The sequence below is a fragment of the Cuculus canorus genome, chromosome 1, assembly GCF_017976375.1.
Source record: "Cuculus canorus isolate bCucCan1 chromosome 1, bCucCan1.pri, whole genome shotgun sequence".
NCBI classification, from domain to species: domain Eukaryota; kingdom Metazoa; phylum Chordata; class Aves; order Cuculiformes; family Cuculidae; genus Cuculus; species Cuculus canorus.
The window spans coordinates 115,641,071-115,785,249 of NC_071401.1; positions in this window are offsets into that span (position 1 = coordinate 115,641,071).

Consider the following 144,179-nt stretch of genomic DNA (forward strand, 5'->3'; position numbering starts at 1 on the left):
AATATTTACTCAAGGAAAATGATGCTTTTTAAGTGCATGATTTTACAGTTCACTGTTGGTTAAAAATGGAAGTTTCATGAAGTTGAAAAAAGAAAAAAATAAGTTCCTGGACTTAGTCTGGATTTAACATGTTCATGCCTCAACTCTAATGAAAGAAATAATGAAATATTGAAATTTCCCACTGTGACACTTGTACATCAAAATGGATGTGCAGATCATATCAAAATAGGTCTTTGTTCTGCTTGTAGTCAGGATTTTTTTTTTTCTACTTTGGCTTGTGAGGCTAGATTTTCAAAGGCATCTAGGCATCAAACAATGCAGACAAGGATTTTCAGATTCATGTGCTGTGCCTGTTGCAGCTGTTGAAACCTAAATACCATGAATAAAATTTCCTTTGGTAAATTATGAAGGCTGGCTTTAACAGTCTGCCAACACACAACACCTATCTACATATCTGTCTAAGAAACTCAATATAATATAATGTCAATAAGACATTTTCTCCCTGTTCCTGCTGAAAGCAGAGGTACAATTCATATTGCTCCCAGATTAACAGAATTTAGCCAATGTGGCATTTTTACTTCTGTGTAAAACTTTCTCATTTGTTTAATACAGACAGTACAATGAAATGCTTTTTAAACAATCTTCAATTGCTTAGGTTACTTTAAAATACTTTTACAGCTTACTATGCCAAAGACAACTCATGACAAACTTTACAAGAATATGTGGAATACACAGTAATAGAAAACAAAGCAACAACTCTGGCACTTCAAGTTCTCAGCTTGCATATGACAGATGAAACCATACATTCTTGTTCTGAATCAGAAAGAATAAGGATGTGAACCTTGCAGTAAGAGCTTGGGGATTTTAGGTATTCTGGTGTGATGTTTTATGATCTCATGTTTTATTGTAATATTTTAAAGCAGTTTCTTGTTAATCCAGTTTAGCTCTATTCCCAAGATTATGCCCATAAAGCCATAATACAGTGACTTGCTTCTGCAAAGAGGCCAACGCAATCAGCAATGATCAGAAGTACACAGGGTGGTGATTGTATCATACTATACAGATTTTGTTAAAGCGTTCATTCGATCTAAGAAGAATGTCTAATGAAGCAGTGAGTTTTCTCTCCACATCCTGGTCTGTTCTGTCCTTTTTTGTTTTCCTCACCTGCTGACACCCTCATCCCCACATCCAAACCTGCCACAACTTCCACTTGTTTGGTGTTTGCATATCATTGCTTGAAAAGTCATATATGTGTTTGATGGAGATGGCAGTTTTCAAATCTATGTTTAGACTAAAGCCCCAGGTAGGGTTAAAAAAGATATCACAATGCTTCAGCTCAAACAGCAGACATCCCATAAACTCTTACAGTTAAGTTAAATACAGCTTTGCAGTTTGGCATCTGATAGCAGACTGCAACCAAAAGGTTAAGTCAATGGTTCTGATCTTGTAACCTAAGTCTGAGCTACTCATTACTACCTTCCTTCAGCTAAAGTAATCACATAAAAATAAAGCACTTTCTAATAAAAACAGTAAGCTTTCAGACCTCCATTCAAGATAGAAGGAATTTTGATAGTTCAGATTTTATGGACTGTAGACTAGGGTAGCAAAAGTATGTTGATTTTCTTGCACAGGATAGAAATAAAGTGAAATGAAAGCAGATGGATCTGCCCTAGCAGTGAACCATTGGATACAATACTTTGCTTCAGTGAGTATCCAAATTATTTTCAGGTAGTTTGGCACATAGGTAATTTATGTGCTTCGTTCTCTGCCTGCTATTTAGAAGCTGTTTCTCAAGAAGGGATTGTTCTCTGAACTGTTCGCCTTTGCATGCACTATTTCACTCTTAACTCTTCTTAAGGTTAACTTAGCGAAGTGAATTCAATATAATTTTTCTGTTGCATTCAGAGACTCTGCTTGTAGCTGGGGTCACACTAAAAACTGCAAAGGTGCTCTTAGGTGACTGCTTGCTTGATGACTGCATGTATCATGCAACAGAGGCTGTCCCAGCCACGATATGTTTGCTGACACTGACCAGAAGAAACCATTAGGACAGTGTCCTTACAAAGGACAATGCTCCTAAGTACTTTTTTTTTTCCTGACCAAATATATAAATTCTTTTTTAGAGACATGGAATACAAAAAACAACTTCTAGATGTAATACATTTCATCTAATATTTAGGAGGATAAAACAGAAAATTGAAGCACAAATTATTGTCTCAGATCAGCTGTGTCAGAAGACTCTGTGTTAAAATATACAGCTCTTGTACCCCCATTTCTTGATCTCACAAACAGCAAACAAAAATGTTTATTTGGCTGAGAAGTATCAGACACTCACTTCATATCAAAATAAGCTCCATAGAAAGGTGTTTGAGGAGTGAATGGATCACAACGAATCCTAGACGTCCCATCTCCAGCACAAGACGGATTTGGGCTCAACGCGTCACTGCACTCTAGCCTCAGCCTCAGCAGCCCCTCTGGCTCACTTCCTAATCCACAGAACAGTTCAAACATGCCCATCATCCCTGTATCAGCCGAGCGCTGCTGTTAACCCCAGTATAAGTGGTATGCTTGGAGGGGTCATGAGCTACCTGTGACGGAACATTCAAGAAATGCACATGGACTTCGAGAACTGCCCAGGGATAAGCAGCCCTGGTTTCTACAATGATTCTTACATTTGCAGTCCTTATTGAGACATTTAAAAATCAGAAATTATTTTTGTCCTCACTGTTACCAGTTCTCCCTTTTACTTGGTGGAGGAGTCGAGGATAGAGGAGTGATACTATTCTTGTTGACAGATACAAAAACTTTTCAGAGAAGGCAGATGGAGAACCAAAGACTATCCACAGCGGGACATTAGTACCTGGAAATCATAATGCTGAACAAAGCTTTCTATACAAAAGGCCTCAAACACTTCAGGAGAGTGGGATACATGTCTTGAACTGCCTACAACAATAATACAAGTTAAAAAAAAAGGCAAAGAAAATAAAACACACACCCACCCCAAATAGTCAAGCAATCCAAATATGTATAACAGCAGCATTTCTATAAGGAATTTGAAGTTATCACCACCATATCTGTCTGGGTTAAGCTAAATCAAATTTATATCTTTGAAGAATCTTAAATATTTTAGATTCATCTGTAAGTCTATAGATCTGACATGAGCAGATTTACAGAAGAAGATAAATCTTGGCAAAACACTGCATAGTAGTTCAATTAACCTGCTTCAGAGAAATCCAATTTAATTGCTGGAATGCAATCAGTTCCGATAAGGTTTGATATTAACATCATTATTTGCCTGTAAATGTATCTTCAGCAGATTTTCTTTTTAAGGCAACTAAATAAAACTGATAGCCATCCACTTAAAAGAGCTAACTATTTATTATTACTATAACGTATAAAGCATCTAGTCCGAGGTCGGTTACAAAGTGTTTTAAAGAAAAATAGAGATCATAGCTTCCTCTAAAAGAACTCCCTGAGTATTTATTATTGCAGTGTTCATTTACTCTTCTACACAATTCTCCTGGCACAGTACTTCATTACTGTGTGGCCCACTTCGTACAAACTACCCACCCTGCTGTGCCATTTCCTGATGGGTAAAATGAAGTCCAGCATCTCATCCCACAGGTTTTTGATGAACTATTCCAAAATCAGGTGTTTAAGGATGTTAGGAAGTTGCTTTCCCACATCTCCCTAACATTTGAATAATTTTGATAAACGCAGTTGAACACATTTGTCCATTGTTCTAGTTCTGTAAAGACACCTTAAAGACAAACAATATTTTGACTCCTAAAGTCATTTTATATTGCAAGATTGTCACACTTAGGTACAAGTGGAACTTACGCAGGCAGCCCATAGTCAAAATCAAACAAGATAGGACGTCAATCAGAATGTGGTCACAGAGGCACAGTCCTAGCTAACTGCACAAATACATACTCCAGGTTTTGCAGCTGCAGCCCACCCCGTGTTCTCGATAGCCAAGCTGCCAAATTAAAGACCTGCAAGCATGCTTCCGGAAAGTATACTGTGTATAATGAGAAACAAGCCCACTTGACACTGATCTTCTTCCATATCCTTCTGTTATAGAACATTAGTGATACCAGCCTATTAGTACAGCAGTATTCCTCCACCTTATGACCTCTATCTGACAAGCCTTACCTTGCAGTTCTTCTCATGCAATTAATCAGCTCCATCCTCAGAACTTTAGGCACCTTACTGTCATATTTGGCCAGAACGATGATTGTGGTTGGAGGCTTCCTGCTTTACAGGATGTCATTATTGCAAGAAGACTCGAGAGATTCATTTGGGTCATTTTCAAAACAAACATGAGAGACTATTTTACATTGCCCTGGTTGAAGACAAGGTGTTAGGCTAAATAGCTACTCAGGAACAGAACAGCTATTCTTATATTCTTACATGTTTTAACATTCTCTGCTACTTAAGGAAATGAGTACTTAAAGGTTCCAAGTTGCAGCATGGTGGCATTTAGAGTACACCAGTGCAAGGAATGCAATGCAGACCTGATGCTGATACTGAAACTATTTCTCACAAGTAATTTGTATTTACGAAACTGCTTAACGGACCCAAGTTTTTTTTTTCTAGATATTAAGCCTATCCAGTTTAATCACACTGTAGCGAATGTATCTATTGTTAGCATTAGCACTGGGAATTTAAAAACTGAATATGCTTTTGTAACCTAGGGAAATTCACATACGTAATTTTAAGCAGCAAAAAATCCCCAATATATCAGTATTGAAGTTTTCTTCTTTCGTATGGTAAAAAACTTAAAATAATTAATCTTCTGTAGAGGCACAGTTTAGCAAAATGTACTATTTTGAAAATAGACCTTTAAGCTTTGTAAGCCTGCAAAATTTGCAAATAGATGAGAACCAGCCTTTAGTACATGAGATAAGGTGATAAAGGTACTCTTTAACTAATTGTAGATGTAACATCTAAAGATCTTGTGAAATAACTTCTGTTATGCTAGGTATTAATATAAATTAGCTCCACTGTGAGCATGATCTCTCTTTTCTTAAGAGCTGAATAGATTTTCTGTGACATTACTGTAAAAACCTCTGGAGATGCTCTGTGGATAATGATGAATCTTGAATTAATTTCCATAGTATTATACTACACTGAGATATTTGATTCCTAGTTGTATTACCCATTTTGTTCCCTCAACCCCATCAAACAAACCTCATGTGTAAGTCCTGTAGCTTCAGCTTGAGTATTAGAGCACACACTATAGATAGTCTTCTCCCAAACAGGTACTGACTTATCAGAAGAAAGAACAGGTCTTTGCAAGTGAAATATTGTAAAATTGTGTTTAATAAATCCAAGTGAATTTATGCAAATGTGACAACTGGTCTTTGTCCAAGGATTCACAAAAAACTGTTGCCTCAAAAAAAGAATATGTGTTGTTGGCAGTAGAAGGAATAAAACCCAGACTGGTAGATTTCCACATCTCCAATTACAACGCACAGTGATCGCTATTAGAAAGTCAACATCTTCCAACTCTTTCTACAGAGCTGAAACTCTTTATAGTTTAAGAAAAAGCCTGTGCTATCTTGGATACCACTATGTAGAAGCACTTGATGCTCTTGACTACAACACAGTTGTCGTGTGCTGAGAAGAGAATTTCATTTGTCTCCCAGAGGGCTTTATGATCAGAGCCATCAACATCATTTGATCTGACAGGAGACAAAAACTCTCTTCAGAACAAGATCCTTTACCTACAGACAGCTGTACCTGAGCAACAAATACATGAACTCATCTAGACTCTCTAGAGAAACAGGGAGCTGCACGCAGAGAACCATAGGCAAGCAAGATACTGGTACACAAATACAGAAGTGGATTAAAGGAGGGCTCCCACTTCATCATTCTGTGGCCCACAACAGTCTTTCTCCAATTCCTATTGCCTTTCACAGGAGAAAGCGTGCAGATGAAATTAAAGGAGTTTAGGAAAGCAGGGCAGATACAGGGGCAAGGCTGTGACTTCCACTTATTAAATGTGCCACAGCACAAGACTGACACTGGAAGTAATATATTCATTGCTCAAATAGGGTCCTGGCTGTTGTTGCCTGTAATCCTCCAAGCTAGTGGAAAGATTCAACAGCTCCAGTGAGACCAACTACCTACGTAAGCCCACTCATCTCTGGCTGCAATTCAACCTGAATTAAACAACTCCCAGGCCCTGAAGAACAGTGATCTGAACTGGAGCTTGGTTTCCAAGTGTTTTATTTTACCTCACATTACCGAAGATTTACCCTTATGCGGCATGTATATTTCCAGCACAAGTCCTGCTTTTCTTTATCATGTCTGAATCTGTAGCAGCAGAAAAAACAGATATGATTGGGGAAACTCTGAAAAGGCATCTGTGAAGTTGTTTACGGTTTGACATCCCCAGAACGAAACTAGGAGAGGTTGCTGACATGAAGAAGCAGCAATCATCCCTTCAGAAAGCCTCTCCCCTTACTCCCTGTCAAAAGGAGCAGGTAGATTAGAAGGGCTCATTAATTGATCCCTGTTGGTATCACATAACTTATTCTCTGAAAGGCAGGATATACTTTTTAGATAAGATTTTGCAAGCACAGCTATAACAGCCCACAGTAAGAGCCAGGTACAAAAAAGGTATAAGGATTTTGGGTTTTTTACTGCAAAATGAGCTTTGTCTCAGTTGCCTTGACTGGATCCCAGTTCACAAGAATATCCTTTCCTTTTAGATCTACACTGAAGGAAAGCTAAATTTTTGCAGATCTTAAAATGAACTTGAGATAATTGTCTACTTTGTAGTTTTTATAGTCTTAAAATCCTATTTATTTTTGCAGTGTCAACAGCCAAATTGTCCAGGGTTCAACCCAAACTGCCATAGGAGCCCATAAATAAGCCACACTGAACAAAGATTAAGGTATATTTTCTTCTCTTCTACAACACTTCTCAGAATAGGTCATTAGGATTTTATCTAAGGCACTCAAAGTCTCTTTGGGCTAGTCATTAGAAGACATTTGGAATAAGTTACACATGTTCTGCTCTGCACTGGATTTAAACTGAAAGTAAGATTTATTTTCCATTTCTGATACCTGATAATACCCAAAATTAAAAAGAAAAAAAAGAATGTTAAGAATGGGGTTGATTTTTTTTTAGTTGGTTTGGTGTTTTGTTGCTGGTTTTGTTTTTTAAACAGAAAGATGAAACTTGAAATATTCTGCATATGAGTACGTGTGTGCTTTTATTTGCCTCTGTCATCCAACTAAATAACTTTTAAGCCAATTTCAGCAACATTGGACAGAGAGTGAAGGTTTTTGAAGTAGGTCTCAACATTCTGGACATCACATTTTCTACAAAATTACTGGAAACACGTAGCTAGGTATAGATGAAAGGCCATCTGTTGCCTGCACTGAGTATGTTACAATGTGACATCAATTCATACTAACACTCAGGGAATTTAGAAAGGATAGAGAAATGCTGAGTGACCCAACATGAGAAAAGTTTCCATCTGCACTCAAATCTTTATTAACTGTGACATAAAGCATGCCACCGTGGAACTCTAAGCCACCAGTAACCAGATCTCATTACTGCAACTGCCCACCAAACTACTTTCCCAGTTCCGTTCAGTTGTGTTAGCAACCTGCATGAGTAATAAATCTCCCCAGAGAAGAGCCCTTTCTCTGCCATATAAAATCACTAGTCTTTGGGTTGGCGTCTGAAAAAGAGATAAGTCCCATACCATCTATTTTATCTCTTTACATTATCACTTGTCATGGTGCAAGCACTGCTTTGTTCCTGAATCCAAACTCTAGAAGCTGAGAATAGAATACAATCATATCATAGAACAGAATCATAGAACCACCAGGTTGGAAAAGACCTCTTGTATCATCAAGTCCAACCATCCCTATCAACCACCAAACCACGTCCCTTAGCAACTCATCTACTCATCTTTTAAATACCTCCAGGGATGGTGATTCAACCACCTCCCCGGGCAGCCTGTTCAGAAGGTATGTAGGATGTCATACCTCATATAAGGAGGCTGAAAACCATGTAGATAATGGTTTTCACATTCATGCATTGCACTTCCAACTAGATGTAAGTCTTCCTGATCTGTGCTCAGTATGAATCTGTGCAGAGGAGCTACGACAAACTTAAAAATTTCCCCCTCTTCCCTCTCTTTATTTTCTTAATAATAAAGACAGATAAGGAAGGTTTAAATTCCAGCATACATCAGAGTTGCTCAAACTCATACCCAATTACATTAGCAGCAGCTATTTCAGCAGCTACAATACGGACATACACTCCTCTCCTAGAAATGCCCACCACACTAAGAGACAGAGGAAGATATGAATAACACATTGCCTCAAAGACACATAGGTAATCAAAGTCTTTAGGCTATTTCCTGTTCTTGCAGAAACAGAAGACAAAAGCGCCCTGATTTTTTTTAACAAGTTCAGGTTTTGATTGTTTCTTCGGCACTTCCAAATCTTTCTGTCTAGTTAACTAAAACATAGCACGAATTATAGCTTGTAAAAAGCGAGACATATGGTGTTCACAGGAAAGGGAGTGGCTGCAGAGATGCCTGCAGAGGCTATTGGTTGCTGGGAGAGGGAAAAGAAAAGGATTTCAGTAGAGCATTTTATTAACCATTGCTTTTTCTTCATCTCTGATTACTTTGCATTTTTTAGAACTTGCTCAGATTTTTTCTATTCTATGGTTCAGATGTTGAAATGACTAGGAATAACATGCAGTTCTAAATCAATCATTTGTTGTCTAGCATTTCCTTGGGATATTAAGGTGCATTGCCTCCACCAAACCCTTTCCTTCAGCTGGTATATCCGCCAGAGTATAACAAGTATTTCAACAGTGTTTTTTATTTCTTATTTTCAACAGTAATTTTCAAGCCTCCTGGAATATATAATTTTGTTTAATATCTTTGGCAATGATCTGGACAAGGGGATCAAGTGCATTCTTTGTAAGTTTACAGATGACACCAACCTGTGTGGGAGTATTGATCTGCTTGAGGGTAGAAAGGCACTACAGAGGGATCTGGACAGGCTGGAGAGATGGCATGAGGCCAATTGTATGAGGTTCAACAAGGCTCAGTGCTGAGTCCTGCTCCTAGGCCACAACAACCCCATGCAATGCTACCAGCTTGGGGAAGAGTGGCTGGGAAGATGCCCTGTGGAAAAGGACCTGGCAGTGCTGGTTGACAGCTGGATGAATATGAGCCAGTAGTGTGCTCAGGTGGCCAAGAAGGCCAACAGCATCCTGGCTTATATCAGAGATTGTATGGCCAGCAGAGCTAGGGAAGTGTTTGTCCTCCTGCACTGGGCGCTGGTGAGGCCACACCTGGAATACTGCGAAGGAGGACATTGAGGTGCTGGAGTGCATCCAGAGAAGGACAATAAAACTGGGAAAGGGATTGGAGCACAAGTCTTTTAGGGAGCAGCTGAGAGAACTGGGGCTGTTTATCCTGGAGAACAGGGGGCTGAGTTGAGATATTGCTCTCTACAACCGCCTGAAAAGAAGCTGTAGTGAGGTTGGTGTTGGTCTCTTTCCCAAGTGAAGAAGTAACAGAATGAGAAGAAACAGCCTCAAGTTGAACCAGGGGAGGTTTAGATTGGATATTAGGAAAAATTTCACAACTGAAAAGGTTATCAAGCACTGGAAGAGGCCGCCCAGGGAAGTGGTTGAGTCACCATCCCTGGAGGTATATAAAGGATGTGTAGATGACATAGCTTAGGGACATGATTTAATAGTGAGCTTGGCAGTGGTAGGTTAACAGCTGGACTCTATGACCTTAAGGGTCCTTTCCAATCTAAATGATTCTATGATTATTAGTCAAAGAGCCAATCTCAAGTGATATTAGCATAGAGGCCTGTAGCACAAGAGTGCCTTGAGTTTTCCTCAAATACAGACTCACAAAATTCATGCTGTACCCTACTACCATCTTTTGAACTACCCTTCATTCCCAAATTTCCCTCTACAGTCTTAGCATAAAAATCTACAAGGAGTCTTCTACTCCACAAGTAACATCAGTGAAATAATCAAAACAAAGAAAACAACTGATTCTACTTATTCAAAATGGGGCTTTTGGAACATTGCTGCAAGAAAAAACAGAAAGTCAAAATTAATCAATAGCTCTAGCAAAATATTCTTGACAACTCTTGTATTTCTGAGTAAGATGGCTTTAACCTCTTCTCAGTGGGCACCATTCTTAGGTAATATTACTAGCTCTGGACAACTGCCTAATCTTTACACCAAGTTTATCCCTGCTGGCTTCAACTAGAGTTTCTAACAGTACCTCTTATTTGGCCTGCTTCACTTATTGTATTTTCACAACTTACAGCTCTTTCCTTACCGTAATTCTTTTTCTTCACTGCATTTTTTTTTCCTACAAGGCCAATACCTTTTGAGCACTTATTTCTTACTTCAACTCTGAAAGCAGAGCAAGTACAATAAACCCAGACTCATTTCCTTAAAGGAGGAATAACTTTTCCACTTCAAATTCCATGTGCTCACCTTGATTCATACTGCACACAGAGACAATGGTGAGCATGGAGGGTAACATCTGTAAACTGGCACTTAAGAAGGAATTTATCACACAGTACAAGGTAATGTGTCATAATGCTACCTACAGCATTTAAAAACTTGCTTGAAAGAACAATATATAAATATAAAAATGATAGTACATAGTGTGATTACTACTAAATACTTATATCCTGTACACTCGGAGAAAAAGATTATATCACACTAAAAAAAGCCATAGGGCTCAGCAATTAGACTTCTTAATTCCAAAATACACTACCAGAGAGTTTGAAAGTAAAAAATCTAGTTGAGAAGTGAAGTTCTGCTGTCTATTTGACAAATGACCAAGACACCTCGCATCAGCTTATGTACTTATACACAACAAAGTGAAGGATCTACTCCTGTTTCTCCATAAGACTCACCATGTTTTGGGGGAGGGCTAGCAGAAAGTTCTCAGGAAAAGCATAAGTCTTGAGTACACATCTACCCTAAAACAAGTCAGAAGAACAATAACATTATTAACCTTTCACATCCTTTTCTACACATCCTAATTCAAGTTTCTCTAAGAACGTGAAAGTCCACATTACAACATTTCTATTGCTCTTTCATATAAAATGCTTCATTAAAATAAATATATAGAATAAACAGAGACGTCTCAAGTATAAAACTGGCTGTGACTGTGCTTTTCCCTACTGTTTGCCAAGCAAAGCTGCTGAAGCTTTACACCTATAAACAGGAGCAGAAAAGTCACTACCTCATTCAAAACCATGATGGAATCAGAACCAGTCTGAGACTGTTATAGAAATGTAAGAACATGTTTCCTAATTTCAGAGCTAAAAATGAGCAACAGGACTTCAGGCTCATCACTAGATAAAGGGATCATTGCCAGAGAACCAAACACATGAAGGGTTATCTGCATTACTAATTTGAAACTGATGGCTTTAATTTGGTGTTAAGGCTGGGGAAACCATGAGTTCAGAACAGAAAATTCTCTACATCTGTGGCCTGCTTCTGGATTGCAAAACTGATTAATTGGTTTGAAAGACAGCTAAGGCTATCACAGCTGCAGAATAAAAATAAAATAAGCTAGTTAGCAGCTTTTATTTTCTAAAAACGCAGGACAAATAATAGAGCTTCACCACACACCAGAAGGCCTTTCATACTGAAATACTGCTGGCACGCTTCTATGGCAGCACAAACAAAAACTACAGGGTGGGGAGCAAGTTGCAGTAAACTGGTGGAGAAGGCAATTAGCAGAAGCAGAAAACTTCAGGCTATTTCCCTTCTTCCCACACTTTACTTTAAGAATGCACCACTGCATGACACACAACTCCCCTTGCTACCCACTTTGATCTATAAGGCAGGCCAATGTTTCTCACCCAGCAGAAACTAAGTACAGATGAACAGGAAGATCCATTCATCCTTTCTCCTGAAGAAGAACTAGAGGAAGTCAAAGAAAACTAGCAGCTGGAAAGTTCAAAACATGTACTATGTTTGTCATGTAATGCCTAGAGAATCTCCCTGGCACAGAATGATATTGATTTAAAAAAAATACCTGGATTCAAAAAACAAATTGGGGGGAAAATAAAAAAAGAGGGAAAAGAAGAGGATTCCTAGTTTTAATCACATTAATGCCACTTGGAAAACTCAATTTTGTAGAGCTGAACTAAATGATTCTAAGTGGCTATCTCAGCCAGGAAACAGAAAAATATTGCAGGAATATTGTTGGTGAACCTGCAGAGAAAATATTAGACGTCTGTAAAATGACAAGATGTTCTACAATTTTCATAGAATCATAGAATATAATCATAGAATAGTTTGGGTTGGAAGGGACCTTTAAAGTTCCTCTAATTCAACACCCCCGCAGTGAGCAGGGACATCTTTAACCAGATGAGGTTGCTCAGAGCTCTGTCGAGCCTCACCTTGAATGTTTGCAAGGATGGGGCATCTACCACATCCCTGGGCAACCTGTGCCAGTGTTTCACTATTCTCATTGTAAAAAAATTCTTCCTAGTCTAAATCTACCCTCTTTTAGTTCAAACCCTTTCCCCCCTTGTTCTATCATAAGAGGCTCTGCTAAAAACTTTGTCCCCATCGTACTTGTAGGCCCCTTTCAGTACTGAAAACCCGGAAAAAGTTCTCCCTGGAGCCTTCTCTACTCCAAGCTGAACAACCCCAACTCTCTCAGCCTGTCTTCACAGGAGAGGTGTTCCATCCATCTGATCATTTTTGTGGCCCTCCTCTGGACCCACTCCAACAGGTGCATGTGTTTCTTGTGATGAAGGCTCCAGTGCTGGACACAGGATATCAGGTGGTGTCTCACCAGAGTGGTAGGGGCAGAATCATCTCCCTTTATCTGCTGGTCACACTTCTTTTGATGTGGCCCAGGATACAGCTCTTTTGGGCTGCAAGTGCACATTGTTGGCTTATGTCTAGCTTTTCACTCACCAGCCCCCCCAGGTCACTTTCCACACTGCTCAATCTCTTCATTCCCCACTAAATAATGATACCAGGGGTTTCCCCAACCCAGGTACAGGACCTTGCACTTAGCATTGTTGAACCTCTTGAGATTCACACGGGCTTACTTCTCCAGCTTGTCCAGGTCCCTCTGGATGGCAACCATCCCTCAGGCAAGTAGCTGCACCACTCAGCTTGCTGTCGCCTGCAAACTTGTTGAGGGCACACTCAATCCCACTGTCTGTGTCATTGACATTGACATTTTGTTCACTAATATGTGAAATGCAGTATAACATGCTGACTTGTCTTTTGTCTTGCTTAGGTTTTGCGATTACACTGTTGATAGCTTACATCTAGTCATATGTTTAGTAAATATAGCTAATTAGGTGAAAATGTCAGCAAGTAGAGAGCAAAAAGCGTCAAACGTACCGTAGAACTAAACCTGCATTATAAATAAAACAACATACAGTGAGATCTTTTCATCTGGCTGAACTACAGCAACTACACAACTAATCCCATCAAGTCCCATTTTATATACTCCACTGTGAAACACTTGGCATCAGACACAGTCTAAAACTCAGTGGAAAAGCAGCGTCTCTCAGAGGCTGTGCTACCTACGTGCCACATGCTCTGCTTCTCTAAAGATATTTACCACAACCACTTGGATGTGCCATTTGCACTTTGTTGTTCCTGTTGGTTTTCTGCTTAATCAATATACAATGAAAGGATTAGCCTAATTTCCTACAGAAGCAGCCTGGCAGTGTATGCGCCTTGGCATGTTGGACACCAACTATAGGATAAGGAAAAGGACTTAAAGTTATTCAGCTCCTACAGGTTTCATACAATACAGACAAGAGGACAAGGTAGTCTGGGATTAGCACTTTAGTATGTTCACTTCTCCCCAAGAATTTTTATCTTTTCAGGTAATTTGTACTGCTAAACATGGCAGCTCACATTTTGCCAATCCTCTGCAGAGAAACCCTGATAGGGGAAATGGAGGAAAATGTTCTTGCTGCTTGCAGAGACAGCAGAACGTTTTCACATTTCACTCATAAAAACATTTAACCAAGATGCATCGCCAATAAGATTCCTTCATCTTATTGCTTAGAGAAATGCTTGGGGTTTTCTTTATACAGGAAGTGAGTATCTCACACTGTTTATTCTGCTCCATGCTCTCTTTTTTTCCTGCAGTTGCAACCTTAGTCAGCTCCATCTTATGCTCCTCCATTGGACAGTGGAAAGATTAAACTCTCAGGTGTATTTTGTATTCTGCTGAATGCTTCCTTCTCCACTGGGAAAACATCCTAAACCTCTTTTTCAAACTTTGTTACCTCTTCTTCTATGGTGAAGCACCAGTGCATAAGATGTTCAACTACATATGTTTTAAATTCAGTGAAGGATATTTTTGTCCCTGGTATTATTACGAATTGTACCTTTGCGCTACGTTGTTTACTCATACATTTACTTCACTCACTCTCTTAATGGCAATAAGATCACAATTGCAAACCTGAATTCTATCCATTTGTCTTATCTTGGCTCTTCTTTCCTTGCTGCTATCACAGCTTCTGACAAAACACCGGCTTGCACACCTGTGTACAGCTTAAAATTAATATAAGTTCCATTTTGCTTTCAGACTAAAAGCTCATTTGTCTTCTGCTGATATCTTCTCTGTTGTCTTGAGAAGAATTACTTTGCACAAAAGGTGCTGGTGATGTCCTCTTGTCCAAGCTGCTCATGGTCAGCTAGCGTCTGAAAATTTGTGAAAGTCAATGTAACACGTGCTTGGATGTCCTTCAGCGGATGTGGCTTTTTGCTGCTTGTCCTGATCCAGGCAGATATGCATGTTGCTTTTGTGAACTCAAGACCTGAGTTTCGCTTCCCTTTCTACCCACGTCTCCCTTCTGGACTTTTGGCAGTGACCCCAGTGTCAGAACATTGTTCTCCTCTCAGTTCTACCCTTGTGATTGCCTTTCCTTGTCAGATCACATGCATTCTTTTAAGTTAATTCTGGTTTTCCAAAAGTCTCTCTCTTGACATTTTCCCTTACACTCCATCATAAACTCTGATCAGGATGTTATGCATCCTCTTCCAAATTGTGGTATGAGTTCTTTTGCCTCAGAACAGATACACATTTTTCTTTGTGTTCATTTTCTTTTCCTACTCTGTTTAAAAGATGTGTCTTGTGTTCCACTTTTACCTGGAGTACAGGACTCACTCCTCAAAATTCTGTAATGTGGACCAGCATAGTTAATCATCTCTGCCTGAGTTAACTGTAAGCTTTTAAATACTACAACTCATATACTGTCATAAAAATGAGGCTATATTCTGTCTGTCTTCCTTGCAACTGGCTCCCACTGCTCTCAGTGCTATTTGAGCACATTCCCATCACCATTCACATTCCAGAGTGTTTCAGAGAGGTAAATTGTTACCAGTGGTTCCTTAGCTCAGTAATATCACTGTTCAACAATCACCGAGAGCTAAGCAATTTAGCAGAGATCCATTTATTTCAGAGTGCAAGCTCTGACTACTTAATTACACAAGTCTCTAGACTATACAACTGACTCTTTACCACCAAACCATCTTAAGGATATGATTATGATGGAAATGAAAAAAAAAAAGGCAATCCATGGAAGATTTGTGAGGAGGAAAAAGATTCATACAGGACTGTTTTAAAAAAACGATGAAAACAAAACTAGGTGCAAAAGGGAGAAATAACCTGACAAAGGAGAGGAAAAAGTGTAAACAAGAGGCTCACTTAGTTTTGTTTCATTGCCCCCAATATACCACTGATGGATCAAGAAAAATGTCTTGGAGAAGTTCAAGGAAAGTATTGCTCCTTCAAGAAGTAGCAGTCTTATGAAAAGAGATGATTTTTTCTTTTTTGCTTCACAACCCAAGCAGGAGCATGAGGAGGATCTTCACATCCCCTGGTCACCAGCATGAATTCCAGCTGATAAAATTAATTTGACTTAATGGTGTGAAATAAAAGTAACACTTTCCGTTACAGCCCTTATAACTTTAAAAAATTAGGTCACGAGTTATGTTCCCTAGGCTAGGTAGTACCAAGATGTTAGTGAAAGAGAATTACTGAGACCAGCAAAAATAGAAGGATTGTAAAACTACAAAAAAAAGAATCCAATGGATATTAGGGCCAGAGATTGTACTGAAATTTTGGTCTGGCTTTTGGATGTTATTTCTTGCTTTACCTCCCATGTGTGTCTGATGGGGCATTGCCAGCTCTCCCAGATTTGTGCAGTCAAGTGATTTGAGACCCTGGGGTAGGAGCTTTTCAGCTTAACTGTCAATGTTAAGCTTTGTGGTTTTCCCTGGTAGCCGTCATATGGCAATAAATATTATGTTCCTTGTTATTTGTCCAACTAAATCAGCAAATATTTACATATATTTCATTCTTAAGACCAAGCTTACTCACTTTCTTTTCCCAGCAACATTCTACATCCACTAGCCGGTGATAATTTCCCTGCTCGTTTTGGCACCTGTATTCAACAAAGACTAAACACACTAAGGTGTGGGATGACCTTAAAACATAACTGAACTCAGTATTCAGCCCTAAAGAAATACAGGTGCACGTGTGTAGAGTGGGATTTCAAAAGCCTTAAAGTATTTTGTTTAGACCCTGCCAGTAGAAAGTCCTTGTTTTGGAAACGCTTTTTTTCATCAAAACTACTATCGATTTCAAGAAACTTTATAGTTTTTCACTTTCCAGTTGGGATCCTATTCATCTTAACACTAATTTGATTAAAGGTTAACATAAACTGAAGCAAAAATTTTGAATAAGTTCATATTTCATTTATCTGTGCACTGAAAATAAGTAGGATGCAGCTGAACAAAATATTTCTTTGTGGTCTAAACTGATTTCTGTTTTTCTCCTCTTCAGTTGCCCTTCATCCCAGCTTCATCTGTTAGCTACAGTTCTTTTTTAGCAGTGCAGCAGCAAACCAACATCTCTGTTATTTGTCCCACATTACCTGGGTGTGCCCTGCCTTAGGCACTGCCCAGTTCCCTTTGTCAGCCTGCGGTAGTGGCTGATGGGCCTGGCCCTGGGAAAGCCTCTCTTCATCCCCAGGCCAGCTGCAGAGTCCCTCTTGGGCCAGATTTGGTTTGATGAGGGGGAACAAGAGGAGAGAGAGGAGAAACAAGACCCATTTTTTCCACAGCAAAAAAGGAAGCAAAGCTGATGTTAGCTGCTAACCTGAGCCCCTATTCATGTGCCTATGTAAATGTCTCAGCTCTTGAGAGAACAAGGATGAACATTTTGCTGGCCTCTTGCAAGAGCCCTTTATCAGACTTGTCTTCTCCAGGACAGAGAGTGAAGAGGGGTTGTACTGGGTGGTATGAGAACCTCTATGGCTGGGTCATTCGGCTAGAGTGTAGCCAGCTTGTGAACCAAAACTTTAAGTATTACCCCTACTGAAAATGAAAGAGACATTTTTTCTGTCCAGCAATAATTTACTTAATCAACTGCTTTTCGGTCCTGCAAAACACCTAACAGAGAAGGCCTATGAAGGTCAAGCAAATTGTAGTAGATGACGTGGGGATACTTTAAAGTTATTGCTGATGGCAGGGCTTACTGAAGGCTTTCACGGATGTAGAATTCACCCTATACACTAAGAATTCAACATTTTCAATGTGCCTTTCATCCAGAAAGGGAGTTCGTACAACCTGAGTTCAGAAATTACCTAAATCTGATGAGTTAGGCTGCGAAACCACTTAAATTCTTCTGTACTGAAAACACACCCATTTTCCAAACTGCTTCATTGAGATGACAGCTAATTCTTTTGGATTGTCAAATTCTAGTTTTCACCAACTGAAGTTACATAAACTATGTCACATTTTCCTTTTTTTTAAAACTAGCATGTGGAAAAGCAAACTCAAAACCAGCATCTCCTAAGGACACCATTATTGTCTGAAGTACGTTTTGTTTAGGAAATTTAATCAGGCTCTGTTCACAACATACGGGAACAAATTCGCTGTTTCTGCAGTGCAGAGATGAGAACTCTTTTGTGAGTAAAATACAAAGGACGAGGAATTGCATATCGAATGGCAACTAGATAAGGAACTTTACGTGATGAGAAGAGTGAAAGAATTTGGTGGATCATTGGATTTTAACATCCCTGCTTTTATGGAAAATGGCACAGGGGCCTTTCATAACCATGAACATTCAGCGCTCGTTTGAGCAATCACACCTTTCACAGCATGCTTGTTTCCTGACATTTATGCTGCTAGCACTCTCTCAGCAGCCCCCTCATTACAAATCTCTAATGCCACTTCTTGTGTCATTTAATTTTTCCTGTGAAGGTCTTCTACTCACTGCCTTACCAACACTGTTTTGCTTACAGTTTCTGATGAAATTGTAGCCAAGATAATATCACATGCAGTACGAATTGGAGAGGGGGTAAGCATTTAGTCTTTGGCAACTTTGCTGAAATTTTCTGTCCCACAGAGGACATTTTGATAAAGTACATCCTCAGTAAAAAATGCTTCACCCCAAGTGAGCTGAGGTGCTGTACTTTGAGAAATATAAATTTCTATGTTATATCTTGGAATACAAATGCTATAATTCACATTTCAGTGTTCAGTGTTTGAAAATAATCTACATGAATACCAATCCTTGTTAGTATTTGACCCTTGGAAAGGTCATTAAATAGTAGTCACCAAATGGAGCCAGGAGGCTGTAAGCATTTTCTTGGCAGAGCTGATCAAAAGGACAACTTTCAGCTGTTGGCTACTATTCTCCCTCACCCCCCTAACTGCTACTGTAGCTTCAAGGATTTTCTTGGAAAATGAGGGATTTCACAAGGGTGAAATCATGAGGAGGACAGAAATGGGAAAGAAAAATTTAGCAGCATAAAACTTGAAGTGTGAAGTGAAACAAATGGACTTTAGGAGAAAAAAAAAAAAAAAAAGATAATTGTATTTTAAGAGTCTTACTGATCCCTGATGAGGAAAAGGGTTAATCAGCAGATAAGGGTGCAATTTTGCAAAACTGCTTTGGCTGAAGAATGGAAAACTTCAACAGAAGTTATACAGATTAACAGACCACAGCCCTCGTGAAAGGTGAAACAGCAAAGACTCTGGAGATGTCAGATACTAAAAGGCTCTTACTGTAAAGCTGATACCAATGAACTGTCAGCTGAAGAGATGCAGCTTCTCTGCATAAAGATGCAGCTTCTGTAAGAGCTGTCTCAGTGATGCAGAGAGTGGAGCTGTTGCTGTAACAAATTCAGCATGTTGTTTGCGTTGTCTGGTAAAATCCATCAGCAAACTTTACTTCTGAATTTTAAAGAGGTTTCCATCCTCCCTAGCTTTCTTTCCCTGCACCCCTGACATCCAATGGGCAATTTTGTGTATCAATAGGTCAGTTCTGTCGGCAAGGTGACACATCATGCAAATCTGCTCACTAACCTGGTGTGTCCTTGTGCCAAAACATGTCGGTGATAACCCACGGGTCATGTGCGTGTCTGTACTGGGGGGAAACAGGCAGAGTAAATGAGAGTCATGCCACTGAACAAGTTCATGTGAGTCATTGAGCTCCTTTAGTCAGAAATAACATTCTGTGTGGAAGCCCTGCAACATTCACTTCTACCTGCCCTGCAGGAATTAATAATCTTGAAGGAAAAAAACCCCAAACAACAGAACTTGCCATCCCCTTGATTTCCTCCCAGAATATAGAATCACAGAATCGCTTGGTTGGAAAACACCTCTGAGATCATCAAGCTGTACCCGTCCACTACTAAATCATAACCCTAAGCACTTCATCAACCCGTCTTTCAAACGCCCCCAGGGATGGTGACTCCACCACCTCCCTGGGCAGCCTCTGCCAGTGCTTGATAACCCTTTCAGTGAAGGGATTTTTTGAAATGTCGAATCTGAACCTCCACTGATGCAGATTGAGGCCATTCCCTCTCGTCCCATCACCTGGGAGAAGAGCCCAGCTCCCTCCTCTCTACAGCCTCCTTTCAGGCAGTGGTAGAGAGCAATAAGATCTCCCCTCCTTTTCTCTAGGCTGAACCGCTCCTCGTAAGACTTTGTTCTCCAGCCCCTTCACCAGTCTCTTTGCTCTCCTCAACACACTGCTATTCTATTGCTATTCCTTCCCTCAATATACCGCTGTGGAGTGCACAAACCCACCGCGTTAGGGCACTCAAACCCTCGCTGGGCCCCGAGGCAGCCGCCACCGAGCAGGAGCCCCGCGGGAGGCTGCGAGCCCAGCAGGGGGAGCTCCGGGCACGCCGCAGCCTCCCCACCGCGGGTCCCCGGTCCTGCCCGACCGCGCTGGCGTTTTAGCAGGAATAAGGGAATCTGGGCTAGGATAAGGACAGGATCGCCTCGTCCCTCCACAGCTTACTGTGGTCTTGCGACAGAATTAATGAGCTTTCCAATGAAATCGGCCGGTCAGACCAAAACCAAGCCAAAACCGCGTTCAGACCCAAACCAAGCAAATCGATCGTCTAAGAGGCGCGTGATATTTTTTAAACAGCGAAGCAGCAGCACAATATAATTTCATTAGTGACTGGAGATTGGAGGCATCCTGGCTTGCTTCCAAGTGCTGCCTGGTTGTAGAAATGAAATATTTATAGAATTTATAATAGCAGCCTGCTATTAAGTCTTCGATTCTGCACCAAACCCTTCTTCTCCCCATCCTCTCTACCCTCTCCCCCAAACCAGCCAAAGGAACATTTGTGTACATGTCCAATGACGCCTCAGAAACAAATCCTTCTGTTTTCAGCTTAATTTTTTTTGTGTTTGACGTGAGAACATACTGCTCACCAGGTGCTGTAGACGATTTCCTGTTGTGTCTCTATAAAACCCACACAGATTCTAGTTAAGTTACTGCATCTCTTACTGTTTGACACCTTTTTCGTTTTCCCTCTTTGTTAAACAGTATTTCCTGTTTCACAGTACTTAGTATTCTCTCACAGATCTCATCTCCTCATTCATTTTATACTCAATGAGTGTACCATCTTTTTGTCCCTGTCTTCTCCCTTGAAGAGGTAGCTACCTTCTATGCCTTTTGCACAGCCTTTCACAAAGATGACTCCTGCCTCAGCTCCTTTTCCTTGCAACCAAGCCTGCATTTGCATCATTGCACCACCCTCTCCGTCTCCCAGCCTTTCTCCTGCTTCCTGACCTTTCCTGTCAGGCACAGCTGGTTGCCCTGACTTATTATTCCCTCACCAGCTGTGCTTGCTCAGGCATAAGGGGTCCCATTACAGAGAGGAGCCCGTGGCACTAAACTTCACCTAGGAGGATGACATTTAGCAAAGGTCCCATGCCTCAAAGCATGGTGCTTGCAGGCACATCCTTCTACTACCACCTAACGTTGCATCTTTTTCTGGGCTTCTGGCCGGGTGGTGCTCTTCTTCATCAGTCACAGCATTCTCATGTTATATTTCTCTGAGACACCAGAAGGCACTTCCCTGTTTAAGCTAACAGAAATACTAGCTTGTGGGTGACTGAGGGACTACAAACTCTTCTCATTACTTCAGGAAGAAGTTTTTGCTTCCTTAGACATGCAGTTTAAAAGGTCCTCTGATTGTAAGCAGGTATTTAAAGGCTACTGAATGTTTGTTTGAATGTCTCACTAAAATGGAGATATGAGGTCAACCCTGTTCTTGTTGGACAGATGTACACATCATAGCTGTGCTGATGGGCACATTTGGTTAGCAAACATGGAGAAATGCTGAGTCTGACCTGGCCTGATTGTACTTTAGGGGTATAGCTGTAGCATTTTCACGTGGCAAATGAAGACACTCAATCAGTTATAAAGGAGCAGCCATTTAGGGTTCCAGAGACAAGTTTTCTGACTAATTTCTGACACAATCCCTGTATTATCTGTTCAGTGTCTTTTCCCACTTGATGGAAAAAAAAAAAAAAAAAGCAAAACATCAACCAAAACATCAGACTAGAAAAGTTTCAAAAGGCAAGATCTGCAAAGAAATGTTTGATGAACTGGGTGATTTTTATCTAGAGAAGAGAAAACAAAGAGAAATCTTCCAACTGAGGACCTTTCTTGACAGGCTAAACCATTCTTAACAAAAATTCCAGAGTGGTGACTCAGGCCACTACTCAGACATAATTCAGTCATGTTGATCATGCTGAGGACTCCTCGATCTTCTCCCTTATTCCCAAACTCCTTTCATCGTACATACAGATGAATACACAGACACTTGAAATGTTCAACAAATGATCCACTATTTTTATGCTTGTCTACACCATCATCCTATTATGCTACCTGTTCTCCCACTTAGTTTTAAGCATGTGTATAGCATGCTGCAAAGAGGAGGGAAATAACCGGTTCTCCATGTCCCTGGTGAATCAAAGAAGAATTGACTTAATTGCAATAAGGCGGATTTAGGTTAGGCATTCTGAAAAAACTACTGGTACGTATGGGTAGGAAAACAAGAGATAGTTCACTCAGAGAAACTATAGTCTCCATACTGGACGTATTTCAGGTTACACAGAGAAACATCAGGACTGAGATTTCTGACAGTTTGCCTTAGGCTCAGGATGATGTTTAGGAAAGTTGTAAGGCTGTGTCCACTGACAGGCAAGGAGAGGAAGAAAACATCTTCTTTGGCAGAAAGGAAGGGAAACTGCATAAACAGTGCACTATCATTCTAGAAGTCTATCAGGAACACTGAGTTTGCTTAAATATATAAGGTCTGGCATAGTAATTGCCTCCATTTATAAATTAACCTGGTGAAATGTTATTGTTTTCACATCTGTGTCTGAAAATGATTTTCACCTTGATATTTATGATTAAAGCTCTATGGTAACTTTTCTTTCACCTTCGTTTGATTTTGTTATAATTATTTTTAAAAAAAGTTATAAGCAATAATGAATTAAAGTAAAAGGAGAAAAAGGCTACTGTAAGTCAGGAAATCACAGTTCTTTAACTATAATTGATTAACAGAAATAAGAGTTTTTAATTGTAGCAAACATCAAAAAAAGAAAACATGCATTAAAAAATAAAAAAAACAGATCAACAACAGCTGAAATTTCATTCTGTGAATCTGTATTACACTGGTTATAATTTCTGTAGAGAGATTTGTTCTTTTGTAACCATCTAATACATACAAAATGTAATTCTAGAGTTTAGATGTGACAGAATAATATTGAGGGTATAAAGGAGAAGCAGTGGTGCATTTCAAACCAAATAGCAAAGAACGAGTATTGAGAAGCAAAGAATTGTTGACCTTCTGTTTTGTAGAATCCAGTGCAACTAGATGAACCCATCTGAACTTGGAACTAGTTTCGTCTAAAATACTATCTCTGCACATATCTGAATATGCCTCTGAAGCGTATGAAATGCAAAGATGAAATACAAATAATGGAAGGTGATTCTAAATTGCTTGAACTGTGACCGAGCCAACTCTTTCCTTCAAAACTTATTTCCTGGACAGATTCCAGACTTATTTTCAATTAAAATGAGAATAAAACAATTCTTGCTGTACTTGTTCTTCAGAGACTCCTCTTCTACCTCAAACTGCAGTTCTCGCCTATGTGACTTCATTTAAAAAAATGAAACACTTTAAGGCCATCTGCGTTTTTCTGCATAGCAAGCAGCTTTATGTAATCCTGTTCTGCTGACCTCTCTCCGGCTGCAAGGCCAGTCTGCACAGCCATTGCGTTAGGAGGAAATGGCAAGAGGCCTTTTGGAATACTCTCTCCCCTAGCATAGTCATAAATCAGCCTCCCAACTCCTACGCTTCTGGGCACTGCATCCATTGTTGTGTCTGACATAAGGCAATCCCCTGTGTTTTAAAGTATATGACCTGATCTTGCTTTTTCAGCAGAGGCTTTGTGGGAGGCAATGAGAAATTCCTAAATCTGATTTCTTTTGGAAATCATCATTCGGTGCTGGTGATATGTCCTCTTGGCTCATCAAATGAGCAGCTTATTGCACGTCATCCTAAACTTTACCACAATTAGTCATGAAGCTAATCCAGAAGAAGTGGGAGAAGGGTAGTGGCTGCATTGTTTGAAGGCCAGCTAAATGAGAACATGTGTGCTACCAAGGAACAGCTACAGCTACGTCATTTATTCCGAACTATATTGTGAAACAAGGCTGACACAGCCTCAAACCTATTAATTTCCTGTCTTGTTGATAAACGTTAGTACACTGCTTAAGAACTGTGAGGCTAGAATGAATCTTCCCACACCTTCTCTTCCCTCTTACCGTTTTGCTAAAGGAAACCTTTCTGGATTGATTTGGTTAAAATTGAGAATATATCAAAATAAAGGTACTATTACTCTATAAGATTATATTGCAACACATATTCACCCTTCCTACAGCATTGTCTTGGCTGTCTATTCAACAATGCCTGTGATCTAAGCATGTGGCAGCAAACCCAGAAATACAGGGCAAGTATTTATGTTCCTCAGTTTACCTGTCTCTGAAGCAGGCGTGCTAAAGGATTTTAACCTGAAATTTGTTCTGAAAATTGAAGACTGACTAGTTTTTGGTACCATATGTGAAGGACATTAATTGTCCACAGAGGTGGAAACTCTACTCTTGTATTGTGAGTTTGAGCTATAGTCATGGTCTAGGGACTATTTCAATGTTTCAGCTAGCCAAAAAGGCAGATTGTTCTTTACTGCTGTCTCTGATCCTGTTGTTCTCTGCCTTCTACCAGTGAGCCACTTTTCATCACTCACACTAACACATACAAATATTGAAAAGCAGTATTTTACCCTGTAATACACCAAGGTGTTTGGAGACTTGAAGTGTGTCTATAACCACGGAGTTCCACACTTGGATGGAACAAACACCAGCATGAAACAGCAGCAGTGATATATTATGTCATCTCGCCTGTGGTATTATTTCTATTGTTATTATATGGATTTTTTTTTAAGTAACATTTTTCTGACAATGGAAACAGGTTGTTTTTTTTTTAAGCAATAGCCAGTAGGACTTCAGGAAAACACATAAAGCCACTGCTCCTGGTACAGAATGATGGCCAGGCTATCCACCAGAAATGGCTTCATTTCAGGACTGTCAAAATGATTCTTAAGACAGCTCCATCCAGGGCTCAGAGACGACCAGCAAGGTGGTAGGTTAAAAACTACAGGGTATGCTAGATAGCTTTATGCCAGAGAACATTCAGGTTCTGTGGAGAGTGAGGTTACTTTCTGTTGTAATGGAAGCCTTAACCCTCAAGGTCAGACAATTATATTTATTTAGCCTCTCCTCACCCCCACCACTTAATTTGCATGAGTTTTCCAGCAGTTTGTCTGAAATTGCAGTCAACAGGCTGATATTCACCTTTGTAGCCTGGCTGCTCTACCGTCCCCAGTATGAAACTTCAAAGGGCAGCATGAGTTCTTTCACTGCTGATTGCTCAGGAGGTAAAATGCTGTATAGGAGAGGAATGGGAACAAAGTACTTCCCTTCACATGGGAATGTTAGAAGATGAGGAGAAGGAAAGGAGTGTAAGAGGTCCTAGATAAAGGAGGATGGAGATAACAGCTACCACAGTTACCACACAGAGGACATATTTTATTGACTCTTGCTTGGTCTGCAGGCTTACTGGCAGTTTGGGAGTTCTGCTTCTTACTAAGGGGAAGATAGAGACCCAAATGCCCGTAGGCTAAAATTAATAGAAATTCTCAATATGCCATCTCAGTATTTCCTTTCTAATGTTTCATATTGTCAGCAAACCCACCTAGTAGCACTGTAGCCATCCTCTGTTTCTGTTTTCAAATCCTTCTTGGCATGTATGAATGGGAGCAAGAATTTTGAAATAAAAGCTGAAGTTTTGACATAGCCATGAAATACCAGAGTCGTGAGCCTATAAAACACAGGCTTCACACATTGTCTCTTAGGATTTAACTACACAACAAAATACAAAGTGCAGATTGCTGATCCAGCCTGCACACCTGGACAGCTAGGCTTTTCCCTGCTTCTCAGCCCATCCCAAATGGGATTTGTTATTTTTCCATAGCATGGCTATGCAGACATATGTTCAAATGGCTCATAGAGAGGATATTTAAGCACTGCAATAATTTACCTGGGAAAATGGCCATTTCTCCATCACTTGAAGTCTTTAAATCAAATCTGGAGATCTTTCTGATGATTTGCTGCATCTCCAGTGAAAACCATGGGCTTTCTAAGGGAATTTCTGAAGACTCTGTATCATCTAAGAAGTCATGTTAATAATAAGGATAATTTCTGATCATGAAATATATTACACTTCCACAGTGGGATTATTCCAGATTGACAGCATAATGATTAAGGCAGAATTTGATTTTGATTTTGTAACTAAAATACCACATTATCAAACACACAAAAGGATGGAGGAACACTGAATTTTTAAATTCAGTCTAACAATCTCTATTTCTGACTTTTTTGAGTGCCTAATACTGTGTCATTATCAGACAAAGCACATTAGAATAATTACCTGGCAAAATACAGAAATTTTGCTAGTATATATTATATAGGCTTTACTTCGAAACAGAATTTTGGAGTCATTTTCTAATATATGTGATCTTTTAGGTAATCATAGGATGGAAGTGCCTGTCTGAGAGATGAGGTAGCTTTGTTTGCATTCTCAGGCAGCTGAAATGAATAATACCTTAATCCCTTGGCTACTTAATTTGTAACTGCTTGGTAATTTTGAAATGGTACATTACTACAGAAGGATTAATTTAGTTCCTGCATGAGAATTCTTAGCACATACCACATCTGCAGCAGCCTTTCTCAAAAGAAGGTGACTCAGTTTCATCTAACACATTAGGAGTCTGCACCTTCTCTGCTTCTGATTCATTTCTGAGAACTTAAGAGTACAAACAGCATTTCCACAGCCCTTGCTAATTCAAATAGTATCCCTCCCAAAACTGCAGGTGAAGGAATGTCCACTTTCAGACCACTGCATACAATACCAGAGATAAATAAAATTACAGGTTTGAAAAAAACCCTAGAGATAAATAGAATTAAAGGTTTGCATAAAAAGAGGCAAACATCACAGTTTTCCAGCCAAACCTCTCTGTGAAACAAGGTGAAAAAAATCAGCTTCCCCTATTGTGAGCATCAATACATATTTTCATTGCTTGTTTTTTTTTTTCAGACCACTCAAAATTCCTGAAAATAAGTATGAAAGAATGTAAGCCAGTGCAAACTACTGATCCTTTTCATATTAGTCTGAAGGGAAAGAGATACAGAGAAATATCAGAAGAGGACATAAGAAGCTACCATTTCTTAAGATACCTAGACTAGCAATACCAAATGCTGGAAAGACGTAAGGTCATGTCACTAGACAGACTATTGAACCAATTAGAATATGGCTCACTGAAATGTAACAGAAGACTCATTCAAGTCTTCATCAAAATTAAAACCTATAATGGAAAAATCATGTACTGTCATTCATGGCACAATGTTGTGTGCTGACAGAATCCTCTAGTACTGGCATATTTGAGCCATAAGTAATCTATCACTCCAGCTTAGACTGTACAACATAAAAAAACCCAAAGACATAGTCAAATTTAGCAGATATTTCTGTTTAAAGTTGAATTACACCATACTAATATTTCTGCTTCTCTGTCAGAGCTTACATTCAAAGCTTTACAAGCATTAAATCCAGTAACGCTCCTTGCTAGAAAGGCTAAATGAGAAATCTCTCTCTAGCCTTAGCAAGACTCATGTACTTGTAGGTACCTAGATGGGTGTAAAGCAGGATGGGAAAATACCTCCTGTTATTCCTCTCAACAGGGAATACTTGATACTTCACAGGCCAAAGGCCAGTAGCATTCACTTCCCTTTTGGTCTCTCCTCCCCATTGGGATGTAACAAGCATGTAGAAAGCAAAGAAACTAAGGAGAGATTCTTTATACCAGAACAGAATGGGAAACATTTAGGACATCTGGGAAAAAGAGCAGAAAACAATCATCAGAGAAATTAACAGAGAGCAATTAAAGAGAAAGAATTTAAAAGCAGGCAGGTAGAAGTGGGTTCTTCAAAAGCCATAGTGGCTCAAGATCTTCACACTGAAAACTGGCATCCACTATGGGAACCATGCATTCGTAGGCCTTGCTGTGGTGGTACCATGGAGTCTCACTTGTGGAAGTATCTGGCAGTGCACAGGAAGAGGGCTTAATGCAATATTTTCTATACCAGTCCTTTGCAAATGCAAGGCTGCAGTTAAAAGACAGCAGGCTGGATGAAATAATTCTGTAAACTAACTTCTCATTTGAGCTTCAGGTTGTAACATATAGTTTCTCATTTCTTTTTGTGCATCTACCACTGCTTGATTGGCTCCTTGGAACTTTGAGGCAGTATATGTATTTATGAATGGTAATATTCTGATGCATTTTTCAACTCAGCACCTCCATCATGTAACATTCAGTAACAAATGATGGTATAATAATTGACATTTTTATGACGCCAGCTAGTATTGCAACTCAGAAAAATATTTGATTTCCAATACCAAGCTAATATACTCATCCAATATCTAAAATAAATTTGCTTATCTTAAAACTGTGGTGGTTAGATACTCAAATTTGCTGTTGAATCATCATATTTTATTTGCATGTGTCACACCAAAGGTTAATAACATTTTTTCATTTGAGTAGAGGTATTGGAAATTGGCAAAGCCTGCCAATAATTCAGACATAATTGATGCGTCTGCTTGCAAATTCACAGATTTCATATACATCTTGTCTCTTATAATGTAACTCATTCTTCTGCCCATAGCCATTTGTATGGGGTGACATTTGTGATTTAATTTTACAAATTAAACTTAAAGCAGCCATGTAGCTTAGTTTCTTTGACACAATAATTGGACAGTATATTATAGAACATTAAGGTCTATTCCCATTCTCTTTTCCCAGCTCTCAGCAATGCAATCTATATTTATGATACTAAAAAGTTATTGATATCAACTGCATCCATCTGTTGTACAACAAGATAGTGAAGAGGCAGACAGACTCATGGGTAATGCAGGAGTGGAGCTTGGGAGATATGGATTTAGATCTCAGCTCTTTCCTATTTTGTCTCAACAATTTAAACCCTCTGTGTTTCAGATCACTGCCTGTACAACTATATTAACCCTGTTTCTCTTATGTATAAAGGTAGAGATAGAGACCATTTATCTTACTAAATACACACACCATTTAACACAGCAGGTCTCAATCTTGTTCAGATCCTTCAAGCATGCCTATGATGTCAATACAGTGAAAGGCAATGGCATATTCTATATTGATTCACTCATTAAAATCATTGAAATATTTGGAACAAGAAGCCTGTTAACAGGGACTAGAAATATTATCCCAGACTCTGAAGTTCTCCCATATATTATTTTTGCTATGGTATTTGCATCCTGCTTCCTGTGTGATGAGAGTGGTGTCTCAAGAATTTCCTGTCCACAGTCCTGAAAGGTTCCTTTTCAAAGCACAAGATTCCCCTGTACACTTGCTGTCCTTTGTGTCTGTGATGCTAAAGTCTGAGATCAGCTCAGGAAGAGGAGCATTAAAGAAATATCTCCTTGAGGAGATTTCTTTTTTTTTCTACCTGAGCTGATTTCCTTTTTGCTCATGTTAGGGCTTGTTTAGGGTTGGATTCAGTACCTTTGAAACTTGCAGAAGTTTTGTCACCAAACTCTGAGGAGAAAATTCATGAGCATATTTTGTGGGCTAAACTTGCAAGTGAAGTGAATAAAATCATCACTGAGAAAGCAAATTTGATGCAAAGCCATGGATGGTTTCTTTAGTACGTTAATGTACCCTAGATGAGTACAAACTTTACACTTTTCTAGACATTTTCTCACCTCTAAATTTTGAAGAGTATGTATGCTTCACTATGGGCAGCTAGAGATCCTGGGAGGAATGAGGTTTCTTTTGATTTTTTTCACTCTGTATTCCATATGGTGGCACTGAACACCATGTCCCATGCTTGGCAGCCACAAAGCTAATGGGTGTTGAAGGAACTTACCACCTTCAGTTCTTGCTCCTCACTGTGCCAACAAGAGCCCCACACCTACTAGTTTTCCAGACAGCAAAGGTGGCATGAGCTGGACTACTTGATAACAGGTCTGGTCAGAGCCATTCTGTGTGTGAAGACTCCTGGTCAGAAGATGCTAAGTAATATCTTAAGGGGGAAAAAGAAAAATATTCCCAGTAAAATCAAAGAAATGCTGACGTTCTGAATGCAACAATGTATTTCTTTAAATATCTAGCTCAAATATCGAGTCAAAAGTTTCACTTCCTCACTGGGAGACTGTATATCTTGAAGTATTAAATCCTTCAGTCTGTAATTAATTAGCTTAAGAAGCTCTGATGATGTTTACACAGAGAGAAGCAGTGGAGATTGCCCACAAGGCTCAACAGTCTTAGTAAAACAGGTCTCTTTTGGTAGGCAGGGGTTTTAATAGCACCACTCACTGCAAAACAGCTCAGCTAGGGTTGTATTTTGATTATTACTAGCCTGCTGTGGAAGGTGGAACTTCATGTGAGTATTTTAACACCTGAATAACTGCTGTCAATGTGAGGATAAAGACAGGGGAGATTTGACAAGGAGAACTTGCAACTCGTCTGAGAGGGCTTGAGTCAGAACTTTCACTGCTCACAGAACTGCTTCCAGTTTAACATATATATATATGTTCCAGGTGTTGTAGATTACAAACAGCAGCTGCAGAAATGTAAACCAAAACCTACTAATGGAAGGGAGAGCAAGAGCAGATGGAGGGCTTGTTTCTGAGCAGAAAGAATTAAGAGAGAGAAAATAAAGAAAGTGGTGGCAGAGAAAGAAAACAGGAAAGGATGGCAGAGCAGTGTCTCAGAAATGTACCACAGAAAACAGATTTCACGTTTCCCAAGGCAACAATGTCTGCACTTCACAGCAGTTTTACTCAAACGACGTATGCTCTTTGTTTTGTGTTTTATGTGCATTTAGTTACAGGGGCTATTCATTCTCTGCAGGGATTATCAATAGGAGTTATCCAATTCTTTGGGTTAATTCTTCACTTAGTCATCTACTGATATAGAGCAAATGCCAAAAACTTTAAAGGAAACAGCAATAGTAGGGTTCAGGCTATATCTTTTGTATTGGCACTACGATTTTTTTTATGGTAGCTGCTGCAGATATGTTTTCAAATTGGCTTGTGGCCCAGAGTCAAGATAAGCAAAAAACAATTTCTCTGATATCTTTATCATATTTATTTTTCTCTCTTTCTTAAATATGGATCTTCTTTTTGCCCTAAGGTTACAAAGTAGCAGGTGCTTTTCAAGCTCTCCAAGACTATAAAATACATGATGCAACTTGTAAAATGGAAAATTTTTATAAAAGCAAAACATTTCTAGGGTTTAAATAAGAAATCATAATCTAACTTGGATAACTCAAGATGCAAAGTATCACAAAAACATGAGAGCTTAAAAAGAAAAACCTTGAAAATATGTGGCAAGGAAAGGTGATTTATCAAGTAAATTTGAGAAAACTGATCTCTTTCTTGGTAATCTACACCAAAAAAAAAAAAAGGGGGGGGGGGGAATGCTAAACACTGACTTAGTTTGTCTAGTAAATCACTTAGTGAAAAAAAATCATTTGTCTCTTGTTAGTGTCCCAATACATATTCAGCTCAAGCCCTGATCTTAGATGTTTTCATCTTAATTATCATTTTTAGTTACAACTCTAGATTCTCAATGACTGAATGCTTTTCCCAGTGCCTACAACTACATCAGATACCAACAATGAGGAGAATGTTTTCTCTGCTTGCTGCCCGGAGGTTTGATCTTATGTCATTAAAATCAGGGGAAATTTTGCCACTGACTCCAAGTGGTGCAGAAGGACATCTATCATTAAAATCTGCATAAATGTTCCACCTCTAATCCCAGTATTCAATAACTTCACATAGCTTCCAGTGGAGATTCTTGTAAACAGTTCTCTAAACTACAGCTTCAGGGGCTTTGTTGAACCAAACTGAAAGGAAACACATTCAATGCAGAAGCAGGAAAGGTAGAAGAATGTACAAACTATAGCAATGTTTTTTGGCTGTGTTACATTATGTACATAAATTTACAGACAGACATTCACCAGTTAATCAATCATCTCCAGTCAGAAATGCCGAGGTATCTTAAATGATATTGTGCCATGGGACTGTATTCAGGCAATTCCTTTTCACTCTATTATAACTTTTCATCTTGAGCCAATATTAAATTCCATTTATCACAATAGGTGTCAGTAGCTATACTATTTCCAGTAGCATCTTCTAGATAAAAACACCCCAATGTCTCTCTGCAGCACCATTAGCAGTATTGACTGCTCTATTTTCTCTCAACAGAAAGCCCCTCACAGATACCTTATTGTTGAAAAGGCATCCTCAGCAGCATTAAATGTCTTTTGAGCAATGTTTGAAGGAGATGAGATTAAATACTCAGCAAGAGTTATGGACAAGACTCTATGCCATTTTCATTTAGGGACTTTGATCATTAATGGGACATGCTTTTCATTGTCAGTGATGTTATATTGCCATTTAAGAGGGCTTCTGCCATATAAAGGGATGGAAAATTATGAATGCTTTGGCTAAAAAAGCCTCCAACCATTCTTCATTCAACTCTCAGCAACAGAGCAAGTGACAGAAGCAGTGAGGTGATCAGAAGATGTATGGAGATGACAGCTGATTTTTGTCAGTAATTTATCTTATCCCCTTTTGAGACTGCATGCTGGGACATAGGGTGCTCAATTGGTGCCGAAGGGATTATCTCAGATCATCACTTAGAAGTAATGAAGGAATGCTATTATTCCTCTGCTACAACTCTAAGAAATGTTAGTGAGTGCCAAGGAATATAGTCTGTTACAGCAAAGGACAAGGGGAAGCTGTTCTTTGCTTTGTAGCTGCTTGGGTGATTATCTCTGCTGAGTCATGTTTAAAGGAAGTAGGAGTGGAATGGTGGGCAGAGGTGGAAATTGGAACATCTATTTTTTCTTAATTAAGTGGCCTCTTCTTCTTCCTACAGGTCTGCCAGTAACATTAAAGGAAGATAATGGCATTTGATACATCATAGGAGAAATTACCTGAAGCCTTTTGCTTTTAAAGTTGCTGCATACTGCTATTAGTGTGTCTTCTTCAGCAAATTACTCAGCTCCTGTTTAGAGGATGTGAAAGAATATGCTTTTCTAATCCATTCCAGTACACTCATGTTAGTCATAAAAAGGTTCTGTCACTCTGAAATGACATCTGTATTGCTCCACTCAGGGAGAGAAAATACCTGATAGACCCTGGCGTCAATGCCCAGGAAGGGGAATAGCTGAGCTTTCTTTCTGATCACTGGGAGCATATCTCCATTAATAGAAAGAAAACAAAACTGGTCTCAAAACAGACAGTGAGAGAAACTCAGGAGACAGTGGGGAACTGAAGAAATGGTTTTAGCTGTTATGAAGTCATTATTCCTGTCTTGAACTGCCAAAACTGCATTTTTGGGACCACACCTCTTCAACTTTGTGATAGGTTTGTGGCCAAATAGCTCTCTGATATTAACATGACATTTTCATACCCAGGAAAAAACAAGAAGCTTAGGCAAATAAAATACCCAATTTAACTACTACAAATGCATTGTTTACTTTCAAAACTTGGTAGCACTGCTTCTCCATAAAACACAGATTACTTCCTCTCCATTTAATAAATTATTAAACTATTATTCTCTCAGGTATGCCTACTCTCTAAGTCAAAGGAATGCTTTTTGGTTTTCAAAAAGGTACATCATTACAGAAAGTGGGAAGTAACACGGAAGTTATAGAGAAGCAGCAGGGAGCAGTCCAATCTATACTCATGTGGGAGAGTTGTAGAAGGAAGTATAATGGAAGAATAATCTTTGCGGTTCTTTGCTAATCCTGAGCACTAAGTTGTTCTATTCAGCAAATGGCTACCTGCTGCAAGCAGGTACAAAGCAACAAGCATTTGCCTCAACAAGCATTATGCTTGTGTTCATTTTCTAGAGATAATAAAATATGTAAATCTAGATATGAACATTAGATGAACATTAAAAGCAGAGCTCAGTCAGGGTTTTCATACCCTTCCCTGCTGCTGTCTCTGATTTTTGCATTGTATCTCTCCTAACTTCATGGAAAATTTACTGTATTGAGTACAAAGAAAATTGCAAAAGAATGCTCTAAGAACACACACAGTGCATTTTTACCCTATCCATATGATGACTCGTACTTTTTGAAGCCCAAGTTTCATAACTGCAGGACAGTTATTACAGTTATCACCAGCAGCTAGATTATATTTCTTGAGTGACACATATGTTTGATAGTTGCTTTATGGACACTTTTGCTTTCAGTCAGACAAATTTTCAGATTAGGCACAATTGTATCAACTCACAGACTACAGCTGAGGACAAACCTACCTTGCTGTGCTTCACAGCTCCCTGATGAACTGCAGTGCTGAGCACTGAGGAATACGTGTTCCTGATGCCTGCAAAACTTCGGCTGTTCTTTGAGCACCACTAACCATTTGCCAACCATCCCTGCAAAGCTGAGTTTCCATGTGAAATGACCTTGGAGACATCTGAAAAGCTTGTTGTCTCAGTAGCCAGTTTACAAGCCTTAAGCTGAGCCTTAAAATTCCTCCTTAGTCCCAGCTTCACCTTATGACTCTCAAAAATAAATAGTAGGTAATGAAGGGTAAGAGCGAGACATACCATGCGTGCTCCTGTGTTTGTTCTGCATCTCCCGCCAGGTCCTCTGCTTCCTGTCCTCTCTCATCGTCTCCACATGCTCTCTGAAAATACGTGACTGAAAAGGTCAAATGTTATCTGCTTCCTTGGTTTGTTAGAGGCTGTTTAAAAAGCTTCTTCCCAAAGCTCTGTAAAACTTCAGCCTCTTCCACTTATTTCTTTTTATGTTTCCCATGAAACTCAGATGACACTCACGAATGGGAGAATAGATACTGACTGAATTTAAAGCATGCTGCCAATATTTCTTGCTCTGTGGAAAGGCAGTCTCCCTCAGCACACTAGAAAATGTCCAAACTAATAACTGTAATTAGTAGCTAAACTAATGCCATCCCACGTAACTACAGAATGTGACCCCTCGTAAGCGTGAATATATTTTCCTTCTGGCACCCACCAAGAGAGAGAGAAATTATCTCACTTGCATAGGAAGCTCAGAAAGGCTGAGCCACCTGACTGGAGCCCCTGAGGACAACCACGGTAGGCAGCTCTGTGGATCTGCTGCCATTGCTGGGTCTTGCTGTGCCCCAGCGCTCCATGGCAGGCTGTCAGGTGAGACCTGGCCGCAGGACCCACAGTGGTGGAGGACATTGTCCATGGTCAGAGTGGGAAGGCAGGGGAGGGATGCCCACAGGTTCTCCCCCAGGGCCACTGACTTTCCTCTGGCTGAAGGGCACTGCTTTTGCCTTGGCTGCCCTTACAATGCCCTCCAGCTACCCAGTGGGAGCCACTGGAGATGGTGAAAGGAAGCAGGTGTCACCAGAGGCTGCTGCACCAGAAAGATCCAGGGGACATTTCCTCTCTTTCTTCTCCAGGAGAAGGGCCACTTCTCCAGGCATGACAGGGAGGGCCATCCATCCCCTCTCCCTCCTTCAGCCTTTGCATGTACCAGGCCACCACTGAAGCCCTTCTTTCCCACAGCATACCTGGCTGAAAGGTGCATGGTTCCCCTCAGCCCCCTTTTTGCAACAGCAACGCACAGAGGTGCAGGATCCAGCCTCCTCCACAATTCAGAATAACTGGGGCCATAACTACATGTCGTCCTTCCCCAGGGCATGTCTTACCCCTGGGAATGCAAACTGCAAGGTAGTCACAGATGTTAGACCAAGCAGGAGGATTATAAGCAACCAAATATAGTGAAGATTAAAAGAAAATTATTTTGCCTTTCCTGTTTTGTAGCTTGACCACGCAGAGTCCATTTCATACATCAGTGCCACAGTACTAGGGCAGTTGTGGAAAACAGCCTAGGTAGGGGTGCTGAAGGACAGGAGAAATTCAGCAACAAACTAAACTATTCATTTTAAACAGTTACAAATTCTGTGCAATTATGCTTTGTCCTTCTTATACATTTCATTTAACTGATAAATAGTCAGCCCGGACAAAGCTCAGCCATATAAATACAAGGGTTATGTAAATATAAGCAAACCAAGTTTGATGGCGCTCCCAATCAAGCCACTGCAAGTGAGTCAAGGGGTGAGAAGCCAGACAAACAGAGAAACTGACTAACCAAGAGAAGCAATATCTTGTGCCCAGTCCTGTGTCCAGCAGTCTCATTGGGGAAAAGAAAATATAGTTACATGGGATGTAATTAAATGAGGCATCACTTTGAATGGCTTTTTGAGAACTTGAATACATCAGTTTTACGCTTAAAAAAAAGCTGGTGTAATTTATATAGATTACTGACCTTTATACATGCTCTGGTTATGACAAGTCTGTACTCCCTTATCCTGCCTTGAATTTCCTCCTGCTATCACTGTGAATTGGTTTTCTCTATTTATTTATTTTCATCTACAGTGAATATATTTTTTTCTGAAATAAGTACACTGAAAAAAAATGCTAATAAAAAGCACAGCTACGAAACTCTAATGTAAAAGACCTTTAAGCTTTTGCCTCCATGCAGATCTATAATTTTGTCTGGAGGTCCCTCTCCCATAAATTCATATCAATAAATTACTTAGAAAAAAGACATGGCCTAATTTCTACTTTTAAAAAATGCATATTATGGACTGACAGTAGAGATTAAATGGAGTGGAGACAGATCTACACCGTCGATGTAATCTGTTGACCTGTAATCTGTTGATCATGATAAATCAACTTGCAGATGTTGATCTACATGCTGTTATACATTATCTGGACTGTGACAAGAGTCTGCACTCTTGTAGTGAAGTTCATGTAGGATTTACTACAAGTTTTGCACACTTCATTGCACAGGGAAAAGAAGTTTTTTTCTGATATTTTATGTATTCTTCTGTAGGAAGAGTATTCTGTTTCTTCATGTGGGGTCAAGGTCATCAGAGGTAGTAATGAAGCAAAGAGAAAAAACAAAGCCCTTTGCCATTCTTAATCCTAACTCTTCCTAGTTGCAGGAAACACAGGATTATTGCTCATACTCTTAACTAATTTTGTAACAACACACAATATCTCTATGTTTCTTTTGACTACATATTGTGGAAAGATGTTGCAGCACTAGGAATATCTTTCTGGGAAGCTGCGGATCTACCCTTTCACTATCTTGATAAAAAAGTACCTCTGATACAAGGACCTGGAATAGCTTCTTCGTTTTCCAGTCTGGAATTGTCCCAGCTCTTGTATTCTGTATCCACAACTCTAAACTGCTGAAGCATTCTTTAGGTAGGGTAGTTTACTCCAAGAAAAATGGTATTTCAGTCTATGGTAACTTCAAATTTGCAGTCTGTAAGCACCTTTAGTTTACTGGAGTTTCAGTTGTGGAGCCTGCTGCACTGGGGGTTTTGTACCTCTCCATTTGTGTCAAAGGAAAAGGGGTTACTACTATTTGTTTCAAGCTCAGCATAGACTCTTGAGAGAGCAGTTTCTGAAGACAGATTGTGCTTGCAGTCCCTATCCTGTCTGGAAATCTTCAAATGAATAAGAATGTATGAAATGAGAGGTTTTAAGGAAATCTATAACCACAGGGACATCTCTAATAATGTGTGTTGGCTCCTAAGGTGCCTCTGGGGAGTTGGTTTAGACCGGAGCTGGTTTAGATCAATACCTAGGGAAATACAAGGAAACCATTTCCCACAGGATATATCAGCGTAGAAGAACGCAGATGCTAGTCTATTCTTTAGCTCATAAAAGTTTCAGATAAATAGACTTTTTCATTTCCTTAAGGAGATAAGAAGTCAAAGATGCAGGCATGATTATGTTTGTGCTTTACTTGTAATAGCAAAAATTTCATCTTGGTAACCTGAGCAACAGGCTTACACAGTCATATGCTGGCACATATTAACATGCAGAAAGCATTCAAGGAAATATAAGCCTCTTTCCTCTATTGACATATATATACATGTGAAAGGGTGCTATGCACAGTCTTCATAAGATACATGCCCTGATTTCTCAGAGTTTAACCAAGAACACATATCAAGCATAGGCTCAGAATGATCAATGGTGGCAAAAGGTGAATATAATTCTACTCCTTACAAATGAAAACCAGTGATTTACAGTGTTATGCTTTGGATGTGCAGCAAAGACATCTCCTATCAATCATCTGGAATAAAACTTACACTTTGGAGTAGCTGAAGACACACAGACCTGCTGGAAGTTTTGGAAAAACTTTTCAAAACACAGTTGTACCAGATGAATCACCAAACAAACCTAGGCCTACACAGGAAGCTAGAATGCCCCTACAATGAAATGGCTGTTAATGAAATTACCAGAATTATGTTTGGCAGCTAGAGGTCAATATTTTTGCCCTTAAGGAGCTACACTGATCAGGTCTTCAGTTATTCATAAAAGTTAGTTTTTAAAATATATTAATATAAAACCTGCCTGTTTTCTTTTAATGTTTTGGCCATCTACTTTCCAACATGATAGTGCACAATTGTAAACAGGGCAGAGGACTTAATAGACTAGCTCCCAGCTTACAAGCTTATAAATATGTTCAAAAAAACCAGACCAAGTTAACCCAAATCACAATATTTGAAATACTTGAATTTTAAAATTGCTTGCTTTTTCACTTCCTACTTTCACTCCCTTAACTGAATTCTGTTTATTAGCACTCTGTGATTCAAATGGAGGCGTAGAGATGTTAAAAGCTGTTTTTCAAAAGTTAAAAGTTGTTTTTTAACTAACTACAAGGCCAATATTACATACTTAGGGTATATAAAAAGGTTACAGCAAGAAAAGCTAGTGTGATGAGATCCTGAGCTGAGCCTGGAAAGCAAGTTGCAATGAGATAGTGCTCTTACTTGGTGGCAAATGCAAGGTAATTCAAGGCAGCACACCTCTCACCAAAAAGCAGGAAAGCAATAACTTGCTTGACAACATCCCTACAAGCTCTGATTCCATTAAAGCTGCTCCACTTCAAGACAGCTTTCAAGAGAGGAAAAAGGAGGGCTTAGTAGCCATTTGAGTCACCAGCCTGCCAGGTACTCACATCTGTATCAGCTACCATGCTAGCCTAGGATGAGGCTTAAACTTGAGAATGCACAGTAAGATGCATTAACCACACTTCTCCTTCTGCCTCAGAAAATGCAACAGGCTAGCCATAAATAGATACGCTTTATCCAAATGTGTTGCACAGCTTCAAAGTGCATAACTAAATTTCATTCTGAGGGTGGGGGTAAGAGGAGCATCAAATATGCTCACTGAATAGCTGTAAATTAAAACAAATGAAAATAACCTATAATTTCCCACTTCCCCCCCCCCGCCTTTCCCAGAACTGTGAGATTTAATATACCAAGATTTAATATCTCAGTTATAAAAAGAGCTCAGAAAGATACAGCAGAACATATGGCATGAAGAAGGTGCTAAACGGCAGAATTTGAAAATGATTTGCAAGATGCTCCATAAATATTCCAACCCCAAACACAAGCTGTTTTTCAGCACACTCTTGATGGAAGTATATGCATACAATAAAATGATACAGTTCTTAGCTCACAAATGGCCTGTTCTAGTGTTACTTTCAATGGCGTGATGTAGAATTAATCCACACGTAGGAGGAGCTCAGAATCAGGCAGTTGCTAGCTTGGCCAGACAATGTAATTGTTTCCGCTGTACTTAACAGCAGAGCACAGTATTCAGCAATGACAATGGCTCTCAGAAGCACATTGCGTCTGTGGGCCCAAAGCATAAGCTCTCAAGAAGAGTAAAATCAATGCATTTCACATCGTATATTGCTCCAGCATACAGGACTTCTGGTCACATTTCAGCTGAAGCCGGGATGCATATTTCTAAATGGGGTCACAACAGGAGACACCGGTGAATATCATCCTGTCAGGCTTTTACTTGGGATAGCAAATTACTTGTGTGTAGCTGCATTTTAGTTGACATCAGTTGACTGGGGTTTCTTACTAGGCATTTTAATAATATAATCAAAGGCACTTAACAATGATGACAACAACAACAACAAGACAGAAATCCATTTAAAATCTAAGACTATGCAAGCCTTTACTGCTGAATGCTACTGAGGAGATCAGTTGGCTATGAAGTACCATAGAATGCTAAAGAGAAAGAAAGTTTAAAGTCCTTTGGGGCTCACTGTTAATTCTCATATATGTTGGCACAAACCTGTCTACTGTCCACACAAATGAGACATAATTTTAAATTTCCATCTATTAGTCAAAAACCAATTTCCTTTATTTGAGTGAGGTGAAAACAGAGGGATGTGTCTGAAAGCTTCACAAACTGAAATCTCATCACAAAATCAGATATTTAAGTTAGTTTAGCCAGGTTTGTGATTCAAGAGAACACTTCCCCACGCAGTTCTCTCATTTGAGTCTGCTTTTGGGTGGTACTCAACACACAGCTCATGAAATTCAGCACAGTACCATTTTATTGTCAATGTTTTGTTTCACCTCCAAGGCATCTCTTAAATGGTAGTCTTTGAGGGACTCATTCGCTTTAATCTGCGCAAGCCTCCAGCTGGTAGCCCTGCAGTAAAGCCACAACCTTCCTGTTTCATGACTCTGACTTCAAATCCTTTTGTGCATTGGAGAGATGCTGACAGAAAAAAAAAAAAAAAAAAAAAGTGTTGCACAAAGGTGTCTTGACAAGAACTCAGACAACCAAGGCCATGATGTGCCTCTGAACATCCTCTCATCAATGTCTCATTAAGCATGGATACTTTTTCTTTGGGGAAAATGGTACAATATACTGGCATCATCTTTGTAAGCTGCAGCTATAACCTGCCTCTAAAATACATAACATAGACTCTTATTTTAAAAGACAAGAATGTCTTTAGAGGCCAACTGTCTTTATGTTTATATTAAACTATTCTGCTTAGAAGCAAAGAACCTTATCGACTATTATTCATTCGCAATATTGCAAATGTTGTTGGAAGCCCTGGAGAAAAGAAACCATGCATGGAGACTCAAAGCAAAATGAATCAATGTAGACAGCAAAAGGGATAAAATGAAGAAAAAGGGGGAACAGAGGGCAAAAGTAGACAAGATGCAGTCAAAAGATGACCTTCAAGAAACCAGATGCTGGTGCATAAATACTCATTCTGCAGAGCGCTCTCTCTGCCAGCAAAGACAACTCCTTACAGGAACTGCAGGTGCTGCAGGACAAACCCAGAGCCTGCCAGGCCCTCTCTGCAGAATGAGAGTCATCCACGTTGGTACAGGAAGTTCAACTGGTAGGTTGCACCAGTGCCATGGACTGAACTGTGGGCACTTTTTTCCTGGGTCTTCATAGTCCAGTCCCTCTTTGGACAAGCATCACAATATAAAAGCCTTCCACAAGCCACCTGAGACCTTTCTCGAGACCAGGTGGATACTTTACCTCTGCCACTCCTTCTGAAAGACTGTTTAAGGACTCACTTCTCTGGTGGTTAGATAACTTCCCTTCACTTCTAACTTTAAAGTAAACACATGTGATTTATACATGCTGCTTCTCCCACTCTTATGTAGTACAGTATTTACTCAGGGTGATCAATTTCCTCTCATCCTTCATTAGATTAGCCAGGTCAATACTCATAGATTTCCATTCTTCACATTATTCAAGTAGCTCCCATATGGTCCAGGTTTATTTAATCTTACTCAAGTATTGCAGTGCATTGCTCTCTACACACTATTCTAGATGAGGCCTCGGCTGAGTCTCACACAATGAAATTACTATTTTCCCTCTGTTGACAGTATCTCACCTGAAATTGACCTCACTTTCACCCTTCTCCCTGCTGCCTCATAACTGTGCTATATAGTCATCCTGTGAGCAAACAAGCCTGTTTCCTCATGTTGCTTTTATCCCAGCTGAAGGCAATCCTGTTGGCAGCAGAGTGTTTTGTTCTGAATCTGAACGTTTCTAACCCTACATATTACCCTGGACTGAGTATTAATTAATTTTCACCCAATCTCTTTTCTTGTCCTTCAAGTCATCCAGTTCTTGAAGCATAACAGTCCGGTCCTACGCTGCATTGATGCACACTCCTTGGGTTGTGCTGTCACTGCAGTCTATTTGCTCCTTCCTTATTTTGTGCCAGGTTTATTTATGAAAATATGAGACAAGATTGCTTTTGAGACCCATCCTTGAATAATGCTGGTAAGAGCATCCTTCCAGCTTAAATGTTTCCTTTAATAATCTGTGTCATCTCCCCTGCACTTTACCACTGTAGAGTTCTTACACAACTCCACGTCCTCCTCAGCTGAATACAAAATTTCATATTCTGTACCCTGTTGAATGCTTTACTGTGGGTTAAGCAAAACTTGCCTAGTTTCCTTTGCCTGTAAAGCAGGTATCTTAACAAAGAAAGAACATATTCATATATGTTATTATGCTATGATCTTCCTTTGATAAACTTGTGTGGCATTTGATCCTCTTTTCATTTATCTGTATACCCTATTCTTCCCTTCAAAATGTGTACAAAGCCATATGCACAAATGCACATATGCACTTAAACAGACTCACAGCTTTTGGGATTGCTTTTCCTTTGCCACTCAATGCCTAAATATTGGCAATACCTTTGCTGTTCTCTGTTCATAAAAGCCCACTGTAGGCTTTTATTTTCAGGGAATGATGCGATTGAGAGTAGGCATGTGGAGAAGGACTTGGAGGTGTGATTGATGAGAAGCTTGACATGAGCTGGCAATATGTGCTTGCAGCCCAGAAGGCCAACTGTATCCTGGGCTACATCAAGAGAAGCATGGCCAGCTGGTTGAGGGAGGTCATTCTGCCCCTCTACTCTGCTCTTGTGAAACCTCATCTGGAGTACTGTGTCCAGTTTTGGAATCTTCAAGATAAGAAGGATATGGAACTGTTGGAATGGGTCCAGAAGAGGGATACAAAGATTATCAGAGGGCTGGAGCACCTCCCATACGAGGACAGGCTGAGAGAGTTGGGCTTGTTCAACCTGCAGAAGAGAAGGCTCCAAGGAGAACTTATAGCTACTTTCCAGTACCTGAAGGGGACCTACGACAAAACTGGGGAGGGACTGTTTACAAAGGCATGTAGTGATAGGACTAGGGGGAAAGGCTATAAACTGGAGAGGGGCAGATTCAGACTAGAGATAAGGAGGAAATTCTTTACAATGAGGGTGGTGAGGCACTGGCACAGGTTGCCCACGGAATTTGTAGATGCACCATCACTGGAAGTGTTCAAGGCCATGCTGGATGGGGCCTTGAGCAGCCTGATCTGGTGGGAGGTTCCCCTGCCCATGGCAAGGGGATTGGAATTAGATGATCTTTAAGGTCCTTTCCAACTAAAGCCATTCTATGATTCTATGATTTCATTCCATTGTACAAAATCCTTGTGCTGGACATCCACGCCAATCCCTTTGGCTATCTAGGATCATAGAATCAGAGAATCACTAGGCTGGAAGGGACCCACTGGGTCATCGAGTCCAACCATTCCTAACAATCCCTAAACCATGCCCCTCAGCACCTCATCCACCTGTCCCTTAAACACCTCCAGGGAAGGTGACTCAACCACCTCCCTGGGCAGCCTCTGCCAGTGCCCAATGACCCTTTCTGTGAAATTTCTTTTCCTGATGTCCAGCCTGAACCTCCCCTGGCAGAGCTTGAGGCCATTCCCCCTTGTCCTGTCCCCTGTCACTTGGGAGAAGAGGCCAGCTCCCTCCTCTCCACAACCTCCTTTCAGGTAGTTGTAGAGAGCAATAAGGTCTCTCCTCAGCCTCCTCTTCTCCAGGCTAAACAACCCCAGCTCTCTCAGCTGCTCCTCATAAGACTTGTTCTCCAGCCCCCTCACCAGCTTCTTTACTCTTCTCTGGACACGCTCCAGAGCCTCAACATCCTTCTTGTGGTGAAGGGCCCAGAACTGAACACAGTACTCAAGGTGTGGTCTCACCAGTGCTGAGTACAGAGGGAGAATCACCTCCCTGGACCTGCTGGTCACACCGTTTTTGATACAAGCCAAGATGCCATTGGCCTTCTTGGCCACCTGGGCACACTGCTGGCTCATGTTCAGTCAGCTGTGAACAAACACACCCAGGTCCTTCTCCTCCAGGCAGCTTTCAAGATAAGAAGTCCTGGTAAGCTAGAGTGAACTGAGATCACAAAGTTAATTTTTCATAAATTAGTTGTTGAAATTTCTATTCCATTCTTCCCATTAGCCATGTCCTCTATCCTTTTCTTCTTTCTCTCTCCCCCAAATTTAGCTTCAAAGAAAATGAAGCATTTAAAATAGAAAATGAGATCATCTTTAATTCTATTGCCATCCTCAGTGCACAGTGCTTCCATTTTTTTTCTTCTTTTTATTTGCATGGTTGAAAAATCTTACACAATTTTCTTAGACTTCGTTTACAAGATCTGTCTCAGCTTGACTTTTGGCAGTTATCATTTTACCCTTGCACTTCCTGACCTCTCAAATGCAGTTTTAACACTAGTTCTGACATATGTTCTCACTATGTTCTTACATATGGGTAATTCCTCTCTTCATCTAAATGTTTAAAAGTGATTGAATTCTAAAACTCCAGAGAGTCATGAATATTTTCATAAATAAACCCACCACCTTCAGATCATTACTATTTATGAAATTATGTTATTTGATAGTAAGAAACATATGCTGATCAATAAATAAGAATGTCTGCAGTTCTTAAATCATCAAGAACTACCGACATTTTGAATGAAAAATTATATAACCCCTCTTTTTTCCTGAAAATTAAAATTCTCCTATTTTCAGATGTACATTCAGAAGTACAGTTACCATACCTTGAATTTTTTTTTAAAAAAATCAAAACTACATCCAATAAAGACTTTTAATCATCCCTTGTATGATTTGTTTAAAATACAGTTTCCAAAGTAGAAGTTTGGAAATGAAGCATATTTGAACTATGTAAAACATAGATACTGATCTTGAACAAAGCCATTACATTATAAAAGGGATGAGGAAAGAATATAAATAAAACTGAAGAGTTTGAAATATATTGGTGAATGTGCTGAGTAGATCAGTCTAGAGATTAATATGGTAACCTGTGAAATTTTCTATTATGTTTTCTCCAGGAAGCAGTAGAGTGTCTGGTCTAAGAAGACCTACTTTCTATGTTGCAAAAATAGGGGAATGAACCCTGACCAACCTCATTCTTTTTCTCTCTCTCTCTCTCTCGTGACTATATTTTTAAGCAGCTTTCCAGTAAGTCAGTGGCAGCTGTTCCTGTCTTAGGTAGGGCTCATGTTGTGTAGTTGCTGATAGATTAGAACCAAGGTTACGAATCACATAATCTCTGCCTCATACCTCCACCCTGACTGCTCACTGCACAATATGGTTCAACAGTAAGAAGGGAGCTAGAAAATAGATCCTGACAAGAAGCTGTACGTATCGTGAAACATGTAAGAGGAAAGAGTGAATAGGGCAACATAGCTTAGGAAATTAAGTTGAAAGAGAAGCTGCTCCCTTCAATGAGGAAATGATTTAGCGTTAAACAAACAGTTGCCTTAGTAACTAATGTATTGCCCTTTCCCTCCTTTCACTTTGAACATAACTATCCCTGAACTCAGCTTTTCATCACCTTTTCCGTTTGCTTAACTGGTCTTCTTCAACTGTCAGACAGCCAAACAGCTTGCAGAGAAATGTAAGTCTATTTCTTTTCATGAACTGCCCTAAAATGCGAAATGTATTCCAACACCTGTTCCTCTGCTTTTGTTAATGACAATTTACATCAGCTGTGGATCCTTCTTTCCAGGATTTGAGTAGGTTAGTTATCATATCCCAGCAGAAAAACATATTTCTGATAGAAACAGGAGGATCAGGTGTCATGTATTCAGTTCTACACATGTGCAGCAGACTTTCTTAACATCACTTCTTTAAAAATGCACCATCCGGCATGAATAAACTGTATAGTGTTTCTCTTAATATTTACTCGGCTCAATGTAGAAGGTCCAAAATTATTGCAAAAGAGCAACCAAACAACTTGAAAGAAGAAACAATGAATAATTCATACATGTTTAAAGTCTGTACCTTCTTCCTAATGTCTGCAGCTGGGCTTGATGAACAGGTGGGGAAAATAAAGAAAGGAATTATGTTCCTGTCTTTTAACTCTCAGAAACTTCGGATGGACCTGGGACAATGATATTTTCTTGGAGTCAAGAAGTATTCCTGTATATCCAGTTTAGACATAGACAAAGAGAATAAACCTGCAAAAATCTCATCAGTTAGTCCATCTTCTTTTGGTGATGACATTAAAGAGCAAAAAGCTATAAAGTTTCCACTACACAAATAATTTATTTACTCACAAGTTCCAGGAGAAAATAATCAGAGTATCCATACTTTTCAAATATTGCTCCATCATACGTAGGATGGACAAGATTTAGGTATATTCCATATGTCTTCTCAGGTCTCAGAAAAATATAGAATGTGGATATTATTGTCCTGAGCAAGCACAATCCCACTTTTTTGTCTTGAATTTCCTGAAGCAAGCTAAGAACAACTAAACTTGAACTTCTCTCCCACGTGGAGGGCCTTAACTACCAAGGATTATGGGATTCTAGCTTCAGTCAGTCATACTAGACATCCAGAATGAGCAACAATTTCTAGTATGTAGTCTATGCTCCTTGCTCCTATATCCCATGGCAATGACTCCATCTTTTTCTGTATTAGTTTTAAGCCTGAATTTGACTGGAAAATTTGCCTGGAGATTCATATGCACCAATGAATCTCATGAGATCTGTCTGTGCTATCCCAATTACAAGCATACAAATTTATACAGAAAACAGGCACTTTTTTTTGTTGTCAACTGTGGGCTTTTCTGCAGCCTTGACACATAGATGTGCTACTCTAAAATGAAGAGACTCAATGTGAAATCTCAACATGAACCCCTTTATTTGTGTGGTTACAACTGCTATTACTATAGTCACTCAAGATTGTCCACTGACGCGGAGAAAAAAGATAAAGCTAAAAGGAGAAATATCAGAATCTGAGAAAGGAAATTTTCCCTGTGCCTAGATACAGAGCAGAACTGATGCTTTCAGTAGGAGAGGGAAAGAAGAGCCAGGGACACTTTGTCTGAGTCAGAAGTAGGACACTAAAGTTACAGTTCAATGATCTGATCCCATGCAGAAAACCTAGTACTCTTAAATTTGCTGTCTAGAGACAGCAAATTGATTCATTACATTTTTCTGATGTTTTAGTAAGACAATACTCATCAATCTTTAACTCTTTTCACAGCCCTAGAGATACACAATTGGATATATCATATGTTCTGGCATATGAGACACCTTGCGTATAAAGCTGCAACCTTCAAGAGGAGGAATTACCATTAAGAAATTACTTCACCTACAACTGCCAATGTTTGTACTATAACTAGTGGTGGTAGAAGAAACAGCTCAAGCAACAGTGGGAAATACTGCAGAAGGAGTAAAGATTAGAATTTGCCACATCTGATTGTCTGATCCTCTTTGAGGTTTTTTTGGGTAGCTTCAATGTGTTTGATGTATTTTAATGTTAGACCCTTATTTGAGAAAAAAAAAAAAAGAAAAAGAAAAAACAAACAAGAAATCAATTACACAGTCTGAAATGCAGCCAGAATGGCACTGCATACCACAGACTCATTCTGGAAAGGCTAAGACTCAATTATTTAAGCAGAGCGCTTGTATATAGACTCCAGTACTGAAAAATGCCTTTTTACCTCTTCTGTGAATTAAGATTAATTATAGCGCCTAGCTGACAGAATATTATTCAGAAGCAGTTGAAAACAAGATCACATTCATTTCTTTTATGTTAAAGCCATTAGCCTAAAATAGTTCATGATTGGTTCTAGTCTGACGGTGAAAGCATGGCTGTCAATTTTTTAAGCAGACAGTGTAAATCCAGCAAGAATGCTTCCAGACAAGGCCGGACTCTGAGAGGGTCAGTCAAAATGAGTTTCTCTGCAAAGCACTTACTTAGCTATTTTGGACAGCTTCATGCAGGGAATACCACTGTTCAGTTATCCAAACTCATCAGAGTTAAAATTGGTGATCACAGAAGCAAAATCAGAATAGTTGCAGTCTGATCCATACTACTCAAACACAAGTGAATGGGCTCAGTAGCTTTCAACTATCATGACTTGCAAAGAAGGTTATGTAATAGTTCCACACACTATGAAAATTAATTTTCCTAGACAGCTGGTGGGTAAGGTTTCACATTACGAATCAGTGGTATTTCACCCATCTGTTTGTACTTCATGGGAACATGATATCTTGGATTTCATGTGAGCTCACTGAAATTAAGGAAGTATAGCCTGAATTAAGCCTATGGGATCAGGATTTATTAACATGAAGATGTTCTAAGACTTGTTTCATGAAGGATTTTGATATTTTGCTAACTCACCGCTTTCAGGATAGGAATGAAGCTTGAGTTTTCAAAAATCTCTAAAGAAAACATTCAAAGACTAAATTATTCAGAGTCAACAGATATCTACATTATTATACCATAGTATGATCCAGAAAAAAAAAAAAAAAGATATTCTAAAGTAATTTCTGGGGAAAATCTAAACAGAGTCATTATTATGAGAACACTGCATTATGGTGATACATTATAGTGATGTGTACCCAATGCAACAAATTTATCCCATTTTCATTAGAAGAGGTATTTTTGATGGAATTTTGTCCCAGCAGACTTTTTAAGCCAACCTCTGCTACTAGATATTTACAGAAAGACAATAAATGAAAACTAAGTGGTTTTTAAGTGATGGAATGCTAGTGATTTTTCATAGAAATGCAAGCAGTGGAAGAGATATTTGGAACCGTTACTAATAAATGATTAACAAACAAATAGAATTACGAGTTGAGCTAATATGAACACGTATTCTCACGGATTTATTTGAACACATTCATATGTCTGTGAGAGTCAGAAAACAGCAAGTTAAAGGCTACTGCTATAAACATATTAGACTACAAATGAAGTAAGAGGCATTGCAGAGTAACCTCCCCATCACAAGAAGGAGGTTAAGAAGAAACGACTTTTATTCCCTGTCACTCATGATGATTAAAACACTTTTCTCTAAAGCAGGCAATGCTGTCTGCCCTCACACAGACTCCTGGAATGAGAACAGCTGCTGTGAATAAGACAGCGTGAGATTTTCAGACCCTTGGGGAGGCATGTGCTGGGGAGCAGCAGCAGTAACAGGGCGAATAATACAAATGGAAAAGATCTGGTAGGGTGGAGTTCTGCCAACAAGCAGGAGCAAGAAAGAAATTACTGAGAGTGGGGTGGAACAGGAACCTGAGCTGTCAATAGAAATGGGAATGAGATATTAGAAACCAGAAGAATTGGCTCTACTTTCTCCAGACCTGACCTGGCTTATGCTGCTCTCTTTATAACTTCTGTAGGTGTTTGGACAGTAAACATGCCAGCTGGAAAGGCAAAATGGACTGGAATCAAGCACACAGATATGGATTTAAAGGATATTTTATAGCCATTTTCTTGGATAGCTGCTGTTCAGCTATCTTTCTGTGTCATTCGAGAAAGCTTGCTAAATTAGAGTCAGTCACTAAGACAGGGAACTGTGCTTCTCCTTTTGTTTGTGTTGAAAGAAACTATCACCATCCTCTGCCTGTAATGTTTCGAAGACCAACCTTTGTACACCTCTACAGCCCCTTCAAAGAATGAGTCCTTCCCCTGTGATATTATTGTTTCTTTTAATTCATCCAATATAGGTACAGGTCCCAGGAACCTCTTACAGGGCTCACATATAAAATAATGCATAACATAATCTATTAATATAACCACCACAACTCTCACTTTTGCAATTTCTGTTCTATAATCAGACTTCAGGCAAAACAAAAAAGTGCAAAGTTTTACAGGATTCATCATTTAACCAATCCTCCATCTCTTCATTTCTTCTTCTCTCTTTCCACTTAAACAAAAAGCTCACATGTTCTGTGTAGACACAACAAAAAAGAGGAAAAAAACTTCCACTGTACATCAGGCTAGAACTCCTAATTATCAGGAGTGATACCCAATCTAAAATAAGACCTGTAGCTCTGATATGCACTGCAAGGTGGATGCAGGTAACTGAAGAAACTAAATGGAAGAAGGGATATAAAAGCCTAAAGTATAAAAAAAAAAAAAAAAAACCAACAAACAAAACCCAAGCAGTAGTGCCAGTATAACTTTACATTCAGTTACAAGTCCAGGTCTTTATCAATGACCTGGATGAGGGGATCGAACGCACCCTAAGTAAGTTTGCGGATGACACTAAGCTGGGTGGAAATGTAGATCTACTGAGGGGTAGGGAGGCTCCTCAAACGAATCTGAACAGGCTGGACTGCTGGGCCGAGACCAATGGCATGAGGTTTAACAAAACCAAATCCCAGGTCCTGCACTTGGGGCACAACAACCCTATGCAGCGCTACAGACTGGGGGAAGAGTGGCTGGAAAGCTGCCTGGAGGAGAAGGACCTGGGGGTGATGGTTGACAGTGGCTGAACATGTGCCAGCAGTGTGCCACCAATGGCATATTGGCTTGTATCAGAAATGGCATGGCCAGCAAGTTCAGGGTGGTTATTCTGCCCCTGTAGTCGACACTGGTGAGATTGCACCTCGAATATTGTGTTCCATTCTGTGCCCTTTGCTACAAGAAGGGCGTTGAGGCTCTGGAGCGTGTCCAGAGAAGGGCAACGAAGCTGGTGAGGGGGCTGGAGAACAAGTCTTATGAGGAGCGGCTGAGGGAACTGGAGTTGTTTAGCCTGGAGGAGGCTGAGGGGAGACCTTATTGCTCTCTACAGCTACCTGAAAGGACGTTGTACAGAGGAGGGAGCTGGTCTCTTCTCCCAAGTGACAGGGGACAGGACAAGGGGGAATGGCCTCAAGCTCCGCACTGGCAGAGGCTGCCCAGGGAGGGGGTTGAGTCCCCATCCCTGGAGGTATTTAAAAGACAGATGGATGAGATGCTCAGGGGCATGGTTTAGTGGTTCATAGGAATGGTTGGACTCGATGATCCTAGAGGTCTTTCCCAACCCAGTGATTCTGTGATTCTATGATTCTAAGTCAGGATCATCTAAGAAGCAATTATTTTCTTTCCAGTCAAAATCCTAGTGTTGGAGATTACTTCAGTGCAGGCTACAGAGTCTTGAAAGCCCACAGGGCATACAAAGAATTTGTATGATTTGAAAGGACATAACAAAAATGCTCATCTGGATTATTTTCACAAAATCCCTAATTTTTAAAGCATAAACCATACACCAAGTAAAAGCCTCTAATATCTCCCATTTTGAAGCAAACCTGACTGACCTTCACATCCTGTGTTTATGGACTCATTCAATGCTTTAGGACTGGAGGCAAAGGATATTGTAGCCATCTTCAAGGCCACAAGTTTGTGTAGTTTTAACCTACAACTGAGTCAGATCTCAGGCCTGTTCAAACATGATAAGCAAAACATCCAAAATATTGAACATAACAAACAATCGTCCCTCTACTGATTAAAGTGTATATCTATGTAAACGTGGATAAAAGTAAGTTTGAACTGAAACTTACACAATAGAGAGAGCAAAATATGTCTGTATACTAAGGCAGCCATTCAGAGCATGGTGCATGTAAAAACCTATGTGTGGCATAACAAGCTTAGGCTGCCAGCAGCAGGAAACAACAATGAATGCACACACAAAATATGAAGGACACAGGTTTACAGGTCTGGAAAATCCTCCATCTGCTTTTTCAAGTGGGTCCAGCTTCTCATTTATATTAAAGATAGTTCTGAGCTGTGTTTCAACAGCATTGCTAAACCAAATTGCTTTAGGGAGTAGACTTCCACTTTCCCAAACTCCGCTTGATGTCCTGCAGAGAAAAAATAGTGCAATGCTATTGCCAGCTCAGAAGACATAATGCCATGAAGGAAATGCTGCACACTTTTAATGTCCCAAACATCCTGTTTTTCTGCAGTTATTTATAATTTTAAAATGAAGTGCAGAAAAAGCCCTGTATGTGTGGCTTGCTTTCCTGTGATCTCAGTAGGCCCTTCGCATTATAATTATGGAAAAAATAGTTTAACTACATTCACTGAGTATCAGCTTCTCAGCCCCCACAGTGGAATCTATATTAATATGCAGCAGCAAAGCGCAGAATTCTATTTATACAAGAGTTTTTGGCTGGAAGAAGGAGCTAGGTTTGATAATGAAATCGTGAGCCTGCCTCTTTACAGGGTGCACACTTCTATTATTCCAGCCTCAATATATCACTAAAACCATTTGGACTGGAAAAGTCACTCATTTGCCCTCTACCCTGCAAACAGTGATGACTAATGACATTGCTGAGTGAAAAATACAGTACTGATGCAATCACACCTGGAATACCCTGCCCTGTGCCAAGCACTGTCATTACCAACTGGCTATTAGCAGACCAGAGGATACTCAGAAGAAAGAGAAAAGATGATTAAAGAGCTAGTGCAATTGTCTTAGAATGAAAGACTAGGAGAGCTAAGTGGCATTCAGCTAGGCTAGCACGGAAGAGGAGCAAGTTTATTGAAAGTCCTCACTTGAACTCCACCGTATTTAGAAGACCTTTGCTGGGGAGAGGGGTGTGTGTCTCACGGCAGCGATATTCCTGTTGGCCTGTTAGCGGTTGGCCTTCAGAGAGAGAGAGTACAGGGATCTCATTTCACAGAGAGACCAGGACGCAAACAGAATTTCCCAGCAACAATGTAAATGGATTTCTTTAATACTAACGTGAGAGAGAAAACATACATAGGCATGGCAGAAACTCATGGCTTCTCTAATCTCTGCACCCACCATGATTAACACGGCTTCCCAGACAGAGCTCCAGTGGGAACATGCTGCCACCCCGGCATTAGGCTGCACAGTGTGCCCTGCTCCTATGCAAATATTGGATGGCAGCAACAAGCACAGCTGTGGGAGGTGAACCCAGGTAGAGGAGCTCCTCCACTCAGTGACACTGTGCTGGGAGGAACAGAGATGTCTGAGGAGTATCAGGGAGTCTGAGAGTCAGACTAGTGATGTTGCATCAGACAGGCCCAACAGGTAGACAGGACATATGGTGCAGCAGATTCCCTATTCTCTCTCTGCCTGGCAGAACACAGTGACTTAAGGGATAGGTAGTAATGGTAATAAGTTCCTGTATGGTGCAACAGGTGCATCTCCTCTGTGACTGCCTCACCTTCCCAGGTACCTTTGCATAACACTTATAAAGTGCTGCAAGTGGAACCAAACAATAGTGAGGATGATGGTTCATCTAGCCTGGAGGTGTCTCCCAGGATAAGTTGTCCTACGCCCTGCGTCAAAATTGCTTCCATAAAGAAAGATGGGTCATCATCATCATAGAAGACTCCTTTCTGAAGGGAACAGAAGGCCCAACGTGCAGATCAGACCCACTTACTATGGAATTCTGCTGTCTGCCCAGGGCCTGGGTTTAAGACATGAAGAGAAAGATTCCTACTCTGGTATGGCCCTTAGATTTTTGTCTGTGATTGACTTTTCAGGTAGGCAGCGATGAAGCTGCAACAAGAAAACAAGAGGGCAATCAGGAGAGACTTCAGGCCCTTAGGACAATTGGTTAAAGGATCTGCAGTGCAAGTAGCATTCTCCTCTATCCTTCCACTTGCAAGGAATGATGAGGGAAGAAAAAGGCTCAGCAGATCAATACCTGACTCTAAACCTGGTGTCACCAGCAGAATTTTGAGTTTTTTGATCAAGGGTCAGTCTACACAACATCGGGCCTACTGGCAACGGATGAGGTATACCTGTCTCAAAGAAGGAAAATGATCTTTGCAAAGGAGTTAGCAGGATCTGGACAAGTGGATCAAGGACACCCTCAGTAAGTTTGCAGATGACACCAAGTTGTGTGGGAATATTGATCTGCTTGAGGGTAGAAAGATACTACAAAGGGATTTGGACAGGTTGGATTGATGGGCTGATGCCAGCTGCATGAGGTTCAACAAGGCCGAAGTGCTGAGTCCTACTCTTGGGCCACAACAACTCCATCCGATGCTACCAGTGGAAAAGGACCTGTGGGTGTCGGTTGACAGCTGGATGAATATGAGCCAGCAGTGAGCCCAGGTGGCCAAGAAGGTCAATAGTATCTGGCTTGTATCAGAGATCGTATGGCCAGCATGACAAGGGAAGTAATTGACCCCTGTGCCGGGCACTGGTGAGGCCACATCTTGAATACCGTGTTCAGGTTTTGGCCCTTCTCTACAAGAAGGACATTGAGGCACTGGAGCATGTCCAGAAAAGGACAACAAAGCTGGTGAAGGGGCTGGAGAACAAGTCTTATGAGGAGCAGCTGAGGAAACTCAGGTTGTTTAGTCTTGAGAAGAGGAGGCTGAGGGAAAACCTTATTGCTCTCTACAGCTACCTGAAAGGAAGTTGTAGTGAGGTGAGTGTTGAGACTCGATGATCTTAAGCGTCTTTTCCAATCTAAATGATTCTATGATTCTGAGAAAGGGTTGAGGGTCTGAACCTGAAGTACATCCTTAAATTATCTAGGTCCAATAGCTGGTGAAAACAGAAATCTCAACACGCAAACAACTTAGACATTTTTTGCCAGTGTAACTGAAACATAGAGAATAAATACAATTGACTTGCACAAGATCTAGATTCCTTATTGCCAAAATGGAACTGCAGTTACTTAAAAATGTCTATATTTTTATCTAGTATTTTGCACAGAAATGAAGAAAGGCAGAAGTCATACATTACAAGTGCTTAAGCCAAGCATTCAAATGGTAAGAGTACTTAAGGGAAAAAAAGGGAACACTTTAAAAATACTTAAGTGAAGATCAGTACCAACAACCTTATGGTAAAAAGGATAAAGCAGATATGGAGACCAGCTCTAAATAAGAGAAGAAGTGAGGCTAATCAATGAAAATAATTAGGACTGAGACCAAATACAATACACCTGAACTCCAAACAAGAACAAGTTCTACCAAGGTACCTTCAGTTAAAGTTTCACACACTACTTATCAGTACAGGGAGTGAAGAGGTATGAGGCTTAGACTCACTTCAGTCTGTCTTCAGGAGACTCAACTCAGCTTTGACAACATTCTTCTGGGTAAAGTCATGTAGTTCAGCTACTCTGGACACGTCCCCTGAGCATCACCCTGTTGCTAAGGTATAGTAAACCAACAGAGCTGGCTGATACTGGAATTTAATAGCAGCCTTTTTCCTTTAGGAACTAGTGACAAGCATAAATGTCTAAAGCAATTCAGAAAGAAACTTTCTTTTAACAAGGTGCTATTTAACTCTTCAATACTAGCATTAAAAACAAAATACATAGCACTGAAGCACAAAGTTAGCATAAAAAGTCCCCCAAAATATGGTAACTAGAGCAGAAAAATAAACCCCAAATCAATGCGAGGGAGGAGGTTTACCCTGGATTTTACACAATCCCTCTGTGTCAGGCCAAATGATCCGATGGTGGCAGTACATCTGTTACATAAATCAATATACATAGTGTGCTAAAAACATATCATGAGTGCCAGCTGTCATACAGGCCATAAACACTGTGAAAGCAGGATGCATAACAGGGTTTGAGGCTGGGCTTCTGTCTTCTTAACTGACACTGTGTAAGAGGCTGGCTACTATACTTTCTTCAAAATCTTAAACAAAACAACGCTTCGATATTTTCATGATAGCAACACAGGTCTTGTATTTAAGGATGGTCTCAGCCCATCTGGGGTTTCTGATTGTCTTTACATTTAGTTCCGTCTCCTCCTCTCTCTCTCTCTCTCCACGTTTAAAAGTTACCTCACCGATACTTTTGCCAGGTGGAATAGACAAGGCCTCCTTGCATCTCTCTTTACATGTCATGTTCTCTTTGTAAGCTTTCACTTTTAATAACTCACTGGCACCCAAGAAATTTTCTCACTTATTTCTTTTTTTGACAGTTCTTTCCCACTATAAGATCCTCAACTTTATCATTGTTTTAATTCATGCTTGCTTGCCACTGGACGGATTCCTACATTCAGTCAGTTAATACTGTGTGGATATCCACAGAGCAGATAATCTTTATTTTTAAAGTGTGTATGTATTATGCATAACTCATTCCCCATAATTATACAGAGTGCTTTCATTTCTGGAAATGACTGCTCTTCTTTTTCTGTCTGGAAGTAGTAAGATACATTACAATAGGCTCCATGGGCTGAAAAACCTGCACTGTATACAATGCACTGATAAGCTTACAAGAAAGCCTCGTCAAATGATTTCTCATTTAAATTACTGGGAAACAAGATGTGCAGACAAGAGAGGTTTCCTTCAGCACACTGCCCTCCAGTCTTGATCTGTTAAGGATGAAGGGGTTTGCAGTGTCTAGATTTCTCTTTTTTTTTTTTTTTTCCCCGTATATTTCCTAACCTCACAGACAGAGGGAGGGCATGCATGTAAACACCTGGCTGGGCACAGGCACAGCAAGAAACATTTGGCCTCTGGCTTGCACGTGCCATGCTGAGATGCCTCCAGGCCTTCTGATGTTAATGCAGCAGCTTGCAGCTTTAAGCCCTTGGCTGTTCACATTTTTTTTTACTCTAAGGTGTGACACTGTCCTCTAACAGCCTTGTCTGTCTGTTCTAAAAGAAAGTACTAAGATAACTCAGTTCCCCCCTAAACAGTAACACAACTGCCCAGAGGGGCCAGTGTCACCAATCTGAAATTGTGACAGCTCCAGTCTCTCGCTCACTGCTACAATAATTTTAATGCTGCATGTCTTTGAGACCCTTACCGACAGTGCATTCGTATCACAATAACCCTGCTAGACATTTTGCCAATGTCAAACAAGCAAGCAATATAGGATCATTAGTAATCAAATTAAAAAAGAAATTTTTTATTTTACTTAGTGAACTGAGTTTTCATATGAGTCACCCTAGGTTTGCACAAGGTAACCCCAAGATTAGTTTACAGAGCCATCTGAAGGTTTTTTTATCATCCATTTCTAATCTAATTTCAGAGTACAATTGCTGTAAATCCTCAACCTGAACTCAGTAGTAAGAGCATATTATCACCAATTGGTTCTATTCTCTTCCACCCTCGACCTGTGAATATGATGATATGATCCTATCCTGTAATGCCACCATTACCCCAAAATTGCTCGAGACTCCTCATTCTTTAAGCATACAATGCAGGCATATTTACAAACAAATCAAATACAAAGGCACTTTGTTGTGAAAGCTGTGCTTATCCTGCAGACTGCAGTTTTTTAAGGAAGCACACCGTATTGTTCAGCCTCTGTCAGAACACATGAATCAAGCTTCATCAATGCCTCAGCACAAAATGTAACACAACATCACTGCTGTTACAGTTTGATGGGATGCTTTATGCAGCTAAGCAATCGCATGGAGAATTTTGAAATAGGCCTTGCTGAAGACAAATCAGTAGAAAACCATGGCTTAATGAAACAAATACACCAAATTGTAGTCAAATGCGTCTTCAATCTGTTTCTCCTCTCCTCAGTAATTCTACCAATTTATTACCAATGACAATTCAAAGTAACCTCCCCTTAACCTAGAACTCTGGGAGCAGCACTGTTAAATTCAATATGGGAAAGAATCTACAAGGTGATATTAATATCACATTTCTTGTACATTTTTACTTCAGCATGACTTGGCTTCTCTTTTTCTCATTGATTTCCCTAGACTTGATCAACTCAAAGCCAAAAAAAAACCTGCACAACAGAGAATCCTCACATCACATACTCCAGAGGAGGCAGGAAAATGTCGAAAGAAAGATCAACACATTTGCCCAGAACACCACTTGGAGAATGAAAGATTGATATATTTAGATTGCAGCTAATATAATATTGCATGTAACTGCATCCTTAATATTCCAAGGAAATAAGCAGATTTTCTGCAATAGTTGTACTGCTACCATATAAACCATTTTTTCCCTTTCAGCTTCATTGCCTTATCAGTATGCATTGGCTTAGTCTATTTCCCCTCAACCAGAGCTGTTTCTACTAAATCTGCTCTATTTGAATGCATCATGCATCCATTTACTGTGAGTCCTTCGGACATCCCTTCAGTTCAGACTCCAATTGCTACATCCTACCTCCAAGACTCTGAGCTAAACATCAGAGAGTTTAAACATCATTTTGAACCTTTCCTTTTGAATTGCTGCATCTCCGCTAGACACCATCAGAGAATGTGACTTTACCTTTTAAAGCAAGGAGAACTGGAAACCCATCACTTTTTAAGTAGCAATCTCCACTTGTTCAGACAGAGGAAGGTTGGTTGGTACAGAGGTTATGGCACTGGCTGCCACTGTGGCAGTAAGTGCCCCAAGCAACCCTGGGTAAGTCAACAGGCTGCACGGGTTTGAGAACCCTGCCTCTAAGATGAGATAAGATGCCTGCTTCAGAGCTGTGACATGAATTTGAGCTGGGTTCATCCTCCTCAATTTACTTATCAAAAAGTACAAGAAGGAACAGCTTAGTTGCGATCTATAAATATCCTGATCTTTACATTGGGTGCTCAGAAAGAACAGGAATTCCCATATTAAATAATTCACATGTATCGAATACCAGAGGGAAGGAATTAATTCCTGTTCTGTGTTTACACAATGCTTAACATGGCAGCCAAAACAAAAAATGTAAATAAACTAAATAAATGAATGAAAAGTAATACTCCAGAGAATTATACAAAACATAAATGACAAGTACTTTCAGACCACAGGTGACCACAGAGGACCTTTCCCTAATGACCTTCCCCAGAGACAAGCACACTGTTAAAATTAATAAAAAAAGAAACAGAGAGAGAGGGAGGGAGAGAGAAGGAATCAAATCTAAGCACAGCAGAATTCAGTATTAGTGATATAGGGTACTTAGCTATTCCCTCTAATAAGAAACATCTCAAGTTTCTCTTTAAATGGGCCAAGAATATGCTGGCTGCACCTGAAAGTTTCAGGGACTGTGAAAGCTGTTAATTTGTTGTAGATTCTTAAAGAGAATTCATGCAAAGTTAATTTGTACTCTCGAATTCTGATGTCTAAATTATTAGGTAGTATTAAATATTTGAAATGGAAGATTTTCACAGTGTGGCAGCTTTGGAGGAATGTTAGACTGAATTCACTTAAAACCTAGCTGGGGACAAGTAATCTCCTTTCTAATCATGAACAAAGTATTAATACTTTTTTTTGGTCAGTAATTTTGTGTTTCACTGTTATGTCCAGCTACACAGATAAATACCCACACAGTTGGAATTGGACAATACTGAAATTAAGGAAAGTTAACCCAAGTGGTGGTTGAAAAATCCTAATGCAGTAGCTAAGTGTATCACAAGTATAAAACTAAGGCTTCTTTTTAAATCTGAAAAGTTGTAATTTTATGAAACTTACAGGAAGACAAGAAAACAGTGTTTCCCAAAAGTCAATGCAAAATTATAGTAAAGCCAAATTCAGATAACCATGGTATTCATTTTGTGCCATATCAATGATCTATTTTTCATATGAACACTATCAAAGGCTGAACATGTAAGGGCAAATATCTTTACCATCAAATCAAAGAGGAAACAAAATTCTTTGATCTATTATATTATATACAGGAGAATATTTGCTAAAAAGATTCTAATGGGCATCCACACTTTTTTTTTCTGAACACTCTATTTACTTAGCTATAATATCTCAAAAAAAATCTCTGGAGATTTTTATACTTTATATATATGCAGTTCTTCATATCACGCAAGAAAATATTTGCTCTAGAAGCGATTTTGGAGGTGACAGGCATGTAAATAAAACTGAGGTGGCAGACAAGAACATACAAGGTCTGATTATTCACACAGAATTTTTCTGTGACTTCAGAAAACACAACTGATTTGTAGTGATACAACTAAATATTTACATAACTGTTTTTCAGAGAAAGACTAATATGTCAGCATAGAACTAATGCTTAACCTTAATGAGCCCAAAGTAAAGAAATATCATCAAAGCTACCTCTTGAGAGTACGAATGTACAGAAATTGTAGAATTTCTTGAAACACATTTTACACAGAGTAAAATTAAACATTTGAAAATTCTATACTATCCTGAGCTGTTGTGCAATATCTTACTTATAGAGATGCTAAACACAGTTGCTGCTCTCATTCTGGTAAACTTGAATTTCAGAGTTGATTTAAATAATTCCTTGAAATGGAGGATATTAATATAAATACAAGGATGCAATTACTGAGATAGGTAGACAAGCAAGAGATTTATGTACATAATGTGTCTCCTTAAACAAGAGATGCTGTCTGTATTACTTTTTCTCTCCACAGTTACACAGTACTGGAATGCCCATTTTTTTTGCCAAAGAAACCTTCCCTCACTCAGATTTTAAGGAGAATCAGGAGAAGTAGATGTCTAAGTAGAAAGCTAAAAATTGTGTAGTTATTTCCCGAGCTTCTCCAGCATAGCTAGCAGTATCTCAGACAGCCACTCATCTACAACTACTTCTGAATAAATTAAATAGAACACTCTACCTGAATGTAGTAGGTTTTTAATGAACAGACCCTCAAAATAACTAGGGGACAGGTAAAAGGAATTTGCTTAGAGGTACCCTTACAGGATGAATTCTTGAGTGGTACTATGAACTTTCTCTCAACTGCTGCATTGAGGTCAGAGAAGGAGTACATCTTTCAGTGATTTAAGTAACATTGCCAGCAGCGCACAAAGGGTTTGGGTTTTCTCACAGACCTAGAGATTAAAAAAGTTAAGGCTTGATTTCACGTGTATAGCTTGGTGCTTGTTACCTCCTGTGCTTCTCCATACCTGCTCACTTCCATTCAAGTTGCACACCAAAGGGTACCCTAGCTACCCTCAGAAAACACATGGGGCAGGTAAAGGAGAGGCTGTTACTGTCAGAGTAAATTACTACGCAGCTCATCCCATCAGTGACAATGAACTTTTCCACAAGGCAATGGTGCTCCTCACCCATGGCATTATTGCAGGTGCCTCAGGTACTGCTGGTTAGGTTTCTGTCATGGTTTAGCCCCAAGCCAGCAACAAAAAATCATGTGGCTACTTGGTTTTTAGCCCTGAGTTGGCAACAAAAGAACCATGACAGCTGCTCACCCACTTCTCTCTGCCTTTGGTGGGAGGAGAATGGGAAACAAAAAGGTACAACTCATGGGCTGGGACAAAAACAGTTTAACAGAGCAGAAAAGGAAAAGAAAACACAACAGTAATAACAAGAAAAGAATATACAGAATGGGTGATACACAATGTAAAACCACTCACCACATGGGAACCAACAACCACACATGCTCCTAATTTAGAATCCCCAAGAGGTGCTCTGCAGACATGCTCCCAAGCCACTGCAAAACCCAGCCATGAAAAAATGAAACCACCAACCATCCCACGCTGTGCCGCACACCAAGTCCCATGAACCCTACTCCCTCAACTAACTACCCCGTTATATGCTGAGTATGACATCATGATATTGAATATCCCTTTGACCAGTTTGGGCCAGCTGCCTCTGCTGTGTACCTCCCCAGATGCTTACTGAAATTTACTCTCCTTGCCCAAACCAGGATATTCACCCCTTCCTAGACAGAACCAGGACAGGTCCAAATTCAGAAGATATACTCGCGTCACTAAGCCATAGAAAATGATATTCAGTTACAGGGTGAAGGGTATGTGCCAGATCATTTTCCTTTGACATTCCTTGCCTCATTATCAGGTAAAGGTTCCTGCTTCTTTGAATGAGCCTTTCTCGAATTCTGCTGCCCCAGGTTGCCTTACACCTTTCTTCTTCACTTGTGCTAGGATTGACTGTGACTTGCACTGAAGCAATTTCACATGCTTGACACAGAAGGGTAGTCCTTGGCTGATGGTCTGCTTAAGTAATTGGCAGGCTATAGAGATACAGAGAACTGGCACTGCTTTTCTGCATGGTAGCTGAATTTCACTTGGGCAGAAGCCATTATCTCCCTTCGCAAAATTCTATTTGAGGGCTTTAAGTAAATATTTCCAGTTTGCATGCCCAAACATTGCAACAGCTATGGTCTTCATTATTATGGAAAATTAACTTTTTGTGTTGGAAAATCATGCTTTTTACTAAGGTCAAACCCCTCTTGGACAGCAAAACATTGAAAAAAACCAAAAAGTGTAAGCATTCATGGGATAAAAGCAATAGCAATACAGAAGCTGCTCTTTTATCCTAGGTGGTAATGTATTATTTCAGAAGGTGCTATCACTTGATGATAATGCTGCTTTCACTGTACATAATGATTAATGCTAATTGCTTTTGTATTTTTGTATTTTTCAGAGAACACTTTGGGTTCCAATGAATACATTAGTGCCCCATTGCTGTAAACACCCTGCCTTACAAGTAGGTTTATAACGCAGAACTAGATACAAAGCAGTTGAGATGAGTATTATTTTCCTTAGTTTGATTTTTTCTGGGAGATAAGGTTTTTTTCTCTGAAGTGAAGGAGGAAATTATTCAAGAACTTTCACTTTAATCTAGCCATGAGTGGCATTCTAAGTCTTCCTAATCATCTACAATTCTAATTCCCTCTAAGTTTGGTTTAATGTTAGACCTGTGATCAAGGAACACAATTTCTTTTGCATTCCTAGGCTTTCTCAATAATGTAGAATGTCAGAATTTGTAGGATGGTTAAAAAAAAAAAGAAAGACACCTTTTCTGTTTTTCCTAGGAACCATTTTATTCCTGGATACTGCATCATCCCACTACCCTCAGATATCCTTTATATAATGATCCACATAAAAAAAAAAAATCTTGGTTTTACAAACCTCCCTTAGTTTGGGTTGTGACTGTAACCCTTGGGTTTGCCTTTGTTTCCTCTATTTTCCTGTATCTTTAAATACCCTCCTGCCCCTGCCAAAGTCTCATTGCAAGGACACTGAAGAACTACAACAGATTGCCTAGGGAGGTGTTGGGGTCTCCATCACCAGAGGTCTTTAAAAACAGATTAGACAGTATCTGCCAGAAATAGTTTAGGTATTGCTATCCTGCCTGAAGGCAGAAAGACAGACTAGATGATTTTCTGTGACACTGTGACTGCCAATAGGATTTTTGTACCTACATGACCTAAGGATTTATGAAAAGAGAAATCTCATACTTTTGGATCAAAGAATTAAGTTTGTGAACTCTAAGATATTGCAGCAGTTCCCATTTTCATGTTACAGATAACACTAATATCTTGGATATAGCAGTGAAGCAATTGTTTCAAGACGATGAACTTCAATAATAACAACTGCACAAGGCCGAAATGTTCCTCTGCTCACAGGAAGTGCTCAAAGTGAATGAACCATCTTAGCCCTATTTAAGGTTCTTCTAAAAGACTAAATGGGATTATAAGAGTCCCAAGGATTCCCCCTGATTATGTGATTTCCTTCTGTGTGCAGCCCACCAATCCATACGCCTTCTTCAAAAGTCTTGAATCAGACTCATGGCATATAACCTATACGGTGTTTATCTGCAAGGTAAGAATACAAAGCATAATGGAAAATAATCCCTACTTTATAATAGCATTTTGCTGCTAGATAATACCACACAATTAATGTAAATGAATACAAATTAAATAATAGTCTTTCCACGGCAACCATATTATCATCATCAGTAATTGCTACTACAAAATATTGACCATATGCTCATTTCTCAACAAAACTAATCTTAAATTCAGCAGTGAAAAGCTGAGATTCCATCTTCAAATTCCCTACTTGCTTCAAATCAAAACGCCAATAAAGGGATGTGATTCATGAAGTTGTTGGCTCATTACACACGAAATTATGAATGCAATCATGTGTTTATTTGACAAAAATGCTAAGGAAATATAGGTAGAATGCTATTTATGTCATACACACATATCATGCTATACGTCCCTGCTGCTTTTTTACCAATAAAACATCACACCCTAATCTGATGCAAGGTAAGTAAATAGACCTTGGTTTATTAGCAAAATTCCTTACCTGAAATTTCTACTGTAGGCAGCTAGACTCAGACATTTGTGCCAAAAGCATGCATGCAGACTTTTATGGAAGAGACTTATAGGTTTTTTTCTGACCTCTAATAACTATGTAAAAGTTCAGGATTTTCTACAACCTTGTAGAAAGATTCTGTATAACTCTTTCTGCAGATCGAAAGATATCCCCTATACACCAAAGAAACAGGACTCCAACAATAATATTTTCAAACACAGTGCCTAAAGTTGTCCAGAGACTGAGAACTTTAAATGCTCAAAGGAATGGGAGTAATGATGTATGCATTTATTATTATTGGTCAGAAAATATTAATTTGCTAAAAAAGATACTCTATCAGAACTAGGCACCAATGACTCTGAATACGAATGCCTGCAAAACCTGTGTCTGGGCTTTCAGTGGAAGAGTTTGTTCAGGTGTCTTACCCACTCTGTGCACACACAATCTGTGTCTGGCTGTCCTTAAGGTCCTGGCTAACCTTGCACTGGTTATAGTTTCTCAGGTCAATAAAGGAAAAAAAAATAGAGATAGCCACTCCAGGGTAATCAACAAAGAAGATGAGGGATAACTTTATCTTTGACCCAATTATGTTTACACTTAAATAGTCTACAGAGGTTGAATTTATGGTGCAAAGTTTAGGGCATTTAGGAAACTAATTCATAAGAAGACCGAAATAAGTCAGAGAGATCTATGCCTCTTTCTACAACATGCACCTAATTGCTAGCCAATTTGTTATTCTATACTAATCCACATTTCCTAATCCTCAAATTTCACATATCTCTTCTCCCCTGTCATTACTTTTCATGTGAATAATTTCAAGAGTCTCCCTTTGGTTCTGCCTCAGGAGACAAAGAACAACACATTGACATTTTTCTGTTAAAGAGAGTTCTTGTTTTTGTGAACTGAAGGCAAATTTAGGCCTATACTCATGAACATTCATCAGCATTACCAGGCACACATTTAGTTATAGGGATACATTTTAAATACCTGTTTTCATTTTACTTTCTCAGACTCAAAGCTAGATATAGTGCACAGATTCCAATGTATCGTATTAGAAGGGTTGAAGGGCTGCTGGGCTTTATTCCACAACAGCTAATTGGGATTTCTGGTTTTGGACTTCACCTGCATCCTTCTGCCAATATAGTTCTTTGTGTCTTTGCAGTAAAGCCATCAGAATGTCAGGAGAGACTAATTTGCTACCCCAAGATTAGAGCAGTGAACACCTCAGTTTAATCCAGCGTTTGTGAGGCAGTCTCTTAATCTTCAACAATGAAAAAGGGTTATGCTCTAATAAGAATTTCATAACCCTCATGCAAAAGTTGGAAAAAAAAAAAAAAAAAAAAAAAAAAAAAAAAGAGTGCTTTCCAGTTTGGCAGGTTTGCAAATAGCTCCTGATAAGAATAAACTGTGTTCTTACTGTTCTTATCAGTGCTTTACTTCACCACACCAGCCTTGCTTCCTCAACAGGAATAATTCAGCTGAGCCCTAGAAATGTGACTGAATGCATACATCTCTACCAGGAAACCCTCTCCCAGTATTATGACAGTAACCACATCGCTCTGGTGCTCTGTCAGGTAAATAGATAAGGTATGAGAATCTTGAACTTTGAATTAAATAGGTATCTACTGCTGTTTACCCTGAAGCTGACGACAACTTGCTTTGGTATGGGCAGGATGGGAAACACAGGCTGCCAGACTTGGTGGCTTTCCAGAATTCCTCTGACTCTGTTGCTTGATGTTGATTTGCATGAAGGACAGATGGCCTATGATATAGGGGCTACGCAGTACCATAATGTTTATCCACAGTAGTAGGAGAACAAATCTTAAAATCTTCAAAGTTTAGAGAAGCCTCCTTTTTTGTCATCACATAGAACTAAGATTGCTCTTCCTTTCCCTATTCATATCGCTCCCATTCACCGAAATCCTTCTCTACCAAAGCTATCTCAGACTCACCCCACTCTTTCACCTCACTGACATATCTACACTAGAGAAGAAAAACACCTTCTTTGCAAAACAGCATGCTAATCTCTGATAGCTCCTCTTCCTCCTCTCATTCGCATCATACTCCTCACACAGGCTGAGAGGATATTGAACAGAAAAAAATGCAAATAGACGGTCCTTCATTTGTTTTCTGAACTGTTTGTGTACGTATACCAAATTAATACTGACAAATATTTTCATACCTGGGGATCTTGTATTGCTTGTCCTATTCAACCATAAACGTCAGTGACTTTTTTATCCCCTTGGAGATCTTCCTTGATGTAACAGAAGAGAGGGCTTTTAAAATTAGGAGGCAGTCTAGAGCTAATGAAAGTTACAGATCAAGAGAGGTGGTGTGAGGCAGCTTGGCACTGTGCAAAAGCACCAGTCTTCTCTGCTGCTGCATCTCAATTATGCTGCGTGACACACCTGCTGTTCTAGCCCTGCTTTTCCCTAAAGGCAAGCCTGCTAATGTGCTAATTTATATGGTGCATAACAGGGGATTTGGAATACAGCCTTAGAGACTCATTTTCACCTGGTGCCTTATTAGGGATTTGAGCCCACTTTGCAGGAGATGAAAAGCGAATGAGTATAACCCATTTACATCAGTTAGTTCTCAATAGGTAGCCAGTTAGTGAATAATGGACTTGCAATGACTTTGTGCAGGTCATTTCCTTTAACAGATGCTCCTTTGTGAAGCTGCTATCCCATAACAGTTTTGTGGGTTTTCTTTGTGCATTAACTACACATTCAGGAGCCATTTATTCCTTTGTCATCAAACAAAACCAAACTATTTACATGTTAATAGTAAAAAGGCAACAACTACACATTTTTCATATCTACAATATTTCTGCAGATTTCACATGCTATTACTTTCAGAGTCAGCCTGACGGCAGAGGAAAGAGCTTTTACTGCTTTGTTAATGATAAGAGAGACAAAGAAAGGTTTGGATGCAGTTCTGGAAACTCCTAAGCCTCTCTGTACTAGCAGAGTCACAGAACAGCTGAACCTGGCAGGGACTTAAGTAGTTTGTTTAGTCTAATTCTCCTGCTCAAAGAAAGGTCAGCTGGAGCAGGTTGCCCAGGATCATGTCCAGGTGAGTTTTGAGTGTCACTAAGAATCGAGACTCCACAAACTCTCCACAAACTTGTTCCAGTGTGCAGCACCAATGAAAAGGATTTTTTTGTGTGTGTGTGTTTATATGGAATTTCTTGTTTTTCAGTTTGTGACCATTGCTTTTTGACATTTTACTAAGCACCACTGAAGAGAGTCTGGCTCCATCTTCTTTACTTTCTCCCAAGAGGCATTCATGCACATTGATAAGATACCCAGAAGGTTAAATGATTTCAGCTTTTACAGCTTCTCCTCATACAACAGATATTGCAGTTTTCAAATCACCTTAGTGGACCTTCAATGGACTCACTGCAGTATTGTCATTTGTCTCTTGCACTGAGGAACCCAGAAATGGACACCAGTTGTGCTCTCACCAAGGCTGGGTAGAAGAAAAGGAGCATCTCCTTCAACCTGCTGGTGTCATTCTTCTTCCTTTCTTTAATTTTGGTGTTCATCTAGTGGTAGAATCTTTTCCTGTGGACCTTCGTGTCCACCACCAGATTCAACTCCAGGTGTATTTTTGCATTCCTTGCTTGATCCCTGCATATTTCGACACTGTCACTGTATTGTACTCAAGGCCATCTATACCCGCTTCTGCTTCTGATATGCTTCCTTTTTATAATTTATACTTTATACTCTGAAATGCTGCATGTCATCATATCTCAAGGAAAGCTAATTAGGAATTAAAGGTATTTAGATAATTTTGCAGGGTACTTGCCTTAGCCATGTGGGATGGGTTTTATTGCATTCAGCATTAATGACCAGAAAGACACCTATCTGGCCTAAGTTAATCATCCCCTGAAATTAATCTTAAAGTGATGAATAATCTCCTGGAGGTGACCGGCTCTTCAGACTGAGTACAGAAGCCATGACTATATATATATATACAGTTTAGACTACGTGTCTGATTTTCAGAGGAGTATACCAAATTCCATGCCTCAAACCACACTGTCGCATTTTAAGCAGTCAATAAAGAAAATAAGCTAAGTATGTGCATCTTTGTACTTATGTGTGTCCACTTACACGCACACATATACAGATACTGGAGAACAAAACTCCAGAGGTAGAAGCTTCTTATTTCTGTGAACTTTGAAAAGGTAAGCCCCCAACCACAGTGTACCTCTGTGCCAGAGATGGAGCCAGATATAGAGTTCTTTTATTTGTTCTTACACAGAAGAAGATATTATGACATCTCACAAATCTACAGTTATCCACCACACAGAAAAGAATCATAGAATCATAGAATCACCAGGTTGGAAAGGACCCACTGGATCATCGAGTCCAACCATTCCTAACACTCCCTAAACCATGTCCCTCAGCACTTCATCAACCTCCTCCTTAAACACCTGAAGGGAAGGTGACTCAACCACCTCCCTGGGCAGCCTCTGCCAGTGCCCGATGACTCTTTCTGTGATGAATTTTTTTCTGATATCCAGCCTGAACCTCCCCTGGCAGAGCTTGAGGCCATTCCGCCTTGTCCTGTCCTCAGTCACGTGGGAGAAGAGGCCAGCTCCCTCCTCTCCACAACCTCCTTTCAGGTAGTTGTAGAGGGTAATAAGGTCTCCCCTCGGCCTCCTCTTCTCAAAAAAAGAAGTGTTTTCTGCTTAGTAGTGGTGAAAAATACAGAATATTGAAGCCAGTGAGAATGACAACAGACAGACTTGTGGTACAATGGACTTGTCTGACTTGCCAAGGCCAATCTTGCAAGAGGAGGCAAACACCAAAGTCACTATAACTTTGCAAAGGGGAGCAGTTCAACTTGAACGATTTTATCTGCTAAGATAGACGGACTGGGTGATGCCAAGAGGCACCAAAGAGTTTTTGAAAAGTATAAAATTGAGGCCTGAAAACCTTTTATCTGGGGAAGACCGCTTTATGTGATAGATAGGTTAACAAACCTGCACCTCTCCTGCTTCCAAGAAGGGACGTCTCCCCTCTGAAGAGAAGCTTAGATAGCAAGAGGGTCTGTCCTGAACCATGTGACTCAACAACAGGGCATCCCTTAGCCATCTGTCAGAGCTGTACCTACTTATGTGACACAGGCTGGCTGTCAATGCATTACATGGACTTAGAAGCTTCAAACTTCTTGGTAATTAAATTGGTATATCTGCAGCCTTCAGATGGCTCAACATTTGAAATCCTTGCACTATAAGAAATGCTGTGCCTTCTTTTTTGTTTTACTTGCCTTTCATTTTCAACCTATATTCCCAGGTGAAGGAAAGCATTGATAGAAATACAGCTACACAAGTACACAAGGATTTTGCAGGTAATGCTGGTTTTACTCAGGAAATAGGTGTAATGGTCTTCAGCAAATGCATTGCTGGAATGGGCAGAACTTGCTGACACCTTCATACCTTTGAGAAGCTGGTTCAAAGTGACTTCAGAACATTCATGTGGTAAGTCAGCTGCAGAGCTCATACTGTATTACTGGGGGTTCAGCACCAACTCCTCTGTTTCACCTCTTGTACAGATAAATACATTGGTTGCTTGCATCAGCAGGCCAAGGATCTATTCCTCACAGGGCTTCAGACACAGCATTTTAAATCTTTCAGAACTTAGCTGTCTAACAGACAGCAGGAGGCTGGTGAAAAGCCCCATTACAGAGCAGCATGTGGGACGAGAAAAGAGCTCAGTATTTTGACGCCAATCTTTGATTGGTGAAAGTTCCCTTAACTGCTGTCCCAGGGCTAAGACATTTGTTATTGTTAAAAAACATGGTCGCATTTCTTTCTTTGATATAACATTTGAATAACTAGTAGTTGAAACAGAAAGTCTATCATTAGTGATTAAGTTACAATGAAACCACAGTGATTAAAACATTTAAGTTATTCAGAAGTCAGATGCTTTCAAAATCCCAGGTCTTAGTATGAGTACAAGGGACCTGCAGAGAAAATTAAATATTTTCATTAACATTTGATTTTTGTTCTCTAAGGACCATTAATGCTGTGTATTTGGACAGTACAGGTTGGTGCCCACAATTTAAAGCAACTCAAGAACTTCCTTGAATAATCCTGATTTATCCAATCTGTTCCCTTTTGGTTTGAACACCGGGGTATCAACATCCTTAAGTGCCACTGTTAAGTGCTAACACAAAATCCTGAGCTTGAGATTGTTTCTTCCAGATCCTTCAAGTGTGTGAGCCTGACAATGATCTTAATGGAGCGCGGATTTTGCATTTGCCGCATTTTCCTGTCTGGAGAGGCAGATAATGCAGAAGTACAGCCTGAGAAACAGGCAGGGGCATAGCTGATTTCAGAGGAGATTGTAATAAATGAGGGCTTTAGCTTATCGTTCTGCACAGGCTGTTGTGCTTAGCTGTTGCCGTTCAGGTCTCAAGGTCTCTGAGAGCATGACAGTGCTGTGATGACAGCCCGTAATTGTGATACTTGTGTTCAGCAGCATAACATCACATCTACTGCAGTGATACATCCCCTGAACTGAACTCAGGAGCCCCTATCTTGAGCTGCAGTCAAGTGCCACTTTCAGGCACCCAGACATCCAGGACTGGGCTGAACACAGGCTGGTAGCAGCCCCAAAGCAAACCAGTGAGATCAGTTCAGCAGACCTATCCTTCCCAGGAGGCCTTGCAAGAGTCATTTCATGCAGTGTGAAATAGTGGTCAGCAACAAATCCTGGGACCCAGCTTAAGCTCTTAAACTCAGGCCAGCCTTCCTAGCCTTCTCTACAAAGAGATGAGAGAGAGGCCCTTGAGGGTGATTCAAAGCAGGAGCCTAAGTAAATGCCCAAGGAGAAGCCTTTCTCCCCTCACTGACATCAGAAAGTACTAATACAGACTGGACTGCTGACCCAGCACCTTGGCTAGAGAGCAAAATTAAGATAACACCCCTTTCAAGACCTGGAACAGGTCTGGGGAGTAACCTGTTTCCACACTCAAGTTTCAGAAATGCATTTGGAAACTTCCATTTTCCCATATTCAAACAAGGTAACAAAGCAGGGTTGGATTTTCAGGGGTTGTGTGCAGAGTACATAAGACAGAAGCACTGAAAGTGAGTTTTAGATAGAATGCCAAGTATGTATGCAATCTTGAGAGTTGCTTTTCCTCATCTCACTGTATTAATGCCCAAACTTTATGCATGCATTTTTATAGAATCATTGTTTTGCGTAACTACTCTTTCATGCAGAATAGTAGGGCACAAGGCAATACCTCACCACGGAGCATTTACATACTCCTTGCATTTCTATACATACATATCTCCAGCTGGCTTTCCAAGTAGTGGTAGTTTTGGACCTGGTCTAGGGGTTTTGCTGCTCTCAGGGGATATTTCGAGACACTCTAGGTCTTAACCCATAGTTCAGCATTCTATGCCCATACCTTATCCTTTGAAAACTGTGTCTTTGAAAAGACCCAAAGCTGAGCTCCTCTCATTTCCTTTTTTCAAACTCTCTCTTTTTGAATCCTACCCAGGAAGCTCAGCATGTTCTGAAAACTAAGATGTGCTAAATACCCAGTAGCACACAGAGCTTGCCTCAGCAATGGTTGGGTTTGAAATACCAGGCTGTGCAGACACTTGGAAGTAAATCTTATATATACTATTGATTAAAATACATTAATCCTAGCATTAGGCAACACCTTTTAGTGATCCCAGGGCATCTACCCATCACTATACCTCTGTTTATAGCAGTCCAGGGAGGCAACCTAATAGGTCAGACAGATCATATGTAGTGATATATGTTCCATGGAATAAAACAGTCAGAAAATAGGTAGGTGCAAGTTTACATATGATAAAGGCAGGGACATCAGAGAAGGCTGTTAAAAGAAGATAAAACTGTCATTGGTGTACATACACTTTACACTGCCCTGCTCACTGCTTTTCACTTCTCCTTGCTTTTCCATTTCACACTGTGAAAATGATGACTATTTACACCAGATTTATAATTAATTACTTCTGTGATCCAAACAATACTTAATATACAGTGTTGCTAAAGTTCACCTCCAGAGTTCTGGCAGTCATTTAATACCAACATCACCCCTACTGTAACTTAAATCTGCTCTAAATTAGGCTGGCTGAGTGAGTTTGGGGAAAAAAAATAGTACCCTACAGTAGACAAAACCAAAATATTGCTGCTGGCCAAGCCACCCACATACCCTTTTCTCAAAGAAAATGTTTTCACTGATGTCGTCTCTGAAGTGACAAAGTAACTGCTTATTTAAAATTCCTAACTGTGTTTCCCTTGGGAACGTGTGGCATCCTCTGTTGTACATAGCCACCTTTAGCACTAGGACACAATTCACCCCACGCATTCTCCTCATTCTCTCCTGGGTGTGCTGCAGGCCAGTTGTCACACTGGGGCACAGCTTTGGCACATGGCATTGCACCTCTGAGCACTGCAAACTGAGTTCACTTCCTTACACATGGCCACAGCTATTGCCTGCTGTCCTGCCATATACATCTGCAAATTAAGAAAAGGAAAGTTTTGCATTCTTGAGGTTTTTTTTACTTCAACATATCTTCCTTAAAGTGGTCTAAAAGAGTGGAGGTCATGTCCTTCATAACACTCAAACCAAAACAAAGTTATGCTCTTCTGTCTGATTTTCTCTTTTATTTTTGAAAACCCAGAGATATTGGTATTTATCTTCCTTATGTTCCTGCAGTTCTTTTTAGATTGGCAGCTGTTCTATCTTCACATTAAAGGTCAGCGTTGAAATCATTCTCTCTTAGGTATTTCTTAGGATAGAAGTTAATTAAAAAGAACAAAAAGGCCAGATAATCACAACCCACACAAGGATTCACAGCTCTTCAGCCACCCTTCAGCATGGACTACCAGGTTATATTAATATGGAACAGGACAAGGAAGACAACTATTGAAGCAGTGCTTAAATATTTCAAGATCACTGTAGTTGCCTGATTTATACAAGGTGTTGGCAGGCAGCCTGGTCACTGCAACAGCTCAGAGGAAGACAGCATATGAGCTCAACAGGGGATTTCAACTTTTGGGATACTTGGCTGTTGTAAATTCATTTCACTGAATAAAAGGGTTGTGGCTTTAAACTGCTCCTCCACAATGATAACAATCTACCTCTTGTAAATCTGCCTTTAAATTTACTGAGCAAGGCAAGTAAACACTGCGCAGTCAGAACCCCTCCCTCATTTTGTATCAGTACTAGCGTATCATACAAGTTCAAATGGCCATACAGTTGAGTGACAGTGGAGAATCAAAATAAAACCCATTTTACCTCCCATATTAATTTGATTTTGCTTGTGTGACTTTTCTGTCATTCTTCCAGTTCTCCAGTCATCCATAGACTTTCAGGCTAAACAAGACATGAATTTTTATGCAAGATGCACATAGAAAAAAGACTACTAGAAATTCTTTAGATATACTTAACAGAGGAAAATAAAGAGGACACAGGCCTGGGCTGGAAAATATTTTTTTCCACAAATTGCCTTTTGCTGGAAAACTAGATTTTCAACTAAATTAAATATTTCCACAGTCAAAAGCCTGAAAATCAAAATATTTTGCATTGAAAATGCTTCCTTTTATCTCAAGCATATTGTAGTTCAGTAGCCCATATCCTCATTTTTCCAAATCAACTGTGAACTGCAGTTCTCAGCTTTAGCGATGTGAAAATCACCCTGGAAGCTGTAGACTGGCCAGGGAATCTGGTTTAGAAGGCAGACTAGGTAGTCAAGTGTATAGTACCCAAGGTATTTTGACACCATTTTCAAATAGAAATGAAAAACCAAAATACATTAAACTCAAATAAAGTTAGGACATGTGTGTTCCCTTTCTCCTGTGGATTACTGTTTCCCCCACTGCCTCAGGAGCACTATGTTTTCTTCAGCAGTGCTCTTTAGAAAGCAATGGAAGAAGGAGCTGTAATCTTCACAAGTGAGCCATGGACAGCAGTGGAAGTGAGGATATGGTTCTGTCCTCAGCATTGTTCTCACTTATCCATCACTGTATATCTCAAAGGGGTAATGTCAGGCTTGATTAATTTTATAAAGTGCTTTTTGGGCTCTATTGCCTTTACGGTACAGAAACTGAATGTAAAAGAGCTCAACCTTGAATGAAAGGTGAGGTGGAAATAAAAATTATGAGCTCTACAAGATGAAAATACATTCATAAAAGGAATCTCATAATCACAGTTCTGCCATCACACACTTATTCGTATTCTTCATTTCTCTGGGTCAGATTCTGTATCTCTTACTTCTGCTGAATAGTAACTACAGCTACATCGGAGGGCACAACTTCCTGAGAAAAGCTGATGCCCACTGTGGTGGTAGCAAAAGCGAGTCCTCTGAGAACAGAGGATTATGGACAGACTTCTTTGACATGATTAAAGAGTACCTTATCTTCTAAGAGAAGAAGGAGTAGAGAGTGGAGTAAAGGCCTGATCCCAAGTGAATATAACCAGAATTCAGCAGAATACCATCCAAAGAGCATTCTTGAAAATGAGATAAAAGAACAAATGAAAAAAAAAATGGAATCACTAATGTCACTTCATCCTCTATTATTTTAAACCTTTTAACACCTGCACGAAAACAGACAAAATTGGCCACATTGCCACATTTACTGTTTCTGGCAAAATATACAGCCATGGTTTCCAGATAAAATTACTGTTTGTGAAGTCTGAGATACATTTAGAACACTGTGTAACAATTCATTGCATAATTCAAATGGCCTCTGCACTACAAACATCTAACATATTTATGCTGATAGGACTGTCAGTGCATTTTTGCTTTAAGAAGCTTGGAGGTCTGCTACAAATAATCTCCAAAGAGTAACTCTAATTAGCGGCTAAAGTTGGCATATTTCCTGCTATCTGAAATTAGATCAGAGAGCTAGGCTGAGATGAAAAAGCTCTATTAACTCACTAGGCTTCCAGTTCCTGTTTATTGGCGGAAATTAATGTTTTGAACTTTATCAGTTGCCATCTAAAGAAGTCTGGAGTCAGTGGTAACAGTGATTTGAGAGAGGTTTTACTGCCAGTTGCTTCTGTTGAAGTACCATAGGCACTCTACATAAATATCCACATGAAAACTTTACTTAATGGTTACATGCAGCTGAACAATGGTTGGGTGGCCAGCATGCTAGCCTGGCAGTTACAAGATGTCAGAGACATTCTTTGCTCCAGGGCACTATTTAATCATTTCTATATGACCTAGAAAAAGTTGCTCTTTGGGGGAGGGTGGAAGTGGGAGAGATTCACAAAAGTTTGTCTATAGTTAGGAAAATCATTGTTTTTCCTGTAGCTTGTGGAAACAGACTCTTCCCAAGAAAGGAGCCCAGATTTTTGATGTTCAGTGACTACACTTAGCCTTTGCATAGACATCCATCTGTCTTCAAGATTTGTCATCAAGTGACAGACATAGCACTGGTGAGCCTCATGGGAACGTTAGACAGACAAATACTTTCCTCTGCTTCCTAGAGACCTTGACTTGCCCTGGAGAGGCACATCACCAAATTCCATCACAAGCAAACACCACAGCCCTCTTTGCCCTCTCCCCACATGACTTTCCAGCTTCCCTAGATACTTTGGTAGTGACACTTTTGCATCTCAGTTTGTCTTCCACACAACCTCAGCAGTTCTGCAGTTTGCCATGGTTGCACGTTCCTCCCCTTTTTTCAGCTCTCCACAACTTGAAAAATATTAAAATACTTAAGCTCCTTTTAAACATCAGGACAGGTAGAAAGAAAGTAGAAAGGCATAGGAAATCCTCCTCTCAGGAAACATATTTAAATTTCAGTTCTTTGAATTTCTAACCAAGAAAGAGATTTGTCAAGTTGTATTTTGCTCAAGCAAATACATGGGAAGGGAGGCAATTTTTACATCCTGAGGCTAAGCACACAAACCAATGTAATTCTAGAGTAAGCATGTAGACATGTTATTAGGTCAGGCTACTCTTGTTTAGACAGAGCCATAGAGATTTTAGGCTATTTTTTACTTCTGGTAATCAGCCTGAGCAGACAAATCAATGTCTTAAGCTCTTGATAGCTATAGAAAAAATAGTAAATCAAGCTTATATTTCCAAAGAAAGCTGCGGTTTCAAAGCAATCCATTATCTCATCAGGCGATGTGGAAATTTTCTGCAGAATTCATCTACCACAACAGAAAGATTTACAATTTAATAAAATCTTCAGTGGAAACTGAATCTTCACAGAGAGAATGCCAGGGTATCTTCACCGTCTCTTCCACACCACATAGACCCTTTCATTTACAATTTAAGATCATTCTTCTCCACCTTTCATTTCTAGTGTGAATGCTTTTTAACACTACCTCTCTAGTTTTCCTCCTTAAAGAGTACAGACAGTATCTAAAAAAAAAAAGGATTTTAATCAAAACAGGAAAAATCTACATCCTCAGGCCTGTCTTCATGGCAAAGTCAACGTAACAGAACTGCTGTTTCAGGAGTGGATCCCATACAAACAAACAGCCCTTTACTTAAGGCCTGACAAGGTTTTAAACCCAAGTTAGTGCCAGGAAATAAGCCAAGGGGCTACAAACTCAAGTGAGTGTAATTCATTCTGCTAGTAACCTAAAGACCATACGGGAGGGAATGCAAGCAACACCAGTTTGCATACTTATCAGAGTTCCAGTACAGTCCTAAAGATTCGTACCCAGGAAAGTCAAGACAGTTCTCTCAATACTTACCAGCAAACTCCAGCCTGTCATGGCCCGGGAAGCTGCGGGTATACCTCTGAAGTCTCAGGATTGAATACAGATGTGCGCAGAGTGAACAAGGCAACAGGGCTGAGCTTCTAGGGCAGAAGGCTGCAGAAGCAGACTCATTTCCGTCACCATAACATTACATAACAAAAGCAAAACTGCTTTACATCCCCAGCAGAGGAACGAGTCAATCAAATGAGCATCCAGCAACTAAGTACCATAAGAATTTTTCTGCAGACTTCAGCAGTATACAGAAATGTCTCTGTACTCTTACAATGAATTCCACGTGCCTATGTGAATGCTATCTGTATCTTTTCAGGAAAAAAAAAAGCGGAAATAAAATTATCCATTTGGTAGGATGACGTAGACACTGACATGATGAAACACGAGATCAAATAATCAAGAATCCTTCACCTGAACTGCTGAAGGAAGCACTTGGCGCTGAGGGATATGCCTGGCTTTGGACGTACTCTGCAAAAACATACCAAGGGTGAGAACTAAAATACTCAGGCTGATACAATCTCAGTTAAAATAGCAGCTCTCTCTGTGAGACCAAACAGTGACAGAGACTGTTTAACAAAGGGAAATTCTTCAGCCAAAAGGAGTCCATTTGTTTCCAGAGAGCAACATGGAGCAACTTAGTCTTTCATAGGGATTTAAACCAAACTCAGGGACAAGGCCAGGGTCAGACTGCATTCAGCAATCTCATGCTAAATGTAGATCTGTCATATTTTACATTTTAATTGTATGAGTGCTTCTTTTGCTAAGTCTATTTCCTTAGAGTACTGTCTTGTTGTCCCCAAAGGCCATAACTAGGTGAAACCCACCAGCAAACTGTGGACACTTTGGGAGTCCCAAGAAGCAGTCTTGGGAGTTGAACAGAAGGGCTGCAGAGTTCAGTGCCACAAGGATATGTAATAAGGACATTTAAAACAAGTAGAAGTGTCTTTATCTAGACCCAGGAATTGAAATTGATGCCCGTGGAATAATGTGCTTTGAACTAATCACAACAGTCTGTACACTTTAAAAGAGAAGGATGAGACATGGTTTTAAAACAGATATCATATGCTTTTACTAAAGAACACGTTATTATTTTGAATCAGTTTTCCCTTACCCTAGAAATGGCTCCACTTTGGTCTGTTCCCCACCATGTGCGGTAGCCCCAAGGGAATCTTCACCTTACTGGACATCCTTGTTATTTGACCTCTTAGATTTGGCAGAGTGGCATAGAGGAGATGTGGCATCTTGAAGAAGCTAATCCAGTACAACCAGAATCAAGACCAGGGCAAATTAAACACCCCAACCTTTGCTCTCTGTGCTGGGAATGCTGCTCTACGCTGCTCCAAGAGCTTTTCCTTTGCTGACCCTCTCCTGATATCCTTGGCACAAAAGCAGAGGCAGCATGTCTACACCTCTAGCACAGTGAAAGAGAAAGCTCAGAACAGGTTGTGGGCATTGCATACTCCATGTCCTGCCCATATGTGCACAGTCTGTGCAAGCACGCCTGCAGATGACCTAATGCACACTGAAGCACCTGCTCTTTTGGGTGAGCTCCAGTCATTCTAGCACTGAACTGTATCAGTGAAGCCAGTCTTGAGACCTTGGAGTTGCCCTTAAAAAGTAGTAGAGACTCAGTAAGTATGTCAGCAATTCCTAAACTTCTTGAAGACAAACCTGCTGGCTTCTCTAACTCTAAACGCACAATGCCAACTAAGTTCAAAGCAAGTGAGTCTCAAAGAGCCACTTTAGCAGTCATCACTTCTTCTCTCCTCCCAGCACAGTAGCAAGGAAAGGCTTTCCATTAGTATATTAAGCTAAACAAAGTATTAATTCTGTTTTATAAACGGTTAGCTCTTCCTCATCTGCTCTATAGAGGAAAGTTGTGTGTCATGTTGGTTTTTTAATGTGTATTCCTTCCTAGGAGTTTACCTGGAAAAACACGACAGCACAGGTCAGGATCTAAAATTGTCATAGAATGTATAGAGTAAAATTTTAGAGTTCATTAAAAGCACAAGTTGAGAAATTTTGCTGAAAATACAACAAAACAGTACAACAGATTTGAGGTCCAGTAGGTACCTCTGCACTTCACCATCACCATCGTAAGTCACATTTGGTAATACTGCAATTGAGTGCGAATGTTGCTTTAAGCATACAGGGTGTTATGTATACCTTTCTGATTCTCTGGTTGCTGAAGAGGAAGCAGTGCGTGTAACAACAGACTTGGTCATCCTTCACCGATCCCTACAGTAATTACAGAGTTCTCTTGCAGTGCTGTGCTGACACATTATTCTGTACAACATAAAAAAAAAAAAAAAAAAAAAAAGCTAAGCTCAAGTTATTATAGACTGCACTGGATAAAAAAATGGAATACTTGAGATAAATTGAAGGTGTGGTATATTAGGAATACAGAAGAGTACAGAAATTACTTCATAAGACGCTTAAGACTTCGGAAATAGGTTGCAAGAGGAAGGAGAAAAAGGGGAGCCTAAAACTATGTGATTTTATGGAAGGTGTGAATGAGAAATTATAGATTCAGTTACAGAAAACAGTCGGTGTTTCGCTCTACAAATAATCGTTGGTCAGGTTCTGGAGAGCACTGAGAAGTTGCTAGAGACCAAGATAAACTGTGGAGCTAGAGATGTAGTATCACCAGCACCAATGTTGTTGCAGAAAGCTGCATAGTCGCAGGCTAATGCAAGCCACACAACTGGATGGAGTTTTGTTATTATTTAATTGTCAAAAATGAAAACAGTATTGTCTTTTCATAAAAGTGTTTTCCCTGTGTTTCACTGTAGTACTAGAGATCAGCAGAAGTAAGGTAAATCATCTCCTGTTGGATCTGTTTCTTGAAAAAGTCTTCTAAGAATCATTTCTCTGCCTGCAACACAGCTAAATTTAAAGTTTTGAGTTTATTTTTTGAATAATCTATAAATGTGAAGAAAGCCATTGCCAAAAAAGTTTTCTATTTCTATCCACTAAATATTGTGATCATTCTCAGACTTAACAGTAAATCCAAGGTCAAGATCAATGCACACAAATTCCACAGAGCAACACAAGCAGAAATTATGAACTCCACCTCATTGGAACTGCTGGAGGTCAGAACTGAATGAGGCATTTGCATTTGGCAAGAGGTGTTTTCTCTAGCACTGACCTCAGAAAGGTGCGTTACAGCAGAATTTTGCAAGCTATTTTCATGACAGAACAACTGTATTAGTATCATCATGCTGTACCACTTTATATCACACATTCTTTACTATGGTCTTCATATTCCTGGATGATCCAAGAATTACTTCTCTCTGTACCCAGTCACAATAACTGATATATTAATAGATTTTCAATGCAAAAAAGATACTACATACCAACATGGCCCAGCACAAATAAAGTGCATGGGAAAAGACTGATACTTTCTCTAAAGTTTAATACCACTAAGACTAGAGAAAACAGGGGGATTTATGGCTATCACCTAGTCATTCTTCTACCCCATGTCGCATAAGAAAGCACAACAGTAAACTTTCCAATGTTGAGGTAAAGCTTGTGGAATGCAGTCAACTGACAGTTTTGGTTACATGTTGGAACAACTCCATCGGTTTCTTCACCTCACTGCTAAAGCAGTTCTGATTAAATGGTATTTTAACTATCTGTGTAGAACTGTTGATACTCAGTAAAAAACTCAACCCACAGATGTAGGGTAAGGCTTATCGAAGACAGCCTGAGGTATCCTCTCCAATAGAGTGATCTCCTCCTTGAAAGGTAAAATCTATACATTAATCTCACCCTTGAAGTGACAGGGCCTGACCGATAGGCCTAAAACAACATAGGTGACCCATGGGTGACTTGTATTTAAAAACAACTAGATGATTTTTTGTATGACACTTAGATTGTGAATGAATGAATTATTCAAGATACAAATCCTCCATCGGTCAGAGGACCGAATGAAGGATAGGGCCTGATCAATAAGCCTAGAGCAATGTGGGGGATTCACGGATGATTCGTATTGCATTGCTATGCGTACTGTTTAATCTCTAACTTTTCACATTGCTATTACCAGTAGAATTGTGCTGTGCTATTCTTGGTACAGAGAGTGTGAGAAAGTGTTCCATTATCAGTAGAACTGGGCTGTGCCACCTTAATTGTAGCTTCTCTAGTATATACCAGATGAGGAAAGAAAGCTGTCAACACTCTGGCTGACCAATCAGCCCAAGCATGGATGCTGTGTTGAAAAGACAGGAACTGTCTGCTGCATCTCTACGGCCTCTTAGCTTAACGATAAGAGATATCCAGCTGCTTCCATCTCTCTTCTTCTGGGACCTTAGCCACATGGTGGGGTGGGGGCAGTAAGCAGCTGGGGTCAGACTCCACTTTTTAGGGTGATATAAGTTGTTTATTCAACAGTATAAAAGCTGGACCCCTCACAGTGATCTTTGGAGAACTCACCTACAAGTGGATGCAATGCATAGAACTTCCCAATTGTCCAGGCACAGGCTCTCCAAATCCTTTTGCAGAAAAAAAGGGGAGTCCCCAGTGACTGCTGATCTGGATGATGATAATAAGACAATTGTTAATGTATCTTTCTTAATTACTGTACTTATTCTGTTGTAGTAATGATTAGATGCATTGCTTTGAAAGCTGTTAATTGTTAAGTTGTTGTTAATCACTACTAATCATTTCCTACCTTTCTTGTGGTAATACGTTAAGTATAACTTGATTTCACAGAGTATTTGAGATTTCAGGCTTTTATGCTGATTGTACGTTTTGCTTACCATCCTTGTGATAAAACAACCCTGAAACAGTAGCATAAGATTCTACATTTACTACTGTAATGTGTGTCTGAGCAAATTAGATCAGATCATCTCAGAGTCATTGAGGACTAGAAGCGGCTTGTTAGTACATTTGAGAGAAAAAAATAGGCAGAAAATGCTAATAAATGTCTGTTTAACCTTAAGAACTCTAACCTCAGCTACAACGAGTTGCCTCTGAGTTCAAGGATCCACTATTGTAGCTGAATATCCTTTTTCTCTGAAAGTGCAAACGTTAAAAGTAGGTAGTAAGTGCTATTAGTGGCTCTGTCCAACTGTATACATGCTTCTATTGGGAAAATTCCTGCTTTTGCTGCATTGTCTACTTTTGCTTCTGCTCTGTGCCACAAGTGTCATGTAAGAAAAACAGTAAAGGGCCCCAAGGACTGGACTAAGCCTTTCAAACTGCCAAAGTACTTGCAAAATACTGCAACATCTGTACTTTTCCTGGCTCAAACCTCACCAGAATCTGCTGCTGGAATTGGCTGAAAAGCACAGCTAATGTAGCCAGACCAGAACTCCAGATCATACTCCCAGATCGGCGTGTTGGCTCAGCATTTTGTCAGCAGTGCAGAAAAGCAGTGATTATTTTTGTCATAAAAAGAAATGCAGATGGTATATAGGTGGAGCACCGCTATCAAGTTCTAGCGTATCACTCTTCTAACATGCCAACCAGGAACCCTCACACTCCCACAGTACTCAACAGTAATTTATTCTTTAAACAATTACAAGTCTCGTTTTGTCCCTTAAAAACATTTGTTCAAGTACTGCACAACAATTCAGGAAGGCGAATGCTAATTTCATTGTAGCTAGTAAACAGAGGGTTCATTCAGCTCTCCTCAAAACTGGAAGCAGAGCAGGATTTTGTCATCAGATAGATGAGGGGATAGAACAAGCATTGGGCTGACCTGCAGTGAAAAAAGAGGGTAACAGGCCTGACAAAAGAACCAGGCCAAGCATCTTAGAGAGTGATGCTGGCAGTTTCTTGTGTAGAGGAGGATTAAAAAGTTTTCATTTAATAAATTTTCAGCTGTGGTGAATTGACCCTTGCCAGAAGCCAAGCACCCACAAGCCTCTAACTCACCCCACTCTCCATCTCAAAACTTGTTACACACTGGGGGAAGAATGGCTGGAGAGCTGCACGGAGAAGAAGGACCTGGGGGTAATGGTTGACAGCTGACTGAACATGAGCCAGCAGTGTGCCCAGGTGGCCAAGAAGGCCAATGCCATCTTGGCTTGTATCAGAAACAGTGTGACCAGCAGGTCCAGGGAGGTTATTCTCCCTCTGTACTCGGCACTGCTGAGACCGCACCCTGAGTACTGTGTTCAGTTCTGGGCCCCTCACCACAAGAAGAATGTTGAGGCTCTGGAGCGTGTCCAGAGAAGAGTAACGAAGCTGGTGAGGGGGCTGGAGAACAAGTCTTATGAGGAGCGGCTGAGAGAGTTGGGATTGTTTAGCCTGGAGAAGAGGAGGCTGAGGGGTGACCTTATTGCTCTCTACAACTACCTGAAAGGAGGTTGTGGAGAGGAGGGAGCTGGCCTCTTCTCCCAAGTGACAGGGGACAGGACAAGGGGGAATGGCCTCAAGCTCCGTCAGGGGAGGTTCAGGCTGGATATCAGAAAAAAATTCTTCACAGAAAGAGTCATTGGGCACTGGCAGAGGCTGCCCAGGGAGGTGGTTGAGTCACCTTCCCTGGAGGTGTTTAAGGAGGAGGTTGATGAAGTGCTTAGGGACATGGCTTAAGGGAGTGTTGGGAATGGTTGGACTCGATGATCCAGTGGGTCCTTTCCAACCTGGTGATTCTATGATTCTACGATTCTATGATAGCTGAAGGAAAGAAGAAATAAACAAGCGATGCAAAGGCAATAATTCACCACTTCCTACAAGCAGACTGATGCCCAGCCAGTCTCTGAGCAATGGCCACCTTGGAAGAAAAAGCCCTCACCTTCTTGCTCTATGCCAGCTTTGGTTGCTGAGCATTATTTTATATGGTATGGGATATCCCTTCATTCAATTTGCGTCTGCTGTCCTGCTCTTTCCTCCACAGAGCCCCAGCCTATGGGGCTGCTATGAAGAAAGTTATCTCCCACACAGCCAGACCCAATACATCAACTCTGGCAAAACAAAGTCCCGAACACACCTCTTAACTTTTAGCTTGAATTAAAGAAAAGGAAGAAAAGCAATGTATTAATTGGTAAGACAGTGACTGAAGTTGTATTCCAAGCAAATACTCAATTTGAGAATTATATTACCACACAATTCATCAGAAGATTGGCACACCATATTGAAGTGCTAATCCATTATTTCCTGATTGCATTAAGAAATCATTATTGTTACTTAAGTAAGATAGTCTTTATGGTTACCAGCAAAAGCTCGAGCATGGGGTCAGACAGGAGCATGCTTTATATAACTAATTCAGGAAGTCTGAGACTATATCCTTAAGAAAAAAATTACTCACGCTAACTGGGACACAATGAAGGTCTGTTGGTGTATTCCTAACCAATGTAATTTTTATGTGTGTCTGTGTAAGTTACGACATTGAGAATGCAGGAGGTGTGATTTGGCACTCAGACCTCTGGATTATATCTCTCTTGGGACAAAGCATTGTCACGTGCCAGTCAACACAGTCACTTCCTAGCTGTTCCTGTGGTAAATTGCACAGCATTGCACCATGGAAACTGGTATTCAGTGCCTTAGGCCAATCACTGCTTACTAACCAAATGGCTTGGAACGCCAATATGAAAACTGTTAAAACAAAGTAGTTATGACTGTGGGATTACAGCTCTGCAGACCACGAGTCTGGGACTCCTAAAGGGAAAGAGAGGTACATCATAAAATACTGGTGACTGTAGTTAACCAAAGAGAGGGAAAATGTCATTTGAAAATGGGACCCTGTTTGAACAGGCAGGATAATTGGAAGTGCAGACAAGGAAATCCTGTTCCGTAGATTGCTTAATAGTGCAAGATCACAGCAATAGGTGGAGGATGAAGAAGCATATAATTTCCACAAACAGGGGTATAATTCCTGTGCAAAACATATCTTAATGTCATCAGAGGACCAAGAAAACGAGAACAGACATCATAAAAATAAACTTGACAGACAAACCACTGCTAGAGGATAAACCAAGGACTTTTTGATAGGAAAGATGTGACAATAAAAAAAAACCTTTCTGTTCTAGCACAGCCAGCTCAGGGCAACACAAAGGCATAATTACATCTGCCCAGAAGGAGCATATTGAGATCCCTCATCACATCACCTGGTGAGAACTCAGGCATCCAGCTTCCTTATCTCAGTTCTGTTGCAGTTTTACAGAGTAACCACGGACGAGCTATCTCAGAGAAAAATCAAAGTGACAAAACTCTTCACAGATTTTCATGCAGTATTCAGCAATTTGCAAAACATTTTGAATGCACAAAACCTTAAGAACTTCATGGTGTTCTTCCCCAGAACAAGTGAGCCTCTTCAAGGAAGCAATTTTTGCCCCACGCCTGAGCAGCAGGTAAAGGAAGAATATGAGCACAGCTGCTCTTGCCACAACATTTTATAATGCAGTTCATTGCTCTTATTCATTTTGAGACAAGATTCACTGAAGGACTTGAGGACTGATGTATTCCCAGAATCATTTGGCTAATATTCCAATATCTTCTGTGCATGACATATAATAGGCATCCTAAGGGAAGAGTTAGTGTCATAAACCCTGAGTGGACCCTGTGAACACATTCTTTTAAATGGCACAAGCTACAAGAGCAGTTGTTTTTTTAGAAGTGATGATGATACTGATAGGAGAAGCAGTCTGATTCAGTGCTCCGCCTATGGGCTTGTAAGTATGTTCTTTTTACCTACAGCGTCTCCTGCCCACCAGCAATACAGGCTCCAAGTCTCTCAAAAGGAAACAGAAAAGTTTCATTCCTCATGTACAGAATACTGTACATGGAGCATTAGTTCCCTTGATCTTAAACTTAATAGGTATTATAAAGGTTAAGAAAAACATTTTTCAGTTGAAAGAAAGTATCAAAGCATACTTCAGTGCTTTATTCAAAGACAAAGATGAAGGAAAAACCTTGGAAATGGAAGCAGGGCATTCTACTAGCTCAACTAAATAAAAGATCAAAAGGGGAAAAGCTGTGTGAAATAATTTTCCACCTAGAACTCAATCTGCATTCAAACTCAATTTTTGGATGCATGAATGATGAAGATCAGCTTAAGGGAAGTAAGGTCCAATAACCATCATTATTATTATATGATAAAATACAATCTCAGCAGTCAAAATACTCACTAAAAACACCACCTTCAGCCAAATTCTTCCTTTACAGTAATTTTATGTTTATGCAATTTCAATTTGTGAAAGATTAACTGAGTTTCATGGCCACCATTAAAAGAAAGAAATATTTTATTTGAAGGACATGCTCAACTTTTAAGATGCAGGAACACCAGTGCTGATCCAGCAGAAGAGGAAACAAATTTGCTCCCACAGATGTATTTATACAAAGGGAACTCCTTCTTTGTCTATGCTCTTTTCTGATGTTAGATTAAAAAATACTATGTTAAGTCTCTAGCAAAAGTATAATCATATACAAGTAATATTTTAACAATAACTAATCTATTTATTATTATGCTTATTATGGACCTACAAGGTTCCTTGAATATGTATGAGGCTGTTCGAACCCAGAGAGGTTCAAGCATGACATGCAATGTGGGCAAATGGTGCAAAATATTTAATGCAAGTGAAGCCTTGATAACAGCAAAGACAAGTCTGCGATCACTGGTAACAAAGACATGCTAGAAGAGAACAAGTCTCACATTTGAAGCAGCATTTCTCAGTGAAAACTGAACTTCTGGTCTCTGAGACCAGAATGCATGACAAATCAACTAATGAAATGGTTGGAATAATCTAGCAGTGTTTTCATTAAATACAGACCATATTTTCTTTATTTTCTTGTAATTCTAAAGCATGTACTACCTAGTTCTCCACAAAAATTGCACACATGGAGTTAGTTATATTGCTGCATCAGACCTAAGTATGAGATCTCGCTAGGTATTCAAAGAGCATGGTTGCCTTTCCATCTTCATAACAACAGTGAAACTGATGTAATGAAACAGGATAATTTACAAATGCAGAGATACTGACAAACTGATCTGTAGAAACATATTTCTCCTCCAGACACAATGTATTCACTAATTATCATGAGTATTGCTCACACAGTATTCATGACCGGTCCCAGTAACTCACATCATGTGTTCTTTGCAGCCATGAGCCATCTGCTTCCCGACCAAACAACTCCCAGGCCACAAGAAGCCCTCCTCATGTTCTGATTCAGACATATAAATATTCACAGCAGCATTCACAGATGGACATATGTTGGCAGGAGTCTCCATAACACTTTCCTTCCTGGGAACTAAAGCAGTGGTAAGGGAAAAGGGGTCAGGCATTCTGTAAAATAAATGCATGTGAATGGATATTTGGAAACCTTTCTTTTTTAAGTTCTACTGATCAACCTTTAATCACAGCCATTCCACCTAAAAGTGGAAAAAAAACCCTCATAGCAAAATCTTCTCCTTATCATATGTCTTTCAACCACATCTGTCACTTTTTCACCTAATAATTCTCAAACCATACCATCAAGAACAATCCTCAAACAAACCATAAAAACTAAACAAACAGAACAAGTTAATCTATTGAAATTTAAAAAGGGTCTAATGTCATAATAGGCCAAGGCCCTCTTGCCTGAAGCCTGTTTGTTTGTACCAGTTGTTAATTGTATTTCACATCACTTCAGCTCTTCCTTCATTTGTGTGCCAAACAGCCCTTGATGAAAGAGGTAATTAAACATTTCCAAAGCTATTTGCAGTTAGTATTATAGTTTTAATGAAAATAAATGTTGCAGTAACAAAGCTGAGCTGTCTGATTACCCCCACTTTTTTCTATTTTTTTTAATTCTTCTAAGTCAAAAGCAAATCTGTAAGGGGACCTAGCTTCAGCTTTACCCTTGGAAACCAGGTGATGCTCTACAGTGTGTTTTGAATTCAGTTTGCACTCACAGCACACGTGCAAACAGCTGTCATCCCCCTTTGATAGTGAAAGCAGACTAAGATTAGGGCAGCAAATGCCCATGACCTTGAGAATTATCACTACTGATATAATAAGTAACTTATGGGTGTGTAGGCACATACAGGAACTTAAATCATTAGAGTCTGAGCATCACACCTATTGTTGCATCTCCTGGAAGACTTGAGAAAGACTATTTTTAAAACTGTATGGCTTCAGGGTCAAAGTCTGCTTGCTCAAAACTCTTTCCAAATAATGATTCTTCTCTCTTGCAAGTACTTAGTGACTTTGCTCTTTTTCTTTTATATAGAAAGGTCTCGGAAATGACAATGTCAGCCACATAAAACTATAACCAGATGTATAATAATGAGCATGGTGGTTCATGTATACTCTAAAACAAATTCAAGTCTCAGTTTCCAGGCAGGTCTGTACTTAGTTACACGTTCTTGAGGTAAGCTCTTCTGGTAGCTAGTGTAGAAGAAATTCAAGGAACCCCTTTTCAAAGCTTCACGCTTCCCTTTCAGATCCATTACCATGTGCTTAGGGCCAAAGAATATTTTAAAAAAATTAAGTTTTAACTAGTAACAGCACTCTTTTATTCCAGGAGGAAGACAGTGAAGGAAAAGGAAGACACAGATCCATAGGAAGCACAGGGGTATGTATAGCCAAAATTCATGATAGGTCTTAGTTTTCTCAAAATCTTAGCTTCTAGATGTTGTTTGTTTATTAACAGCTTTACATCTAGATGCTAAAATTGCAGTGAATATCCTTAAAATATTAAATGGACTACATAACTGTAGCTCTTCCAGTTTTCTCACAGCACTGCATATTTAATGTTTTTCTTTAGGCTGCAGATCCTGTGAGGATAGGAAATGATAAGGCAATATTTTCCATTTCCGTTAGAAATAGCTTCTTTTTATCATTCATGGTTGCAAGAAAACGCACTCACAAATGCATTTCAAAAGCACTTTAGTGGCTGAGAAACTGGAGGAGAGGTGAATCCAAAGTGTTCATACTGATAATAATCCCATGGTATGGGGCTAGGGCTGTGTGGGGTAGAATTAGCATACCCACAGTATCAGCAGTGATGGAGCAAGCAGTATCACCTGACTTTGATGACCACCTGCAAACAACAATTTTCATTTGATGTATTGTTTTTTCAGATGTTAAAGATGATACTTCAGGTGGTGATCCTGTTTGTAATGCCACTCTTGGGCACAGAAAAAAGAGAGAGGATTGATCACATGAGCAAGATTTACATCAGATATGGTTTGCATCATTCAAATTACCTGTACTTCGTCCACAGTGCTTCAGACTATCAAAGATGGGCTCAGAAGGCTAAAATTAATATATCAAATATTTCATGCAATACAGCAGGGTTACAGGAAGGTGTAGTTCATTCTCTTAGGAGAGGAAACTCAACTTTCATAAGCCTGGGGAACCTATAAGGCAAAAGTGTTTCAAATAGATATTACAGAGAAAAGCACAAACATACTGTGGGAGAGAGACAAAAAAGGGACAGATGGTTGTAAAGGGCAGTGCTAGTCTCTCTCTGTAGAGAGGTATTATTTGCTAGCAATAGCTTTATTAATGGCAGTATCAATCTCTCTTGGAATATAATAGAGTATTTCTACCACTATTTCCCACTCTCTCTGCCCAAGCTGCATCAGGGGAAGCAACAGTGATTCGCATGCTAAATTTGGGTGTCACACTGACATGCTTGGCACAGGCTGAAATGTCTGTACTGGAAGCTGCAAGCAGAGCTGTATTCACATCACCAATTCTGAGCTGATAAAGCACACTAGGACTGTGGGCAAAGAATCAAATCAAGCTGAACAAACTCTGCTCAGCTTGTTCGCTTAGTCCCAGCAGCAGCAGAGTGGGAGAAGAAGCACCAGCAGCACTGTAGGGGCCATGGAGTGAGGCACGCAGGAGGGGAAGGACAAACGGAGATAAGAAAGCAGCAGCAGCAGCCATTTCAGACAAAAGAAAGGAGACATTGGCTTGTAGAGGGCAAACATGAACACAGCAGAAGGTTGTGGCAGCCACAACTGTGATTGTCACTCCAAAAGCTTTGGGAACCAGCAGTCTATTCATTTATCCCCTTAGTAGCTATCACTAGCAGAGTCAAACCAAGGGTAGCAACAGTGGGGAGTTTGGGCAGAAGTTTCCTATCCTGGACATGACCCGTAGTTCTATTATGTCTCTTTATAATGAAGCATTTCACTGCTGCCAAGATAGTTCAAAGAGCAGATACTCTGAAAACAGTATTCTCAGCTGTGTTTTTCAGCAAACTGCCTGACGAGCGAGACTCACTCACAATTAGTTATGTTGGCAGCCAGCAACACATCGCACCTAGTGAGACACATACAGTAACTGAATGTGACGTGCCATCATAATGACAGATCAAACTAGGACATTTCAGAAGACAAAGTGCTCCAATATAAGAGCTTAAAGAGGCACTAAAGAATTTATGGAGAATGAAATGCAACTTCAGGGAGGGCAATGAAATTATCAGCCTCACCAAGAGCGAATATGGAGCCAAATGGTGGGATCATATAATCCTGTGTTACTGACACAGAGCCTTGTTGGGAGTCTTAATACATTCATCTTCTTAATTGAAGCTGAGCCGAAATGATTTGATCACATTAGTACCGTCAGATACAAAAATGTTCAGAGAGGACAATTTAAAAGTTTTTAAAGTGTTTGAACTATGAGTTTTTAAATTAAGAATGCATGTTAAATAAAATTAGTGAATAAGAGCTGGCAGAAGTTTTTTATCAGAACTTCATTTTTTCTTTTCAGTATAGATATATTCTTGCAAAGATGTTTTGTATCTTTGAAATACTTTCAAATTTTCACAAGAAAAAAAAGAAAAAGGACTTTAGAGGAAAAAAAAAGTGCTTCCTAAAATATCATTCATCCTCCCTCCAAAAATCCCCACCAGTGTTTTCAATGAAAGTTCAAAAATACTGTGTGGATTAAATACAATTCTCTACTCCTTTCCCCCCATCACACATTGCCTTACTTCAAGTTGCCCTACTACTACAAGGACTAAGAGTCTGATCCAGTGATAGCTGACTTGACTTTAATGAGAGCTGAAAGCCCTTGGTTCTCTTTGGAAACAAGGCAATGCCTCACAGAGTAAGTCCTTTAGAAGCAGAGTGGAATGATGCCTGTATTCCAGTTTGCTACCTGCAGACAGGAGGATGTATCGCTAGCAGAGTTGGGTAACTGTTTTTTTTTTATTATTTGAATGAGAAACAATGGTCTTAAGGAGGTTCTGGTATGAACTGAACAACAGGGCAGTTTTTATTATGTAAGATTGATCCCGTAGGGCTCAGCCACTAACGGGAGCAAACTCCTGCCAGCATCTTTGGCTCTGTGCTGGCAAATGCAGCCTATGCTTTTGGCATATGTAAATGCTCCCCTTCAACTCAGCAGAATCAGCTTCAATTCCTCCCCTACAGAAGACTTCCTATGAGACCCTGAGAAAGTCACATAAGGATAGAGTTTTAAAAGTATATAAACTTTGAAATTTTAATGTTTTGAAATTATACAGTCCAGGCTTGTAGGTATTGATGTGTTACAAGGATAATGCTTATGCCAGCAGCATAAGGAAGGGCAAGACTTGTGACCAAGACAAATGCATACAGGTTGTCAGATATCCAAGTAATACACAACATGGGCCATAGGAACCACACACAGGTTTGGCCATGTAATTCACATCCTTGCTATAGAATAACTATAGCATTTTCACCAAATATTATCTTTTAAATGTGTAAACGTCTGCATCTACTTCTTGTAGGTTTGTGCTTTCTCTTTGGGGTTCTTTCTCTTCTGCAATAACCTAGGCTTCACATGTTGCTCAAATGATACCTGCTGGGCAAGAAATGCCATATGCTGTGGCTCATCTAAGGATACATGAGTGCACATTGATAAGGCAGTGTGTATGTGCTAATTGTTTAGTTAATTTATATGACTGCCAAGTTTCCCTCTCATTTCCCACAGTTTGGGCAACATTTGGATAGATTTTCTCTTCCCTGATGCCAGTTTATAAGTACTTAATTATCTTTAAAATAATTTCTGATTTGCCTGAAATGGGGAGAGAAGGCTCTAAACTTATAAGAAATACATAAAAACTGTATAAACTTCATCTTTTTTTTTACAGGTAGACTGCAACACTGTGGGTGTAAATCATCCAACAAGAAGAGCTGGAAAATACCCTTTGGTATGAGCGATCTACAAATGCACTGCATTACATTTTGAAAGCTATGCAGACCAGGAAAGAGGGAAGGAAAGCCACCAACACATACTAATCCATATAAACAGAAGCCCATGGAGTGCTGGCTTCTGGGTGACAAAATGCCTCAACAAAATCTGCCTCTTGAACATGCACAATGCCACAGCACAGACAGCATATCTACAAGAACAAAACGTTCTATTTGCACAGAAACCCAAGAATTATTGTAGATGACCTGAGCCTCCATTTTCAGTGTCAGTGTCACAGTTGCTGCTTCCAAATATCTTAAATATTAATTTAGGTAGGAGATGTATATGCATTGGGACTGCACAGACTCTCCTTTCTCACATGATATGGAGTCCATAGCAATAACGTAGGAGAAAAAGGACAGGGGACGATAAAGAAAAACTGCTTAGTCCTTCCATGGTCCACTCCGTGCCTTCCTTGAAGGTCGGGAGAGCCTAAACTCTGCCCCAGCCCTGACTGCAAGTAGAAAGCATCAAGTGAGATTACATGCAAAAGAGAGAATTACTGGGTGGACACTAGTAGTATATATTCAGAACAAATATATTTAAGTACAGAAAGCATACGAAGTACAAAGCCTTATATTCTTTTTCCATTAGGGAAATCACAGGCTTCAAAGAAGCCACAAGGAGGACACTATCTATTTTGAGCTGGCATAGGCTACCTCTCACTTTAAGAAGGATTCCTTCAGCTCTTATAGAAGCACAAAGCTAGGCATTAAATTAATGTCTCCATTCTCCTCTACTTGATTCGGTGCTATGATGTCCTCTCTTAGAGGAAAACCACGAAGTACCTCTCCCTTAAGCTTCCTCAGTGCTTTCCTGGAGACTGAGCTTATACTGACCTCCTGCACAGTGACACTTCACATTTAATTCAGGGAATCTGGTACATAAGGCTCCCACTGGGGATGAGGCCACTCAGCACGTTGCAGGAGGCAGTTGGGAGCTTCCACGGCCCAGCTTCTATTTCAGGCTGACAACAAAACCGAAGTACTCGGGCACAGCTGCAGCAGCAGGACCCCTTTTACTGAACTTGCCTCTGATATGCCAAGCCCTGCTGAGCCTGTGGAAATCAGGTTTACAATAGCAGCTGCGGCCATTAGCTCCCTCTTTTGTGATTTCCAGCATTATTATGCTGTTTGCGAACTTTGTTTTAAATGACCAAACTACAGGCTGGGAGAGATGAGACTTGGCAAAAAAGCACATGTACACACTGACACACAAAGTGTGACAAACTCCAGTGGTAAGGTTGTGCTAATAGCTTGTTATTTAGTGACATAAAATCACTGCTAAGAGAATACAGGCAGCCTAAAACTCTAGCAGCCCTTCGACTGAGACAACAGACAGACCCAAAAAAAGCCCCTTTCACATCATTTCACATGGCATTTAAATGCACATGAGACACAAAAATCTCAAAGAAAACAATTACCTTTCTGCCAGAAAAAAATACACCCATTTTACTTGCATATGATGCACAGAGGGTAAAACAGTCTTCTCAAAGAGGAAAAAGCCTGAAGTGTGCTTTTGAGAATTTTTGCTTTAAATTGGACCTCTAAAAGAGTCTCTTGGAAGCAGCTGTTATTTATGCCCTTCTCTCTCCCATATAGAATGGGAAGCCTTCTGCTTTCAGCCTAGGTCTTGTGCAGGACATCAGGGACACAGCAGCAAAAATAAAACTAAATACATATATCTAAAGGCCTGTTCCACATTTGAAAACTGAACAGACTGTGGTCACGTAGTCACATGTTGACTGGTAGGATTGTACTTGTGTAATTACCTAATGTGGACACAGATTTTGTGCTTCAAAGGTATGTAACATACCACTGTGCATATAGACTCTTTGCATGGAGACTATGAGGAGGATGCAGAGCCTACTGAGGCAGTTTATGTCCAATATGGCTTATTACTTCAGGCACCAAATTATGTTTATGTGGCCTTAACAGCATGCAGAGCTGATGCAGGCGTGGAAGCAGTATAGTTATGTTTACATGACAATACACCTGCGAACATGTGGAATGCAGTGCAGACATGCTATGTTGCTCTGTCTGGAGACATCTCAGGTTCAGAGCTGGTTCTGAGCTCACTCCATGCAACTGTTCATACAACAAATTTACCAGTGCTCCTCGTCACACACAGGGCTGCTTACCATATGTGCAGCCCCAACTCTGTGTAACTATCCTGCTCAAGGATGCAAGCTGCCTCCAGGCATTTGTGCCTGTAAACCTTTCTAAATGGGACTAAACTGAATAGTACAGACACTAAAGCTGGTTCACATGAGCTCCTGTTCATTCAGAAACAAGAATATCAAAATTTCCATAATCCTCGCTTCCTATTGCCATATACAATGATGACAATGCAGGAGACGTAGTTGTCATTAATCCATGCATATCCACACTAATGGCACAACTGAAGAGGCACAGGTGTTGCTGTCAAGAGGAGCTTGATTTACAGCAGCTAAGGATCGGTATGCAAGGGAATACACTAGAGCAGGAGTGGCAAGGGTGATTGCAGTCACAACCAATTTGTTCCTACTGAGCCAAAAGTACAATTTCTGATTTGGCAGGGCAAATAAGCAACTGACTCACTTATACCCCTGTTTACAAGAGTTTGGTTTTGTGATGTAGGGGGTAGACAGCCCAACATAGACCACACTTGACTCTATGGTTGCTAATTGTCTTGGATGACTCTTTATTTATATAAATAATTTACTTGTGTATCTGGCCAAGAAGACACCTGAGTCCTACATAATCTGCTAATGCTGACTTTAATGATCCATGTCCAGCACATGGGCACCACTATTCTCTTTCTTTTCCCCCAGCCCCTCAATAAGTCCCTTGCCCATCTGTGCAGAAGGGCAGATGAAATGAACAGGGACTAATAATGCAAGGCCCAGGATGGAATGACTTATCAGACTGAACTCAGTTCCTGTGGGATCTGACAGGCTTCCTCAGGGAAAGTGTTCTGCAGATGAGGCCTCACTCAGAAACCCGCTGTCCTTGGCCTCTACTGCACACGGTTGAACTATTTGTAGTAAAGTAGTTGATCCGGTCAACTTGGACTCTTCTGATCCTAAAAATGTCAAATGCATAGGATCACATTTGCAAATTAGTCTATTGTTCAGCTGGTTTCAGCAGGCAACAAATCTATTCCAATTTATGAATCTGTTGGGAAGTTTTTCTGGTGCTTTATAGCTTAGCCATGAAAACTTGACCTCAATTACGTACCTTTTGTAAGGGATAACCATAAGCCTCAGTAAAACCCTTAGCTTTAAAAGTTTTAAAAACTTTCAAATTAGGCTGAAATCTAACCTTATAAAAGGTGTGTATTTAAAACAGGTGCTTTTTAATCCATTACAAATAACAGATATCTTTGACTGATGTGTTTGTATCTTCTCATAGTACCAGGACAGGCACTGTAAGCTTTGAATACAAACGGAGAGATTTTATTCCTGTGAGGAATATTCCTGTGACAGCTGCTTCATACTCATTGCCTGACATATAATTCTAAAGAAAACTCTGACAATTGAAATATTTAATGTTTGTCAAATATAGTTTGACTCCATCTGAAAAGCATGTTTGTTGCAAGTGTATGTCCCAACAACTTTGTATCACGTAGACCAGTATTCTAAGAACGGTGCTTTAGATTTCATACCACATCGTTATCTATTGGTGAGACATTTGTGCAGCACTATATTTTATTATCTGAGACTCTAAATACTACAGCATTCTCTAAGGACTCATCTCTTCAGCGATGTATGTTGGTATATTTTCCTCACACATTTTGTCCCATTAAGGCCTGTTGGTTTAATTTTTTTGGAAAAAAGTTTGCAAGATGAAGCTAGACTACTAGAGTGATGACAACCCGCACATGGAGAGCTCAGAATATTTGCAAAATAGTCCAAGCTGAACATAATGACAGTCAAATGTTTCTCACTGCTGGAACAGAAGACTGTACTGCTATTGCTGTTTCTCCCTGTTCTACAGCTAAACAATTTTAGTCTCCAGGACAGTGAGCGAAGAAATATTTACCAGCATAATATGTATGCACTATACAAAAGTGCTGCAGGCACTCCACATGCAAAGATACTAAATGTCACCATTTCAGCCTTGAGCAGGTGCTTGCACCCAAAACCAAATGTATTGGTAACCTTTCTGCCAGATACATTTGGCAGAGAGGTCTACATTCAAACATAGACTCCTCTATAGTCTCAAGAGTGGCTCCTCTAAATATCAACTAACAACATCAGGAATGCAGGAAATTGTAAACAGCTTCCCTAGCCACTCTAAGCAGATACTACTATCCCTTTTGTAAATACAAAGTGTGGGTGTAAAAGAAGAAATGCTTTCTAATATTAGAAAGATGGGAAGGAAGGGAAAAAAGTACTGCCTGATGGTAGAAAACCCCCAAACCAGAATTTTCATTATTATGTGTTCATACTAATGAATAATGTTTAGGATAAGAATAAGAGCTTTTTCAATACTGACAATTAGATCAACCCATTCTATAAGCTAAAAATGTTGGTGAGTCCTGAAAGCCTTGGTTAGCTGAACTAATACATGACATTAAACATTAATAGTCCAAGAATATAAAAAGGTTAATACATGGTTATCTTTTAGTTTCCATTTTTTAACAAAGAGCAATAGGCTGTTTATCACTTGGCAGCCATGAGCTACAACTCCTTAGTCACAAAGGAAACTCCAGTCCTTTACATTTTCTTGATGATTCAGGCATATTTTGACATTTTGACTGATGATCAGATTCATTTCAATTTATAGCTTCTTCCTCCCCTCACAACGAACCTCTAAAATTGGCATTAAGGCTAAAAAAGCATGACAATTCACAAATCCTGCTTCTTGCTGTTTGGCAAATGGCTCCTACATGACTGCTTTTGCTTTTCTAGACAGTCATCATCTTTGACTGCTTTTGCATTCAGGAAGCATCTGTAGTTCACCCAGCTGTACATCTACTGCTGTCCATGTTACAACCTCTATTAGTTTGTCATCCTTCCCATATACAGTATGCTAGTCTCCACTTTTTCCTACAAGTGCCTAGTGATCCAGTATTTGTTTTATTTGTGGCTTCAATAAAAACATTTCCCACAGAATAAAGGAGATTCAGAAGAAGCTGCAGATGAGGAAACACATTTCACCAGGAACTCGAAAGAAATGAGAAAAAAGCCTGTACTGCAGTGGAGTCTCCATTACCACCCATAAGCATGGAATGCTGCCTTCTGGAGGCTACAGAGCAACATTTTGAAGGACATAAGGAAACAGAAGAAGGTTGGTCTGCCAAGCCTAGCAGACCAGTGACTACCTAGGGTATCAGGAAACAAGGTGTTTGGTTTTTTTTTTAAGCCTGCCATTAACTCTTTTTCCATCCAGAGCCACTCAACTCGTATGTTTTAACACACTCTTTTTGTAAAGCAAGTAGAGCAGTACCTTTGTGAAATGCTTTGAGTAGAAAACACTAGCTAGGTCTTGTCTAGAAGTCATACAAGTAATAGGGAGCTCCCCCTTCTGAATTCCCTACCAGATTGTACTTCATGAAGTGCAAAATCATTGGTCTACAGAAAGATGTACACTCGGGTAGCAGCAAATAGTGACTTACAGGAAAGTGCGATTTTGCTCTGAGTACTTTGCAAATACAGCAGTGACCTGTATTTGCAAAGATTCTGGGGTCATATTACTTCCATGAGCTTCCATTGTTTCCAGAGGTTCTCACAGGTTTATCCTGATCTTTTAGGTAAAATGTCACATTAATCAGAAGAATGTCAGTATCCCACTTTTTTTATGAAATCAAAGAATAAATGCATTTTTATTTCAAGAATAAAGGATTCAGTTATCTGTCCCATTATTCCCTCCTGATTTCCACTCCCAAAACCCACTTTCTTCATTCTTAGCCATTCTTCCCTCAGGCACATCTTTGTAGGAGCAGTATTAAGAATTCCTGGTTAGCATGGGAGATGCAATCTATTTTACCCATGCTGGTATTATGAAGCTCACCAGACTGATTAATTTATCTTCTTGATATAGTTTCTCATGTCAACTCCAGGAAGGATTCTGTCAGTCAGGTTAACGTTAACATTACAATATCAACTCTCCAAAGTCTTAACTAGATCAGATACAGATATTTCACAGGGATAGTTTTCATCTAACTCAAGGAAAGTGAAAATCAGGTGTAGGAGACTTACTTTCTTCCTCTGTATTTATCTCTCACTCACTCTCTCCCACATACTTTCAGGCAACCAGGGGTTATGCTGTGACAACCGAGAAAGCATGTGTTTCTCAGATTCTCTTTAAATCGGCAATATGAAAATTTTTTGTTCCAGCACATCTCTTCATCTCAGAATGAAATAACATTAGAATGGTTAAAGTATGAAAAGTGACACAAATGATTTACAGTGCTTCGTAGGCATACCCAGTGGGAGAGCTACTATTACACGTCCCACTTTAAAGTGGCAGGAGTTGTACAAGTAAAAATAAGTTGTAAGAGAAAATATACGTATTAAAAAAGATATATCCCTGTTTTCCCCAGGCATAAACATCCTTCTGTCTTATTATCTACGTTTCAAACATCTGGGTTTAGATCATTAGACTCCCAGCACAGATATAAGTTGGGGGTGATGTATAGTGGAGAGAAGAAGAACAGCAAAAGCAAAATTCTCATAAACACCTTCTGGGCCTCATTTAGAGAAGGCAGGAATTGTGTGGGGAACAGCAGCTAGAAAAAAGCTGCTATAAGGCTCAGTAAGATGAGACAGGATGCATGCTTCAAAACAGAAGCACATGTAAAATGACACATTTATGTGGGTGCAGGACAGAAACCATGTAAAAAACCCTTACAAATAAATATAAACATGCTGTCTTTCTACATGTCCCATCCCCATCTCTCTCCAGCACCTCTTATCTCCCTTTTCCCATAAATCAAGCTGGGGCCTGTGGACTGCAGACATTTGGTCACTAATCAGGTAGCAGGACTGATTGAAAAATATATAGTCTGTTCCCTGCTATTTCCTATTTGTTATTACCCTCTGGGGAAATCACGTCCCTCAAGGTGATGTGTCTCACAAAACCACACATTGTTCTGCTGGGAAAGCTGCTTCACAGGAGCTCTCCCTAAGCCACCTCAGAAAAATACAGCAGGTTAGCTTAAAATGTTAACTAGGTGGTTTGAGCAAACTTGGCCAATGTTCCCTAATGTTCGTTTTAGGGAGTGCTCACACTAATCACTGGGTTAGAGGCAGTAATTCCTCAGTTTGTGTGTAATGATGAAAAGCCTAAGGCAAAAACCATCTCCTGCCAGCTCGTCTGGAACTGAAAGGAGTTATATTTTTACTTTTGTTTTAAAGCAGAGATAAAGTTTAACATTTTTTAGCTATGCTTAACAGACCATGGTCAGCTACCTAACATATTCTAACATGAAAACTTAAAACTACATCTCAGGCAAACACAAAATGCTGTTTATAAAGCCATTGATTCAAATGCATAACCTAGCACATCACTTTATCCTGACAAAGGTCAAGGCTGTCTTCTCCACCAAAGCCTAGAGTCCTGCAAACCTTTCCCAGCTGAATCTTGCACTAGCATCTTCCATCAGTCCTCACAGTACTTCAGCTAAGCAAGCAATGCATTGACCACATTAAATGCATAGATTAACTTGGCCTTACTGTGGGGTTTTCACCCTCACAAGTTTTGTCCCTTTCTGAGAGATACCAGTAGAAACAGAATTTTCAAATGGACTTGTTATGTTGTTTTAGAAAGCAATCATAGATATCTCCAATTTCAGAAAGACGCTGAAGGCCCTTGCAAACCACATTTGAAACACTACTATTTTACAGCCACATCTCATCCATCATGAAGAAATAAGACATGAACCTCTTTACCAAAAAGAGTCACATTACAAAACAAGAAGGCAGGACTAGAAAGGTCCTGTCTTGGATCACCTAGACACTGTTCTTTTACCACAAGCAGTGAAAAATACATATATATTTGCAATAAGCAAAAAATTTAACAAGAACAAACTTAACTAAGGTCAGAATTTTAACCAGAGTAACTCATTTTGAAACTGTCTCCCTCATCACCTCAGCTGACACAAATTGTTCAGACTTTGGTGTATGCCTCAGTAGACATCAGCAGCACATTACCATCTCCTGGGTCACCGGAACTATGTCTAGCAGTAGGTAAGATCACCATCTTTTCTATATTAAGATGAGAACTAGAGCTGATTTAGTGGTTGGTGAAGATTACCGAGACAAGAGTCTTGATTATGCTGCCCTGGAGATCATAAGAGGTTTTGCGGGAAGAAGAGGTCAATTCTATTTCAGTTTCCTATGGAACAAGACACCACAGCTGCACTGTCATTATGCAGGGCAGGGTCCCAGCTTTAAATGAGACTTTGAGTTAAGTCATTATTTTTTCTGAATACTTCTCATCTTGCATAGACAATTTCATGGAAAGAAAAACCTATTTTGTAACTCAATTTTCTATTTTGGAAATTGTGAGGTTAAAGCAGTTCTTAAAATGTGCAAAGAGGGATGAAATCTTCCCCACTCAGAAACTGTGGCCACTGAAACACGCACTATCAAAATCAAAATATCTATAGCACTGAGAACTGGAACAGAATTGTCAGGTTTGAGTTTCAGCAAAGCTCTCAACTGAAAACCAAAATTAAGTAGAAAGAATGTTTGTGGATCATTAAAATAGAAAACTAAAACTTCTGGAACAACTGCTGTCTAATTATAAAGGGTTTTTTAAAAGGGTAAATATTTTTTTTCAGTGTGTTGCTTCAAAATGCAGGCAGCACAATAGTTACAGAATCAAAATTCACTCTGTGTCCTGGATTTTGTGGTGGGTTGCGATTGTGAGGGCTTGACTATCTAACTTAAAGTGCAGCTCAAGCCTCTTTCTCAGAGTTAACTGTTTCCAGATAACTATTTTCAGAACTGTTATCTCCCAAATGTCATGCCAGAGCTGTCAATTCTGATTAGAAGATTATTTATGAAGGACTGAATGGCAAAAATAAGAGGTGGAATCAGCACAGATTATCATTTCAGCTAACTCGGGATACTTGGCTTTGAGAATAACTCCCTATCTGTGTCACATGCACCTAAAACTTATTAACTTCTAAGCATAAGTTAAGTCTCTGTTTTGTTCCTGATATTTACGTAAATTGCTTTTATGACTGCAGCAAAGGCATGCATGAGACAGCTTTCAGCTATCCAGCTCATACCAACAGCTGACAAATGGAAGGAACTATCAGTCTATGATTTCCTGGAAGGCAGCTCCCAATAATTCTGCTACTTACCTTAAAGCAGAAATTAAAGTGTAGAAACACAATGTCTTGGAATAAACCACCCTGGGCTATGCCCTCGGGTGTGTGCAGATGAATACTGATAGACTGAGTAGGCAGTAACACTTGTAGGTATTTGCAGTGCAGAAGATGGGAGGCTGGGCTCCTGTGGTTGCTGAAAGCCAGCTCGCGTAACTCTGCCTGACATAGGCAAAGCTCAAAAGATTGCATGAAGACAGGTAATAGAGCTACACGAGGGATACCCTTAGCTTATTACTGACAAAAAGTAAGGGCTGCCCAAGCTTGTAGTTTCATCTAAAAGTTCTTTTCTTGACTCTGTGTGAAGCTAGGTCAACTTTCAAAAAAAAATAAAAGTAAAATGGACAGATGGCGAGACCTGGGTAAACCAGGGAACGGTTTCAAGTCATGTTAGTATCCACTATGTTTTCAGGGTGAAATTCATTGTTAATCACTATGCCTGGCCGGTTCGAGGGTAGGCAAAGATTGGCTATTTCTTTATAGATTATTTCCCCAAACATCATTCTGAAATTTCAAAATGAAACACAATGAATTGGGGGAAAAAAATATCAAAGTTTGTCCTTTGCAAACATAGCTGTATAAGAAATTACTATTCTGATTATCCCAGTTGTAATAAGCACAGCTAGGTACATATCCGTGTTACTATCCACATGTGTTTTGTTTAATCTGTGCTCTTCTACTAACATGTACTGTAAGAAAATACTAAACACAATGAAGAATTAATATTACAGAGTTATGAAACTTCTAGAAGAACATACATGCACACTTGTTATGCAGCTCAAGTAAAACAGGCCCTGACCCAGCAAAGCACTCCAACACATGCTTTGTGTTAAGTCTGTGAATATTGTCACTGAAAGCAAATGAGACCACTTATGTGCTGGAAGTGTTTTGCTGGATTAAAGCCTAAAGAAAGGGGAAAACGGCACAAAAGACTTTTTATGACAAGCAGGAGAGAGAATTCTCACCAGTACTGTCAGAAACAGAAAAATGATTGGATGTCTTCTCCCCTGGTTACGAGGACACCTAACTCCCATTTACCCGTGCCACATAAACATCAAACTCCCAGGAGTAATTAAAAAAAACGTACACAAAGAAGTTATATCTCAAAACCCTAAACAGCTATGGAAGAAGGGGGAAGCTATTTTCCTTTAAATCATGGTGAGTGACTGCAACTTTGGGAAGAAAACTTATTTTTGCAATATATCACTACCCTCTTAGGCACTTGGAAAACTATGTTCATAAAGCAAAAACCCTCACCAATTACAGGAAACATTAGGCTAACAAAGGACACACAAAATAAGTCCCCAACAAAATAAAGGATAAAGACCTGTCTCTTTCTAAACCAATGATCTTGTATATTACCTTGGTAATGTATAGGCATCTTGGGGAAAATAAAAATTAGTCCAAAGTCATACAGAGGTAGGTACGTGCAAAAACCATGAGCCAGGGTAAGTTGCCGCTTAGAGGTAACTGCTCAGAATACTGAGCAGTCTTGCCAGGGAGAGCAGGTCACAGGGATGGAGCAAACTGGACGTGATTTTATTGCACCACAGACCAGTGAAATGGTTCTGGTTTCCTGAAATGCAGTCCCCCAGCTCTTTTTTCCATAGGTGTGCAGCTGTCCACTCTCTCTTCCACTCTGAGACATAGGTAGATGCCAGCAGTTAAGCCAAACAATATATCAATACAGATAATTCAAAGATGGAGAGCAAAGAGTGAAAAAGATCAATCTTTATGTACCGGAGCTTCACTCTTACTCTACCACATCAGTTGCTGTATGTGTATTGAGAGTGTGAGCATGAGTGCATCATTGATTATACCTAAGGAAATGATTCTGCAAACAGCGGCCTAAGTCAAGAGTTTTCAGATTTTCTGTGCTGAATCACAAAACTTTGGTGTGAAAAGATGGTGAGGAAAGCCACAGAGATATCTCAACCAAACTGATACTTAAGCCTCTGTGAAAAGTTATAAGTTTAAATAGAATCTTGCAAAAAACTCTCTCCTCTTGCCCTATCAAAAAGTGCCCACCCGTCGGATCCAGTTTGCAGGTTTTATGTAACTTTGGATAGATGCATTCAATATTTTATTTCTCTGCTTTGATTCCTTGAAACAAAGTTGTCACTAATCATTTCAGCCCCATGTAAAAGTGCCATGCTACTGTCAGAGTACCTCAGGGACACAAGCCTTTGGAGATGGACGGAAGCAGCAGCTGGTGTAATTTCAGCTCACCTTAACAGCACACTCCATGGGAATAGAATTCAGCTTAATCAAGAATAAAGAAAAATTGTTTTTGAATATGGACAACTGAAAACTATATTTTCTTAACTGAAGCTAGTGTTGGGAGGTTTCTTGTCCTCATCTCATTTTCACAGCCTACCAGTAAGATTAGTTTCACTGAGAGGTTGTATTCAATTCTGTATCAGACTGTATTATTTTTTCTGTCAAGTGTTTGCAAATCATTAAGGAAATGTGGCAATGTGTGATTTCTAGTAGTTTGATATGCACATTTGGTACAACCCATACACCTCTGACGTACATTTCACCCAGCTGAGGGCACTATCTTGCACACAATAATATGCACCTCTCATGAGAAACCGAATCACAGGCACATTTTGTCTCATGCTCTTGAGACTCTCTAAGTCTCAGACAGCAGTCTCAGAATAATCATACTGAAAATGATAGCTTTCTCAGGGTCAAAGATTACTTCCCTTGAGGCTTCTCAGTTCCTTCTTCTCAAACCTTTTCCTTCCTTCATACTCATGTTTTCTTTCCCACCTACCTCTCCCCTTCCTCTTTTTTTTTCAATTCAGTTGTTTTCTTTGTTCTCTCCAGTCTTTCTGTCCTTCTTCTCTCCTCTCCTACTTAACCCTTCAGTAAAAAGAGGAGAATCTATCTCAATTATTTGTGTATATATCCCCAAACAGACACTTGTTTGGGACTTGATTCATTAATACCTCTCTTTAAAATTCATACTCACAGATAAAAAGAGCAATGCCTATAGCAGCAAAGTGGTTACAAACTTGCAAGAAAAGATCAAGTATTCTCTGAAGGTCTTTCTCGGAGAATCACCATGTGCTCACTTTTTTTTACCAGTGAGTTAGGGCACCATCTTGAAAACATCTTAATCCCTGTGATGATAGCAGAAAACCCAACAACTTAATGGAATTGTTCTTGAGAGTAGCCAATGATCAATATGGGTAAGGGTGAATCAACAAGATGGTCTTGGGGCTTGTTTTGTACATATATAAAATTCATTCTCCTATCTCAAGACTGTTCTCTTACAGTTAATTTTCTCCATGTGTGGTGTGAACTCTTCTTTATTTGGGAACTCACATCAGTTCTGCATGAAGAAAGTAATCAGACATATTTTACTGCTTAGTTATCCTGTTGAGTCCAAACAAATAGTCCTATTAGCTGACATCATCCTTACTAACCTTTAGGTAATTCCACCTACACAATGCTCCTTCAGCAGCACTTACACACAATGAAATGGAACATAAAAAAAAACCAAAACAAATCAAACAAGACAATGTTTCCAGTTGGATTGAGTCACCTGTACTTGTGAACATCTCATGAAATATTCTGCAGCTCCAACTTTAAATGAGACATATTAACTTGCACAAGCGTAAAACTATGCACAAACACTTAAATCTCTTCATATAGATACATCCTTCCTCTCACAACAGCATCCTACATGACTACAACTATATTATGACTACCTCATACATAAACTGAACAAATAACGAAAAGGCTGTGACTTCCTTAGACAGATAAACTATGAGAGAAGGCAGATCATTTCACATATTTGCAAGGTGAATTACGTAGGTACTGCTCTACATATGCAATATTCAAAAATAAAGATGACTATTCCACACTTGTTTCTCACATCATAGCTGCTGGACGTTGGCATCTCCATCTTTGCTGTCTAGGAACTGTGTGCTAGTTATTGCCAAACTACGTGCAGAAGAAGAGGTGAATATACACATCAAAGGTGAGGAAAAAAGGGTTTAGCCTTCTTTTATCATTGCCTTTGTGGAAGGTGTCTGTAGACTCTTAAACCCCTTCCACTGTCACAGTCACTGCCTTCTTGGCAATTTCTAATTTTATAGCACTTAACAAAGTTACTGCTAGCTACATGAAGTCTAAATGAGACTTGAGTATTCTTTCACGTTTGAAATACGGTATATACATGAATGGATATGTTCTCACATGAAAGAACAGGAACATTTCTGTGACTGCTGTTATGTTGACTTCTTACAAAAGAAATAAATCTAAAGCAAAATCCCCAAATGTAGTAACTCGCCTTACTTCAAATAAATTAAAATGTAGGTGCTTTTCTCAAATTCTCTAGTAGTCTGGGTTTTATCCACAAGATGATGTGTGCTAGCTGTAGTGCCCTGGAACACTACTAAAGAAAAAAACATAGAAATCAGTGATTTCTTCATTTAAGAAATGTTAATGTGTTGAGAAAGCAACTTTCAAAATGAGGAAAAAAGTATTTTCAGGAGATTTTCTTTCACCTTTTGTCTTACTTGCATTTTGGTTTTTACCCCAGCAGATTTCAATACTTTTCATACAGTAGTCATAACACAGTATCTTTTGTCATTGATGAACTGCCAGGATATTATAGTGATGCTCTTGCTACACCACTGGTTTGCTAAGAAGAACATTGCAATGACAGACATTGGTGACTACAATTCTACTATTGGGCTACGTCAAGCTTTTGCCAATTCTCCAATCTTTGTTCATCTAGCTAGGTGTTAGTTTGTGGGACATTTATACATCTCTTATTTCTGGAACATACGAGGGCTCAGATCTACAGACAGTTAAGCTCCTATGGATGGAGAAAGGGGGTTGGGGCTTGGGTTTTTTTTCTGCAATGTCCTAATTATCTAAATGAACGCATATTGGCACCTTTAGGCACTTCAGCCTGTTTCTATCCAGCTCTAAATATTTTATGAAATAACAACTTGAATACATAGCTGTTCTTAAATCATTCTTGATCAGTCTAACCTCAACTGAAAACTATCCCTCACATACCACTTTCTTCCTGTCAATGACTTTGAAAGTATTTAGCCATTATTTGCTAAGGTTAGCATCTAAGGCTGGTACATGTTTCTGCAGTTTCTCAAGACATACTAAGGACAGGTTTCTGTTTCTTGAAATGCCTCTAAAGGTATGTTTACAAAGCAAGTCAAGCCCAAGTTTGAAGACGTTCTCCAGGTTAACCCTGCTCACCCTCTGCCGCTTATACACAAACATACAGCCAGGTACAAACTGAGGGCAACCAGTCTCAGCAACCCTCCAAGGTGGAGCCTGAACACTGACAACAAGGTAATACAGGTTGACCTTTCTGTTCCCAGTGATGTGCATAAACCTTAACATATCCAGGATCAAGCATGCTTATGTTACTCTCTCCTAAGCTCCTCCTGAGCAGCGTCTGAACATTTCAAGTCCAAGCTATATCCAGTCCATATAGTTGGATTAAAAGTCAGCAATGTGGAATCACACAGGCCACAGAAGTCTCCATGATTAACCTCCTACAAGGACTGTCTTAATCTCCTAATACATTCAAAGCTGAACAACTTAAAGGGAACAACAAATCAGGGCAAAGGTGTCCTCAGCATCCTCACCACAGTTTTAATATTATGCAGGACAGACTTCAGATACAAGAGATCATGCTTAGACATACAAGAGGATTGTCACAGAAAATCACCTCCCTAAAACTAAATTCATGGTGTGTCTTCCTTTTAGGTAAAGTAGCTTAAGTCCTCCGTGCACTTACATCTACTGAAAAAGAGAACAGAACTTGCCCTTTCCATGTTCTAAAACAGGTCCTCTAAATTCCAGCTTGCAAATAACCCTTGCATCAGTCCTCCTTGTTAGTTGTTTGGAAAGAAGATAAAATACAAGGAGAGTAGTCGGTGTTCTCCAGAAATACCTGTTTTCACTTATCCTGCCAGACATGTGAACGAGCACCAGCAGCGCTGGACACTCCAGCTGCTGCCAGCTGTGTGAGATGTACCAATTAGCTGAGGGCCTAGGAACAGCACATATATATAGAGAGAGACACCAAACACAAGTTTATTAAACACCTCTCAATTGTCTTAGGATGAAATTCAATAAACAGAGCTTGAGGCACAGTGCTGTAAGTTTAACATCTTTTAAAGTGAAGGGGAAAAATTTAAGAACATTTGAGGAGAATAGGCAAGATCTAGTATGTGTCCACTCTGTGGGGATAGCCAGATGCCTAATAGTAATTACTTCACACTCTTCCAACTAAACAGACAACAGGAAAGGAAAAGATTAAAACAATTGTACTTCATCTGCCTTATTTCAAAAACATATATCCAAGGCGCATGAGATGAGGTCCAAAATGTTAATAAGAAAGTCCCCACTCAGACTGCTTGTGTTCATAGGATGTTAAAAAAAACCCCACACAATAAAACAAACAAACAAAAGAACCCCAGTCTTTTCATCTGCCTCTTTGATGAATGTGTTTGGCACTATTCTCCAGGCAAGGATCAATACCTATTTCCTAAGACATTTATTTAGGGATTTAAGACTTCCAATTGAGCCCTGCCTAGGGAGTTGTTCCACTTCCACACCCTGCTTCTTTGACAACAAAGAAAGAGAGATTGAAAGAAAGACAGAAGGAAAAATAGAGAGAAAGAAAGAGAGAAAGAGAGAAAGAGAGAAAGAGAGAAAGAAAGAAAGAAAGAAAGAAAGAAAGAGAAAGTGAGAAAGAGAAAGAAAGAGAGAGAGAAAGAGAGAAACCAAGTGCTTTATTCTAAGTTTAGCCTCTACCCTCTCTCTCGCCTATCACCTTTTTTTCTAATCTCACAGCTTTCCTTTTATAAATTATTTTTTCCTTACAGTGCTTCAGTTCAGAGCTGGCTACCACAGCTGGGTTTTGAACACCATCACCCCAGCAAGCTTCAGCACATTTTAGAAAGACTCATTTTAGACAAGATAGGTTAATTATGAGACTGTATGTTTAAAAGGCTATTCATTTATTTCAAGAACATCTAGTATATATAGTTTTCTCCTGGAGGGAGGAAGTCTGCAAAAGAGTATCTAGATAATGCAGCACTTTTTGCCTGTTCAGAAAGGCTTAAGGCCAAGTACTGCTTTATTGCTTCCATACAGCTACTGTTTTCAATAGGAGCAAGCACAGAAACTAACAAAGGAATTTAACCCTTTGCTCTTCCCTTGGCAGATTCTCTCCAGATTTGTGTGACTGATGCTAGCCAGCCAGAGTCCTAGAGGTAAAGTTCCTACCGCTAAATTTATTTAACTTTTCATTGACTATGTTAACAGAATCTGCATAATTCCAGGAAAAGAAACAAGAGCCTCCTGAAACTCATCAAAAAATTGCTCACCTGTTAGTCAGCATGAATCATTACTACAGCAGGATTTCCCAAAAAGCTTCGCAGCAGCAGAAAAAAAGGAAGGTACATCTCTCTTATTCTCATTAGTTTTTAAGCAGGAAAACGAGGTAAGTAGCAGCGGATTTTATATTTATACAAAGGACAAAAACATGCCTAGGTCCCTGTTCCTTAGGCACATAATCACATTATCACAGCTTGATCAGCACAATAAGAATTTTGTGCTAGGCTTCTATACACCTGTTCAAGTGGTCTGTAAATTACCTCTATTTTTGCACAAGGCTGAACTTCAGAAAGGCTGCAAAGAATAAGCATGGACATTCCTAGGCCAGCAATATCTCTAGGTACCAGATCAAAGGTAAAAGGTACTAGGAGATACAGTGATTTGCAACAGGATATATTTTTACACACAATATCACAGTGTCGTATGATCTGTGTACACTGAGAACAGCTATTCGGCTAGACTAAACAGTCAGTACGCATGGTGTTCTTTGGATTACTATTAGTCTTTCCTCTCTTTCTATGACACAAATACAATGATGATTTGATTACCTGGGGAAGATGTATTAGCTGCACATACCAAAAAGAAATTTTAAAATCAGAAAGAAGATTTAGAAGAGTTGCAAACTCTGTGATCTGGACTACTCAAGAGAAAAAAATCCATGTGGCACAAAATGAGCTCTGGAACTTGAGAATAGTGCCTTCAGAGACCCAAGGACTAAGAGGTATAAAAGTCGCCAACTTTACTGTCTGATCATTGGAACGTAAATATAAATGGAAATCATTATATATTGTGATTTTATTTTTAGCTTCTCTTTGTTTACTGAGTGCATTTGGCATAAATCTTACACTTTAGAGGTGGAACAAGTCTTAATGGGCCCTCTAATACCTCCTTCTACAGTTTTCTAATCGACCCCTGTGGAGCATTCACTGGTACACTGAACTGTCTGTGTTTATGTTTCATGGAGCTTCTATCATTTTCTTTGAAAACTATCCTGCATCTAATACATAAATTATTTCACCTAGAAAAGCATGGGGTGCAACCTGTCTGCCCTTCTTATTTGGTCTGTTCTATTTTTCCAGCCTTTTCCTCCCAGGAGAGCAGACTGGAATGCTGGGAATTCCTAGTACAGAAAAGCTTGGGACTTCCTGATCACCTAGGTCTTTCTCTTTATTACACTGGCTGCTATTCAGCCTAAATTCTTCCTATCTCTGTGCTTGTCCCATTTCATATGCACACCCGTATTCCTCCAATTCATCTTCATTTGGCATTTGAACCATCTAGAGGATCATCCTGTGCAACATCAGCTGTTGCTTAGTCAAGTTAGGCACATGACATGTTTTCAGTCTTTCCTTGTAAGCAACCATGCCAGCTCCTCTAATAATTTGTGCTGCTGTGTTCTGAATTTCCTCTGATTTGCCTGTATACAAGCATCGGGAGCTTTCAGAAACAGTATCTGAAACCGCATCATATCCTTATACAGATTTTTGAACTGCACTTGCACAAAGCATGGAATAGTGGAAGATGCAATTTAAATTCTAAGTGGCCAATGACCCGAGCAGCTGCATTCAAGGTCTTTACAATTCCATGCCACAAGTATACTCATCTGAACCCAAACTATCCCTTCAGAGGGGAGCTGGAGATTGAAATGAGCAATGAGCAGCACAGGCTCAGGGTATTTTTTACTAGGGAAAAGCAGAGGCAAGAACTCCTTGTTGTTATTGACCAGGAAATGGATATCAGTAAGCTTTGAACACATCAACAGATCTCAGCTGTTGCAGTACCATCAGCAGAGAGTGGTCAAAAAAGAATGCAAATCATATTGAGTTTTATAAACCAGATGAGAGCCTCTGAGCTGGACTTCTAAAAGAACTGAAAGTTAATTTAGATATGAGGAGCTGCAGTATCTTCAGTGACAGTGCTGCAGACTACCTTTTCTCATTTAAGTGATGGTTCCTGTGGGTCTTAGGTAGAAGGCAGGGTCAGGGGAGTCTCCAACTGCATTTCAGCAAGCCAGCGTGGACATAGCAAAATCATGGCTTATTCTATAAAGTTCAGAAGAAAATGAGTGAATCTCCTCCCACTAGCAAACCTTATTTCCAGTCTCTTTTTTTAGACCTCAAAGACAAATAATTGCTTTGGTTAACTACTGTGAAATTATGTCACTGAATTACTGAGAAGAAAAGAACATTTTATCTGGCGTATGACGAAAGACAAATGCATGCACTGACAATGCTTTCCCCATCTCAAGACAGAAAATAACTTTTAAAAACCTGCTTAAAAGGAACAAAATGTTGTAGTTATGTGCATTTATATGCTGTTCTCAGGAAATGCTCAGCTCAAATAATGCCACTGCAGCTCAGAGATGCCAATAACAAAAAGAATCGGCATATAAATCATGTTGCTTTATGGTAATAGCAGCTTTCTTGCCAAAAGGTGGCTCTAAATTTTCTGTTCTATTGCACTTGTGAATGTGTTCATTTTTCCCAACAAGAAAGCACAAAATCAAAATAGGTGTCAGAGTGACCCTGTGGGGTACCAACCCCCATACCCTTGGTGATTTTCAGCCAGATTAGGCTAGTGTAAATACGAGATAACAGAACCAAAAAAGTCTCACAGCCAGATCCTAAGTGAATATAAACTAGCACTTCAATCGACTGCTGTGACTTAGAATCGACCTCTTTATCTCTGGTGAGATAAATTACTTTCTCTTATGCCTTACAGGACCCTGCCAAAGGGCCCCACTAAAGACCTGGTTAGCATGAGATTTTATTTTCCCTGTCTGTGGAAAAAGCTTACCAGCATGAAGCACAGTAAGCATAGGAACGGATGTCAACCACTTATTGCTTATTATTCAACAGCACGACAAGAACCAGAGAAGGGATCAAAAGATAAGGTAGGCTGAAACTAATCTGACAGCAGTAGTACTAATGTCATGTTCTGTTCATTGGCTGCATGAGCATGTGAACTTCACAGTTAACACCCATTCCGATCTATCTGGAGTTAGTCATATTCTAGACCTATTCCATTCCAAAATACATTGATATTGCAGCATTTTTTCATATGACTACATTGCCATTACTGCATTTTTCTTGCAAAAGTAAAAAGAGAAGTGAACTTAGTGCAGGATTTGCTAAACTGTCACAGTAATTCTGGGTCACTGCTCAATTGAAACATCTCCTATCGGTTCAAAGATTGCCAAGATACAACGGAAAGCGGACCCATCTCATCATTTCTTCCACAGAACTAGGATGCCTCCAATATACACATCCACAAGATCTTTAACACAGACTTCTTAACATGATCTTTGTCAGTCTCTTACCTCCTGCTTTGTCCCCTGTCTGTGTTTCCCCTCTCCAAGATTTACAGTCCTCTGTATGCTTCACACTTATTTGAAGGCAAAATTATATTCACAGGCTTAGGAAGGTGTGGATATTGCAGGCACAGCTAGCAGAGAAGGCTCACCAGCTGTCTGCTTTCTGGGGGCTTCCAAGGGCAAGATAACTATCAAGGACTGTAACACCTTCTCCAAGGAGAGCTCTTCCCTGCCTGGTGGTCCCCCCTTTGTGAAAACTCTCCTTCTGTACCATAGGTGATCTTCCTTAGGATTCATGGTGGTTGTGTTACGAGACTTGAGCTACATGGCTCTGTGAAAGCCCCCACGGACCACCTAGGCCAAAGTAAGGTGGAAGGGGAACCTCCCCTGGGTCGTTCTGTGGCTGAGCAGGCACAAACTCCGTGGGCTGTGATTCATACAGACACACCTCATCCAGGAAAACCACAGGCTGTCCCTCACCATCTAGCTGTTTCCCAGTGTCCTCTCTTCTCCCTCCACATTAGACGGCAACAAACTTTAATCAAGGATTTGGGTGCTTCAGATGATACAGTAGTGCTTTCTGATTTATTGCTTTCCATTCCTCTCTGTTCTCCCAGCACTTCTTTTTATCTACACTCCCCTCAGTACTTTCCCTTCATCCTCTTTTCTCCCTGTTTACAGGACAGACTGATTATAGCAAATTACCAGCTTTTTACAGATCAAAATTTATGACTTGAATCACATAGATGATGGCACAATGACTTTAAGAACATAGAAGATACTTTATGTTGGGTTTCCTGTGAACTCTCTAGAGTTTCTACTATCTGGGGCGGGGACAAGACACAAGGCATTTTTTATCAGTGGTGTTTCTTACACTTAAAGTCTGCTCTGTGTTATTCAGTTTGGGCTATAGAGTATCATACAAGGAGGAGACTTGGAGAAGTGGAAAGACAGTCTGAGGGACTTCAGACTCGTGCTCTGGCCTCTGAGGGCAGGTTAGACCCAGAGACGTGGTGCCTGATGTGGATGCTCAGTGTTGAAGGATGAGGTATCTGGGTTCTCTCTTCAGCGCGGTCACCCATAGATTTTTATTTATAAATTTTCACATGACCCGCTCAAGCTTTCCCTCTATTTTCCTTCACTTCATACCACTGCTGTATGACATCTAAGATCCTCTGTCTTTAACCAGAGGTCCACCTGAGCAGCTTTCTCGCAAAGCTTTCACCTCAGTGCAGCTAACAGTCTTCTCAATTCAGCATTGCTCTGAAGCTTCTTTATCCTTTAAATAAGGCTAAATATCTTTGTTTGCCAAAGGCTCTGTGAGTCATAGAGAATATGACTCCTGTGGTATAAACAAAGTTCAAGACTGAGGTTACACAGTCTATAAGAGGAAAGCTCTTGGGCAGTAGAAACAATACTATGTCTAGATGCCAGACCTCCCTCAGCAGACAGTGTCCCAAAACCCCCTCACGCAAAAAAAAAGGTCACATTTCAGCCTCCTGATCTGAAGACACCATTCTCAACTTACAGGCATTATTTCTGGCTATACAGTTCTTCTCTCAGAAGTAAACGTAAACTAATGAGTTTACATTTTACTTAGCTAAGAAGTTAATTGTTAGAGTACTTTCTGTTTTCCTGCATATTGCTATAGGTTCAGGGCACATCATGGCTGCATGAGTTGTTCTTGGGAGGCAGTGGAAGTCAAAAGGAATATCAATATGAATGTCAAGGGAGGCATTGTCTTTTTTTACATAAATACATGTGATAAGATCACACTAGCTGTTTAAGTGTCAGGATTACTTATAACAGAGGGCCCTTACTGAGGCGGCTATGGAACGTGGTTTTTCCTAAGAGAAATCTGAGGACAAAAAAAATGCACTAATATGTTTTGCCACCATAAATACCAAAATAAAATGTTCCTTCCTATTTTCCCAATAAGGTTTCCTCAACAGGAAAATATGAGCTCAAGTATTGGGTACAGCATTGGATTGGTCATGAGTCCTTGTACATATTTTAGTGAAGACAGTTTTCTATTAATGTATTTTAATCTTGGAGCCAAAAGATTATGCTTACATAGGCATATACCAAAATTGAACAAAAAAGATCAAATGAACTGTAAAACTTTTCCAGTAAGTTTAAAGCTGGTTTCCTCAATATAATTTTAAAATCTTTTGGGGATAAATGCCAGTAAGAGACTTGCAGAGAAAGCTTTAAAAGCAAATGAGTATAATATCACTGCTAAATATTCTACATTTAAAAGTGTGTATTTCAGGAAAAGGTATCAATGAGACTTTTTCAGAAGGGGAGGACCCCATTCAGTCCTCCCTAGTGCAAAAGGGCCCCAAAGAGACCCCAAACATAGTGCAGCCTCTCACACCAGCAATGTGGATCAACGCTAAAAAACTTTATTCTGAACACTTCCTTGTATATCGCATGAATGTGGCTGGAGCAGAGATAAGGCAGTTACAGTTACATAAGCCCTAGAGCCCATTCTGTAAATTGTAGAAACTGACTATGGTCTCCAGGACTGTCTGTGGGTCTCCCAAAGAAGATGAGATCTGAAAGGCACTGGTTAAATCTTTCTCTAGATTAGCATGTCCGTTCTTTGTGGTGTTTCCCTCTGGCCAGTTTACTACAGTGCAAGGGTCTACCAGTCACTTATTTTCTGGTTTTATTATGGAGCAGGACTGGCAACTTGGTAGACTGTTTGGGGGTTTCCTTCCTACAGCTTCAGAAGAAAGCCAGACAAGATGCAACTTTTCTCTAAATTGGAACCAGTGGCTAACCACATTACAGGCTCTATTCTCTCCCCTTCCAACATGGCTCTCTGCTCCTCTCCTCTCCCTGCTCCTACCCAACATATTTATGTCCAATTTAACTAGTTATTAAATAGCATTAATTGCATGAAGATAGTCTCTCTCACAGTAATATATCCCTTTAAGCCCTTTGCAATGTTATTCTCAATGAAGAAAGTATAGCAGATTCTCTTTACCCCAACATACCATAGTCATATTTTTTGAAGTTGAAATAAAAGGCAGGTTGCTTCTGAGAGTTCCCAAAAGGCTTTAAAAAATCTATTTCAAGTGAAATAGCATCTGAAAAATATTTAGATAATATGGTACAGAAACATTAAGAATTATTTACCTTTGGCATTAAATCATGTTTACCTGCTGCAGCTGACAAGAAAAGGGGTAGCTCTGATGCAGTCAGGAGTGAGTACACAAAATGAGAAATTCTTCTTCCAAGGAACTTCTGCCACTGACTTTACTGGAGGCACAACTTCCCCCATCTCAATTACTTCCTGGCCACAGTGATGTTCCTGGCTTATACTAGGGTAAGATCTTGTTCTTCTGAGGTATGTCCTGTACTTTATTGACTGGAGAACAGCACAAGTGTACTGGTTGTCCTGACAGCGGCTCTAACTAAAACAGATATCAACGATTTCTCACTTGGATTAGTCAGTGAGTTTGGAGATAATAATTTTCTCTGCATGTGTTTCCATCAACCTCCCAGCAAATACATTTCTGATCTTCTCTGCTCCAGTATGTTGCCATATATAATCTCAATCCATTAGAGCAGCGATAGGGGTAATTGCACACTCTCACCTTCCCATAACAACCATCATAAATATCCCTTCATGCCTCCTTCTCTCCATTAGAGCCATACTAGGTGGCTACTGTATACTTTCTCCCTGTGGAAACTAACATACCATAACATTTTGATGCACAAATTACAGGAGTGCCTAGCTTCAAAGCTTTAAAATAGTATACCTTTTAAGGAGGTGCAACTACTGCTTGTTTACCTTTTAAGTGATGTCTTAAACTTGTACTTCTGTGTTGCTTCATCTGTTATGGAAAAAAAAGACAGGGGCAAAGTAAGAGAAAACATCTACTTCGCCTATTTTCTTCCTGCAGAAAGGTCCCACATTGCTGCTGGACTCCTACAGGAGCAAGTGCTTCTCACAAAGCAACCTGTCAAATGAAGCAATCTGTGTGAAGGAATCTGGAAACCAATCTAACGGAAACCAAAGGAAAAGAACTGTTCTGGCTTATCTAATTTTTTGGACAAAGACTCCAATAAAACTGTGATCTCACAATGAAGCACATTCCAAAGGGTTCTGCTAAGTTTGGGCATGTCTTAAAGGGACTTTGATGAGTCTTGGAAAATATTCTGGTTAACAACAACAGTTCTACTATATTTTTTTCTAAGTTTCTTTTCTTTATCTTCTCTAAGACGAAAAATCCAAAGGTTGAATGAAACCATCTCCTCCTGTGGCCTAAAGAACACCTGAAGTTATAGTGCTTGGATTATGAAAAAGCTGTCAGCCCTGGAGTTGGTAGTTGCACTTAAAAACACATTTGGGCTCTTTAAAAGGCAGAGAGATCCAGAAATGGAAGAAGTTTAGGGCCCATAAAGTGGCTTCCATAGAATGATAGAATAGAATCATTTGGTTGGAAAAGACCTCTGAGATCATCGAGTCCAACCATACCTGTCCACTACTCAACCATATCCTTGAGCACCTTGTCGTCCCTGATACACATTCAGAGATGGTGACTCAGCCACATCCCTGGGCTTTCAGCCTGCTGCAAGCACTACACTTCCCATGGAATTTGTGGTTGGCAGCATTTGCTTTACAAGGAAAAGCCCAGCAAAAAGGAACAGTTAATACACTTACATTGTACTCCTATAGGTCCGTGTGGAACTGAAAGGAAAGGTTCCTAGTCCCTGTTCCTCTTCCCTGGCAAACCTTTTCTGGATCACAGTGCTACTAGCAAAGTTTGTAAAAGCAACTTTACATTTTCACTTTTTGAGTTCATTATTCAAATGCAACATCAAACAGCCTCTGGTTCTGTGCTCTCTCTGGAGGCCCACATAGAAAAGAGCTTACAATTGTGCCATAGAAGGCCACAGCACAAACAAGATTTTATTTATTTATCTATATATTTATTAAAAGTTGCTTTTGAAGCTTGTCTTTTTCATGAAAAGAAATAAAATTAGAGGATGGCAATCAATTATTATTGTCCATCAGCATGCAAAGCACTTCAAAGCAGACCAAGACTAATATTTCTAGGACTATCAGCCCACCTACAGTAATGGAATAATATAGCTGCAGACCTAAGATAAGCACAAGTTAAAATCTACTGCATAGGAACACTTTTAATAATATATTTTGTTAAATAATTTCTATTAATAAGGCACAGTGAAATGCTTATAAATTACACTTTACATGATTAAAAATGTCCCTTATAAGTTTGAGAGATTAGTAAGGAGTAAAATGGGGCACAACAGATGATCAAGTTTCTGCCTTCGCAGGAACACGTTGTCCTGGAATTTTAAGACTTCAGATCTCCCACTTTCTTGTATCCTAAATGAAATCAGTTTGTAATTAGCCTTCTTTCTCCACACCACAGCTATTAGAGTTTGTGACCAGATGGATGAAAGCTTGTTTAATAAATCTCTATTACATATCCTCTGGGCAAGCTTTTCTCAAGGTGAGAATGCATTCAGTGACTGCAGCAAGATGATGTTGCTAACTTTACGGTAATTGGCTCAGAACCTTATCACTGTAGACATGACAGAGTAAGTAACAGACCTAAAATCCAAGTTCAATTAAACTTTGCAGTGTTCCATGCTGCTGCATCAAACATGCATAGCATGGTAATGGAAAGCTATTTGGAGTGTGCCTACAGTGCTCCCAAACTTACTAGTAAAGCTTAGAAATATTCTGCACTACCCTTAATTGTTCCCAAGCATGCACTCCTTAAAGAGAACTGGAGAGCATACAATTTATAATTTAATTACATATCCAGGGACGTCATGCAGAACCTAAGCACTCCTTTTACATAGCTGCAAAGGGAAATCTCAGTTAATAATTTAATGGTGGGATTTTTTCAGGCTTTTCCACATATATAAAGACCTTTCTTGATTCAGTGTATGAGAATGGAACTACAAGATGCAACCCATATATTTCTCCACATGTCTCCTCTAACAGATTTCAAGAGCTGGCAAGGAGATGGAAGCTCATCTCCATGCTCCCTCAGACAATGTTAAGTAAGAACAGCAGGAAGCAGATGGGAGCTCTAGTGAATATTTTAGGGGTCAGTGCAGGGAAATGCAGCTCTTGAGCAAATTCTTTAGCATCACAACATGTGGCATTAATGCCAGAGTCTGCTATTAGCAGGGTTGGAATCAAACTGGAGAGTTAAGTCTTTGACTGTTTCTATAGGTTCTTAGAATTACATGCTTTGGCAGCTAACACCCAACTCAGCCTGGGAGTGTGCAGAAGGAAAGGGTGTCCCACTTGTTTGCTCTTGCATTCTCTGGACAGCTCTTACACAATTTTGGTTCCAAATGAAAGTGATTTGCAAGGCTGCAGGACTGAGCAGACTCATTTCAAACAATTCACAATGAAAAATCAGTTCAGACAAATGTTAATTGAAATGTTCAGAAAGAAGATTAAGGCAGGGGGAAACAATTGGCTGAATCCTGAGTTCTTGCAGCCACTTGTAAATAGCCCAAAGCAAAAGACATCAAAAAAAGCCAGATCATCCAAACATCAAGCAAGCTCTCAAAATTCAACCATTACTTGGTTAAATTCCCATTCTTTTTATTGAAAAAATAATTCTATAATGTTAAAATAATCAAATGAAGAACATATTAAACTTTAGGAAGAGTAATGGGGGTGTGTCATTAAGGACATGAAATTGTCATTGATTACAATGCACTGCATAATGGTTGAGACACCTACTCAGAGAACTACAGATTATAACTGTACCTGAGGATCAGACCCTAACCCCACATTCTTCCTATTCAGTGCAACTTCTATGTCTTAGCACAAGGAAAGAATTCCTGATACAGAGGGATCCTCAAACAGTATGAAAACAACAAAGCTTCTCCCTAAGAAGAGAGGCACTTCTCATAGGCTGGAGTAGGACATGGAGAACAGTTAGAGCATGGAGTATTTGAGAGTTGAATACAGGGTAGTCTTCCAACTGATGTGAGGTATAATTCACTTTTTGGATGCTTTAAAATACGCCAAGAACTGATGCAATCTCCATGCTGTCCCAGGATGAGATGAACAGAAAGACCCTCCCTTTCTGTACCACACTGGCTCCTGTCCTGCGCTTCATAAGCTATGGGATTTGGCTACAGGTCTGCATGGGAAATTCCAGCCTGAAATACAGGTGTGTCCCAATGTATCTGACTCTCTGCTAAAACTGGGAAACTATAAATGTAACAGGTTATTTACTTAAGGTGGACTAATGATTTGCAGTCATAGGAAATGCAAAGCTTTTCCAAGGTCCCTCACAAATGATGCTTCCTGTGGCGATGATATCCTGCTGCTTTCCCCCAAAAGGGCTGAAGTCTCAAAAGCTCAATTGATCCTTAAAATAGAAATTAGAATCACTCTCATAAAATGAAAAGCCTTTTCCCATAACTGAGTCAATTCAAATGAAATGAGAGTATCTTAAAATACTTTCAGACTTTTAACTTTTTGTATCATGCAGCCTAAAAAACCTCTGTGTGAGGAAATGAGGCTTGGGCTTTTGTCCATGATGCCTTTGATGGTGTCATTCAAAGCCATGTTCTAAAGATCAACAGCAAGGATGATTAAGGAGATCACAGTCTGTGTTTGATTTTTTGTGAGGAAAGGGAAATCTTCGAAACTCAAAGAGTATTTCTGCCACTATTTAACAAAGGAAACATGCCAATATTGGCTTCTGGTGGTAATCTACCACCCCTAAGCAAAGAAGGCAGTTCTACCTTAAGGATAAGGGCAGAATATAATCCCCCAGAAGTAATCACTCCAGAAATATTCTGCACCTCCAAGGCTTTTCTATTCCCAGTGTTGTCACAGGTTCATGTTGCAAGTTTTTAAAAATACAGTGCTTTTAAAAAATACAGACATTGTCTGGTTTCCAGATTTAGCCTGACTGAAGGCAGTGGTGCTTTCTGGTACAGGGACAAGCTTGAAAGAGCATCCTTTCCAACTTCTCAGTCTCTCCACAGAGGAAACAAGAGATCCTGGGAAAGAGAATTTCTAAGAATGAGGATTTAATCCAAATTTCAGTAGGAAACTTGGGTAGGTGGTGGTGCTGTTTACTCTCAATTTGTTTCTAGAATTTCGCCATGGGAAAAAGGAAAACATCAACACACTGGTAAGTCACTGCACAGTGCAATACTTCTTGAAGGGCTGAATTTCATATTAGTTCAACACACTTGCAATCGGAAAATGGAGATAGTGCCAGCAACTGATGATGCAAATGGATGCTTTTGAAACAAAAGCATCTATATGCTTAATGACCGGTTAGGTAGCTTCAGATGAAGGACAGCAAAATACAACTCCCCGGGCCCCTGGAACCTTAGCTGCCTCTGTTCTACCAGGATGCAAACATCAGTAGTTCTTCACACCATACAGTCACACGCTCATTCACACAAACAGTTAACCTGTGAAAATCATCCACTTATTTGATTAAAAGACCATCTGTTGGACAAGTTTCTCAATGTCCTTTTTTTTCATTCCTTTTTTTTGTTGCATCTGCTTTCTCTGGGTGAGGTGATTCTGTTGGGCTGCTGTTCCATAGAACTAAGTACCTTCTTTTGAAGGGCTGCAACATAGTTCACCAAGTGCCTCACCCCCCACTTAAGATTCCTCTTACTGTGCTCATGTAGCCATAACACGATCTATAGTGTCCACCACCGCCTGAGACAAAGCTGAACTTGGCTCACACAAGAGGGTAGAAAGTGAAACAGCAAAATTCCAAGGGGAGCAGAGAACAAAGCAGCAGGAATCCATAAAGTTACATGATTTACATGAGGAAGTAAGAAATATACAGCTCCTATCCCCATTTCTAAATCTTCACCACTACTTCTCCTTCTGCTCCCTGCAGCAGCAACAGAAACATAGCCTGAGACCCAAGCCATGACTGCCTCCAGTCCTCAGGAAGACAGCCAGCACACACTCAGGAAATGTGGCCCTGAGAAAATCCTATGGGGAGAAAAAAAACCCCACACTCCTGATAAGGGCTGGCTAGAAAAGAGACTCAATTATGAACAAAATCACCATGAATATTTTTGGTAAGTAATCAGGATTACATGCAAGGAAATGCCTGACTCCTAACATAATTCTTTCTTTCTACCCAAACTGCTGTGTATTTTGACAAACTGCCTAGCTTAAAAAGGGTTAGAAAACTTCTCTCTTTATTACAGGAATTCTCTATGCTTCTTGAACTGCAAATACACTGAGATCTACCTTTTCACAAATTAAAACACCCAGAAAATAATATGCTTTGACTAATTTATACACAATTTGTGCCCCACCGGTCTAGCACCCTACACTCTTGCCTCACTCCACAGCACAGTCTTGGTGATACTGATCATCTGCCAAGAGGAGAAGCAGCTACTTGTGGCGTGCAAGCTCTTATGCAGACCCATCCATATGACTTTACCTACTACCTGGATGGGGGGAGAAGGTAAACTTTAGAAAGAACTGAGATAGCTGGAAAAGCCATAAGCAACAGTTTGAGAAAGATCTTTTTCGTGTGCATGCATCTGACCTCACTGGTATTCACAACTGATAAACATCAACTGCCATGGTCAACACTTAATTCACACGGATAGCTGCTGCTAGTTTCACTTCATTAATATTGATGTCTGAACTATGTAGCTACAGTGGATTACTATTAATAATTATTTATGGCCAGCTATTTGCACAGAGCAAGCCTGTCTAATGCTGGGAATCAGGTGATGGATCTTCAATAACAATTCACAAGCTGTCTACTGCTGCAGATACACAATAAGCCACATTACCTCATCACTTCCATGCACCACCACCATCACTCACGCTTGTCCTACCACAGGTGCAATGTGTTTTCACATGAAAACTCAGGCTTCTTTCACACTTCTGGGTAGGGTAGGAAGTTGCAACAGACTAAATGTTTATTTTTTTGATGAAAAATGCCAGGGCAGGTGAGAAAAGCTAGATGGTAGCAGGAAAGGTCAAGACTGTAAAATATGCAGGTGTGACATATTTTATTACTCTAAACTTCCGGTTCAGAAACATAGCTACAAGTCCAGCTCTTCTCAGAAGCCTAAGCAGAAAAATCCCACTTTGCCACTTATTTACAGGTGCAGCTACTGAAGTTTTATGCAGTGTACGGAGCCCTTAACCTCCTCCTGCAGCAGTGAGTAGGGTTGTAAATTTACCTTCATACACATCCTGATGTGTTAGGATGGATTAAGGCCACGGCACTAGAAATCTTTCAGGGTGAACCCAACATGCATCATGAAGTACCTGTTATTTACCGCCCCACAAGGTTCCTCTGAGCAATCCAGCCCTGTGTGACTAATAAAGAAATTAACTGACTGCGAAGGCAAGCACAGGTTTTGTACCAAGTCAGATCTCTCAGTTTACAGCTATCATTACTTGGTTCAAGCCAGGCTGGCAGTGTTACACTCAGCACTCCACAGCTCAAAAGTGGAAAAAGTAAACCAGCTCTCTTTGTATTCAAGCCACAAACCACCTGCCAGGGCCAGGACCGCTGCTCTGCTCCCAGCTACACTTCCAGGTATCTGGTGAACAGCCATGAGCAGCTTCACTGGGCTGTTTCTCCTGCAGCTGACTCAATAATTTCTAAATAATTATGGCTTAGTTTGCAGGATCATCATCTAGTCTCAGCATCTTGTAGTTGCATTTTAGCTTGCTTTCTCCCCCAGAACTGGGCAACCCAGACATACTTACAGGAATGGCCTGGTGAAATGGAGAGGAGAAAATTGGTGCCTCTGGCACCAACAAGGTGTCTGGGAGAATGAAACCCCGAAGAAGCTTCACAGATACACAGGCTATTATTTTTCTCTTGCCCTCTTCACGCCATCTCCCAGATGTAGAAAATCCTCAGCCTCAGGCTTATAACATAACAAGCTTCCACTTGGTTTTAATATGTTTTCTCATATTAACTTTAGCCACAATCAAGACCATTTCCCCTTAACAGCATTTTCCAATGACTTTGTTATTTCAGTTTCAAAGAGACACTACAGAAACTGAGCAAGGCTGTATTGCTTCATCTGGTTTCTAAGATTTAAGACAGAAAAATCACCATGAGTGATTGAAAATGCTTGATTTTTTAGAAGATTACCATTTTCCCCCATTAGTTTGTAGTGTCACCATCACCACTTTGTGGGGTGTTACAACAGGAGAATGTATTTTCATTGAAAATTTTTCCAGTCTCAGTTCCTTTCACGATGTCCATCTTGGATGACAAGGAAAGTAAGGTACTGCAAGTTTGAAAAAGTGGAGGTTGAATTCTGTCTTCTTGCCTCTCTTGTCTCAGCTTGTTCACAGAAGAGGAGCTAGTTCAGAATAAGAGAAGAAAACAGAGTAACTGTAAAATGTTACCTGAACCCTACTTTTCCAAAATACCTTTGGAATGCCTTTCAGCCTTTTTTTCAGAGGACTTGGTATTCTTCAGTATATAAAGGTAATTGCACTACAACCATAACAGGAAATGAAATAACCTTAATATACAAATCAGAAAAGTATCCAGTATGCAAATCAACAACTTTATGAGCTGCAATAATGAGCAACAGGCAAATTAGTACTATTCCAAACCACCAAATTCTACCAATACTTTCTGCATTCTCTCAGCATCAACAGATAAACAGTGCTAAAGATCTTGCTAATTGCCATGTACAGCACCACAGTCAGTATATATATATTATTTAAAAACCACACAGTGTTACTGTTTACACCATTTAACCTCACAAAGGCTGCCTCATCTCAGTTTTGTCTAAATTAGGAATTAACTTAACCATGTAGATGGAATCAGCCTCCCAGAGACAGCAATGTAAAGCTGGCGGGAGACAACATCCTCACTGAATCCACACTTGTTAGTACCATTCACAACTTATAACTGAAGCTATCAAAACTCAGTAACTTGGTGAAACCAGATGTAGTGGTCAGGACCCACCTTTTAAGTGTTTCTTCAAGCACTTGAACCTTTTGCATTGTCACACACAAAATTCAAGCCAAAGATTTATCAGATCTCTGTCGTGTGCATAACGTACCACACACCAGCAGCTGGTTAATAATTCACCACATGGAGGCTTTTAGTCGTAGCAAGTCAAGGGTCCCCTAACTTCTACCCAGGTAGGGCCAAACTGCTCCAGCTGTCTTTCACTTACTGATGGTTGTTGAGAAACTGGACTGGACCTGCACACAGACCGTTTCTGTGGATCAGATGCATGACAGGGTCTTACCTTGTGCTCACTAGGTCATGTGTGACATTACTTCATTAATGACAATGCTAACTGTTGGTATGAAAGTAGTTCCTGCTGGGAATACGTAGCAAAAGTTGATATTCCTCTGTTCACCTATATTAGGCGAAGCTTTACAAAGAAACAGCAGGCCTTGGAGATGAAGTCACGTAAGCTGCTGGAGAATTAGATTACTTTCTAAATTCAGAGTTTAGAGTCAGTTCTTGAACCAGACTTGTGCCCTATGAACAATTTGGAGCTTATGTTTCTGAGAAAGTGCCTGCATTTTTTGTTACCAATCCCTTTCCAGGAACACTTCCTTAGTATATACACGAAAAATGCATAACTATCCCTCAGACTTTCACTCAGACTTCCCCTGACTGATTTTGTCCATCATTAGCAAGCCAATTCAAAGTTCTGGTACTGTTTAGCAAAAAGGCGGGCCTGAAAAGAAAAAGCAGTACAAGAATGGCCAGCAGCAGTGTCACTTTTAGGATTACTTCAGTGTAATGAGTCTTCTAAAAGGGTCACTGGCTTTCCCTCCGCAGTCTGTCAACTCTGTTCGGAGTCCTTGTGAGGTCCCAGTCTAGTTGATGAGATCCACCTGCAAAATTGTGCTGGGGCATTAAGGCTGGCCCACAGATGAATTTTTTCATCAGCATAGAAAGAAAACAATATTTTGTAAGGTCCTACCTACAAAGTGCAAGTTTAGAGGTCAATTAAATAAATATAATGCATTTAGACTTGCTAACAGTCTTAATAGCGCACAACGTGTTGAGTAAGGGGTATGGTTTGACTGGATTTTAAAGACAGTTTAAAGAACTCAAAGAAAACATGTCTTTGACTAACTCATTCTTACAATCTAAACAAAGGTAGTTGGAGAAGGATTGAAAACTGTACTTCAGTATTTTTTTAGGAAGAGATGAAGTATCCATAGAGATGGTGTCCCATGCTTTCACCTACTGTAATTATGTGAATACACAAGAAAAAAACCAAAAAGCTTACTCAGCCTTGATTCTGCAAACATCTGACCAGAAGCAGAACAAGTCAGCTGCCTTCCTCAACGCAAAACATACTGTTTGTATAATTACTGACATAAATACAAGGATCCTTGTGTGCTTTGCAAACTTGTAAAATACCAATATAAACATTTCCCTAAGTTACTACTTTCAAATATAACATATAGAAAATATATTAATATTTTTATGCACTGTATAATGTCTGCATGTGGGTATTTCAGACTTGCAATGCACTGTTTGGCCAAACATCCAAGAGAAGTTAGTTATCCACCTGCGTAAAAAGCCATACTTTCTCTATCATGAGTAAAAGCAAAGGAGAACATTTTCAGAGAATGGAACTTTCATGATGACTTTCCAAGGTTATAATTATTATTCCACTGTTCAGTTTTAATTATTTTGAGTAAACATATTGTTTTTTAACTTTTTCATATTGGAACTTTTCAATCCATGTTCTATTATAAAATAATGTGTCAACCTGAAGCGTAACCTCCAACACCAAGGACAGATAAATTCACACTGGCACTGTTCATTTTAAGAGTCTTAAGTGGTCTACGAGGTTTAATATAGAGAAGATTGTGAAAATACAGGGGCTAAACACCCAACAGACACTGGGGAAGCACCAAGAACTGTGACCTTTTTGATGTCTGACTTCGTAGACATGACTGTTTCAGTGGTTTTCTTTCTCTTTCACGCCTTTGAGTTTTGGTTGTTTGGTTTTTGCTTGGGAGGTTTTTTTGGTTTTTTTCTGGTCTGTTTTTTTCTGAAATTCTAAAATTCTAATTAATACAAGCTTCCCAAAATCTATCATTGAGAGCTCACAGGAGAGCCTCCCAGGAACTCCTCAGTTATCTCACAGCAATAAATTTATGTGTAGGGCGAAAGCCAGGTTATATAACATCCTGCAGCTAACTGCAGCTATTCAAGGCTCCTTTTAGAGATACAAGGACCATCAGTAACCTTATATTCTATCACTTAGTAACAATGCTCTTCTCAGAGCTGACAGGAAGTATTGCTGAAAAATTCTGGGCAAGTCAGTTTTACTTCTCTATTTCAATGTTTTATTATGAGTTTTGACTGTGTCTCAGTTTAGCCTCCGAGTCTTGCTGCCCAGCTCCTCCACAAGCAGATTTTTACTGCCTCCTTCCACAGTCCACTTGATAAAAAGGTTAAAAAGCTCTTACAATTCTACCTTCTTAATTATAAAACATATCTGAAAGCAGCATCATTAGTGCAGAAGAGCTGAAGAAAATAAAGAAGTGAAGTTGTGGATTCAATATTCAAATCAATTGCCTCTTGCCCTGTTTTCCTGGGTGCCTTTAACTTCGTTTTACTAAATGGAGAATGTTCTTTCTGAGCAGTGCCTACACTAAAAATGTCCCAGCCACTGGGAAGTGCAGCCACCTACAGCAATCACTGAGGCAGTAAAGGTCCTTGGGTTGTCCTCTCTGCCCCACGGTCACCACAATAACCAGGAACCCTGTCCTACATGTTCTCCTAGTCCAGACAAATGCTGGGAAGTCTACCTCCAGAGATTACACCATCAATGGACTGAGCCTGAAGTTTTCTTTTAAAAACAAGAATGAAACTCCTAGCAAGTTCAAAGGATCTAAATACACTCTCACACAGTGAGCATTTGCAGCAAATCTCAAGGGTATCACCTCAGAAACTTGAGTTTTGCTAGCTGATGGAGGAAATTAAAATGCCCCAAAGGATATGTGATGACACAGAATAGGAGCCACTACAGCAACTCTCAATACATTTATTTCTCATTGTTAATTTTGATGGGGATGATCTAATTGCCATTTGGTGCATTTTGTTGAAAAGTAGATTCCACAGGGTGATAAGCAACCTTGGCTTTTACATATTATGCCTAGCACTTTTCTCTAGCTAAGCTTCACTGAAATTCACTGAGCTGGAACACAATTTTAAGTGCATTACTGCCGAAGACAAGAACATTTACCACTCCTTTCTTTTAAAGATGCAAATTTATACTTGTCTGCTATTTATGGGTCACCTCTCTCAGCTTGGCAATGGCCAACAAGAAAGTGATAAAGTGAGGAAATATAACTTGCCATTCACTCACTGTAAATATTCTGCAAAGCTACAGCTTCACCATTTCCTTTCTTCAGCTAAACAATTTGAAATAGTGTAAGCAATGATAGTGGGTGACTGGAAACAGAATCCCTCAAAGTCCAGGATGACTGAAAGATACTACAAGCAATGACGCATTTTCTTTTAAATCCCCTTCATCTCTTTGTCTATTTTCAGACATTTCTGTTTGCGCTGGCTTAACAGAAGCTTACTAAACAGCAATGAGACATATACAACATCTGTGAAAGTAATACAACTAGCACACTGGCGAAAATACCAGTACTGTCGTACACCTATACATAAACCAAAAATAGTAAAGTGCACATTACCCTAAGCCAAGGTTTTATGCAGATGCGCCTGTGATGTAAGAATGTTTGTGAGGTTTTACTTTAAATCAGACATGCTTAGACTTAAAATCTGAAGAACAAGAGTGTGGAAATTTCTATCACACCAAGTAACAACACAACAACAGATGCCTTTCTCAAAGTATGGCTCTCCATAGAAACATTTGGATTCATGAGGCAATAACTGCATCCTAACAGTTCCTGATAAAGCTAAGGATTCACCCCAAAATCCTGGATTTTGAATAAGATTGGACCATACTGACAGAGCCTTGATTTCTGTTCTATTTTGCACTTTGTAAAGTGCTATATCCCTTTTGCTCAACTCCTGTAGGTGGTAGTGTTGGCGTAATACGTTATATGAAATTACTGAAGCCCCTTGGAACAGTGCCCAAACCTCCAGAAGACTTCATTCTTTAAAACATGTAGGCTTAATGTCAGGTTCCTTTAAGGATAGTACTCTACATTCTTATGCTATATAAGCAAATCATGACATGACATTAATATTCATATTTGCTCAAGAAACAGGAACACTTGTGGTGTCCGAACAGATAAGGAGGGATATACGACTAAGACAGCCCCTATTGAACCTGTTATTCTTGAACCTAACCTTACCTTTCTTAGAATGATGGACAAATAATGTTACTTCCTTTTCTACCTCTATCCTCTATCCTTGGCTAAGCAAAACCCCACAAGTTGCATCATCTAGATTTGCTATGGCTTTTTGTCAAAAAAGTGAAAAAAACCCAGATTTTTAACTTAAGAAAAATGTGGGGTTTTTTTTTGTTGGAAAACAGAAAAACAATAGTGCTTTGCTCAAAAGCAGATACAATTGGTTTTGATGGAAAAAAGTAAGCATCAAACTGATAGTTTTGTTCTTTGCTCAGATAACTCCAGTTACTGGATACGAAGTAAAACACACAGAAAATGTTTCTCTAGAAATGCAAAACCTTCATCTTTACTTCAAAATGCTATACAAGTGTTTTGTCATAATTGTAAATATGCCGAATACAACTAAGCTCGAAGTTCAAGTCACGGAAATAATAAGAAATGTTCTTCTAAAGGGTAGGAAACCCTTAGAATTGGTGATGCAAACAACTGTCATAAAGATGGAAAAGGGATTTAGGAATTCCTTATCTCCTTGGCAAGAGGGGGCCCAAAAAGAAAACTTCTCTGATAATAAACCAACATGAAAAAGTTCTCATGAAATTTTAACAGCCATCTGAAAATACATTCACCCTGTTTTAAAGTGGATCATAAAGGCCCAAATGACAACAAATATAACATAATAGAAAATATGTTTGAGACATGTGAAGCTGCTTTATGCTGGTACTACATTTGGCCAGCATTTATTTTGACTCCAGAAGAACCCTATGCCATTTGTCTGTACTTCAGGGACAGTGTAATTATTGCACCCCTCAGATACTGTTGTGCTTAGACAGTAGGATAGCTATAAAGTCAGACATAGCACCTCTTGGAAAGATTTCATGTAACTGAGAATAAAGTGAGTTTTAAAAATTAAAAAAAGAAAAATTAAAGACAATACTGCTCAGGGGCAAGGGCCATACTTTTTCATCTTTGTTTTTGGCCTACTTGGTCAGAGGCATGTGGAACATGAACAAATGAAAACATGCAGCAATTCAGGAGAACACACCCCAACACCTCCAGCTAAGAGGCAGCATCACTGCAAGGCTCTGAGTTCAGCTCAGTGCAGTTCTCTCAGTTGCTCTTGTCATGCCAGATGACTCTCCAAATCAGCAAATGTCATTTCATGCCCACTCTAGATTTGGCCATCATTGGTGAACTCAGCAAGGGTAACATGTCATTCCACTTCTTTTTCTGTACCTGAATATCTGTGGTCTCTGCTGCTTGTTCTCCTTAGCAGTGCAAGTAGTAGTGGCTGCTACATCTTCACAATGACTTGTTCCAGCTAAAGCTGTGTTTTAATTTAGCAGGAAAATCTATTTTAGTTGTTTTTTTTTTTTTTTCTCTTTTGGGTAAATTCAACCAAACTGTTAAATGTCAAACACAGTAAAGATAAGGCAGCTCCATTGAGCAGCAGAACAAATCAAATGTCTTAGTTGCACAAGAGTAGGCTGGCAAGGCTCTGTTAAAAAGCCCACACAGTAAATTTAGAGTTGCTCTTTCCCCCTACTAATCAAATCAGCTGTTTGACAGCATAATGTCTGTGACAGAATAGTCCAAGAAGAAAGAAGTGCGTCAGATAAATTTCCAAGAGAACTGGAGATTCACAGGGCAAAAATGAAGACAGAGCTTAATAACTGCAGGAAGTAGTAAAACATTATTTTAGGCAGAATTAAGCAACTGCTTAATTCTGGGAAATTCTTAATTTCCCAAAATTCTGCTTCACACAGAAAAGGACGGCAGAATCTCTTGGAGCTCACCAAAGGTTTTGAAAAATCTAGTCCTTGCACCTTACCTGACAGAGTAAAGCACAAAGAAAGCAAATCTAGAAGGAAATTAATCTTAAATGTTAGAATTAGGCACATTTCACCAGCTGCCCACCCCTCCAAATAAAGTTAAACACAGAGTTTTTTTGCAACATTTGAATGAGTATTAGGAACAAGCATGGCACACACCCCCCCCCTTCCCAGCTTAGAAGTGCCACATTCCTTGTTATAAATACGAGGTTATGGCATAAAAAACCTTATCCTCCTTAATCGATAGTTCGGCCCTAATGGTGGTAATTCAAAATAATCTCTTCCTTACAAAGGGTTTTTATAATGACTCTAAACTAATTCATTCTATTGCTCAGAGACCTGACACAGACATCACAAATGGTACTCATTAGCTAAGCCATCTGAGCCATGGGGCGTTAACTATCTTTTTGCATTACTGGATGATCTCCCCTGACCAGAAACAGAAAAGAGCAGTAGGAGAAATCTTATTCTGTGCTTACCCTGAAGGTTATTGATACAGCAAGTTTCACAAGCCTGAAGTTCAAATCTACGGAATGGAGTCTCCTGAGGTGAATTGCTATTAAGGAAACACTACAGAGCCTCTACTGGAAAAGGAAGACTTAGACTGCCACTCCTTGAGATCCACTGTGATGAATCTTTTTTACCCTAGATTGGCATAGCACCTTACAAAGATTATAAAACACATAGCTGTCCCTATTAGTACTGAACTGCTGGGTCTCGAAGACTTTCCAGGAAGTTTAAGACTATCCATTACAAGTAAAGCATTCAGCAATTCCTCTTTCACTACCTTAGCCTTTGAAAGAAACAAATTAAATCATAGTTCAATTATAAGCCCAACAAATCACTTGAAGTTTGAACTGAGGAAGATCGTGCTTCCATCATCAAAGCTATTAGGCATTTACCATTGTCCTTCTGCATAATTAAGTTTGTTCTGTCTTAAAAAGCATAAGACTATGTGAAATCCTAAGAATAGCAGAACAACATACTCATGCATTCCCAGCTGTACTTTGTTCTGGCTTCCTTTATTCCCCTATGGCTATTTTTCCAGGAACTTGAAGATGAGTGGTTACTACTCATGGAAACACTGAGCTTCTGTTATTTGCAGAAATAGTCACAAACAGTGTGTGGAAAAAAGTCATGCCTAAGGAAGGCAATGGCAATACACTAATAACTTCAAAAAATATTAAACATACATTCAGGTAAGGAAGAGGCTCACTTTACTGTCAGTTAGGCAACTAAGCTACAGAATGGGTGACCACAAGATTTATTGAACAATCTATCCTTATTGATTTACGAGTACAATAAATAAATTGGTTCTTACAAACTGAGTGGATACCTATTAGCAGGATAACTTACTGAGAATTAAACTAGGGGTACATGGAGGCTGTGTGGAGAAAAGAAAACTCCCAAAAACATGGCAAAAGCAGAGTTGTCTAGATAGAAAATGTTTCCAGCAGGCAATTTTCATAACCAACCGCTCAGCTGCTAAACAACTGTTGTACACTTTGTACATATTCATTTAGCCACAAGCATGTGTGACAAATACAACCAAGTCTAGGAACAAGAGGATGCAAGAATTAAACGAACTAATAATGGAAAAAAAAATAATCTCTGGTCTGCTTGTTTGAATCCAATCCATGCTAGTAGATATGACGTTGTAACCCTCCAGTGTTTGACTGCGAACTGGCTCATGTGAAAGGAGCTAGCAGACTTTCTCCTGTCCTACTCAGCACCCTTTCCTCTCCTCTTTTGCACACGTGCACACAATTCTCAAAAAAGGAGATAGTATTAGCCATCATAAAAAAGACAGACCAAAGCTTGAGAGTGCCTGCACATAACTGGCTTCTGAGCTCTTAAACATCATGTATGCAAGAAATAGAAGCAGTACAGCAAAATATAGGCACTCACAGCCACTGTGTATTTCCCTCAAGGATGTAATCTGTTTCCTACTACAGTATGTCCTTGCTTGGTCTGACCATCATTTTCCTGTTACTACAAAATTACTGTCATGCTTTGAATGCTAATATCTGGCCATTTTCTGATTAAGGATCTAAAATAATAATAATCTCCAAATTTCAGAATCATTAAAGCTAAAAAGCTGAACTAGAGAAAGACGTCATGCATAAAAAAGAAAAAAAAAAAAGTTATAATGTCTTACATTAGAAAGATTTAGAACTTGTCCAACAAAAGGAATGCTACACATTTAGCACTAAAAGGTTGAAACGAGCTTTTATTTTTTCCTCCCTCAAGCAAGTAAAGTGTTAACTGGCTACAGTTTTCATAAGCTTTGTGAACATATTAGTGGGGCTTAGATCCAGTTTTGAAATAGTTATAAATTACTATCATTTAGGACCAATATTTCATAAAGACAGGGTACATGTACACATTTTATTGGCTGCAATAATCATTCAGGATTATTTTCTTTAAATGACACCTACAATCTAAAGCCTGCAGGTTCAATGTTAAAGACACCTGCCAAGTAAAGTCTGAATTTGCCTTCATGTGCTGTGAGCCAGGAAAGCTCTACATGAGCTCCAGTTATGACCCAGTTTTGATGACCTTCGAGCACTGAAAAGCACAGCACATTTAGTGCTACCAGCTCTCATCATTTCAGCCTTGACTAATATTTTGTCAGAGGCAGTAAACTACAGTTTCAGTATAACTCAGTCTTTCATGACACACTGGAACAAATTTCCAAGATCTGCTTTCAAAGAGAAAAGACAGGGATCTAGAATTATCGGCAACCACTTGCAAAACAAAGTTACTGAGTTTCCTGATACAATAAAGCCACAGTAATGATAAATTACACTTATATTCTCCCTAGTCCCACCTGTTTGTAAAGCAGGCTTTCCTGGCATGCCAGTACAACAAAGAGAAACAAACCTCACTCTTCCAGTACTGTCTGAACTGAATCCATTATGCTGAATGCAAAGTTATTTTTTCTTGCTTTGTCTTCTGTCAGCATCCTCCTTTCTGTGGAGGAAAAGACCCAAATAAATTAGTGGTGAATCTAAAGAACACACATTTGTGAGTGACTGCCAAAGAGCAACCATACAAAGTCTTCGCAATTTTGAAAGCAATTCAGCCCCGAAGTGTTTGGATTAGGTTCCACCAAAAGTTGTTTGATAGCAATATTCACCTGCCTCAAGAGCAATGATTCCTCTAGAAGAGGCATTTTTGTGGTTTTATTTTGTTTTGTTTTGTTTCAGGGAAATCATTAGAGTCCATTTTGAAGTTTGCCCTGTTTCTTCAGATGCACAAGCCCCTGGTGAGGTTCAGGGCTGCCAGAAACGTGACAGCTTACAGTCTATCACATCCCCACATCCAGCTGTTCAAACTGAGTGCAGGCCTCAGCCAAAACGGCTTCTTCCCCTCCTGCTTTTTTTTCCTGGAGAGAGAATGCATACACAGGCTGCAAACTAAAGAGTTGGTTGCAAAATGATTTCATCTACAACAGCAATATTTGACCAGTTCATGGAAACCAAGTCAGTACAGGCCCTTTCCGTGGAGTCCTCACAATCAATTTTTAAAGTGTTCTACAACTGACAGTGGCTGAAGCTAAGTTGTCAATGGAATTTTTATTGATTAAAGACAGTCTATAAGTGCTCTCACACACCAGTGGTCTCTAAACTAATTTAGCCACATCAGTAGCACTCCCACATTGGTAGCGGCTGGCCTTGCTTACAGAGAGTTATCACTTACAAGGCAACATCTGAATTCAACAGCTTGCAAGCCTCCCTCCCACGGACATCTCATCATGTAGGTGTGAGGGCTTGGAGGTGCAAAAGCAGGAAGGAGCTGCCAATACCAGAGCATGATGGCTGTTCTAAGAATTAAAACTCTACACACAGACCACACATAATAGTCTCTCACTACTCACTTACTTGTACTAGCACATTTCTGCTCATAGAGGGCTGTGAGAGAAGTATAAAGCATCAAGTTATATGTATGCTAAAATGCACCGAGCTGTTTGTGTTTGGGTTTCTTCCCCTTCTTTTATCTCCTGTAATGTACATACATTTAGCTGCTTGAGTCTGTGCCTTGCAGAAAGTGGCTGAAGCAGAGCGAACCCTCATCAACTGAGTAAGACCGAAAGCCTGTGTGAGGAAGAGGCAGATGAGCTGCTAAAGGGTCAAATATGCCCCTGAAGCTGAAACATGTTAGACTGAAGATGGGAGGCTCAGTGGTAACACCAAAAAGCCTGACTGTCACATTGTCCTCGCAGTGAGCAAGGAAATATTTTTTCTATTAATTGAGGTGTGGAAGATCTCAAGAATAGTCATAGCATTTGAAAGATATGGAACAACATTGACATAAGCTGGGTTTAGTATTGGACTAAAAATGATTTTAGCTCCTCTTCCAAAAATGCAGTGACTGCAGTTGGAGGAGTAGAAGGCTGCTGTCAGTACAGTTCTGCTGGAAGAGCTGAGGAACTTCCTGACTACTTTTGTCTAAAACAAACACGAGGCTTTCCAGGAAGTCTGAGTAATCCTCTGTCCTTGTGCATAGCTGAACAGCTACAGAGGGAAAAAACTATCCTGAGATGGAGAAACAAAGATTAAATAAACAAGAAAATGTAACCGCCTGTTTGAGGAAATTAAGAAAGAACAGTCTGAAATGTGTCCCAGGAATTCTAGAAAAAAGCAACTAAACCAGTGAGACTCATGAGAGAACTCAGAAAAATGAATGAAATTCAGGAGTGCGTAAAGACAGTCTACTGACTTCTCACAGAGGATTTCCTCTGGTGCACAACACCAGATGAGCCTTCCCTCCCCTCCAGAGTTCTCCCTGTCTTCATGTGGGTCTCTTACTGCCCCCTCCAACCCAATCAGCTTTTGTCTTTGGAGATGATGGGGGTATCTGTATTCTCAACAAGAGACTACTGTGTCTCTAAGCATCATAGTGTAGAAGAACTAAGAGACCTTGCAACCTACTTGGTTTGGAGAGACACCCCATGTCTACCCAGAGATCAATTCCTGATAGCAATTCTACTCTGTGAGATTTTTTTTCTACCCAACCCAAATTAACCAGAGACAACAATGTTATGACCCTCCAATTAATGCAATCCTGCTTTTTATGCTTTGGATACTCCTACACTAGGAGGCTTCAAAGGGCCTAATAAAGAAAGAGAGGAAGGAAAAAAGAAGATGAGCACATCCAGAAAAAATGAACTTTTTCATTCATGCCTACAAATGCACACTGTGGGAATCTGAACACTGAATATCTCTCTAATTTAATTATGAGTACAATGTGGATTTTTGTGTTTATTTTTTGTATATGCATGTTTATAAACATGTGCAAACAAGGGTCTATTCATGTGCAACAGTTGCCTCCTCAGCTCTTAATATTGTCTGGTTTTATGGCTGTCTAAATACTTCTACACACCAGAGGAAATTAAATTAAACCCCTGGAAATTCAAAGGGGGGTTGAATTTCACTCACTCCCCCATTACAGGCCTATGCTCTTGTTCTATCATTACATAAATCATAATAGCAAAGTTGTAGGTTAGCAATAGTTCAAGTGTTATAGATTCTGCAGCATCTAGTCTTATCCTCAAATGACCTCTATCATCCTCCCTTACCTATCAATACTTCCACGTAGACTCCACGGTAGAAACCTTAACCATATATATACCACAGTTCACTGAGTTGCTCTGAAAAGATCTGTTTTGCTTTAAGTTAATTTTGCCCTGTGTGCAAAAAGCTGAGCTCACACCCTGTCTCTGAAAGAACCTTCTTTAATCTTTCTTATCAGCACAGGAGTATTTCAGTGGTTTCTCACATTCAACTCAGTCCTCTGAAGGACCAGAACAAGAGATGAAAGGAAAAGTGGATTATTATGAGGAATTAAATAGTAGTATTCTGGCCTTGTTAGAAATAAGTACTTGTGTTTATACAGATGTCTAAAATACTTTTATTTTTAATCTGAAAGTAATAAACCACAACATTAATTCTTTTTTTCTTCAGTCTATACAAGTTTTTAAGTTAAACTGATTCTGAAGTGTACATTGTCCCTTATTCCAGGAATGCCAGCAAACATGGTTTTTGTTGGGACTGTGGGGCTTTTTTATTTTTAGACTTTTAAAGCTAGGATTGCAAACAGATGCATGGATTACTACCTCACTCCCCTTCTTTCCTGCAGAAATAAAAATAAACATCCAAGGTTGATGATTTCTTTACAGCAAACATTAAAACTCTTAAGACAATAGAAGTTTTATTTCAGACTCCTACCCAGGTCCAAGCTTACAATCTACAGAACATGCAGTCGATGTGTTCAGGACGGGGAAAGGACAGCTGTGTGTCAGCATCAATCTCCTCTGTGAAAACACAAACCTAATTCTGTGCCCTTTGATCTGATGGTGATAAACAGTAGAATGACTCAAGATACCACTTTTTTCCACCGATGCTTCAAAAACAACAAAGCAGAAAATAGTTACAATCAGCATGAATACTAACACCTCAGCAGGGACAAGCATTTGCTAAATCTAACACTGGTCTTTCTGTCCCATCTGTTTCCACAGTTGTATTTGGCTTTATGTTCATACAAACACCCTCCTTGTGAACAAATCAGATTCCACTTGAAGGAGTTCTCCTGGGAAAAGTAAACTTCAGAGTGAAAGGTAGGTCTGATTTTGATCTTACACACGCTGGAATAATGTAAGAGAGTAATCAAACCTAGAGATGTTGTTCCAAGGCAAATCCAGAGTCTGATTGGCCATCTTTCTCTTTGCTCTCACCTCCTCTGGCTCATGCCACTAATTTGATAAACTGGTAGCTAGCAAGGTACTCAAGATGACACTTAAATTTTACAAGTAAAGACATATTACTATTATTATTACCATTAAATCTAAAAGGTATAATGTATTTTTATTATTCATACATTCCTGTAAAATATAGTCCCTGCTTATACTGCAGATTGGAGATATTTCATTGAAACAGATTGAAAAATGATGCCAAGATAATTACTTTCCACGTCTCCAGCTCTGGAGTTGGGATACAAACACCTGTGATACCACAACTGGAACACACTATGATCCACCAACAGCAAATATCTTCCACGAAGCATGCAGGGAATAGGAGCTCATGGCTTTGGCCTGGTGTGTGTGGGACAATGTCAGGGCAATGCAAGGAAATACTGTTCATCGTATAACTCTATGAATGCCTAACTTGCAGTGCATCTCCATGTGACAGTGAGAATGAGCCAGGAGTACTATACTGGTCTAAGCAACACTAACATAAACATCTTCCTTGCAAAAAAAAAAAAAAAACAGTCTCAGAGAATCATAAAATCATATAATGGTTTGGATTGGAAGGGATCTTAAAGATCATCTGATTCCAATCCCCCTGTGATGGGCAGGGACACCTCCCACCAGATCAGGCTGCCCGAGGTCCTGTCCAACCTGGCCGTGAACATTTTTATGATAATTCTTTTGAATCGAGACTAGGGCAGTCTCTGAAGAGTGAATTCATCAAAGCTGTTGATATTCTAAACACCACTTTGAATTTTATCTGGGGAATCCATCATTCAAGAATCTTGAAGCATTCCTATAAGCTAATTATACATTGCAATACCTGTGTAAACTGCAAGGCATTACTATGCCCATTGTGCAGGATGAAAATCAGATCCAGAGAAAATAAAGGCATTATTCTCAAAAACGTATATTATTTTTGGAGGCACTTGGTATTCTAAGTGCAGATCACTCCATAAGTGAAGTACCAGGTGCTTTGGTACATTTGCTCCAACAGCAGTTTTAAACATTCATAGCACATCCAAGAAAAAAGAGTAAGATTTTTTCGATGTCGAGACCTTCAAAATGAATGGACCTTCTTCGAAGTGTTAACCTTATACCCGCACTACAGCAGTGTGAAGAATCAGTGACAGAGGTGGAAATGAAATTTCTGGGTTCTCACTGCTTAGGAAACTGGATAGTTGTGTCATACCCTCTCACCCCCTTTGATAGGCATATGGATTTTACCTGCAATCTAAGCTGACCAACTTTATGGCCCAGAAGCAGCCAGCAGGCAAACTTTGAGGCCATATTAGAAATTGTGTCCATAGTTTTGTCATTCTGATTTAATGTGTTTGTATAGCATGTGGATAATGCACATAATGTTGTTTTTCCCCTTCTCAAATGTATTTTGTGCCTCTCAAATATATTTTAATAAAGTCTGCACAGGTAAGTGCATGTCTACAATATATGCCATTTCCACTGTCTGGCTTGGCCTTTTCACTTCTATAGCTTTAGACATCCACTTCTATCAGAACTATGAACAAGACTATGAATAGGGTAGAAATGCATGGGTTGGTAGATAGTCCCCCATAGCTCAAAGAAAAATTTGCTGTTAAGTAAAATGCTGCTACAGACTGCACAAGACAAAGTTTAATATTAATTTTTAAGAAATGAATTTGCAGGCCTTACATTTCATAGGTATTTTTACCAGAGCATGAGTGGGAAACACAACCAGCAAAAATAGTGAATATACCCACAATACATCAGGAAGGAATGATCAAGGTTTACTTGGTTTCAGCTTATGTTCAGATCCTTTTTAACGATGCATACTAAATTAGGACCAAATTTATCAGGACAGTGCGAGAATTTTCATATAAAGAATAAGTACCCCACAGATTATTCCTTCACATGAATGAGTCTAACCCTGATGAGAACAAACCTTGACAACTGTGCTATATGCTCTGGAAAAAAAGGGTCTAGGACAAAGCTATGTTTAGAAAATTAGGACATCTGATAACACAAGTCCAAGCAATGACTCTGCCCTGACAAAATCTGAGTATATACTTGAAGAGCAGGATCATGGAAACTAACACTACCTAAGGGACCGCTCCATCATGTACTGGCCATTTACACAGAGTCAGGTTCCGAAAAAAAAACGTTTTCTGATTGATATTTACCCTGAAAATCAGAGTAGCACACAGCGGTACACAAAGTATTTCAATGGCAAACAGTTAGTAAAGGGCCTCCCTGTTCACCCTAGTTATTTGAAAAGCGGAAAATGCTGCTTCCATCCATGCTCCTTTGCATTCTTCATTTCACTTAAGCCTCAGGCTTCAATGCCTCAAAGGCACAGAGTGGTTTCTCAAAGGGCAGTCATTGCCACTTTATTAGGACGAAGCTTTTAGCTAGTGATAAAGGGGATCGACCTAATGGGAAATCCTATGTACAGAACTCCTTTCATCACCTGTGGTTCTGCAGGAGGGGAAGGTTTAACAGATAAGTGTCTGGACTCCGGGCATGAGCAGCAGGTGGAAAATTCCTTTCCAGGGGGTGGGAGGAAAGACAACACTAAAGTTGGGTGAAAGTTGACCCTGTGGCAGACAGCCCTGTCTCTACCATAATGGTCCTGGGGAGAATGGAAGGCACACAGTATGGGCAGGGATTCAGCTCGCTGCAGGGTTCCCTGCAGGCTGCTGGGAATACTGGCATCAGTCCGAATTGCTCTCCTCAGCCACGCAAGAGCCAGCCTCTGCAGGCAGAGCACTGCAAGCAAATACAGATCATCTGCCACACTGGATTCCACAACCTCTATTAAACAACATTTTGTTACCAGTGTCACCAAGCCGGGTCAGTCCTGAAAGAAAAATGTTTCCTACTAAGGGGCTTGTTACTGTCTTTACAGCTAGTTTCCTGGGTGACTTGTCATTCAAAACAGATAAAGTTAAATTCAGTTTAACAGCTGACAAAAATCACAGCCTGCAACAGTAAGGCTGCAACAGCACCAAGTAACTGAGTAGCAGGATAACACGGTATGATCGCATCCTCGCATTTCTTCTTTCCTGTGCTGTAAGCATGCTGCAAAACCAAAATCTCACCCTGTACTTCAAGTAAGAAACATTGCTCCCACACTGACCTGCATGTTCCCCTATTACTTACACAAAGCTGAGGAAAAGTCTCACTAAAAGATTCAAATTGCTAATTAATTGTCATCTGATGGCATTTTGTATCACCTCTGTGTAAATGTCAACAGCTACCCAAGGTAGCAGAAAATGCAGACCCTCCTACCATAGTTACTTAGATTGCAAGCTTTTTTAGACAGACATAACCCAGCTTTTGTGTGAAAAAAAAGCACCCAGCATAACAGATTTCAAATCCAGCAGTAGCACTCCTGTAAGTGTAAATGAAACTTCACACAGAATTAGACAAAATCTGTGAAGAAGAAAAGAAGGGTAACTAGGAAAGGAGAACTAAGGAAAGGAGGGTATTTAATCTTAAAAATATGCCACAAACAATATCCTAACATAATAGAAGTGCAGCAGTATAACTATATATCCTGTTCCACCAAAGCCAGGCACTTAAAAAATTACTGATTTTCAAAGATTTTTCAAGGCCATTAACCTATTTAAGACAACCAGGCTTTCACAGTCCCAAGCTTCATTTCATGCGTCTCCTCCATGATCCTGCTGCCTTCCAGAATCTGCTATTTGCCTCTAAAGTGGTAAATGAAACAAACGAAGAGATCCTAGAGCTTGGAATCTGTACCTGCACTGTATTGCTGACCAAGCTTTCTTCCTCTTCCTACAGCATTATCCACCTTCATGATATGCTTCATATGACTAAAAGTATAAGGACAATTCTGTCAATTTAACCAAAACATACTTGGGGGCAGTGGGTGAGGGGCAAGATTTAATCATCTTTGGTTCAGTCATTTTGAATCTTACGCTATGCTGAAGAAGAAGCTGAGATGTATCTTACATCTGTTTTCCACTCCCAGTAGTGTGACTAAAGTCGTTGTAACTCATTTTACACAGAACTGCAAAACCCAATTTTGTTGCTTAAAGTGTGCAGTTAAAAATAACTGTCCAATCAGTTCTGAGAGTAGGGGATGTTCTATCAATTTCCGATAGTTTCTTACTTTGCATCAGAACAGGGGTACCATTTTACTAAGCATATTTTGACTCCTTTTCTCCAGACTAGAAGTGTAGTGTAAATCAGACAGACCATCTGAGAAAGGCATCATCTATGTTTAAATAACAGATCATATGCAGAAACTTAAACAGCTATTTTAGAGATGTGTGTAGCAATCTTCATTTTGCATTACGGGAAATAGAGATGCAACGACATTAAATCACTCAGTGAAGGTCACCCAGCACATTAGCCGCATCCCCTCCTACTCATCTTCTTGATCACATTGAACTACAGCTAAACAACAGTCCAGGTCACGGTGGCTGACCTATTTGAAAATACGCCTACTACAACATTTCATCTGAGGCATTTGGGATCTGGGTCCTCAGAAACAAGCAATCTCTCCTGACAGGAAGCACCAGGGAGCGGGAGTGAAGCGACCTAAACTCTAGTTCAGACTTCTCAGCCTGTTGCTTATTGACTCATTTAACATGCTGTCACTGCCAGCACTCTTGAGAGCCCACCATTACCTTCAGCGGGCCAGGCCTGCACGTTTCATCTGCCACATGGATACACTGGTACTTTTCTATCATCACATAACACTTTCAAACTGGAACATAGAGTGCAAACTACTACTACTTTGGCACAAACAAGTGCAATTGTTTTAGCTAGGTAGAGAAGGAAATCATCCATCCATCCATCCATCCAATCTGAACCTCCCCTGGTATACCCTGTGGCCATTCTCTCTCATCCTATCACCTATCACTTAGATGAAGAGACCAACACCCACCTCCCTACAATCTCCTTTCAGGTATATGTAGACAGTGATAAGGTCTCTCCTCAGCCTCCTTTCCTCTAGGCTAAACAACCCCAGTTCCCTCAGCCGCTCCTCATAAGTCTTGTTCTCCAGCCCCTTCACCAGCTTTGCTGCCCTTCTCTGGACACACTCCAGGACCTCAATCTCTTTCCTGTAGTGAGGGGCCCAAAACTGAACACAGTATTTGAGGCACGGCCTCACCAGTGCTGAGTACAGGGCCAGAATCACTTCCCTGGTCCTGCTAGCCGTGCTGTTTCTGACAGAGGCCAAGATGCTATTTTCCTTCTTGGCCACCTGGGCACACTTCTGGCTCATGTTCACTTCTCCTAGAACTGAGAATTATATCATCTCATGATCGCTGTGCCCCAGGTGTCCTCCAACTGTCACATCTCCCACAAGTCCTTTTCTGTTCACAAACAGCAGGTCCAGTGGGCCAGCTTTCCTAGTTGGCTCACTCACCAGTTGTGTCAGGAAGTTGTCTTCCACACACGCCAGAAACATTCTAGACTGTTTCCTCTCTGTTGTATTATACTTTCCGCAGACATTTGGCAAGTTCAAGGCCCCCACAAGGACAAAGGCTAGTGATTGCACGACTTCACTCAGTTGCTTGTAGAATAACTTGTCAGACTCTTCCTCCTGGCTTCATGATATCTGCCTTGTTAGGTGCTCCGCTGATTTTTGCCCATAAGCACTCAACCCTATCATTACCGTCATTAAACTCTAGGGTATTAAAACACTCTCTAACATAGAGGGCTACCCCACAGCCTCTCCTTCTTCACCTATTCTGCCTGAAGAGTTTATAGCCAGCTATAGCAGCACTCCAGTTATGGGAGTCATCCCACCACATTTCCGTGATGGTAATTATATCACAGTCTTCTTGTCTTACAATTATTTCTTGTTCCTCTTGTTTATTGCCCGTGCTGTGTGCATTGGTATAGATGCAATTCAGCTGGGCTGTCGATCCCACTACACTCCTGAGGGGAATAGTCTCACTTCCTAAGTGACTACTCACTGAATTTTCTAACCCATCAGTAATTTTTACATCTGTGCTGCAATTTGAAGTGCTATCCCCGAATTCCTCCAAGGTGGCAGACCAAAGGTCCTTAACAGTAGATTGTCAAACAGTGTTATCAGTTGGCCAAGGAGGTAAAGTGAAAGGAGAAAACACTGCAAGTCAGTAATTTACATCAAGGAGTATACACATGTGGCTGCATCCAACTAGCTTTGATTTTGTTTTCTGACAAAAATATTATAACAACTTATAATAATATATCCTTGCTCTGCCAAGGATACAATTGTTTTCACCATCTGAGGATCTGAGTCAGGAGAAGAAATTTAATAAAGTGGGTTTGAAGCCAAAACATCACAGGCACCACTACTCCACAGAGATGTGGCCATGCAGCGATCCTGCTATTGCATGTACACTGAGAAGTAGTATCATGAAAGTATGCCAGAAGAACACAATAGGAATAATGTACCAATCTGCTGGGTTTTGTCAATGTTAAAAGTATTTCCTGGCTGTTTTCTTGCCCTTCTTACATGCAAAAACTTTGAAATACAAATGTTGTAGCTCTTGAATTGTCTGTGTGCTTGTTGAAACTGGAAAAATAAATTCTCAGGGCATTAGGGTTCTAGATCTTTGTAAAGCCAGTATTTCTTTTACAGATTGAGTGTCAGTGTGAGGCTGAGAAAACACAGATGCTAACATTAAACACTTATTGCTCAAAGTCTGCTATATATCCTTCCTGTCATAACTGCCAAATTGAATGAGTTTTACTACAGATGAGGGAGACAAAACCTTTAAAATGCAACTCAAAAGAGGCTACTTCAAGATATTTTCTAATGGCCTTTAATGTGATTAGAAACACGCACAAGCCACCTCCCTCATCATGTGCTCCTTTCCAAGGAAAGACACCAGGAAGTTCTTGCATTCATTAGGAATCTCCTAGCAGATCACAGTATTTGTTTGTTAACCCCTCAGGATGTTCCAGGAAGAGATTATCAATATTTATGGTCTGGTTATCGTCTTCCATAATCCAGCAAAAGAATGAAAAATGAGAAAGGGTAGCTGGATGCCTGCTATCATTGAGGATCTTTGTCATTTTAGTCAAAAGGTAGAAAAAAAAGACAAACCTGCAAAAGAAGGAAGGGGAAGAATGTTTCTGATAAACTCAATGACTGGACCTACAATTAGGGTAGCTCAGCATCACATCTATCCTTATTTCTTCAAATAAATTCAGTTTGATATAAATTTAATACAAGTTCTCTGTTGCTCCCAACTTATCTAAAATTTTCTCACTGTGTCTTTGATTAAAACAGTCTGTTTATTTGGTCACTGAGGCTTTCCTGATCTAGTAGCGTCTTCCTCAGGACCTGCTGTGCTCACCTCCCTACTCTTTGTTAATTGCCTTTTGCAAATTTATCATTCATGAGACACTTTTTTCTCCTTAAGCACCCACAAGACATTTTTAGGGATGTTTCCTTTTGGTTTGACATGGGTGAGTTTTTTAAAGCCTAATGTTGAAGTAAATGAGGGGAAGTCTCTACAGGGCAGCACCTGCCAGTAATATTTGGTGCTCTGGGATCACAGAGTATCCCGTAAGTGA